Source organism: Gallinula chloropus (genome assembly GCF_964237585.1).
Source record: "Gallinula chloropus genome assembly, chromosome: 5".
In the NCBI taxonomy this organism is placed as follows: Eukaryota; Metazoa; Chordata; class Aves; order Gruiformes; family Rallidae; genus Gallinula; species Gallinula chloropus.
Genome location: NC_140090.1, coordinates 13,460,885 through 13,590,555, shown reverse-complemented (window position 1 = coordinate 13,590,555; position 129,671 = coordinate 13,460,885). Strand labels below are relative to the sequence as shown.

Here is a 129,671-nt window from a genome sequence, read left to right as displayed (position 1 = left end):
GTCAAACATGTCCTTTAAATAACTAAGGTCTAGTCTGACTGGCAAGAAGGACTCTGCCATTTTATTTCATGAACAGCAAAAAATGAGTAATAACATATGTATATGGAAAATGCTGTTATCAGTGAGTAGTTGGGAATAGAGTGAGCTGGTTTGTGCTGCACTGATTTGTAGCCTACTCTGCTCAGTTCCATCTTCACCTGGTCTCTTCAGCCTCATCTGATTTTTGTATTTGCCGTATCTACACTTTGTCCAAGTACAGTTAGGTTTGTTGTGTGTTTGGCACATCAGTGTTTGGAATTGCCATGATTAACAAAATTACACCCAGTGGCATGGTTCAGAGGGCTAGTATTTATTACAGAAAAGCCCTGCATGCTGTGAAGAGAACCATGCTTCTACACTGCTTGAGTTCCAACTTAGTCTCACTCATTAATCGCGGATTCTCTCGTATCTGGAGCGTTATGTAGGAACGAGGGACATCTAGTGGCTCCACACAATATAGCAAATAAAGATGTTCCTAAAAAGGTACATTGCTGTGCAAAGTAGACAAGTCCGTGAAAATCACACTAGATTAAAGACAGTGGTTGAAATGTAATTTGAATAGATGAAATTACTAGCTAAGAGTTGAATAATGTGTGATGAATTGTATTTTTGTGTTTCTATCTTGTGAAGAGGTGGTCTGACTTTGACTTACCCAGGTTAAATTGTATTTGCAAACTGTTTTCAGAGGGATATAACATCCTCTTTCGTTAGGAGAAGCTGGGGTACAGAATAGATGGATAGGAAACAGGGACAAATCACACAACACAACACTATACATTTTTTCTTCCTACAAATGAACACATTTGTTTTATGTGTGTTAATTCAGGATGTGATTAATTAGATCAGTTGATACTTACAGTGACTAAGAGTAACTGTGAAAAGCAGTTCAATTGAGAAGTTTCCTATTTTAATTCTTAAATGAGTTTCTTTAACAATTAACAAATTATGACTCATGTTTTCCTCTCTTCTTAGTTCTTATCCTAACCACTACTAACTACATGTTGTCCCAATAGCTTTTATTGCAAAAATTGTGATGCACCTTGTAGAAGCAAAAATATCTGCATCAAATTATAAGCTGGTTTTGGTTTGAGAGCCAGTACTCATATTAGGTTGCTGTTCTGTCTTTCCCTAGTCTGTACAGAAAGTCCAGATGACTGTGTCAGTCTGTTATGCTGCTCAGACCATTAACAGTGCTTGACATCTTCTGGCATAGCTAAAATTGAGAGACCAACATCAAACAGTTAAAGGCTGTCATTTCTGAATGTCTCACATTCCTATCCAAAACAACCAATTCAATTTATGCAGACGGAGGTGGAATATTTTGGCCAGAGTAAAGGAGGCAGCCTATGTATAGAAAGGGAGGCTTCTCTGCAAATGAGAGCAAATCACTGCCAAGTATTAAGACAAATAATCTGGAGAGAGCAACAAGAGGTATTCTGTCTCACCTGAGATGCTGATAAAACTTGGAAGACACAGGAATGAGATCAGATTGAGAAAAGACAAACCCTTTGTTATTTTGCAAAGATGTGTAACTCAGGACGACTTTTAAGGGTAGGAAGTGGTAGTAAAGAAAATAGTTTTCTAAACCAGGGGATTTTGTCTTCTTTTTTTCTCTGAGCAAACTTAACTAGAAGCTTGTAGGCCTGGTGAAACTAAGAAAACCATGAATAAGAAATCAAGGCTTCTCCCATTCTGACACACAAGTTCCAGGTCTATCCTGTGCTAAGGTTCTGAGAGGGATTCTCAGCCTATGTACATGCTGTAAAATGATATAGGAACAGTGGTTTAAACACTGCTGAGATTACATTAGGAGCTTGGGACACTGAGATTGTGCAGCACAGGCTGCTTGTGGGGGATTGAATTTAGAGTTTATTGTTTCATCAAGGTACACTGGAAGCAGGGACTCTATTATCATCCTATGATTAATGAGTAGTGAACACAGTGATATACAATAGCTCCTGCATCATTAACATTAATGAAATTATTTCTTTAGAGAGAGGTGTTAGCAGCCTTTATTTAAGTGATTGAGTTTGCAGATTTTAAACTCCTTAAGTTTTAGGTGCACTAACAAGTAGCAAGTTATATTGTTGAGGTCCCGTTTATCTCCAGATATATTTCAGCAATAGCTCATTGTAGAGAGAAGTTGCAATGAAAAGAGCTTCCAAAGGATTCTTCTGTTTGGGCCTCTTGTAAAGGCTATTTAGGATGTGAACTCAGGTATACCAAAACTTTATTGCTGACAACATACACACTGCATTTACCAGAATTAGAAGAAAATTAATTTATTTTAGCTGGCAAATAATTATCTCTATTTCAGATGTTTCTGGGAAAGAATGGCAAAGCCAATACCTGCCCATATGCAGTGCCCTGATGCAAGCGTGGCCAACTACCAGAATAAAGAAAAAGCAGCAGGGTGGAGTTTTAATGAATTTTTAATGAATTTGACTGAATTTAATGAATTTTATTGAATAAGCAGGTAATGACTTCTTAAATCTCTACTTACCTTTGCTATTACAAGGTTCTGGTTACCACATTACCACTGTAGTGATTAATAGAGCAGTGTAAAACGAATCGAAAGTTACCAAAAAAAAGTTACATGAGCTTTAGACTGAATAATTTCCTTTGATAAAAGATCTAGGAAAAAATAGTAGTCCTGTACTGACCCCAGAATAGGTGAAAAGAGTGTGTGTTGAGGAAAGGTTGGAGTATGCCTTGCACAGATCATGAGCAGAAAGGGTAAACGGGAGAGCTGAGGCTCAGCACCTGACATCCTTCAAGCAAAAGCTCTGTTACAATGCTGGAAATCAGCCTAGGACTCCTCTGCTCTTACTTCTGTTGATGTTGGAGTGCCAACAGCAGAAAAACCTATGACTACTCAACTCAGGCTTCCACTCCCACTGCCCTAGTGCTTTGCCCCTGGCCTTATGAAGGGATGGGTACGTATTTATTAACTAGTATAGGCAGACACAAATTTCCATTGACTAATCTTCCTCTGGCAAGGTGAGTCATCATATAGAAAAGGTTGTTTCTGCTTGTTCTCTGTTCAGATTAGAATCCAGTTAGAGCTCAAAAAAAGGCCAGGCCAGTACTTCAACAGCTATGGCCATCTCTGTTCTCCCATAGTAACAGAGGGACACTTGGAGAGATGTCTGTGACTACAAGCTTTCTGCAAGGAAAGATCTTCCTTGGAAATTACTTTGAAAGAAGCTGGCAAGGATCCTGGTAAGAATTTAGCCTTTTCTGTCTGTTTTCTGTCAAAACAAGGCATAGTCCTTCCCTACTTCACAATGGTATTGTGAGGACACATCAGTTAACGTTTACATCACAAAATGTGATTTCCTATTGTAAATCACCTAGACTTTAGTTCTTAGGAACACAAACTGATCTCACCCTTCTCACAGATCTTTTCCCTTTTTCATGCATCCATATTGCTCTTAGCTTTCTACTGCTGCAAAACACAATTGCTGCTACTGTTGCTTTTGGACACTTGAGAGCTATTTTAACAACCACATTGAATTTTTCTGAGCAATTAAATAGCAAAGGAAAAGAATTCTTTCCTGAATTGTTTTTCCTTTTTATTAGTGTTTGAAAATTATTTACACTTCATAGTGCTTGCTACTAAAATTTCTCATTACTGCTCCAACTCCTTGGTATTGTCAGGAAGAACATCTTTTATATATTTATAAAGCAACCTTTAGTCCAGAGATCTCTGAGAGAATTAACTGTGATTGAAACTGGAGTCATCTATAAACAAACCCCAGTATAAATATGTGTTGTCTGTGTTTGTTAGTTGCAGGACCTGTACCTCTTTCTGCAAAAAGTAACTTTTTTCTGGAACAGAACAGTAGCAGACTAAAATATCTGCACTGTCTTAAATAAGAAGTGTACAATCCAACTGAAATTGCACAGGGAACCTAAGAAAGCAATGTGATCTGCAAGCTCCTGTAATCAACTTCATGCCAGAACTGGCAAGATATTTTTAGCTATGGCACACTTGCTGGTTTATTTAGGGATGTAAGAGGTACCCAAACCTGGAGGCAGTGACCATTTTACTTATGGTCCTGCTGCCTTCTCATCATCCAAGTTATCCTCCCACACACAACCTTGCCTGACCTGCGCAACGGCCCCTTTTCTCTATCCCTGCCATTTTTTACTCCCATTTACCACAGTCTCTCCTACTGCTTTCTATAAAGTGATGATTTTGGCTTTTCCACCTTTCCCCATATTATAATTCCCTCCCAGCTCTTTCCCAGGTTCCCAGCTACTTCCCCAGACAGGTTTACTGTCACACACGTTACTGTTAACATGGAGAAACATCCCAGCCTTCTATATGCACTGAGGAATGTGAGTTACACTTCACGGCCAGAGTTATCAAAGCCTTAAACAGGATGTGCAGTGAGAATGTCCACCACTGGGGATATTCACACCTTGCCAGGGCAAGGCTCTAAGTGACCTGACCTAACTTTGAAGATAGTCCTGTTCTGAGTGGGTAAAGTGCAAGATGATCTCCAGTGATTTTTTCTAATCAAAATTATTTCATGATTCCATAATTCTAACTAAAGCTTGAAGGAAGATAGGAAGAGGAAGCAGCACACAGGAATCTAAGAGAAAGATGGTCTTCTGCTAAGAAAAAAGAGAATATGACAAAACAAACCAGAGCTGTGCACCATTAGTCTGTTTTTCATCTTGCTTGTACTGAATAATTCTGGATGAAGTCAGATGGATGTTAAAATCAGTAGAGAACCATGAAGACAATTAACAGTGTTTAGTCTAGGCTTGCTTCATCTGTCTGGTCTCAAGGCCTAGTTACTAGTATGCGTGTGCTGCCTTCAGTATATCCTCTGTTGGAATATTCCAAGGTGCCATCTCTTTCCTGCAGATTGAGAATAGGGGCACAATGTAGACAGTACCCCACTTCCTCAGGGCTTGGGCTGACCCAGGTGCTGCAGCCAGATGTGTGCTGTAGAGTAACATTGTTAGGGGGGCAGAGAGGAGTGGGAACAGACCAGACCTCCCTTCCTCACAAGCAGCAGTGCCTGCTCTCTGATCCTCTGAACACTTAAGAGCATGGTTTGCATTCCAGTGTCTGAACACATGAAATGTCCAAATCAAACTCGGAGCTGTGACGCTGTTGATTCTCAAATCCAGGTAATCATCAATACAGTTTTTATAGTACTACTTAAAATCAAGGTGGAAGTAGAGAAACAGAAATGTGAACTTAAGCTGTATCCCAGTTTTTGAGAAGGGACTTCACAAATTCTACATAAGTGACAGTATTGGTGATCTTAACTCCTACTCCTCAACCTCACAAGCAATTTATGTTTGCCCAACTTGACACATTACTACCCTTTACTACACAGAACAACTAAAGATGATTGACCCTTGACTCAGAACTATAAGTAATTAAAAAATCCCTAGAATCTTTATGAACAAAATTCTTCCACTTAATTTTACTATTACTGCTGGTTTCTTTAAGAGATACATCACCACTGGATAAAGAAGCATTGATAATGCCATCATCTGTTTAATAAATATATTATAAAGTATTGTTATTCCACTACCCTCTCAAATAGAAAAAGTTCTTGGAAGTCCTGTAACAAAGGGCACAAATAGAACAAGAAATCTGGCAGCAAAATATTTCTGTTTAAACAATAGAGCTGAAAGAGCAACACCCTGCTGTGCAGCTCAGTAGGATACTGACAAATACTGAAACACAAAATGCCCAATCACTAAATTGCTTTAATATGTCAAAGTTCTCCAAAATCCAAGCCATTAAACCAAAAGCCAATACAGGAGCTTGAAAAGTATAGTAAATTGCAATATATCACTCATGGGTGGCCTTAATGCTGAATCTGGGATGAATTACATGAGGAATTTTTTAACACAAAGAAGAAATCTGAAAGGCAAGCACAATGACTGCCATAGCAGAGAATTTAGCAATTTCAAACACATAAAAATGTTGTGGGCTTGAAGGCTGTGCTAAATTTTCCTCTGAGAGTGCTTTATGGGATTATAACAGAAACAAAAATATCCTGACAACTTGAGAGAAAAATGAGTGACTTATTAGACCCATTGATAAAGCTGAAAGAACAGAGAAGCTTCCAGGCACGCAGGTGCTTCTTTGGATCTGAAATAGAAACAGCAAACTTCAAAGCTAAGTCCAGGTTAAGAACAATTATGCAGAGTTAGGACATCTGCTTTGCTTCAGATGTTTATGAATTTCTTTTTTAAAGGCTGTAAATGATGACCTGGGAAATAAATTTATAATAATATAACTCTGTAAATGGATTATTATTTCTAGAACAGGCTTGCAATCAGAAATGGATCTAAGGATTAAAACATACCCCAGCAAACTGCACAAAATCACATTGACTTTCCATGAGATTTACAAGCCTATTTGCTTATAGTGCTTTAGAAAATATTAATTGGATTCCTTAGTCACTTAGGTGCTTTAGAAGATTTTACTTTCACTGGAAAAGGCAATAAACAAGTCAGGAGTGGATACACGTGGGTCCCTGCTACTTATGCAAACCCAACCATGACTGCAGAGCCAGCTATGCTGGGGGCTGGTGCATTTGCCAGAGCAGACCTGGTACCAAGCTCAAAGCTGAAGATCTGACATAAGCACAGACAATGCCAGGCAACACCAAGCAGTGCTCTGAGGTGGCTCAGCTGTTACATACCTCTTAGGCTAGTCCAGTAATGATGTAAATATTGTTTTCTAAGTTTGCTGTTTGTATTTATTGAAACTTTTCTCTGGAGAGGGTAGCAAATGTAAAGCAAAAAAGTAATTTTCTGTTACTGGCCACTCAGTAATTTTTAAGCTCTTAATTTTTCTGCAACAGTTTCCTTGGATTTAGAATGAGCACATGATATCATATCCTGAGCCCTTCCCTTTTCTTGCAGCTTCCTGAGGCACTAGGAGGAGTCCAGCTACAGTCATTGTGTGAGTTGGTCTCTAATACTGTAGTGGAGCTACTTCTGCCATTGTCTGCCTGCCTGCCCTATTCATACTCCTTATGAAATTGCACCTCTAAGACAAACGACCTTTAAGCACAGTGAGTATCAGCTAAGAAAGCCAATAATCTATCTAACTTGTAAAGTTGCATTGGAGAAAGATTACTTCTCTATGTATTTACATGTGTGTGCGATTAGGGACACAAATACAAGTGAAGGGAGAACTCACTGTCGTTTTCCATCACTGAAGTGAGAAGAGAAAGGAGATTCCTGTCCCAGCTGGGGTGAGAAAAGGGATAGCAGCAATGTGGGAAGCTCTCAGGGTGCAGAGACTGGATAAAAGGTGTGAGCTAGGTACAGGAAAGGACCAGGGTACTTTGCAAGGCAACAAAGCCATTCACTGTGGAAAGACAGGAAAAAACAGCTGCTAAAATGTATACACAAGCAGCTGTGAATGAGCACGTGGCACTGTATTAATGCACGATGACAAGCACCTCTTGTTTATTCTTAATCTTGCTTAACTTAATGAATGCAAGTAGTACTAGCTAGTAATAAGCAAAATGAAAGGAGCATAAAAGAACTAGTTTTCTGCACTAATCTCCACTCATCCCTAAAGCATACAGGGCAAGTAAACATGAGCAGTGAGTCACCGATTCTCTATGGTACAACTACATAACCTGTGTTGTTGTTGTTACTTCTGCACTTCTCCATCTTGGTCTTCAGCTCTGAAACACAGAGCTAGAGTTAATTGTATGAAAGAACAGACCTGCCATTTTCTACAAGGCAGTTATGATAAGAACAGAAGGATGCCAAGATGTGTGAGTGTGCTGCTCATTTTAGCCTCAGTAGCATCAAGATTGCTGTACTAGAACCAGCAATTAGTCCACCTATGCCAGGATTCTGCCTCCAACAGCAACCTGTACCAGGTGCTTCCAATACAGTTGCAAGTCCAGAGTGATCAGCAGTTAAAAATGTGTTACAGGAGACTGTTTTAAATGTCTATCAGCTATTAGTTGACTTGTACTGTGCAACCTGAGGGGATTTTAATGCTCTTGTTTCATAAAATACCACAGTGGATATTCACATTTCCATATAAGTGTTTCTTGAATTCACTGAGATCTTGTTTCCAATGATGTCCTGTGGCAATGAGTTCAGTAAAAAATCTGGGTCTTAAAAGAAACATTATTTCCTTTCTGCACCTTTAAATCTGCTGCCTTCCACTTCTGTTAGATGTAAAATTGCTTATACTTTGTAGGAGAGAAAAAAACACCTTAGTTTTCAATTGTGCACTCTACTGAAGAACAGCAATGTATTTTCATTCTTAGTTAGAGTTTGGTCTTCCTAGTTCATGGTTATGGTGGGTTTTTTCCCAATTTATAAATTCTTTTCAAGGGCTTCACCCACAATTTTTCCAGTAGTTAATTATTTTGTTGTCATGCTTAAAAAAATTCAAAGATGAAAGAGATGTGAGTTTCTTTTATAGAAACCACCCAGCTCTGCTCTTGTATCCTGTTTATATACGTGTTTAATAATAAATTTTCCACCACCTTACATCCAAGAAATGTTAGGTGTGCAGCAAATGTTTAATTAATTAATCTCACAAAGAACTTGTGAGGTAGGTTCCCTCATTTTACAGGTGAGACAGAAAGTGAGACAGTTAAATTAAGTGACTTGCTTAATATCACACAGTGAGTCAGTGCTAACGCTAAAAATAGAGTTTATGTCTTCTGGTTCCTTGCCCTGTATTTTAATCATCAAACCAGACTTAACTCTAAAGTTGAATGAACTCCTTAAATGATTAAAATAATTGTTCTCAATTTCATGTTGGAGTATTATGTTTTAATTACCTGAGCAGCTGAAGTACTTGCAAGTTTTACATGCTTAGGACTGTTTCAGTACTTCTTGTTCAGATACTGCTTCAGGTATCAGCTGAACATGTTTTGTTTACAAAACTCCCAAACTGCTTTCAAGCAGATCTCCAGAAAAAAAGGAAAAAAAAAAAAGGAGGAACACACTTAAAACTCACAGTGATCTTTTTCCTCTCAATGTAGCAATGTTCTTTTTCATACTCCTAACAGCAGTTCCACTTAATACCTATAGCTTTAATTAATGGAGCGTAGCTATTGCCCCACAGCACAGAAAGCAAAAGATAGACTGATGGTTATGCTGTCATGACTAGATGAAAATGTAGCCTGAAGCACAAAAGAGCAATTGCATCTTAAGAAATACCCACTTAGAAGTGCTGAACTGTATGCTTTGTCATCTCTGAAGAGATGGGTACATAAAGAGGAGGGATCCTTGACAACATGTTTAAATGAATAGTACATCTCCTCAGGCTCTACTGACTGCAGTCCACATGTTTGTGTATGCTGATAGGACATATATAAATTTTTCAGCCCTCACTATCCTTACCTGTTTGATAGTGTTCTTTAGTATAGGAAAGAATAAATGGCTCAGAAAATATGAACATAGGTGTAAGGTAAAAAGAGGCTCAGGAGGGAGTGAAGAAATCATATTACCCTGGCTTGCTCCCTGTTAAACCCAGGTATAAACACATCTGTCTGTTAGGTAGCTTTGTACAATGTATCAGCAGTATTTGTGGTGTGTGAGAGAGAAGTAGCACAAGGCTGTGGTCAGCTCCGAGATTTTTATAAAGACTTTTACTGGATGTAGGGAATAGGGCATTGCTGTGCAAGTAGCATTCCAACTTAATTGCAATTTAACAACAGAAAACCTTAAAAATTCAGCTGCTTCATAGCTGAATGCAAATAAAGCTCCTAGGTGATAAAATCAGTCAGTAAGCATTGGCAAGCTGCATTTATGGAAACAACTCAAGAGTAATTTATCATGTTGTACTTGCAAAGAAGAGGAGAATCATGTCTCGCCTACTGAACTGGGGGCTAGACAGAAAATTCCAGGTAACAAGGCAAGGAGAAATGTTCCAAGAGGGCCATTCCATTTCCTCTCTGGGGTCGAAACTTATTTACCATGGTGTTTTCCTTTTGGGTTTATCTTTTCTTTAAAATTACACTTTGCCACTAGGGCTCTGCCACCACAGATCAGCTGTTAATATCGGTCAGAGTCCCACTCTAACTTAATTTTCTGTTTCTGATAGAAACAACGGTATTTTTGTCAGAGACTTCAGAAAATGGCCTGATGGCAAGTGGTGAGCAGTTTGCAAGACAGTGTTGTGTCTGTGCCCATCTATCATGGCTAAGAGATGCTGCCTTTCAGCGGGGTATCAAAATCCAGGCAGGACTTGTGCAGCACAAAGTGACAAAGACGACCCTTCTGTGTGTAACCAAACCCAAGACAGCAATGCAAATAATTGAAAATTATGACTCCTTTTATCCATAGTTCGTATTATTAACCCATCAAATGTAATGGTAGTGTTTGAGAAGCTGAGAATTTTAATCAAACATTAGATAATATTGAGAGAAACAGGGTTTGAAATTCTAATGGGCCGAGGTGCTCTCTTCCAGGTTGGGAATAGAAAGGAGACTTTGTGATTTGTGTGTCTGATCAAAACTAACTAGGCCAGTCGAGATTAAATACATGCACATTCAGCTCTCAGGCAGAGAATCCTTTTCAGCTAATAGGTAGGAAGAATAAGTCAGCTTGAGAAAATCAGAAATTGTTTGGGATAGTCTAAATGAGAATGGAGGATGCATAATACAGTATTGCATTTAAGAAGAACTCTGTCAAAAATGGGCCTTGAATTTTGAATGGAGAGAGTTATACTTGCTTCACATATTACTGAAGAAAATGGGAAATAAGTTGTGATGAAGCAGACATCATGCTATTTTACATAATTAACTTTATTTAAGGTCTGACTTTCAGATCCTACCTTAGTAATCCCATCACTAGTCATGGCTCTTTAACAGGTCTATCACAGCCCTGTGTTGATTCAGCACAGAAAGAAAACATTTTGGGAAAATCAGTTCTTCCAGCAGGGAGAATCGTAAGTATGGTAACAGTACATGTGTGTGAAAGATACTTGCTCTCTACCTTCATTCCCCATACAATGAGGGGAGGGAAACTGAGGTAAAGCCATAGAACTACTCTAAAACATTACTACAGTGACTATATTATTATGTAGATTTGATTCACAGAATTAAGAAAGCATTTGTGGTAATATAGTGCTTATACATTAGAGCCAGAAAATGAAATGGGAAAGAAAGTGAAAAGAAATACATAATGAGGAAGTTGGCCTGTTTAATTAGTTATGCAAGCACAGTGAAAGGCACAAAGGTAAGGAATGCCACAAGTAACCAAAAAAATCCAATATCAGTTACCTTAAATTATATTAATTAGAAAAGGTGGTGTTAGCAATGCAGGAGAGGTACATTTTCCCCAACATTCCTTATTATGTGTTAATCATGGCATTGTAAAGATCCAAAAATCTTGGATCATGCAACTTGCAAAATACCACTAGAATATTTCTAGCTGGAACTAGGTACAGCAAGGCAAGTACAAGCTGAAACTGTAAATATGGGGAAGGATTCTCTTTTCAGTAAAGCAAGCAGTTTCTGCTGAAACTAGTCTTGCTTTAGGAACTCATTTATGGTTCCAAGTGTCTTACAGTGCTGACAGCTAAAGAAGGTAGCTCTGGGCCAGGCTGTAATATTCACTTCTTGGTCTAATGGGCGGATGTGTTTAATTAACCTTTGTTTCTGCAGAAGCAGACATTCTGGCAAGCTGTAGGAATGCTGAAGGAAGGGAATCTAAACAGCGGTGCACCTAGGCACTTTATATCTATTACTAGGTAAAGAACGTTAACATAGACAAATACTGTTTCCTAAGAGATACGTTTGTATAAGGAAGTTCTGTAAAAGCAACTTAACGTGGTTCCCCCTACAGGGAACCCCATTAATTTCACAAGACTCTGTATGGTCTCTGCGATGCTCTTGGAACTCGTCTCTCATGTCTGGTTAAAGACTGGGCACAGTTCTTCAACTGAGGTTCACAAAAGCATATATTCAAGGTGGAAATATTCTGCTTCATATCTCTTCCTGAGAGCTTGCCTGTTCCATGTCCAGGAGGGACTTCTCCAGATAACACAGCTTGGACAGACCCTTCCCAGAACTTCCTGTAAAGTGCAGATCTTCAGGTTTGTAGCTAATTCGTCAGAAGGCATACAGCAAGTCTAATGCAAAGCAGACATCCTTTGCATAAAGTTGCTGAGGGCACTGTTTTTCACTTGAACAACTAAAGCACTGTAGGTTACAATTTGTACAAGTACAGCAAACTCCCTGGCCACAATGTCCCTCGGCCCTAATCTTTCACTGAAAAATCACCAACTTTCAATGCTTGTTTTCAAAGCATGCAAATTATAGCTTATCTTCTGTGACCTTCACCAGCTCCACTGCCACAATAGCATCATTGTTTCCTATCTCCTCCCCTTAGTAAGCAGCATCCTCCACTCCTCTCACTTCCTTTCCTGCCCAAACATTTCCATCTGAGAGACTGTTTAAAGTTCTGCTTTGTCAACTTGTTTTGTTACTGCTGTGATCTAAATGCCAACCTCCTTCAGTCCTGGTTGTCTTAGTTTCTGTCAGCCAAGACCCTGTTTTTACTCAAAAGGCACCTTTTAAACTTGAGTAATGGACATTCCTTCTACTCTTGTAGTCTTACAAACGAGGTGTATTCCCAGCTGAACAGAAACATATAGGTTACAGTACTTTTCTTATTAAAACTCCACTATAGGAACACAGTATCAGTCACAATCCTAAACAGTACGATTCCCAGCTCAGCACTGTCATGCTGAACTCCTTCCTGCATAACGCTGCACAACCATCCCCACATCAGCACAGCACTTTCTGTTAAGGCTGCATTTAAATTACTAAACTCCTAATCCCATACTTAGTCCTCTGGGTTTCCGTTCCAGAACGGAGAGTCATGACAATAAATCAGGTAACCAAGGAAAAATAAAACTGGTTACAGTTGTCAGGATTACGAGTTCAATGTAATTCTTCAGTTTGTTCATACTGGTCTCTGTTTGTTTCTAGTAAGGTCTGATGACTCCAAAAGCCATAAACTGTGTGCTAAATTCTTGAGTGATGACAGTTTCCTTTATAATGTTGCCCGGCATCTGAGATTATAGAGACAGGATTATGTAGGCCTGCTATGGGCAGAGTGTCCTACTGCACAGAGAAGGTTTGCAGGACTGAGAACAGAGTAAGGGTCTATGTCCAAATATAGACAGTGGTTTCCAAAAGCTCTTAGCATTAGCCAAACTCACAGCACGGTCAGTGGATGTAGTCAGGCTTGTACAGATTACTTCTGAAAATACTTCACCTGCATGGTTTAGCATGCAGCCCACTGGCCAGATCTGGTCTGCAGGATCAGTCTGGCCTGAACCACCTTTTCTATGGAAATTCCAAGGAATAAGCTGCTGCCTCATCCCAAAGAAGGAACAGAGGAATGATGCTTCTTGCAAATGCTTCTGAGAGGTGGCAAGAATAGAGGTGGGCAAGAATAGTACACTGATACAGAAGAATTTTGCTGTGCTTCTGGCTGAATGAGTTGCTACTGATTGTCAGTGACCTGTCCTTAAACTGGCATCTGACTCCTGAAGCCTCCGGGGCTTGACTATCCTATTAATACACTTAATGTTGCTGTAGGTATCACTCACTGAGAAGGAATGTCTGACAAGACATTTCTTTGTATTTGTATCCTTTGTATCTTATTTGTATCTCTTCTTTTTGTCTATCTGCATGTGAATGTGATGCACAACTCCACTTCCCTCCACATCTGCGGGAATGATGATTTTCTTGTACTTATAGAAATAGTCCCAGTAAGTGTTGGTTCTGTATGCACATAAGGATACAGGATCTGTGGGTTAGTCTTGCAGGACTTTTATTCAAGTGAGTACATACAGCAGGTCCTGGGTCCTGTCCTCCTTCAGTACAAGAAGCATAGTGCTAGTGCTGATGGGGACAGAAAAGAAGCTGTTCTTGGAGTCAATAGCAGAGTTTATTTGCTAGCGGGAAGAGGCAGCATTCTGAGCTACTACAAAGATTAGAAGTCAATGGAAAGAATTACAGTATCAGCTTAATTTTAACATAATCTAAGTGTGAATTATAATAACTCAGAGCTCTCACTTAAATACAAGTTGAAACAATTACTTTATCTTCAGGGAGACTCCCTAAATGATTGAGATGGATTGAAATCTCAGCTGAAACTTCTGCTTGAAGGAAAGTGCTACTGGATGTGTCCATGACTTGGTTTTAGCACATGCAGCCAGTTACAGCATAGGGGAAGGCTACACTAATTTTCAGTTGAGCTAAAGGGGTACCTCTCCTGATTTTGATAGATGGCTGTTAATTACATTTTTCCTTTTTGGAAAAAGTATATGATTCTTTTTTTGTTAGCATGTGTGATAATGGCAGGGGATTTTTCTGAGGGTAGTCTTGGAACAAAACTGCAGCTCCAGGCACTCTGTAAGAAGCCAAATACAAGGGAAGGGTGGAGTGAAGTTGCTATTTGATAACTGGAATAGTCTACAAGAAAGTTTCCTTATCTCTCTTCAGTACTTGTTTTCAGAAAGTAACTGTGATGAAAAGGCAGGAGCTATTCTTCTCTGATGTAAATTCTTTTCTGATAAGTGTTTTGGAAGAAATCACAATGCTATCTTAATTCAAATCCTTCCTAAAATGCACTTCTTCCATAAAGTGTTTCTGTGCATTTCCACTAGGCGTTGCTATTTACATCTTTAAAAGAAAGCAAGCACTTAACCTGGACTGATTGTAGATCAAGAATTTCTAAGTGCATGCATGTTCCATAGAAAACCATAGCCCATGGAAAAAAATCTATTGCCTCCTGGCAGTAGTTCTTAATGTTGTGTTTTTATTTCTTATTGTTTACTGTAGACTCTACAGGGAAGGAGTGTTTGTCTTACTGCACCTTTAAGGCATCATATATGTCTGTAACTTTATGCAAATTAGCAAAGAACAAGAAAGAAATAAGAATTAATTTTACAATACCAATTAGCTTTGCCTTAAATAGCAGTCAAATTCGACTCTGTCATTCCAATGTGAATCCAGATTTGGTGCTGAAATCACTGGAATAGAATATGGTCATAGGTTCTGATATATGCAGCCAGTAATGCTGCATCTAATAGATTAATTTCCATTATCTTAGACCATGCAAACATTAAATAACCCTAGTCAGGACATGCTGACTCTATGCTGCATTGTGCTACAGGCTGCTAATACAACTCAGAAACACATATCTGCTGCTTAACAGTGTATAAAGCAGTGGTTCCTAAACCAGGCACTATTAAAACAAGTGAGGTCACAAGCTACAGGAAATTCAATCTGATCACATATTTGTGCTAGTGTTTGGAGTTGCTATTACCATAGCAGTGAAAAATTTGGGGAACTGCTGTTTTACTCTGTGAAAGACTGGGTGGAGAGACTATTTCATCTGAATCATCAGTGGGGAAAGTCCATTATTACAGGGGTGAAATATGAACATGACAGCTAGAATTTAACATATCCCTACAACTGTGAACATATTCAAATCTGTTGATACAGCATATTGCAAGCCCAAAGGTGTCAACACCATTGCTTTCCAAAACTGTAATTAATCTATGTGTCCAAAATATTATGTTGCTATCATAATTTTCATAACAAAGTTAATTATAGATCAATCCTTCACAACCAAAATACACTCAACTGCTAGGTAAAACCTGGCAGTTATTTACAAATGATATATAACAGATGAGAAGGAAGAAGTAAGATTATTACTTCCATCAGAAGTAGCTGGACCTCCTTTTTTTTTTTTTTTTTTTTTTTTTTTTTAAGCAGTGTGTGCATATTTGTGCTGGAATCTGGCAAGGAAGCCCTGCCAGTAAAGGCAGGGGATGTTGTAGAAGCAGCAAGCTCGGAGCCCGGAAGGAAGGCAACACTTCCTGACACTCATTAGCAAGCTCAGAGGAAGGAGAACAACCTGCCTAGTCATGCCAAATCAGCTAGAGAGTCTCTATTAACACAGCAAATCCCTTACCCATCTTTGTTTAAGCAGATTATTACGTTTGGTTAGGAAGGGAAAGCCATGATTTTGTACATGGGTGTGCAAAGTGTCCATTGAACTTCACTCTTCTGTACTGTGACTTTCTAATTTGCTAGAGAGCTGTAAAATTAAGAAACTGAGGACTTGTTTCTTTTGCCTCCTTTTATCAAGCACACTTAGTCAGTTCTCACTTTTTTATGCTGTGCCTCAACTAAAATATTTGTACTATGTCCCATTAAAATTAAAAGCTGAGAAGTTTGTCCTTTCAGCTGCACAACTACTGTGTACCATTTATTAATTTGTGAATTTCAAATACATTTAGTGTGACAAAATAGCAGCTTGAAAACAATGGTTTGTCTTTATACACAGACCTGCCGTATCCCCTAAGCCAAGGCAATTAAATTCTGACCTGGAAAGGGACATCAGAGTTGAGTATCTCATTCCCTAGAGCCCTTCACTTCTTGTCTAGAAGTTAGTAGTTGCACAGGCAGTCTTTGTAATATTATTTTCAGGAACCAACCACTGTTAACCCCACAGCCTATTGCTTTAACTGTTTATTAATGGACTGTCTTACAATATAAATGGGCATAAATGGCAACTTAAATGACAGTTTTAAAGCTGTCATCCTCATGGGGCAACTCCACACACATTATCAGCAACATTAAATTGCAAAAACACTTGTAAAACCCTTGATAAATAATACAAACTGAAATTGGAATATGCACAAACCTATATAAATAACAAGCCATACAGACCAAAATACGTTAAAAAAAAACCCAAAGCAAACAAAAACCTTAGAGAGGAAAAACATACAAAGAAGAATGCTGATGTTGGGCGAAACTCTCAGGCTACGTTTCATTACTATTACTTTACCATTGATCAACGACTTTCAAGCCCATTCTGGTATTTCTCCCCTTTGTGTAACTCCAACTGTTACATTCTTAACTCCCATGTTCTGAGCTAGACTTTCCCTCTTAAAACTTTCTAAGCCCACATGATTTCTGGTCTGATTTGAATCAGCAAAGCAGAGCATTTCCTGTCCTTGGAGGAATTAATCTACACTGGATATTAGGAGCCTATGTCAGCACTAACAGGATGCAGACCAGGAAGCCATGCATTTTATTAACAGGAACTAGAAGAAGAGTAGCAAAGTTTTTGGCAGAATTAGAATGAAATGTTTGTGCATGGAACAGAAGAAGAACTGGAACTAAACCATTTTTTTATAATTAAAATAAGGCTGTCAGCAAACTAGTTTGGTAGATTTGGAAATCATCAGGAGCTTATTAGAAAAAGCTTAAGCTCAAAACCTAGGATTTTAATGAAAGCTCTAGCTGCCTAAATAACTGGAGCTGTGTCTCTGGCATGTAGAAAAAGATTGATTTTTCAGAGTATGAATGAGTTGTGTAGTGGAGCAATAAGCCATTGACACTACTGACAAATGAATGGTCAAAAGTTTGAACTAACAAAAAGGGTCAAGAAGACTAATAACTGACCTAACTTCTTATGCTGGAACACTAGGAATGCTTCATGGGGATCTAAAAGTGCACATGGAACAAAGTATAAATTGGCATTGGTTCTGTGGTCAGTTTTACAGGCTGGTCTTCCTGTTAATTATGCCTTTCTACTGAGTGAAGTCTCTAGCAGGCAAAGGTGGGCATGGTCCCCCATTAGCTGTCCAGAAAATCATAAAAAGCCTTATTTCTTCCATAGCCAAACAAACATATTTAGCTTGAGGGATATGGAAATATTGAGATACATGAAAACATGCAGTATCTTCCTTTATTACAGTGGTAGATTTATTACAGCTAACTAGGTAAGTGGAACATCCCTTTCATTACAAGCTTCTGTAAAGGAAGGAGATGAAATCTGCTGATCAAATTGATGCTGTAGGTGCAGCAACCAAGGACAAAGCATGGCAATCACACCTACCTGTTTTTACACTTGCAGATTTTGGGAACTGACAGGGAAGATTACTTTTGATTTATACCTATTTCTAAGAAGCAAGACCTGACAATTATCAGGTAGTTCACCTGTGGCATGCAAGAGCTATGCCAAAAGCCTTTGTTAAACTACAAGACAGGGTCAATTTCTGTGTGGAGTTATCCCATAAGGATGGCTATGAACCAAGCTAGAAAATTCTAGGGATGATACACAGTGTGTTTCCCACAGCCACTGAATAAATCTCATCATCTTTTAACGAGAATAAACTCATGTATATGGGGTCACTGAAGAGCCTCCGCAATCATATTAGAATGATACCTATCTTTTAATGCAGATAATCAATTCTTCTAACATAGGTAAGAGTCCTAGGTAAGTTTCTGTAAGAATACATCTCTCTTCAGGCAATAAATTCTAAAAATAATTGTAAAGATAAGCTCATTTTTAGCCAATTATTAAAGATAAGCCATGAAGTTTAAGGAAATGTGAGCTCTACAGGCAGTGCCTATACCCTAGCATTGCAGCCCTTTCTGCCATGATCCAGACTGTATTTGGAAATGGCAGCTTAGACCTATCTTCATTAATATCACACAACAAAGAAAGAAAATAAAAACCAGCTAAGTGGAAAAGGAACTGAATTTTGCCATCTTTTCCTGAATTGAAAGCTTCCCAAATTATCCCCACAAAACCCTTGGAGAGGTTTAAGAAAAGCCACAAGGAAACTGTTGCTGAGCTTTCAGTGCTGAGAAGTCAAAGGAGCCCAGCTGATCCAAACAAAGGATTCTTTACATGCTAATCAAAAGAGAGATTCAGCAGGTGGCCACATTGCTTAGGCTCTATGAAAGGAAACTGAAAAGGCAGAACTACATTAAGCTGAATCTGGCATAGACGTGACATGACTATTGCATTTTGCACTTGACATAATGGATATCTTCAGTCACAATGGCCAAAACCATAGCATTTTTGCTTTCCAAAGAGCATGAAGGACTGCCCTTTCTTGGAAGGAAGTGGCAGCTGCCACAAGACTATAATAATATCTCAGACTTACTCAATATAAAGATCTTTTCTAGATTTACAAGGAAATAACTTGTTTGGTTAAAGCAATTGTCAAGAAAAGATAAATTGTTAAATATTTTGGATCTGCCATTTACTTCCCAGATATGTCCTAAGTGTCTTAAAACTAAAAGAATTACAACTGTTAAACAGAAGAGCTACGATTGCCAACATTATCATCTACCACTCTCTTAAGACAGAAGCAGCCTTTGGAAAAAAGAACTGGGCAGACTTTGGGGAAAGTAACATCTTAAGCCATGACAGTAGGATTCAGTAGCACTCTCAGATCTCTGTAATCTATACAAGCCAACAAGTTCAGTGGGAAACTGATAGGAAATGATTTAGGAAGAGAGTAGTTTGTAAATCCTACCCTTCTCTGTAAATTGAAAGAGGAGGGAAAGAAGGAAGGAGAGAGTAGCAGTCTTTCCTTCAAATCATAGGAAGAAGATGAATCCTTTGTATGCAAATTCTTAGGGGATACAGCATCTCTCTAGCATGTAGTAAACCTGACATCAACTTCCTCCTCTTCTGAGGTGATTTGAACCCATATCTCATAGGAAAACACATGAGATACGGGCTTATATTTGAATAGTCAAGGGGAATATTTAGTCCATGTTGAAGCTGATCCATTTTCCATGTAATACTATTCACTACACCAGAAAAAAGTACAAGAAGAGTGATCTATCTTATCTAACAAGTTATAGCACAGGTTGAACTGTCCTTGCTCTCATTAAGATGTCACAATTTATATGGACTACACTGGTGACATCCATAGCTTCCATGGCATGCTTATATTATCTGTTTGGCATTGCCCATCTATTTTTATGAACCAGGCACAGTATAAATGACCAATGTTAGTTCTTAACTTTAACTATTAACTTACAGTGGGCCATATAAAAGTTTAAGCTTGAGGTTTGCAGACTGAAGTCTTCTATTGATCTGCAGAAGGGAAAACCACCTTTTTCTCCTTATACTGTGTATGTGAAGATGCTACACATTATCTGCAGAAAACAGTTCCTGAAGGGAGTTTGCTTCCTTTTACTGTTGAACTCAAATAATGGTGATCACAGTGCTTTGATGTGAAGCTGTTTTTTACACTATACAAACTATGCTGAGACCAACAAGTAATTTGGCACACACCACTGAACAGCTCACTTATGGTAACTCAGATTTCTCAACCAGCACTAGAAGTTTCCAGAATAATCATGCTAACTAAATCTAAACTTCTCTCACTCCAATAATATAATTGTTAATCTCCAAGAGCAAAGAGAAAATAATCAAGTGAAACTGGAAAATGCATGAGGGAAAAAAAAAATCCAATGCTTGGAGATGGTGCTGCCTGGAATCAGACCACTAGTTTCTGGGCTAATTCGACATTTTCTATTTCGAAAGATTCCACCTTAATTTTGATGCATTGTGCACTGCTTACAGAGAACTGAAAGATTATATTATGGGCCACCTTCTCTATTATCTGACCATTTCCTTAGTGATTCAAAGCTGTGTTGATTGCCATTTAGCATTTTGCAGATGTTTTCACAGATAATGTGGGAAAAAAAAGGTTGATGAAAAGCAGGCCTTGTATGTCTTCTGTAATTCCATTTAAAATCTTAGAGAACTATTGTATAGAAAAAGGAAAACCTTAAAAAAGGACAAGGATTATAAAGGTTATGTACTTATGTGTGCTAGATCAAACCAATTCATTTTCTGCTACTGATCAGAAAAAATGAAGTTAAAGGTCTGTTGTTGCCCTTCAAGAAATCCAGCTTGAGGATGAAAGTCATGCCTGAATGCAGAGAAGCAATTCTGAAAAGTCAAAGTTTGATTTATTGTTCTCTGAAAGGTCGTGTAAGGCTTCTTACTAAAGATCTCAAGGTTATGCAAAGGTGGTTTGTATGACTAAGGGCAATCACAGTTCTGAAAGACTCTTAGAAGATACAGACACAGCTTGGGCTTATTTCTAATTTACTGTAAATTTTATTTTTTCATTCTGACTAGATGGAACTTCTTAAATTAATTTCTTCAACATTTGCATTACAGACACACAACAGGAAGATTGGTGCAGAATCTACAGATTCTGCTCTCATCTATGATAACATCAAATCAAGTACACCAGTTTTGAGAAAGCCACAATACAACACTGGTCCATAAATTGTATTTGATAAAAAATGTCCAAACAACCCATTCTTTGGCTATTCTGCTCTGGGGCAGAAAATCTCTAACACAGCTTGCAAGGTCTTAAAACATGGCCCTGTAATGAAAGGGAAAAGACAAGACCAAATTAAAGCAAATGTTCACTGCTCTCTAGCAAACAATTTCTTTTAGCCTGCAAATGTCAGATGACTTTAGGATTTCAGTCATTTATTTTGAGGAGATTAGTTTAGGTAGAAGGGTGGGTGGATTTGCTTGTGAGTACATAATGCAGTTTTCTGTGCTGTAAATCAGTGTAGCTCAAATGAAATTTGGGGGAAAACAGCCTATCTGATCCTTAAACATGATTCTAGTTGTGTCTAATCACAATGGCTTGAACTTTTAAATTAAAAAAATATATGTACACATGTATATGCACACACACACACACACACACACACACATATATATATAAAATCAAAGGTTCTTTTCTCCTTACATTGTACCTTTGCTTGCACAGTATTGAAAACCTCAGCCCAGAACATCTTGGCTCTTGGAAATTATTTCAGGTTTTATTTTAATGTGTTGCTTCTTTTTTATTTTTATAGTTTCCCAGAAATAAATCATAATGAAATCACAAAACTTGAAGAATGAAGAGAAACTTGTGCTCTGGCCTTGCAGTGTCTGATGGAGTTCTGTACTTATACTTTGGCCAGGGTACATTACTTTTGTAGACTGAGGAGCCCTACAAACCAGTACTGCTCTTCCCAAGCTTTTTCAAAGGAATGTGAGGCTTAATATAAATTGCATAAAAAGATAAATGATATTTTATCTTTTAAACGTTATCCTGGGTTGCTTCAAAACCAGCGTGACCAGCAGGTCAAGGGAGATGACTCTGCCGCTCTGCTCTGATGAGACCCCACCTGAAGTACTGTGTCCAGCTCTGGGGTCCCCAGTACAAGAAAGATATTGAGGTGTTGGAGTGAGCCCCAAGGAGGCCACAATGATGATCAGAGAGTTGGAGCACCTATCCTTTGAAGACAGGCTGAGAGATTTGGGATTGTCCAGCCTGGAGAAGAGAAGGCTCCAAGGAGACACTATAGCAGCCGTCCAGTACCTGAAGGGGCTACAGGAAAGCTACTATTTATCAGGAAGTGTACTTATAGGACAAGGGGTAATGGGTTTAAACTAAAAAAAGGGTAGATTTAGATTAGATATAAGGAAAGAATTCTTACCTATGAGGGTAGTGAGGCACTGGCATAGGCTGCCCAGAGAAGCTGTGGCTGACCCCTCCCTGGCAGTGTTCAAGGCCAGGTTGGATAGGGCTTTGGGCATCCTGGGCTAGTGGAGGGTGTCCCTGCCCATGGCAGGGGATTTGAACTAGATGGGCTTTCAGGTCCCTTCCAACCTAAATCAGTCTGTGATTCTATAATGCTGTGATTTATTTTTTATTTTAAAAATATTTATTAATGAGTTAACATGTTGAATATTAATCAAGCTATTAATATGTTGAATAACAAATTGCTACTGCTGACATAATTATTTTCTAGCAAGTAGTCTTTTTAAAAGTTAATCTCTGACTCTTTTGACAGATCCTAAGTATGTGCTACTGTTCACTGAAAAGATAAGACAATCTAGAAGCCAGAATGTTATGGGATACAATGCACGCTTATTTTGAAATGACTTTCCTTAATCCTATAATGTTAAAGCATATTGTACTCTTATTGACTTAACATGAAAAAAAAGAGCAACTCTCTGTAGGTTATCAGCCACAAGTAACCTGTCTTTTCTAGGGAAGAATGTTGTGTAAACTAACAGATGAATATTCAGCTCAGTAGTGAAAGTTTTCTCAAATGCAGTAATATTATCAAACGACTGTATTGTGCTCTTATTACTTTATTCTCAATTACAGAGCTTACTAACAATATGATACTTACATTAGCATATTCATAGACACACAAACTTCCTCATAAACCTCACTGGTAGAACAAGTACCTACACGTTTTCTGTAATACCCATTTTACCCATGTTTTGAGGCTTTCACCTCTGGGCTGAAATACAGCAACTAAAGAACAATGAAAGGCTATATTGTGTAAGTTTAGGGAGTAAAGAATCGTGTAGCAAAGTGCAGCTGAAGAGGAATTTTGGTAGACAAAATTTCTAGCCATTTGTTTCACCATCCAAACCACTCCATGCAGAATTTGGATTTCCAGAAGAGGTTTTGTATTCAAGTTCACATTCAGAACTTTTTTAATTTTACATCTGCCAGCATCATAGTGCAAAGTTATGCTATAGGTACAAGAAAAGTCTGATTTTTTAGCCACTGAGTCATATCAGAGTCAATTCTGGAAGGGGTGCCACTGATAAATAGGTACAATACTATCATAACAATAAATAACTTTATTACAGGATTCAGGTCCCAAGATGCCTCTTATAAATTGTGAGATCCTTGAGAAAAAAAAAAAAAAACAACTCTGTTTTAATTTGTAGAAAGATATGTTAAACATATTCTAAGTTAGATCAACTTAGAGATTGTAGACAGAAGTGGGTACTTTAAAATACGTAATTTTAATTGAAAAATGTTTCTGAAGCATTGATCTCACCCTGCTAGAATACTGGTTGCTATTGAAGCCAATAATTTTCAGTATTAATTTAATCTATTTGTCAATAAATTCATATGAAAAAATCATTAAAAAATAAAGGACACAGGATAGATCTGTTAGCATGCTCAAATCACATTCTAACAGCATGTATTCAAGAAGGTGTCACTGTTCAACTCTCTGAGCTAAATTCTCAATAATGTCAGCTGCCTTCTTATTCTGGAAAAATCCCCTGCCTTATCTATTTCCAGAATAATCCCAGTTTTTATGCCAGTAGCTCTGATGTGATAATTGCATTCAACCTTATCTGTAAGGCACTAACGTACACTTCCTACCCTACATATAACTGGTAAAGCCTTAGTTAATGTATCTGCTTCAGCAGTGCACTTGAGGAAATGTGGGCCAGCTGGAGGCAGTCCAAAGAAAAGAGTGTGACTGGCAATTAAGAAATATGACCTATAAAAAACCAACTGAAAACACAGGTGTTATTTGAAGGAAGAGAAGAATTCTGATGAGTGAAAAAACAATTATTTTCGAATCTTTAGCAGTTTGATGTAAAAAGGAAAGAAAATAATCTAATTGCTATGTCCAGTATGCAACTGCAGTAAATGACTGCTTAAACTGCAGGAAGTGACATTTAAGGTAGGTGGTGTTGATTTTTTTCTTATGGTAAAGTAATTCAGTATTTTAAATAAGCTGTTATGATGACACTGCAATCTTAATTGCATTTTTTGAAAAAATCTTTCTAAAAATTACATGCATATAATTGAGTTTGTTTTCAGCCCATGGAATAAGACTACCTGACCTCTTGTGACTCTCTGTAGACCTTTTATTTTCTTCTGATTCTTGGCTATCAAGATTTCTACAAAAAAGTTAGATAATAGCTCCTTCTGTAAAGGCTCCAAGATCAGAACCTAAATCTGTCACGTTGTTGCTAATCATGATGATCAGAAGTGTAACACTTGTAAAACTGTAATGTGAAATCCCTTACCTCACAAAATGTCAGTGAGAATCTCCTTTAAAACGACCTTGTGATATGATCCTGACAAATCCCTAGCTGCATCTGAAATGGAAAGGTGATTTGATAGTGAACTTAATTTTAGTGTGCTAACTTTGTGTTATCTGTAACAAAAATAAAGTGCATAATACAGTCAGAACACCATAAACTCCTACACGGCCAAACCCACAATCATGTTTACTATAATTTATTTCTGATATATGTTAGTTTATTGCTTCATGGTTTTTGAATGCTGAAATCGATAAATCATGCCAAGTTCAGCTTAAGTATACAAATAATTTGTATTAATGTAGTCCTTGTTAGACTATCCATGCCCAAAGAGAGATTCATCTTTTACTAAATTATTTTTATTTTAGAACAAATTCTGCTTGAGAGCACACTATGTACATGTAATTTTTCTAACAAGTTATCTGAGTCTAGATTAACTCTGGCAGCTGAACTCTGCACATCTAAAAATGTATTTTGACAACAAAAAGGACATCAAAGCAATCTAGATAAACCAACTGGTTATTTTCTGTTTTCCCCAATTAGTTTTCTTCTGTTCTCCCCAGTTTTACACTAGCATCCATTTTGACTGAAAAATGGTTTAAAATGTAGGATTAAAAAAAATACAGTGGTTTTGGATTGAATAAAAACTTAGGGGGTCTGGTACCTTCACCGAACCATTGCACTGTGCTGCACTGGTGCTGTAAGGGACTGGCCACATGTAGCTAAGGATTCTTTCAGAGAGGGACAGAATGTCCCTGTTGCTTTAACCTGTTACTGGCTCAGCTTCAGTGATAGAGGTGTGGCAGGACCACTTATTTCTCCACTGCTTCTTGGGTTTTTTTGTGTTTATTACTGGCAACAGTTCCTGGCTCAGTCTCTTGTAAACTAAGGCTGGGGTAAAACTTGTGAATCAGGGGACCTGTCTTGTAGCTGTTCTTCTTCAGCATTCTGACGTCAGCAGAGAATCTGCCTCATTTCTGTTACTGCCAGAGACTGCAAATCACTAAATCTGCATAGACCAACTTCCTAGGTAGACTAATTCCCTTGCAGTTCAGGATCCTTCCTCCAATTGCTCATCATACCTTTCCTTTTATCCCTTAGATTACTCTGACATGCTCTCTGCAGGAACAGGGAATTTCTCTGTCCATCATTTGCAGCTTGCTAGGCCTCACAGTTCCTCCAACACATTTTTCCTAAACTGGCTTCTTACCTTGTTCATCCCAAAAAAAATAGGCCAGAAATGCTATAAAATACTGTCAAAGGAGAACTGCAGGTGGTGGTTTTACACACTGTGCGGGTGTAAACAACAAAAATGGAGGCCAAGGCAACTGCCAGTCCTATCTATCATTAATCTTTCAGAAAGAAGAGGGAGATGATATTAGCCTCTCTCCCCTCAGCAGTGGTGGATAAGGTAATCCAAGGGATCAGATCAATAGATCTCATAAAGTTTACACAGCTCCCCTCCCCTTGCACTTGGACTATGTTTAATACTAGTACTTCTAATTTTCTTATATATATCTCCTTAATGTCAATTGCTTTCACAATAAATAAATTTTTTAAAAAAGAATAAAGAAATTGAATAGAGCTCTATATCTGGGTATTACATCTTTCCCATCACTGGTTTCTACAACTAATTTCAGCTAATTCGTGCTTTAGCTAACCACCTTTCTAGAATATATTTCTACTTGTAAAAGAGAACTGCTCAAAGGGAAGGATGAGTCCTGATCTTTGCAAAGAACAAAATATTTGTTGCTCAGTCATCCCACCACACTTATTGTTGTTCAGGACTCCAACAGTGACACAGAGGGCCCTGTTACACTCTTAGTGGGCTAGAAACTAAATGCTATCAAAAATCCTATCCTTATCTCTTAAAAATTTGCAAATTAAGAAATATTATGGCACGATAAAACAACAGCTGGAGATAAATTTCTCCATCTCTACTGAAGTCTTACTTGTTTAGAAAGTGAACAGTTATTGTCTGCAAAGCACTTAGAATAAAATAAATGCAATATAAATTACAATAAAAAGGATTTTTCTCCCCTAAATTGTTCTATAGACTACAGAATTTTTCTTCCTAAAGCACTAAAGCCAAAATGTATCTGTAACACCTGTGGTAACCATGGAGATTATACCAGGCAACATGCATAATGATTAAAAATGTGACATCAGACAAATGTTGTCATGACTGGATTACTACAAAGAAGTAGGTTTCCCCTAAACAATTGCAGAAGCAGAATAGGTGTGGTTAATTTCTCAACTCTTTTTGTTGGTGAGGAGGAAAGGGGAAGTATCAGCATTGTGGTGCAGACAGCAGACTACTATTGTTTGGTTTGAAAAGGCACAATTTCCCTGCTTCTTGATAGTTTCATCTCAAAGATATTATTTTAAATAGTTATCTTCTGTGAACAGTCACATCAGAGCAGCTAGTCCCACCACATGCCTGCACGATGTGAAAGATGGCCGTGGAGACATAGGTACAGAATAAATAGGAAATAGTTCTAATTATTTTTGGTGGGTTTTTTCGGTTTGTTTAGGACTGGAAATGCACAAAATCTATTTTAACAATTCATGCATAATCCTAGAAATACCAAAATTTGGGTCATGTATGTGTTAGCTGTAAAATAACATTCCTTCACATTTGGCAATATTTCTTTCTCTGCTTATTCCTTCTTTGCATGGATGGCATCAAAGCGTAAATAGCTCTCAGTCTGCCAGCTTCTAATGCAGGATTAATATTAATGCTGCTCCTAATCTGATACAATTTATAATGCAGAGGTGTAGAAATCCTGGAATTAGGTCCTTTCCCAATAAACAAACCTGAAAAGAGAAAGTCACTTTTCCACCTAAGGGGTTAACTAAAATCTGCTGGTTTGCAGCTATTTGAGTTCAGACGAGAAACTGATGATGATGCAAGGATGATGTCAATCCTGTTTACTTACATACAATGTAGAAAAATGTGTTTCCTTCAAGATGAGAGAAAATCAGAATATAGTTCCTTTTTATGCAGTCCTGAAGTACTCAGCTGTTTCTCAGAGCCACACACCTACTTTTGTTTCCCTTTGTATTAGTTTTTCTGATCCCAGGCATTTTTTGTCAACCCTAAAATTAGAGACTACAGTAAATCTTTTTCCAGTTCCTTCTCATCCATTTTGGTTTGTTTTGCCAATAGGACAGTGTTTCATTCACCTATCACTTTTATAAAGCTGGATTGCCTTCCCCCCCTTTCCATTTACTTTTAAGTGAGAGGCCTTTCTTATGCTCTCTGATTTCAAAATACAATTTCACCCATCCAGCAGTGGGTAAAGGTAATTAATTACTTCCCTTTCTTTTCTGTAGGAGTCTGCAAAGAAGCCCAATGTGAAAGCAGGACCTACTTAGCCTGTTACTTCTGTCCCAGAGGATCTACACCCCCAGAGATCAGTGGTAATGACGACTTTCATCATTTCCCTAAGTCGTTATGTCTTTCTAGAAGGAAGAACTCTACCCAACAGATTCACTCTAACTTCAGAGTGTGGAATTCAAACAGGTCAACATTTAAAGCTAGAAAAATAAACCAAATTTGGTGAGAAAAGTTATGTTTTCCTTTGTAATTGCCAAGATAGCTACATCTGGTTGTGTGACTGGTGACATTAGAATTGGGCAGAGAGGATTTGGATGTGGGGACTGATAAAGATTTGAAGAAAACATTGCAGTAAATATAGCAATAGCCATTTCTTTTTCCTGAGCAGTTACAACTGCCCTGTGCCACGCTTGCACGCCAGCAGCGCAGTCAATGGTTTAATAAAACACTCAGCACCCTCATCACTTAGGAGGAGCAGCAGGGAGGCTTCCATTCATTTGCCTTCTGATCCCAGAAATACTCATTTCTGCAGCCGTCCGCTGTATCTGCACTACGCTGCAGTAGCTGTACTTAAGACACAGCGCTTCCTAACCTCTGCTGGGCCAAACCCGAGCCTGTAGGGTTTATGGGCTCGGTCTCCTGGCTCCCCAGGGGCCCCTTTCCCTCAGCGGCAGCGGGGTGGGTAGCCTTTTCCTGCTGCTCTGGGGCAGTAAAACAAGACAACCCCCCACACACCACAAGCTCCGCCGGCGGCAAACGCGCCTCAGGCGTGGGACAGAGCGCGCAGCTCCCCTTCCTGCCTCAGCCCAACCGCCGTCCCCTCCCTCGCCCCGCCTCCCAAGCCGATTGGCTCGCGAGCGGCACGTGACCGCCGTGCGGGCGGAGGAGGCGGTGCTGGGGCGGGCGCGCGCTCGCAGGGTGCCGGGCCCGGCGGGAGCGCTGCCGACGAGGGCGGAAGTGCGCGGCGGGGACGCGCGGGCGGTGGCACCCCAATGAGAGCGCGGGGGGCGGTGGCGGCGGCGGTTAAAGCGGAGCCGGGCGCTGGGCTGGAGTCGCAGCGCGGAGCTGGGTCTTAGTCCCCAGGTGAGAGGCAGGAGGGCGCGTGCGTGCCTCGGAGCGGGCCCCCACCCGCCTTGGGTTGGGGGCGGGAGCTCGGCTGTCCAGGCCCCCGTTCCTGGGTGAGGGCAATCGGGAGCTGCCGGGTTCCAGCCGCGGCCTGCCTGGGCCCGGGCCGGCCGGGGGTGTAGCTGAGCCCCCTCGTACCCTTCTGCCCCCCCCTCGGCGAAGAGAGGGGGGAGGTGTCACCCGGCGGTCTGGGGAGCGGAGAGCTCGGCGGCTTCTCTTCCCACGCCGGGACGTGGCTCATCGGCTGGGGTTGGGTGAGGGGGAAGCGTTGCCTTTCGCGTAGCCTGCGCCGCTCTGTCCTGCGTGGGAGCTGGAACGGGGGGTGAGGCTCCACTGCAGCCCTTCTCTCGTGGGGTTGGCCGCTTCTGCCGCGTCCGGTGGCGTGGGGCTGCGGAGGAGTCACGGGAGCTGGGTGGTGGCCGGGAGGGCATCTACAAGTGGGGCTCGAGAGTGGGAGAGGGCCAGAAGCTGGCCTTGGGCGTTAGTTTCTCTGGCGGATTCCTCCCGCGCAGGCTTCTGCGCCTTCCCTTGGTTGGGGTAAGTGGTAACGCAAGATAAACGGAGCGTTTGAGGCGGTGTCGGTCTCTGCTGAATCAGAAGTTTTTGAGGGGTCTTGTGTTATCTGCTCAGGTTCTCTCTGTGCTGCTCTTTATTTTCCTTGCAGCCTTATGGTGTAGATTTGAAGGAGGAGGAAGGCGGTACTGGAGTGAACTCACCTGGAGAAGGGTAGGGAGAGAGGCTGTGAGACAAAGCAGCTTGGACGTGCTTCCTGAACAGCTGCTGGGGGCAAAACCTGGTCCTTTCTGCTAGCATCCTGTTCAATCGATTTTGATCCTAGAACGGGAGACTTAAGTCTTGACTGTACCTGGGTATTTTTGGGGGTGGGGGAAGAGCAGGGAGCCTGTACCTTCACTAGGACCAGCTTTGCCTTTTTCAAAGTTTAGTTCTGCAGTTGGGGTTGAAGTCTCCAACCATTACTTCTCTAGCTCAGAGATCCTTGTTTTTCTTGTGAGGGGGAGGGAAGTGCTTATCTATTCAAGGGCGTTCTCAGAGCCACGATTTTCAGGAAAAGCTGTTTTGTTGTTGTTGTTTTCCTTAACCTCCCCTGCCACCATACCCCCCACCCCTTTCCCCAGTGTGATGCTGAGAAGAGAAGGAACTAGCAGCTAGGAACTGGCCTTGTGGTTCTTGCAAGTGGTTTTTTTGAAGGCTGAAAATAACTTTATTGTAGAAAATTCAATAGTGACAGCTCAATCTTGCTTGGCAACAGCATCTTTACAGCTTATTTGCTTATAGCAGACTTGTTAAAATAGCTTTATCTACTGCTTTAATTGCTTCTGTCCACAAAAGTTAGGTTTGTGGGTTTTTTGCTTAAGATTGGGTTACATCAGTTTACTAGGGTAGAAGTTTTGCACCTCCTGTATTAGATACTCTATTTAAGAAATAGAAAAGCTTTCAGACAATTCCTGTAAACAGGTTTCCTGTGTTAGATTTGTAGTAGTAAGTGTTTTGTTGCACTCCTTGGAGTAGACCAACTTGACTGGAGAAAAGTGAAGCTGACCTATTTTTGCTAGTTTTATGGATATGCTGCAGAAGAATGTCTGGTTTGAAGATTTTTAGCTGAAATGTTTTACAAAACTCTTAACTGAAAGCTTAATTTGACCAGACAATACCCTCTCTCAGTCACCCTGTAAAACTCTCAAACTTGTCTCTAATTGTCAGTGCAGTGGAACCGCATATCTGGGTAGAAGAGCAGTTGAGACACTTTGATCAAATCAAGTCAGTAATGATGGGGCACTGCCTAGACAACTCAGATGTGTATACTGAAATCATGAATGATATATAGGTTCTCAGTCTAATGCCTCTTTCAGACTTTTTTTTCAGCTCTGACTTAACTGATTAAGCACTAGGTGTTACTTGACCAAACACTGGATAAAATAGCTTGCTGCTCTGGGGAGCGTTGGGGTCACGCTTCACAAGCAGTAGGACTGCCCTGTGTACAAAGCAGAAGTTGCCAAATGATGTAGCAGAACAAACCCTAATGTCATGATTTGGGCATCTGGTTTGTAGTCTGTTCTTGGTGTGTTGCTTTGTAAACTTGGTTCACTTTCTATGCAGTAGATAATTGTACTTTAAGTTGATAATTTCTTATTAATTAGATTCAAACTCCCTATGACTGACTACTGATTAAGTGAATTGCTTTGTATTACACAATTAATTCATCGGAATTAATGGCCTCTCTTAGCAGAGGTACTGAAGGAGCCTGTTTCTCATAACAGCTGTGCAGGCAGTAAGCACTCAAGAGATTGCAAGTGCATAGTGCAAATAAGACAGACAAACAGTGCCCAAGGTCAGTAGGTGTCCTGTGCCTGGAGCAAAAATCTTCTGGATGGGAGTAGTGGTCTTGGAGCTTTACTGAAAGGCAGTGGCTGGGGAGCCCACAGTAGATAAACATGGGTCCTGTGTGCATGCTTCTCACCCCTGTGTGCCTGACTTCAAGTAACTTGTGTGATTGATTTATGAGAGGTAGTGATCCTAATTATCAACCAGGTTAGGTAGTAACTGTGTTCTGAAATGCTTTCTTCCTTGACCTTGGAAGTACTGTCCTGCTGATAAAAGCCTTTGGCCCTTTAGGGTTTTCTCTCTCCCTCCACCCTCTGCCCCATGTGTCTGCAAACTGTTTTGCAGCACCCTCAAGCAGTGGTGATAAAGTGCAATTGTTTATTACCTGCTCTTGTGTGGAGTGCAAGGTCAGCAAAAAATCTTGGCTGTTTCACTCTCCTGGTGGTGGTAATAATAATTTTGGTGGCTTTTGTTCTGTGATATAGTTTATACCTGTCTCTTGCTAAGAGGCTATGGAACAAGTATTTTAAAAGTACTTGTTAATAGCTGCCGAAGAGCAGTCATTTTGTTGATAGCTCCTTTTAGCCCATTATACAGAACTAAGCAACTTTTATCCATGCCTGCCCTAGAAATATCAAGTTGTCTTGTCATTTAAGGAAGATAAGTCTATGTAACTTGTGCTTTGTCTCATGTTCTTACAAATACTGCTTTAATAGTAATATTAGAGGATCTGTTTTGTCTCTTACGCTTGAGATGTGCAAATGTGGTTTTTGAGACCTGTCAAAATGAGACTCATGAAGTCATGTAATGTGAGAATGTTATTTAGGCTGCTGGGTAAGTTGCTACTTGAATCTGTGGTTATAAATGACTGCTCTCAGGGGGCTCTTTTCAACTGTTTTAAATGGAATCTTGAGCCCATGGCCTTCCTAAGGCTTGTCCATGTGGTTGAGAAAGGAACAACTAAGGGTTGATTGCAGGAATATGAGAGTTAATATCATCTTGACTAGGAATCTTTGCAGGATCAGGAGTTAAAGACTGAGAAATCAGTTCTGGGATTATAAACATTTGTTAACAGTTGACAGGATTGAGGCTTTACTTTGTGAATTAGTATTGCTGACATTTGATGTGATTAGTATGACATATTTTAGGCCACTAAGAATGCAGTGAAACTGGAGTTTTTAATGTGATCTTAAATTTGAAATCTGGTAGAACTAATCTGAAGTCAAAACATAGAACTGGGAAGCTGAGTTAAGCAGGTGCTGTGATTCCTATGGGTTCAAACTCTTTCTGTATGTCCACCTGTAGTGGAAAGGATCATTCCTCTAAAGAGTACTGGAAACTTGGTCTCAACCCTGAGCATGGCTTTGTTTGTGTATATGGCTGTATTAAGAATGCTTCCCATTTGGATTTCATATTGATGACACTTTCTTTCAAAGTAATGGCTTAAATCATAGGTTAAAAAATAATAATGAAGCCTTATAGATAAGATTACTTTAGTAATGTATTACAGGACTATACTCAGAACATGACAAAGCACTTCAATTGTAGGAGCTACCTGAACTCTGGACTCTGTGTTGCCTCTATGGTGCAGAACACTAAAGTGGCTTTCTGAAAAGAATTGGTTTATAAGGTTAGTCCCACCTTGCTCAGCAGGGCACTGTGTTGGGCACCAATCTAAAGCAGATATTGAGTGAAGTCTTTTTTTTAAGATCAAGCTGCATTCTGGTTGTCCCAGCTTTCCAGAAGAGAGGTGGTTTTACTGCTCCCTGATTAGAATGAACTAATTCTGAAGTATGCAGGGATCTCTGTCTTTCCATAAAAGTGCTGCTGTGGTAAGAAACTCTTCCCCACGGTGGTACTCTTCTTATATTTAGTTTTCTTGGATTACTGTGCAATCCCATTCTGGGTAGCTGAGGAATTCTCATTAGTGTAGTCACCAAGGAGTCTCATTGACTGACTTTTATGGTAGTCTTCTGATTATATCTACCATATAATAAAATAGACTCATCAAGCAATTTATGGAAATGGCCTTTCAAAAGGCAGTAATGTGTGCTTGAAACAGTGCTATTTCTCATTCCTTCTCATTTTCAAAACACATTTTAGGAAGCAATTTAATTTTCTAACAATTCTGTGAACTCATTGAGAATTTACTTTCAAGTTTGTCCTATAAAGCAAGCTAAGATCAACATAGGCTTTATGGGTTAAATCTGTTCTGAAGCTGTAATGGATGGAAGCCAATACAAAAAAAATCTAGACCTAAGTTGGCTTTCTGATTATACTATCTTCATTCAATTTGTAAAACAGGAATCAAGCAGTGATCTTGTCCCACTCCTTTTCATTAAGTATTCACAACAGTCTTCTAATAGTAGCTGTTGTCTGATGAGTATGCCTCATGTTATACCTTTGTAAATAAATACTTTTAGTTTAGATTCTGATTGTTTGTTATGCAGGACTTGATGTAAGTGTCCAAAGACTCCCTACAAAAAAGATTTGTAGCAACTCTATTGGCAGGGACACAGACCTGCATCATGGAGTTGCTGAGATTCTCATGGGAAGTGCAACTCTCCTGCCTCCCCTTCCTGGCCTGTGTGTCCCAAATAGCCTGTAGCCATCCACCGCAGCACTAACCATGAGCACTGTCTCTGCTCATCTGTGATCCCAGTGAGGTTATGGTCCCTGGAGCTATACACAGACCCCCAGCATCTCCTTTTGCACACAGTTTGTTCCCTGTGCTGTGTGCATTTGTGTACAGAGGCACCCTGTTGTGCTGATTTTCCAGGAAAGGCGTGAGAGCTGTGAGATGAGCTGGCTGTGTATCAGAATAGTAGCTTTTTATTCTGGTAATGAACAAACAAGGAGAAATGCATATAGCTTGTGTTCTGCCTTGGCTCTGTATTTTCATGTCAACCATCACTTGCTGGGTCATAAAGGGAAGTGTCCTGATCTGTATCCGAACTTCTTTGTGTTGAAGTCAAGCAGTTCTGAGCTAACAGTCGGCCCCCAAAACCAGAGTTAACAAGCACGTTATATTGTGTCAAGTCGTCCACTCCAGAGCACTCTAGAGGCTCTCTGGTTGGAGAGCACGTGTTTGGCTGTAAATGCACTTATTGTGGTAGGCAGAGTATTCTCCATGAGAAGCACCAAGGATAATGCTTCTCCCATAAGGGAAGCTCTCCACAGTGTTTTAGTTTTACTAACTTTACACTTAGAGTAGGGATACTGAAATTGCATGTGACTTTTGTACTGGTGTAATAATCCAGCTTCCATTTAAAGGTGGAAATACAGCTTTTGGCTTTGAGAAAGTGTGTGAATAGAGTAGACAGGAGAACTACATGCCTTTTGATTATTTAAATCCTCTGTTCTTAGTCTAGCATCAAGTTAGTTTCTTGTATGTGCTGAATACCTCTGTGACGTTCAGTCTTCCTGATTGGGGAAACTGGAGTGAAGAAATCTGTTTAAAGGTGATTTAACACAGCAGCTAAAATATGGATAGGTAGTAATGACAAAAAATACTAAATGTCACTACTGTCGCTTTGTATTAATTCTGTCCTGGCTGGAACCAGGACAGATGCAAAGTGTGCTGGTTGAAAGATGGGGGAAAAGGTTCAGTGCTTGATACTTGTATGGTGTGCCTGATAGATCTGTGTGTGCCTCCAGTTAAGTACTTAAAATAGTGGAAGTATTTTCAGAGGCTACAAGGAGACGATTCCCTAGTGCCCTGAGGAGGTGGAACTCCATGGTTAAGAGTAAACTCAGAGCAGTTAATTCCTTGCCTACCTCCATCAAATGTGAGCAGTTTCTTATGCTTTCCCAAATGGAGATGTGAACATGAGACAGTAACTTCGGTTTAGGAGCAAGGAGTGTAATTAATTGTACAGGCAGAGACAGTTGCTTCTGCTGGTAGTAACTAAGCCAAACTAAATAGCATTTGGACTTCTAACATCCCAGGCATCCCACTTTGCTGGGGAAACAAGATAGCACTATCTGGTGAGATCTATCTTATGGGGGAGAAGTGGTACCAGCTCGTGGCCTGTCTGCAAGGGTCTTTTGCCGTATTTGCAAGACCAGATGGATACCTCCAATGGATTCTCCACTGGGAAGGACAAGGGGAGGAAACTTGGGTGGGTAACGTGTCATTAAGTCTGGAGAATTAAATCCTGCAACTCTCTAGCTTACTTATGGCTGATTGGAATTTGCTATATCAGTGTTAGTGGCAACTTCTTTGTGCCACTGCAGAAAAGTCTCTGTATTTAGATACAGCTGCTGGTTATCCACCAAAGTAATAACTGAAACAGTGTTGTAACCTTTTACTGATATAGGATTTGAATCTTAAGTTACTTCAAACTCTAGTGTGCCACCAAAGACATTTTGTAAGCTATTTGAGTTGTTTGTTGTTTGTTATACTCCCAGAGATCAATTAAAAATTGGTATTAGATTAACTTTTAAGAGTGGTTTGGTGGACTTGCTGTGTATTGAAGATGAACATGCTCCTGCATGGATGAACTTTCAAAGGAGGCATAGTTGAAATATGCTTTGCAAGTCAACAGGAGTGAGGCTGTTCTACAGCTCTGTTGCCTGGGTATAATTTTTCTGGTATGAGCTTAATTGACTGGTGTGAGAAATGGTGTCATAACTCACAGTAAGGAACTGAGCAACTAGACAGTTACTACCACAGTGACAAACTCCTAGCATAGTAATACTGATTAATGGTATTAACTCAGTCTTTGTGCTTATAGAAGTGTATCAGGTTTCCTAGGAGGTTCTTGCCAGGATGAAGAGCAGTGTGATAGTGATACATCCTTCTCTCCTATAGTTTGTCTGTAGTAAGTTTCCTGGGTGTTAGTGCTATAACCGAAAGTACTTGGAGAGGTCTGGCTAGGTATCTTCCTACATTTTGAGCTGTAATGGCACTAGTGTCTTATTTCTGCTTAAGGTACCAATATCATGTTGAAATAGAGTATGTTCTGTTTGGTACTATGTACAATCTGCTAGTTCCTCAGTACTGAGGAATATGGAGAATGAGATTGTGGTTTCTTTTCCCCACAAAACTCTATATAACTATGATAATTCTGTGTGCCATCTAAGAAGCTGGCAATCTTAAGTGTATTGCATTGACCTGTAACTAATTCATCTAAATACTGAGACTTTTCTGCAGCAGTTTAGGGGAGCTGAGGGACCTCGCTTTTGAGGAGAAGCTTCACTTTAGGGTGGTGCTGCATGCTCCTAGTAGGACATGTGATGATCATGAGTCTGATGCACTTGCTGGCTCTTCTGGTGAACTGACCTGACTCCCCCCCTATTTAGGGAAGGAAAGTAGTGTGTCTTGTGCTTGTCAAGCTCATCATAGTTGACATGGGGCAGCTATCTGTGTGACAGAAGGCTACAGTAGCATGGCAGAGTTGGTGGGCGGCACCCAATTAAGCAAGCAGGATGCAAGGCTACTATTAAATTCAAAAAGGACAGGTATAACATTAAAACTGAAATTCTACCATGCTGTTAGTATCAAAGATGCATACGGTCTGTAAAAACATGATGTCAAAAGCCTTTATATACCAGAACAGTTAAGACACCTACTAAACATGGTTCCAGTTGCTGCCCAGCTTCTCTGGGTTTAAAATGACACTTTTCACTTTTAGTTCAGACTACAAAAGTTAGTGGAATAACGTAGTATTAAAAGGCAGAGTATTCTGTAAACAGTGGTTTAAGTTGTTTTACAAAGGTTCTCGAGTGTGGTAGCCTCTTAATCATCAAAGATGCCTGTTGTGCAAGTTCCTTCCTGCTCTAAAAGATGAATGTTCTCATTGGCAATGTTGTGGGAACCAAACTTCTTGGGTACTTACAAGGAGGGGTAATTCCAGATCTCTACCTTGTTCCTGTTGTCTCTTCCTCAGGTGTTTGTCTGTTAGCAAAGCTGATGCTGCATCCAGTACAGAAATCCAAGTTTCCAAATTTGGGATGATCTAAAGCCACAGGAGTACAGTATCACATTAGGTTGCTCTGTGCCTTGGTAGTCATGAGTTGTGTTTTTCTGACACTGTAACAGCATGAAGACAAACTGAGCAATGTCACAGTTGACTTGTTAATGCAGATTTTTATGGTACTCTCCTTGGAAAGTTGATGCATGCTGGACTATTGGCAGTTTTCCCACCATTACATTGTCTGTTTTCTCTGATCCCCATTAGGATCTATAACAAATCCTGTAGGGGAAACTGGCAGTTTATCTCCTTCCTCCATGAGGAAGTCTGGGTAGAGATGACTCACCTAATGACTGCAGGGGTACAGCACTCTGTAGACTATTTACATGCATCATATCCTAGGGGAGTTGACCTTGTGAACAGTATGGTTCAGTAGATAAAATGGAACAGCAGTGGAGAGAACCATTAGCTTCTGTTCCTGCAGGTATTTCCAATACTTTGCATGGATCCAGTATACATAGATTTAATACAAACATACTTGGACTAGTGTCATCTGCCCACTTAGAGCCGCTTACGTAGGTGAGTAGCGAATTGCAGTGGAACAGATGTGTTACTGCTCAGCTATGTAGCTGCACTTTCACTTTCTGGGCTCAGTTTTGAGTAGCTGTGTGTTTTTAAGTAGGGATCAGCTTGATATTACAGTGTAGTCTTAGCTTGGTAGTAAACTGGAAGGCTTTTGTGTAACACTCATCTTACTCTAATAGCCTCTTTAATGCTGCCTTCCATAATTCCTCCCTTTGGTTAAATGGCCTTTGTATTTATAAAGACTAAGGGAGGGGGGAGGCACTGCTTTATTGGGCTGTGAAATAGAGATGCTTGCCTAAATGATTTGTGCCTGGGACAAAAATAGAATAATAATCATGGAACTGGCACTTTATAGAGGTCTCTGTAAAGATGCCCCAAGACTAAAATGAAGTTGCAGAAATAAGGCTTGCCTTCTAGTGTCCTTACTCCTGCTCTAATTTTACTTCTAAGGCTTTACTACAGTCATATGGAGTCCATACTGTAGAACAGTATTGTTGGGATGCCTGCATGCAGTTATATCATCTTTAAACAGTTGTTACCTGTCAAGACTTACATTATGACTATTGTACCCTCAATTAGTCAAACAGAGATATAAATGACTTTTTCTGCGGGTGTTGCAGTGCCTTAAAAATACTGTTTAAGGTAAGTTGCTTCTTCACTTAGCTACTGAGCAAAAACAAGTTACTTGGCTATTTTTCTTCCACTTTAAGGGAATTCTAAATAAACCCTAGATACTTAAGTCCATTGCAAGCAGGGTTATGTGTTGCAGTTCAATATAAGATCTGACTTTGCCTTAAAGGGTTGCTTTAACTGACCAGACTAAACCTTCCTTGTGACTAAATCTTTGAATTCTGCTTTCAAACATGCAGACTTGGGTAGGGTTTAGTTCCAGTTCTATTTGGACATTGAGATTATTCTAAGCAGGGTTACTTTACCTTGCAATTACTGCTATCAAATAAGAGATTGTCTGTTTGTTTTTAATAAGTAATCTAGAACAGTTATCCACTGGATGATGTGAAAGGACATATATTGAAGCACTTCACCTAGCAAGTAAATGCCTGTTGCTGTCAGATTCACTTTCTAAGCTGTAATGATGCATATCTCTGAAGACTTGTAAGCAAAGTGGGGCTGTGCTTGGCAAGGATGGTAGGAGGGGCAGTGCACTGAGTATATCCTGGTATTTCATAGTTAAAATAGAAACCTGTTCTGGTGACCAAGATCTGAAGATTACTTGTTTCACCGATTACTCAGTCACTGAGGAGACAGAGATCTGAAGCCTTAGAAAGTGAGGCTGTCTGTCTAGAACCTGTTGCAAAGAACAGTGTGCTGGAGTTTGTAGGTTGTGTCTGAAAGTGTCACTGGAAGAAATGCTCTTGCTTGTCCCATATACCAGTGTATTTCAGTGTATCAAGTAAACGTGTATTCATTCTGCAGTTGTCTCTGAAAGATTTAAGGGCGTGTCTGTTCCTGCTTCTTCCAAGGAGGATCCAGTCTGTAGACTACACCCTTCAGGAATATAGAAAAAGTTCCTTGTCCTATATTCTTACTTTTCCCCCAAATAGTTACAAAGTATGAAGCTTTCCAAATGCATTTCTAGCTTCCTGTCCAGTGTCCCTGGCTATGCAACTACAAATCTACTAACAGAGAGAGAAAAGGCATGATTACCTAAAGCAAACCCTGGGCTTGGGCTTCACTCTAGTGCTCAGGTTAGATACTGAGCAGAGTGTTGGCTGTACCATCCACACTTCTACAGAGCACAGTGTGAACAGATCAGGGAACTTTCTGGTCCCTGCAGCCTTTTGGCTGCTACAGTTCTTTCTTTGGCCTCTGCTGTTCCTTCTCTCTGATCAGCACTGGGACTGAAGCATGTGGCCTTGGTGATGTGGCTGGTGGACTCAGTCAGCCACACTGAGTGGCTGTCTGGCAGGAGGAGGTGGGGTTGAACTGCTAGAGCAAGGTAGAGGATAGTGGTAGCAGCAAATGGGGATTGTGAAACTGCTGCCCTAACCATCCTTGTAAGACATCTCAAGCTGAAGAAATTCTCCAGTCTGATTAGGCATGGCCTAAATCTACAGCCACACCTGAGAAGGTAGGAACACCCAGCAGTATGTGAAGGATACAAACATCCCCTAAGTGAGAATTTCTGCCAAACACACAATCTCTGTTTAGTTTGAAAACCAGTAATTGGAGGTATGCCAAGAGGTAAGATATTAGCACAGCAAAAGAAGATAGAGTAGCACTTTTATTTTTAGCCTGTATATCCTAAAACTTTCAGTAGCATTAAATATGCCACTTAATCTCAGATGAGCTGGTTTTTTTATAGTTGAATTACCAATTGGAACATTTACAGACCATTGAAAGCTAATGGAATTTTGGTACTTAAATATTTTCTGGATAACCTCAGAACAGCTGAGGAGCTCTTACAGTTCATAGCTCAGTGAGATTGTTAATTAGTTTTGTGATCCAGGGAATTTCTGTGCCCACATTCTTTCAGGCATATCACTGAACCAAACACCTCAAAGCCCCTAATTCATATTCTGATAAATTAGATACACTAAAATACTGTTGCAAAACCTTGTCCTTTCTGTGCTTGCTTTTGATGACATCATATTTAAGACTTTAGTAGGTTGAATACCCAGATTTTCCTTTAAAAGTAGGTATCCGAGGAGTTTAACAAAGCTCCTCTGTCAAGCCATTGGGCTAAGGGCTTCTAGAATCTTGTTTTAAAATCCAAAGAATAGCTGCTTTCAGTGGCAGGATAGCAGTGGAATGCCCAAAGATATCAGCTGCACAGTGAGAGAACAAGGGCTGATCTCAGCAGTTTTGAGCTTAGAGCTTTATTTCAGTGTTAAATCCCAAACTGAATTGGAAGAACTGGAAGCAATTGCAGTTAAAGCCTTTGGAGGAGTCTACAGTTTTTATTATAGTGATAGAATAGTTACTGGCAAACAATTAGACAGTGAAATGTGAAGTTTCTCTTGCTGCTTCTTTCTTTTATGTATTTGTGTACTGTAGTAAAATGTTACTTCCCAAGAAAGGAACTCAAGTGCTTGTCACTTTAAGTGACTGTGCAACTGTGGTGTCTAATGTAGGTGAAATAAAAAGGGATGTGAATGCAATCTGGTTTGAAATACATGTAGTTATTCAGTAATAGTCTCTGAATCTTGGCATTAAGTAAGCCAATCCTATTTAAGTGTTCTGGACAGTTTAATTTTAGGCTGAGGAAAGGATGGAGAAAATAGCAAACAGATGCTTAAGTCTGGAGTTTATGAAGCTGTATATAAACAAATGCTGTGAAGTGCTGAGTTTGAAGGGACTGGCCAAGAATGACGGGACCTTGTGCAGGTTTTGCTACAGCAGGAGACCTTAGCTAACCTGGAGGAGATATCTAAAGTAAGACAAGGGAAGGCTGAAATAGTTTGAGTTCAGGGTTAGATTTTTTTTATATTGAGGGTTGCATGGTTTGAGTAGTCCTGTGGCCAAGTACAGGTCTTCAGAAGCTTAAATCAAACCAGCATTTTAGTAACCACTATGGCTTGATTTGTAGATCTTCCTGTGCTTCATGCGAAGGCTACACCAACAGAGAGGCTGGCCACTTCTTGGTCTGAAGAACATCTTTCACTAGTACCACAAAGCTTCTATTGTGCATAAAAGTAAAATTCAGAGCTAACAAGTCAATGGCTGAATCCTTATTTAAAGCTGGTGAAACAATTGCTTCTAGTTTCTTAAAGATATTTTTTTTATGGCTTATGAAACTAAGCACACAAAGTTAAACATGGTAGTGTTAAACCTGAGGGTAAAATGACAGATTAAAATTAAACAGATTTACTGGCTGCCATTGACTGGATAACTTATCTTCCTGTCAGAGGAGAATAAGCCTTGTTGTTTGGGTATGGTTTACATCCCAGCAAGTAAAAAGTAATATGGGAGAGGAGGGAATACTTACCACAGAATTAGGTGACTTGTCTGGACACTCATTCAGAGCAGGCTCTTCAGCAGATGTATTAAGACTTTTGGCTTTAAGTTTACATTCCCCTGTACTGAAGGGAATTGAATAATGCTTTGAAAGAAACTAGAGTCATCACAAATTCTAGATACTGCTGTTTTTTGAGGTGGTTGGATTTCCTTTTTCTGTAAAGAACAAGTGAGTTAATGCCTGGATTATCTCAAGGATGCTTAATCTACAGAATGGTACAAAAGTTATCCTTGTCTAGTCAGATGAATTATTAGAGTGCTTCCACTTCTGAGTATTTTTAACCTCAAAGTGTTGATGTGATCTTTGAACACCATTTTGTCAACTGTTTCTTGGGCTGCAGAGGTAGAAATGCAAGTATACAAGCAGTTGGCTACAATGACTTCTCTTGTCTTATTAGAGTATACCTATTAAAATCCTACCATGTCCCTTTCTGTACCAGTGATGTGCTGTGAGGCTGTTACACACTGTGGTACTTCTGCACTGATAGCACCTGTGTCAGTCCTGTGCCACACAGTTTCAGCCTTGCCTTGCCTAGCTGTTCTGGGGCAGGAGGAGGCTGTGCTTCCTCCCATGCCACCAAAGAAGAGATGCCTTGTGTGAAGCTTCTAGTTTTTTTCCACTGGGGGCATACAACGCAGGGCTTGTGTTGTGGGCAGACTCCTGCATTCACAGGCTTCATGTCGTGTTGATGCTGCAAAAGATTTAAGTGGCACTTGCAGCAGCTTTGCAGACAGAGTACCTTAGCCAGTAAGAGCTGGGATAGCTTTAGGTGAAACTAAACAGTAAACTTATATGCTATTGGATGGGTTTTGTTTAATACTGTTTTGGTTACAAGTTAGGTAATACTGTGTATGAAGGGTGAACTTGCAGTTTCTATCAGCTGGTGTTGAGGTGAGATGGAGAAGGATGTAACTATTCTGTTAATTTAACTCTATTATGAGCTTGCTTTGAATCAAGTTGGTCAGTATTTTAAGTAGTTATTATGTTATGACCAGGTAAAGGTGGGGTATCCACGTTGATAGGAGGGGGAAGTTGTTGATGACTCTTTGCTGTTAGCAAAACTTTTTCTAGTAGTTGCATAGCACAGTGGGCATCTGGCAACTTATTAGGCAGCAGCACTAAGTTTGTGTTGCCAGAAAAATATTTAACCCGTAACTGCTGTGTTCTCTAACACAATCTTAGGATCCTTGTTAAAGCAGTACTTAAAGGTTAAAACCAGGTACAATAACACTGAAAAGTTGCTATGTAAGAGTCACTTGGCGTTTTCAGAAAGCTGCTTATCTACTGCACTTGAAGCTAGACTACTGTTGAACTAGGACAAAATCAACTTCTCTACAAGTAAAGAGCAAGCTTTGTTATTACTGGAACACTTAAGAGTTACTAATCTCATTGTGTAGTCAATCTGCTATTCTTATGCCTATGTCCAAGTGAATTGAGTTTTATCATCTGTAGGTTGTGTGGGCCATAAGCAAAGAAAGCCTTTCAGTAAGAACTTCTGGAGTTCAGATGCAACTGTTGTGTGTTTTCCCATTTTTTCCATGCTCCTGTGTGGTATGGAGCTCTGTTCTCTCCCCCCCTTGCTTCTCTGGTGACTAAGAACTGAAAATCAAGCTTGTCATCCTCTTCTGGTTTGGAGTATCTGGGGTGATGGCTTAATTCACTGTTCCAACATAAATGTGTTTGTGCTGTACAGAGAGAATCCCTGAGAAGTAGTTGTCACATCCCATTTCTGTACTGAGTGCTCTGGATGAGAGAGCTGCATAACATGATATAGAATATTACCAAAGGAAAATATGTCTTCCCTTACCAGTGTTTATCCCAGGATAAACACTTAAAGGTTATTTAATTTGCATTACTGTACCAAATATGTGTAGCTAACAGGTGTGAATAAAATATTCCACATCGACTAATACTACTGCTCAGATGTTTTGAAATGTGATCCTGAGGACACTTCCTGGTTGTTGGCATGTTTGTTCTTGTATGAAGTAGTCATTGGGAACTTAGTTTGATTTGTTGCTTTTCAGAACATCAGGTCATGACAAGTGGAGAAAAAATCTTCGCACTCGCTGTACCTCAGGGCAGGTTGTCCAGACTGGTCATGGAATTGTCAGCCTTGAAATTCAGGGCACATCACTGGATTGCTAGGCACAAACTGCTTTTAAGGGAAAGATTTGGACAGGACAACATCCAAAGGCCTTTTCCAGGCTAAATAATTCTATAGTGTGTTTGTAGATTGACAGTACCTTAGTTAATTTTGTGTAGGGTAGCTAGTTATCCTGGAGGTCTTTCCAACATAGTACTCTAACTTCCTCTGCAGGCCTTGGTGTGGCAGTTCCAGTGTCTTCCTGGAGCAATTGTGTCCTGGCAAATCTGTCTCAGTTGACACTTGACAGATGATGCGTCTGTATTGGTCACTTCTGTGTTTGTCCCCAGTGTGCTGTTCTTAGAGCTGCTGCCCTGTGCTAAGATAAGTGTGGTAGCTGGTCCTTCTACTTGTCACAACTACAGTGTCCAGCTACTCTTAAAAATAATACTGCCTTTTTAAGGAGGTCTCCAGTACTTAATTACTTGTGGGACATGCAAACAAAGGCTTGTTAGCTGGTACTTGTTTACTGAAGCTTATTATTTTATGGCTTTACAACACTGAGAAATTCTTGTTGTAAAGCAGACTTCTTTCTTCTCCTAAAATCAAACTAAGTTTCCAGAATCAAATGCTAATGCTATGTCATAAGGCTTTCTGGTGGAAGTGTTTGCAACTTGTTCCTGCCAAAATTTTCTGTATAGCTACATTTGTTAGCTTGTACAAAGAGAAGATCAAAAGTCATCCTTCTGTCTATAAGGACATCTAAGGTAGAGCTATGTTTCCAGGTTGAAGCTAAGCTGTATCAACATTAAAGAAAATTATTGTGAAAAGTGTAAGCCTTCTTACAAGAACAAAACCCACTTAATTTTATGTTTGAGAAAGTGGGATATTTTCTTCTTTGGAAATGGCTCTAGATCCCAGTCATGAAGGGTGGGTTTACAAAGAGCAACAGCTTCAGCTAGTAGCTGCTTTGAGAAACCTTTGGCACTTGTATTTGTGACAACAGTAACTTTAACTTCTATTTGTTTTAATACCTTGTTCTTATTGATGTTCTAGACATCAGTGACATGGCTTGCTTGCAGTGCATTGAAGTTATCCTGGTGCTTCTATTTGTCACTTGTCACCAGGGTTTTAATTTAGTCTTTCAATGCTAGTTAGATGCTTTACCTGCATGGTGTCTTGATGTCAGTGGTGTCATGGATGACTGTTTCTCCTGTCTGCAGATTTGATTGGTTGCCTGGCACTTCGTCTGTGACAAGCAGGACAATGGCTGCCAGCAAGAGCAAGAACCAGAGTTCCCTGGCCCTCCATAAAGTAATTATGGTTGGCAGTGGAGGTGTGGGCAAATCTGCACTCACTCTTCAATTTATGTATGATGAGGTAAGTACCTTTGGTTCAGCTTCTTCAAAGCACCAATGGATACAGCTTACTAATTCTTACTGGGACAGGGGAACTAAATGTAATTACATAAAGACCTGATGATCTGATTGGCTTGAAGAATGTAGGAATTTGGGAAGGTTTCCATCTGGAATTATGTTTGGCTGGGGTAGCAAAACTAATGCTTATTAGTGAAAGAACAATCTTCAGAAGACATACAGAATATGGATTTGTTTCTCTGAGTGTACAGAATCTGCCACTTGGCATTGATCTTCAATTTTGTTGTGTTTTTTTAATACCAGTTAAGATTGAAATCAGAAATAAGTGTTCTAGTTAATTCTGAACTGAATAATGATGTAGGCATGTTCTTAGCATTAATTTTTCTGTACTGGTATGCAGGAAGCTAGATCAGACAATCCAGACTAGTAAGTGAAAGAATGTGTGATTCTGTAATTCAGAAGTTAGTATTTATCTATAGGCTGTTCTTGTGTACTATAATGATGTGATTGTCTGAATGGCTGATGTAGACATTAGTGAAGGCCAGCAAGTTTAATTAGTATTGTGGCACAGCCTTTTGGACTTGGAGGCTGAGAGAAAGAGATTGGAAATCTGAGCCCATGTTGGATGTGTGCTTTTAGCCCAGAACTACAAGTTGCAGTGGCTGTGTGGGTCTGATCAGTATTGAATGGACTAAAGTATGTGCCTGTATAATTATGGAGCAGGTTTTCATGTTCAGCTGGATCCTGTCATCCACACTTGTTGAAGCTTCAGATAGCTTGACCTGAAGTACACTGATACTCTCTCTTGAAGTGGGAGATCTAGATAATGCCACTGGGCTGCTGGTAGCTTATACTGTATCTTTGTCCCTTCAGCTGTACTGGAATTGCTGAAGTGTTTTGTGTGGCAAGGTGGTTTCTCTTGACTAGGCAGGCTGGCTCTTTGATATAGCAAGTGCTTAAACTTGCTTTTTTTAGTAAAACTAAAAAAAGTAGTGGAACTTGGTGATTGGCTGAATTTGGAGGAAGTTAAATATCACTGATGTAGAAGAGAATGGATGTGTACAAATACTGATACAATCTGATAGCAATTCTAAACACTAATCTCTCTTCCTCAGTTTGTAGAAGACTATGAACCTACCAAGGCTGACAGCTACAGAAAGAAAGTTGTTCTGGATGGTGAAGAAGTTCAGATAGACATTTTGGACACTGCAGGACAGGAGGATTATGCAGCTATCCGAGACAACTATTTCCGCAGCGGGGAAGGGTTTCTTCTAGTCTTCTCAATAACAGAGCATGAGTCATTTACAGCAACAGCAGAGTTTCGGTAAGCAGTTTCTTTCCAAGGCAGGGGCAAATACCTCATTACTATGTTACTCTGACAGCTGTTAAGATAGAGGGGTTTTTTATCCTTTTTCCACTACCATTTGGTCAATAAAGGTGGCAACCCAAGCCAACCACTTTGCTCTCAGTAACTGATAACTTAAACCACAGTATCCAGCCTCTGGCTCTAGTTGTCTTCATGCTTTCAACTTAGGACTACATTATGCAGCAGCAACTTCAGGCAAGTAACAGATTCTTGGACTCCTAAAACATGTGTATTCAAGCCAATTTTTAGTCTTTGTGGATGTGAAGTTTAATTATCTTAGCGCAGTACTTCTGGAATTAAGTCTGCCTTTTGGCCAGGTTTCAGCTACTGTGTTGCTTACTGCTAGAAGCAGGTGCTCTAAGGAAAGGAAGGATTAGCCTCCACTCAGGTATGGATTGGTGCCAAACAAGGGTTGGCAGCCAGGCAGTACTATTGTAGGCAGATGTATTCCTAGAAAGATGCACAGTAGTAGTCAATGCTTCTGTTTTTGTGCTTGGGATTAGCAGTTCTAGTGTAAAAAATCAGCACCAGACTGAGCACTGAAACTGCTCGTGTAGTGTAAAAAATAAAACAAAGGGCTTAATCCATTATTCTGGCCTTAGAACTCACATTGCCAGGTTCTTCAGGGCAAGTGTTTCAATGCTTATTTTGATATTAGTGTAGATCGTAATGCAGAGATTCCCCAGGACAGCTGTATAATTTAAAGTAAAACTTGCCAAAACAAAGTGTTAGGAGTTCCTTATGTTTGCCAGAGTAAAGCCTCTTTATCAGTCTGACTTATGTTCTTTATCAGTTTGGCAACCTGGTGTAGAGTAGGGTGTCCCCACCCATGGCAGGGGTTTGGAACTAGATGATACTTAAGGTTCCTTCCAACCCAACTGTTGTTCTGTGATGTTTACTTTGCTTCAGTGATGCAAGGTTAACAGATACTAACTAGTAATGCAAGTTCTGGTTAGACACCTATTTCCAGGGTTTTCTTAAAGCTATGGCAAACTTAATGTATTCTACTATTCCAACAGCAGTAGGAAACTGTAATCCTTTAAGAGGTATAAAAAAATATTGTTCCTTTGTCACATAATGCTTCTGTGACCTCACTGGACTTCAGGAGGCTGGCAGTCATGGGACACACAAGCAGAGGTGTTCTGCTCAGTTAGAACTAACTGGAGTGCTTAAAGGAGCTAACCAGTTGTGCTCCTATAGGATAGTAAGATTGAGTACTCAGACTGCTGTAGTGTCAGATACCATTCAAAAGAGATGAAGAAAATGAGACGCTTGGAAGTACCTAGCCTGGATTTAGGCTTGTGTACTGAAGAGAAGTATAAGGTTAAATCCAAAGCTCTGGAGTGTTTATCTTGGCAGTTTGTATTTTTTGTCAGACTTCTGTAACTAGATTAGCTGTGTGTTGGTACAGCTATGAGAGAGCAATCCTAGCCCTGAAGACAAGCAAGAAGCATCTAAAATCTTTGAGATGGAGAATATTCTATTTTTCAATGGGTCACGAGTAAACCAATAGTGACATTACTTAAACGGTGTACTTGGTTAGGCTGACACATAGGAAGTAGCTCCATGGAAAACTTCCCCCTCTTCCTGGTTGGCAATGGGTAGTATAAGTCACTGGCATCACAGGCTAAGCCAAGGATTGGTATTACTGATTCTGTAACTTGCAGAATTCTTAAATTATGAATGAACTGTGGGCACCTGTCTTTAAACCCCAGATCTCCTGCTGATGCTATGCATTCAGTGTGAAGGCACAGTCAACACAAGCAGAATGCCTGCTTCAGTGTTACCACTATTTTAAATTCTTGCCTGTGCTATGTGCATTCAGGTATTTTGTGGATGGAAAGTGCAAGTAGCTGAAGTAGTGTGGTAAGTCAGTGGGATGAGGGTGTGTGGCACTGTGGTCATGCCTACTTTTGCTCTTCATGACAAAAGTGATTTAAAAATAACAGCCTGGTGTAGTTCTTCCAGACTTCTAGATGGACAGCAGCATATGTCAGTCTGGCTTCCACCCATGCTTTACTCCAATAATAGTACAGACTTTGAGGCTGACCTGCAGCATCGCTCCATCTCCTTTCCTGGATGTTAATAGGTCCTTCTAGAATGTCAAAAGATATCTAGACTAATGCTGATGGTTCAAGTATTTTCTTGGAGTTTTTGAAAGGAGAAGGATTTTAGCATTTTAGTTCAGCACTGTTTAGTAACACTCTATGTAAAGTTTAGGTAGGCATCAAGAATTATCTTTGCCAGCTACTTCTGCTGTTCCAAACCTACTGTCTTGGCAAAACCTTGATGTTGCTTGGACCTATATTTAGGTGGGATGTAGAATGGAAACTGAAGATGGTGACTAAGTGCCAAGGTGAAACTTGGCAAATGTGGCACTTGAACTTTTTTTTTAGATGTGAACTCCCATCATGAGTTGCTTTTGTGCCATATGGCTCTTTATTAGAGCCTGGGTAGTAAACTACCTAAATGCTAAAACTGACTTTCTGGAAGTGTAAGGCTTCTTTCTATTAGTGTAAAGCCTGTAGCATTGGTGTGCTAAACTTGCAATAATTTTAAAGTGTGTGTTCAACTGTTGAGAAATGTACTGTTGTAAATACTAGTGACGTGCTGACCACTTGATCCACTTGTGATAGGGGTGGGGTTTTTGTCATTGCTACTAACATAGATATCTTTATTTTGAATACCTGATGCATTAGGGAACAGATTCTGCGTGTGAAGGCTGAAGAGGATAAAATACCACTACTGGTAGTGGGAAACAAATCTGACTTGGAAGAGCGCAGACAAGTGCCTGTGGAAGAGGCTAGAAGTAAGGCAGAGGAGTGGGGTGTGCAGTACGTAGAAACCTCTGCCAAAACTAGAGCAAATGTAGATAAGGTAAGACAAATAACTAGCTCATTACTGCTTGTTTAGTAGTGAAGTGACTGTCCTGGTTTTGGCTGGGATAGAGTTAACTTTCGTCCTGGTAGTGCTGTAGTGCTCTGATTTGGATTTAGATGAGAATGTTGATAATATGCTGATATTTCAGTTGTTGCTAGGCAATGCTTCCTTGAAGTCAAGGACTCTTCAGCTTCTCACGCTGCCCTGCAAACAAGGAGGCTGGGGGTGGGTGTGAGAAGCTGGGCAGGGACATGGCTGGGACAGCTGACCCAGACTGACCAAAAGGATATTGCATAAAATATATGATGTCATGTTCAGTGTGTAAAGTAGGGGGAAGGCTGGCTGGTGGGCTGCTGCTTGGGGCAGAGGGTGTCAGTTGGTAGTGAGCAGTTGTTTTGTATTACCTGCCTGCCTTTGGTGGTGTTTATCTCTAAAAAATTTGTAATGAAAAGGAAAAGAATCATTCATCTTTCACTGCAGTTAATTGTTCTTAAGCTGTAAGTTTTCTCACTCCTGTTCTTCTGGTACTCCCCTCTGGAGGGATGGGGGGAGAAAGCAAGCAGCTAGGTGGAGCTCAGTTGCTGGCTGGAGTTAAACCACAACAGTGACTATTGACTCTTACTGGGACAAAAGCAAATCTGCAGTTGGACTTCTGAAAGCCTAGATTATAAAAAATTGATGAAGTCTATATTGGTTCTCTAACAGAAAATGCTGTTGGTACAAGTTACCTAGTAGGAACTGTCTTTCATTCTTGGTTAAAACAATGTACATGAAACCCTTGTGTTGAGAACTTTTGGTTATGAAGGACATATCAAAATGTTTTTTACCTGACTACTTAAACTTGCTTTTGCCCACAAACAGTCTTGTGTGACTAAAATGCCCAGCCTGCTTTAGACTAATGTTCCTTCGGCTAGCTTTCTCATCAGTTGGGATTAACAGCGGTGTAGCTGTCTGGAGTCTACTAGTAGTAGTTGACTAGCATTACTAGTCCACTAACACTACAAGGTGACCTAGGCTTGCTCTTGTAGGTCTTCTGTAGCTAGCTCATGTGACATACTGGTTATCTTCTATATGAGCACTGTTTTGTGTATGTTAAGACAAGTTATCAGCCACTGTAATGACTGTGCATTAACACTATAACAGAATAAAAAAGCCATGAGTGAAATAATTATATTTCTGGTTAGCAGTATGGCCTTGTTTCCAAGTATCAGATCTCTGTAGTTACCCAGTTGGGGGAAAAAAATGCCTAACTATAGAGTGGCACTGAGTTATTGTTCTTCAATCCTAAAAATAATTTTTCCAATAACACTCTCCAATAAAATAATTCTATCTTAAGTGGTATGTACTGAGACATCAGGTGTACAGGGTGAAATCAGCTAGAATTTTGGAGAAGAGCAATGACATTCTCTGGCTCTTTCTTATAACAGACTAAGAACTTTCTGCACCTCACTTCAATTACTGTAGTTTTTAATTATAAATTAGGCAAAACACCACGCAGTAGAATCTGCTTTGTAACTACATGGAGAGGACTGAAACAAAAGCGTTGATAGCTTGTAAGAGTGATTTCCTTGGAAGTGTTTGCTAGGCACAGACAAATGTTCTCATGAACTCTGAATGCTACTTTTGTGCAAGGCTGAATAAGCTCTTAGACAACCTTACCTGGCTACCTGTTCTTACTTGCCACTTCTTGACATGCTACATAAGTCTGATGTTGAGTTTGTCACTGGGATTTGTGTCTAAGCTCACTTCTGCTGTATTAGGTACAGCATGGTTTTATTTGCTGTTTAATACAGTAGTGTTAATCTGCTTTCTGGTGGCAGATCTCGTTTAATCTTTCTTTGTTTTTCCCTCCTAGGTATTCTTTGATTTAATGAGAGAAATCAGAGCCAAGAAAATGTCAGAAAACAAAGACAAGAATGGCAAGAAGAGTGGCAAGAACAAGAAAAGCTTTAAAGAAAGATGTTGCTTACTGTGATGCTTGGGAACTGTAAATATCTATCTACAGGTGGCATGGATAAGATACCACTAAGGATATAGGGCTGGATTCATGAAAGGAAGTCTGTATTGACTCCCTTATCTTTTGCTTTGCATATCACACCTTCAAAATGTGAAAACAGAACTCTGAAACCATTTCTGGTATCCAACCTATGCCTACTTAAACAGAGATGGGCTCTGTCTTCCCAGTGTCTTTCAAAACTAGAAACAGTTTCAGAACTACAATCCTCCTGCTTGGTTAATCAAAGTACTTTCATATTAACTTCCTATTTTACTCTAATGTCTCTGACTATTTCTCTTGAACCTCCACTGGCCTTAAACAAGCACAGCTGTTCAGGTTCAAACTTTTTTCCACTGTTGCTGCCCTCCTTGATGTTGCAAACTACAGAGAAGCTAGATGACATCTGGTAAAGGGTTTGACTCTCCATCTTCTCTTAGTTGTCTACTGGTATTTCTTACACTGAAAACTGCTGGTCTCCTCTCCACACTCCATGTAAGAAATAGCAACTGACACTTGAGAGTTCACTCAAAACAAACTTTCTTCCATAATTCTGTTTAGTCAATACAGCATTCATGAATCAAGCCAATGGACTCAATTCAAACTTATTTAGGCAATGCAAAAATTGGTATTTAAATACTGGCTAGATGCATTCCCTGCTGGTCTATCTTCTCATCCTTAAATTAGTGGTATGGGGTGAGGAAATGACTGTAAGCCTTTCTGCAAGGAACAATATTGTTACCATCTCATTGAAATGCTGTCCTGGGTTTCTTCCATGTATTGTGGCTGGACTCCATTGCGTTCACTCTTATATCATTAGCCTTCCCCTCCCTGGTACTGGAATAGTGAAAATCAGTGTTGATTTCATTGGGTTTGTTTATATTGGAACGCTTGTGATCATGTTGGAAAAGTGGGAACATCTACATCTGTCTCTTGTCTTGCTGAAGATGAAAACTTTGACTAAGGTTGGGTCCCATCACACAATTATGACTTGGAATAGGTGAGGCAAAAATGCTACCTCTTAATGATTAGCTGGCCAGTGAGTTGTATGGTGTCAAAAAGCAAATGAAGTCAAGCAGTTGCCATATCTGTTACTCACTGTTAATTTTGTATGTACTGTTTCTGATGCACAGCAACCTAGCACATGGAGATACACGTGAAGTTTAGTTGCCAGTTATACAATAGTGGTCACATTGATCGACAAAAACCAGCCTAGAAATGAAAGTCAGTACTTAACAGGTCCTCTTGTCTGTTGGCTGAACTGAGCTTTCTGATGCAGTTTAAGTGCAGTTGGGGTGGGGGTGAAACAACAAAAAAGCAACCAACCAAACTTCTGTCACTCTTATGGGAAGTAACTGTCTCTTCTGGTTGTGGAGTATCTCAATGAATTGTGGTGATCCTCTGTTTTGAAGGAGGTGAGACCTAAGTAGTGACCCTATCTTGCTCGTTAACCAGAAGCTTAAGACAGTCACTTGGTGAAAAGAGTATGTGATGTGGTGGTTCAGTGAAGCACACTGCAGCACTAAACTAACAAATGCTGTTTCTTTTAAGGTGAAGGTGTAGCAAATGCTGTTCAATACTCAGTATTGTAATTTGAGGTTGAAAAACATTTTTTTAACATGTACTAGATTGCTCTTGTGCATTCCACCTCTGAACTTTGAAAAAAGTAAGATGCTAGATATCAGAACCTCTGTTGGTCTGAGGTTTCACAGGGACTCATTGTCTTCCATAACTAGTTCAACTTGTCAAGCAACTCATTGGATTGGGGAAACTGTACTAAATAAAAGGTGCTGTAATCTTCATTCTTGTCAAGTTAAATTCCTTCTTTTGTTAATATTGTCTTGTATTTGCAGAAAGAGTGATTAATCTATTCTGGAAATATTTATCTTTTGAACAGCATAATTAATTGGTATTAGAGAGCCAACTTGACAATACAGTTTTGAAGCAGAGGCTGGGAGCCTGCTGGCTTACAGAACTTGTCACTTGAGGTCTGTCACATATATTTAAAGACTAAGCACCTGCTGGGACACTTGGGGCTGTAATACTTCTAACAAAGTTTCCTCTAGAACTGCCGTGGACAAAGTCCTTTTTTGAGTGTATGTTGTGCATACAGCAAATGGATGTCTGCTTCTGGTGGAAAGCACCTCACTTAAGTTTGGGTTTAGTTGAGGCCTAAAGGTTAAGTCCTTAATTAACCTAAAGGATAAACAACAGTTGAGTTCACATTACAAGCTTATCTAGGTCAAGCCCCTCTGAGGCGGATTTTAAAATGTGTCTAACAAAACTGAATAAGCTTTCCTTGCTATATGAATAATGAACTCAGCAAAGCTCCCAGTGAGCAGCTCAGCTGTATTGGCTCAAGGGACCTGCATGCCTTGACCTTTGATCTCCTTAGTCTTAAAGTACCTGACAGTGTTTGGTAGGACAGATGAATTTCTACTTGGAACAAAGAGTCTTCTCCTGGTGTTCTTACAGTCCATGTGCTGTTCTCACTCAGGTTATTTCTTTTTTAAATTGATAAAGCTCCAGCACTGAAGTGGACTTGCTTTGAAGAAGGTGCTTGCTGCTTTGTGGCTCCATACTCTTCAGTGTTCTGTGCTTGTCACTTTCTAGAAAGACTAGGTCTGGAGTCTCAATACAACAGCTCTCCAGTTTTCCTTCTGGGTACTGGTGACAAATTGCAGTTAAACTCTCCACTTAGGGCTGAAAACACAGTAAACAAGGCAGCTACTTTGTAACTGTGGGCAACAAGCCTTCCAACTTGTACCAGGAAGGCAATAAAACTGCTGCTCTGGACTAGAGTCCTGTTGCCTCCACTTGATATAGTGGAAGTGCCTGAATGCATTCTCTTCTATATGAAGATGATGTGGATCCATAGCCTTCTATATAGGGATAATATGAGTGTCTTGAAATGACTTCCAGGTATGCTTCACCTAGACACCAATGGGCACCAGCATCAGGTGGGTTGACTAGAATGAATGAATGACACAGAAATGCTTACTTTGGATTTGAGGGTTTCCTGTGAACAGAGTAAAGGGAGCTTTGGCTTCTCATCTAAGAGTGCTTGAAGATCAGGTACATTATGAAAGAGGGCTTTGGCAGGGAAAGGGTGTGAGTGGCTGCCCTCTAGCCATGCTGTGTAGCTGAAGCAACTGAAGGTTGCATTGCAGTTGATACATACTAGCAGCATTTGCATGTTGATCAGTATAATGTACTTCTAAATCCTTCTGGAGCATGCTGTGGGTAAGAAACTGGATATTTGAAGCTGGAGGTCATGGAAGACTTAACTATGCACTTGTACTTAAGCATTCATGTATTACTCTTGTGTAAAGGCTTAATGTAGCCAGGGAGCTGCTTACTGCTATGTGCAGTCTTCATTATTTGGCTTAGCAGTAGCTATTTGAGTGCTCAGCTCTGCTTTCTGAATTGAGCTAACATGGGTAAGACAAGCCCCCAGTATAGTAGGGGCTAAGTCACTATATGAAATGCAGCTTCAAAAAACAGGTTATCATCCAAGAGTGCATGGGAAGACTTGACTTTTTTAGAGGAGCATCTCTCCAGAAAGGAGATATCTGCAGTGCATCTGCAATGACTTGTGCCATATGTATTTTATACAGATTATCATGCCTTTACTGCAAGTTCTAGGTGAACACTTGGCTTGATGAAGCAGAAAATATATGCATGTTATTACTGGGCATTAAACTTCAGTAAGATGTTAATAGGGTTCAACTGGAACTTCAAGTGGCTGTCTGGCTAATATACTGAAGAAGACATTTTAGGCCGAAGGGACAAAGCTACAATCTGGAATGTAGTAAGGGGTGGGGGGAATGCATCTAACTACTCACCAAGATCCTTTCTGTAAAGCTTTCTGAGATGTTAACGCTAGTACTTGGAGATGACAGGTCTCAATTCTTCCTCAAAAAGAGAATACTGTTTATCAATTCAACTTGGAGCTTATGTAGACAGAAGCTTTCTTTAATTGCTATAAGCATATGTTGCAATGTTCACCTCCTGTTGACTTATAGTTAGGAGAAGGAGGGAAGAGGAACAAAAAAAAGCTATGATTTTCATCGTAATCTCCACACATCTTGGGAATGGCAGGTGTTCCTCTTGGGAGGGGAAGGTGTTATCTCTAACACCAAGAAAAAAGGTTTAGTGCAGAAGAAGTGATTGTGACTGCAAGATTTAATAAAACTGCCTCTTAACTATGTATGCTGTATTATACAATATAAATTCCTGGGTTTTTCTTACATAGCTTCAGAGCATTGTCTCTAACTTGCACAAACATTTTTAATGTCTATAAAACTGGTCACTTTTCATAAGCATGCTAGTACAACTGATTTGTATGACTTGATAATAAAAAAAACAGGCATAATGTTTGTTTGTTATTGATTTTTACAGCATCCTAAAAGCATGTCTAATCCCCAAATTATTGAACCAGGCAACTGCTGACTTTCAGGGTCTGGAAGCAAACCTTTGTTATCAAATCTGTAGTATGATTGTATCATAGACTGTGGGAGGGGAGGAGGTGGTGATGGAGGACCTCATCAGCTTTCCTGAAGGGGTCTGCATGCATTTCAAGACTAAACTGGTACACTAGTCAGAATTAATTTTCTGCACCCAAATTGGTAAGACGGCTTGTATCAGCTCTGTGAATGTGACAGAGTTGCTTTCCTCTTTCAGTCAGTCTCACAGCTCAAATGGAATAAGCAATTTGTATGGAAATACTGATCCCCAGTCTTCTGAGTGGGCCAGGTGGCATTCTCTGTGTTGGTTTGTGCTATGACAAACTGTAGCTGAGATGCCTCTGGGGCAGGGTGGTTCAGGACAGGTTTGTGGCACTGTTACTCCAAATTCAGTGGCATAGCCCAGAAATGGAATTTGCAGTAAGCTTTGGGTACAGTTTCTGCTGCCACTGCTGTACAAGTTGGAAGTAGTACATCCCCTTGTTGTTGACTTCTGGCCATGCATTACAGCAATTTCCATAATCATGTTTATGTGGTGTTTGCCCTGTGTTTCAGAATGCTGCAGTGGTTTACATAGCTCTCCTTTCCAGTGAAGTCACTCTTAAAGTCAGCAGCAGAGAAAGGATAGCATGAAAAGCATTGTGCAGGAGGCAGGACAGGGTTCTGGGCACACTTCCTAGCTACACACAAAGCCCAGACCAGAGCCTTTATTCCTCTGATACTCTGTGGATGCTTGTGAGGAATGGGCCTTCATTCTTCAGTTTCATCCTACTGGAACGTAATGATTGCACATATGTAACTTGACTTCTGCCTTCGTCCTTGCCTCTGCTCTGCCCCTAGCAGAACACTTAACTAGTGGGGTTTCTTCAGAGCGAAATGCTCTGCGGGTTCCTGGGATGGTACCGGCACCTCTTCCTGAGAACTGTTGGCTCCATCTTGTGGCTTTAAGCGTTAGAAGCTCTACCATGGAGAGAGGCTGCTCAGATGAGCTGCTGTTAATCTCCTACCTGAATTACATGAAGACTAACACTAACTAGATTCTTCTGGTCTCGTTCCTCTGCTGTAGGATTCTCTCATGCAGTAGGAGACCATGTTCTAAACAAAAATATTCCTTTTGCATGCAAATGCTAATGTTAATTCCCAAACATTCTGGTCCTCACAAGAATGGTGGCTTTATGCTTTCTATGGCATTAAACCAGTTTGAATTGCAGGTTAAAGTTTGTTCCACTCACAGAGTGCTGATGTGCATGCTAGAAAGAATACTGGTTGTTCTGTGGGACTGCAGTACTTCACAAAATGTTCCAGAGGGTGACTAAAGATGCTGGGGTTTTTAAGTATAAGCCCTTAATTTTTTTTTTTTTTTGGGGGGGGGGGGCATCCTATTAAAAAAAAAATCTTTTTTTGTCCTCTGCACCTCACTCTTTCCTTCCCCCAAACTACTTGGCATCTGTTGTGGGAATAAAAAGGAAAAAACAGCAAAATGGCCTCTTGAGCCTTGTAACTCCAAAGGGGTTAGAGGTAAAATGCTGAGGTGAGATTGGGACCATACTCACCGCAGTTCCCTTCCTGATAAAGTTTATTAATCTCCAGAGTTTACAGTAAGTTTCCTTCAATGGGCTTTGTTACTTGGCTTTGAGGCAGAATCATGTTCTTGATACAATCAGAGTTTATGGAGTTTGTTTTTAAAGTCTAGTATTAAGGGTATTGGAGGCTTTATGCATGTTGGCTTCATAGGCCAAATACCAGAATTCAAGGACAAACTTGTGCATACATGTAGCATTGAGAGATGAGGAAAGCTGCTCCCTACTGTTTAATAGTGCTCTGTTTTGGTTTTAAAAGGAAAACACATACAACAAACTGAACTTGCTGTTTGGATGAGCGTTTCTCAACCTGTGGTCTGTAAAAGTACTCTGTAACATGATTATTCTCCCCACAAAATGATGGCATTATACTTCTATAGGTGTAAACAAGGAAAACAACTGTGGACTGGGGGAAGAAGTAATTATCTAGAAAATAGCCAAGTTCGTTCTTGCTTCTAAATGAAAACCATCATGGTAGCATTGCCCAAGATCGCCTGCAGTTTCACTCTGAAATTTGTCTCACTCTTCTAGATATTGAAGAGCTGATTAGAACCTGAGAGAGATGCTCCTGGTCAGACACTTCCCTGACAGGAGGATCCTTGCCCAGAGTGATAGGATTCAGAAATCCCAAGTTAGAACTTCAGCTTCCTGCTTGGGAGGTGGAGCTATGAAAACCCAAACCTACTCAGTTGCTGAACAAATGCCTTCAGGGTGGACTGGATGTTTGGTTTTAAATATGACTCTTCTTCCAGTCCTAGTCCTGATTGTGGAAGAACTCTTTCATTCTGGAGTCTCTGTTTTCATTTCTTTATAGGCCTGCTTGTGTCCTTGTCCTTGGATGTTCATCTTTACCCCTAGGGCTTCAAATCTTCCTAGTCCTGCTTGGGTTCAGACAGCTTAACTAAACATGAGCCCTTCTTTCCCTTTGCTCCTGGTGACTGTACTCCAGTTAGGTGCCAAGTGATGCCACTGGATGACAGGCACTCGTGTCCCCAGCTGTGGTTCCAGCTCTGAAGCCTGCAGGACAATGGAGAGTGAATCAGAACATGAGGAAGGACAACTTACCTGCAGGATTATGAGCACTAGAAGAGCTGGACACCTTGGACTTAACTAATGAGAGCTGCTTCCTACCTGAGGACCGGCAACAGAGCAAGTGATTCTCCTATTCCTGCAGCCAGGTTAGAGTTTTCTTACGTGGTACCTAGAGCGATGATGGTCACGCAGAGAGTAGCACTGTGCCTGAGTTGTTTTGATTTGCCTTTTCTCCCCTCCCTGAGCAGTGTGGAGGGAGGAGGGCAGGCAGAGCTTCTCCTGCGTGGGAATAAAAGCTACATTGCCAGCTTTGCCTCAGGAGCTTGAAAACCATAAGTCAGGCCTCCAAAACTACATTTGGTTTAGAAATAATGAGATGCTTTGGAAAATGAACTTGGAGTTCTCTTTCACAGTCTTTTTGTTTCCAAGCCTTTTGAGTGCACTTGCTTCATGTTTGCAAGCTTTCTCTCTTCTACAATGATGGTAGAAGTATTTTTTTCAGTGAAAACAAAGATGTTCTTGTGCTTGCTGATTCCAACACCTGGGGCATAAATTTTCAAATATTGTGGCATTTGGAGAAGAGTGAGGCAGGACACACAAAACACTCAACTCCAAGCCCTGTTTCCACTGGATCACCATCCTCTGCGGTAGGAATCTGAAGGATTGCAAAAGCCGAAGCATAAGGACCCCCTGTTGGTGGTCCCAGTGTCTGTCTTGGCAGCTAGCCAGGAGCCCAAGGGATGCACTTAATTTTCTTTATTCATTAGCATATTTTTAATCAAACCCATCAAACCACAATGTTTCCACATGTCTCTCCCATGGCAGATGAACAAAAATAGGTCAGTGCTCAAATGCACCTTTAACACACTGCAGTCCTGCAGTTCACTTCTCTTCTGTACCTGCAGCTGGAGGACAGCAAGTGACCTGTCCTCTGTACTCGGTGAAAACTTGTGATGAAGGTGGCTTTACTTCTCTCCTGAAAGAGGAGTGGAGCTTGTGCATGCGTGGAGTTCGTCCGTGACATGGACTGGTTTCCATCCACTGCCCAGTTAAGAGGACAGGAAAAGCTGCATCTGAATCCTTTCCAACTTAGTTTCAAGTTTACAGCATTTGTTTAATGTTAATTTCTAGTGAATAATCAAGCAGGTGCAATGTCCAGGGCTGAATTCCCTGGCCCTAATGAAGTTTCAAGATTGCTTACACCTAGTTTAATAATAGGCTTTTTACATTCTTGTCACCTGTAACCTACCTTCATATACCTCATGCTGCCAACCCATCTCTAGCCAGGCAAAGAAAATGTTGCAGTGTTGAGATCATGTTCACACTTGCAGCTGAGACGTGTCTTGCCTTGTTTCTTATCTCTGAATTGTTCATAACAAGAGCTAAGTAAAAATTACTCTTCATGTTTTTTACATGAGCTTTCAAAGTTGGTTACAGTGTTCTGGGTGGGGTGAATATTGCATCAACACCAAGTTAAAACTTATCTTTTGTTCTTTTTTTTTTTTTTTTTTTTTTGGAAAGAAATGGGGATATAGGTTCCAGGGAAACGGTCTTCCTTGTGAGACAAAGATCAGGTAAAGTCCAAGGTGTTAAATAAGTTTGGAGCAATTGAAATGTGTGTCTGACAAAGGGATGCGTGCTCTATGTTCTCTTAACAAAAAAACCCAACCCAACCCAGGACTCGGGTCTTCTTCAACTGGTTTAACTCAGTCTTGAACGCAGAAATTGCAGTGGGCTCACAGCCCATTCCTAGCTGTGGAAAAGCTAAGGAAGCAAAAGGTGAAAAGCTCTGCAGCATCCAGGCCCGTTTCCAAGCAGCCCCACCTCTCCTGGTAACCCTTTCCTGCTGACGATGCCGTCACCCCGGACAGGCTGCAGCAAGTGACGCATGCACGGAGCAGCCCCTGCTTCGCTCTGCTGCCAGCAGATTCTCCCTTTCAGTTGTCATGGGCTCCTTTGTGGTTCCTTTTGTTTTGAGAGCTAAGCCAAGGGGTGTGAGGGTAGGAAAGGTGTCTGAGCAAGATTGTAATTTTGGCTTCCCAGTTAAAGGTGCTGGGGAACACCTTTTCCTCCTAGGAAGGCCTTTTGCAGGAATTTTTGTGTCAGAAGCCCAACACCAGAGTGTAACCTTTAAAGTCTGGAAATCTGTAGCGAGAAGATGAAGTTTTGCTGCATGCCAGGTGGTCTCTGCTAAATAGCAAAACATCCCAGCCGTGAGGATGGGGACCTGTTTGCTCCTTCCTTGTTGCATGCCTGCAATAGTTCACAGTAACAGTCATGGTATAAGCAAATATTCTGCTTCTATCCATTTCCTCTTCTAGTCATTCAGCTCTTCCACTTCTGCTGTAAGCATGGTCTCCAGCTACTGTCAATCACTTGTTTGCTTTCAAGTCTTAATATATACAGTTAAGTCTTTGCATTGTCTAAATCCACCCTTCCTTACACCTGTATTCTCTTACTGTTTGTTAACAGCTACTGTTAAATAAATTAAGCCCTGTTACATAGACAGAAGATGAGTTACAGGAGGACCAATTTTACTACAGGCTTGATCCTGCAAGCCTATGCCTTCTCACTTAGGGGACTGAGTCACTTGGCAATTTTAGCTCATGATCTCTCTGCCCCCATGTAATGCCCACTCTTTGGGCAGATCTGGATCTGGACAGCATTATTGCACAGTGGTTTGGACTCTGGTGGAGCTCCATCCGCTGTTGCTTATTCCTTTGTGGACTGCTAGCTTGGCAATGGCAGTGATGTTCAGGTTTGGAGGGAGCAGACTTGCAAAATGTCTTGGGCATCACCATGGAGCATTGCAATGTCCATTCTTGGCAGCCACCACAAACTCCACATCTTTGCCTTTCTTAGTGAGGCTTCCTGGACTCCACCTCAGAATGGCAGCCACAGAACCAAGAGGTTGCTTTGCTGCCTGAGCAAGTGATGAGGAACATAACCTCTTAAATCTACCTTGCCTGGGGGCTGAGGAGCCCTTGGGCTTCACAATTTAGGCTCTCTTGGCTTTCTTCCAGGAACAGAGTGTGAGTCCGTTCTTGCAAGGGAAAGGCAGGGTGGTTGGCAGCACAGCAGTGTTTTGTATACACTATGCTTGGCACTCAAAAGGCTAGTGCCAAACATGGGGAATTTCACATGGCTCAATTCCCTTCTGCCCCAGGGAGTGTGTCTCATAGAACCGTGGAGTGGTTTGGGTAGGAAGGGATCTCAAAGGTCATCTAGTTGCAACCCCCTGTCGTGGGCAGGGTCTCCCTCCACTAGCCCAGGTTGCCCAAAGCCCCATCCAACTTGGCCTGGAACGCAGCCAGGGAGGGGGTATCCATAATTTCAGCACTTTCCTCTCCCAACAAAGTGTACTTTACCAGGGCATGCTCTGTGCTGGGGAGGGGACTGCCTCTCACCTCTTAAAGCTGGTCCCATGTGAATTGGGTAGTTCCCGATGTTTCGGCTAAGGATGCTGGGGAGAAGCAGGGAAGCCTGGCCTCGTGCCTCTCTGAACTGTCTACCTAGATGGCTGTGGGATTGTGTTCCTTTCAGTTGCTTGCCAACTCCACTGGAGACTTGGAGAGTGCTCCTGTGCCAGCATTGCCCCATAGCCTACTCCTCCTGAGAAGACCTGGCCTGCCTCTCATGTTCCCTGGGACTCCTGTCAGGCAGGGAAGCGGACTGAGCCCAGCTCTTCTCCCATGAACCGTTGGACTACTGACTAAATTAAGGTATGAATAAAAATAGCCCACGCCCATCCCCTCCGCCCACCTGGAGCTCTTTTAGAAAAAGGGAAGAAAAAAAAATATATTTATTGCTGCATTTTTGGACACCTGATCTGGAAGGTGGGCAGACTGAAAACACCTGCTGCACGGAGTCCTTAGGGAAGACAGTCAGGGATGTTCATCTAGTCATTGTAAGGGACTGAAGTCTAAGATGGATACTGCAGGCTTTACAAGTCTTTTGACCTGCTACTAAAGCCAGTGAGAGGCACCTGGGCAGTTTCAATATCATTGTGGAAACCACCACCACATCAGATGCCCAAGGTTTCTTTGCATTTTGCTATAGGGTGATTCTAACAAAGTCAACTGATGGGAGGAGGGATTCAGCATCAGTTAAACCCACAGATTTTACAGAGTTGGAGGTGCAGTAGTAGAAGTTGAATAAGAAAAGCAGCCTCTTCTGTCTCCTTGAGCTTCTTCCTCACTTGAGTGCAATGTGGTTTGTACTGGGAGTGGATGTACGCTGGGAGTGTACATCCCAACTCTTCCCCAAAGTAGCAACTGTGTGTGACAACCTCATTTCTCAGGAGATTTGTCCGAATTCTTCACCATGCTGTGGTCAATTTACTTTGTTGCCATCCATTAAATGCAGGTAAATAGCATTTAAACATAGTAGGTGATATTTAATAAAATATCCCTTTCCACTGTGACTGTACACCAATGGCACTTCTTGTGTCCTTCTTGTGGTAGAGGAAATGCTCTGAGCCTTTGAACACCTAAGAAAATGAAGCAAGAGTACTTAGCAATGCAACGTGAGCCATCATTCTTAATGCTTGCTTTTTAACATCTTGAGGAGACTATCTTCCCCCCTGCTACTAGTACAGGGGTATTGTGATGCGTAAATAAGTGATTATCTTAAACTTCCCTGAACCCTGACATCTGGAAAGAACTGTGCCAGTACAAAGTACCATCTATTGCTAATTCTTTATACAGCCCTAGCACCTCTCACCCAGAAGGGACAGATCCTGTGAGCTCTGGACCATGACTACCTTCCCATTCCACCACCCTCCCCCAAAGGCCACAGTAAATGAGGTCTTCTTGGAGACGTCCAGCTGCATGATAGCAGCTGCTGCCTTGTGCTCCCCTAAAGGGACAGTGGGGCCTGTTTTAGGGTGTGATGGGACCAACTGGCTGCAAGTCTTGTATTTTCTCTCCCTAGTGCTCTTTGCTGCTCTCAGAGAGGTGGCCCTGCGCAAAAGAGTCCCAAGGGATGTGTAGCAGCCAAATGCAGCCTCTGCTGGAGGGAAGAATGGAGGGTGATCCAGAGCAGGTACCACTTTGCAATCACCTCTAGTAAAGAGGAGTTGTGGGGAATAAAACAACTAATTGGGTCTGCATTGGGATGCTTTAGTACCCACACCGAAATTTGGCCAAGGAAATAAAGCTCACACCTTTTCACTGTTGCACACAAATAAACCAATATTTCCAAGGGATCTTTCACAACCAGCATTGGTGAGGATTTATCATGCATGACATCCAAACCTGAGTGCACCTGGCTCCAGTATGGGATTGTTGGTGATTGTTTCTTTGGTTTTAGGGTGTGTTTTTTTTTAATATTCCATTTTCAGCTGGAAATTACTGATGTGACCAAAGTCCGATTCCCTTCAGCAGTTTCTCCCTTCCTCCCCCCACCTTTTCGCACTCCCTGAGGTCTGACCATCTGGAAATCCTCCTCCACCTCTTCATCATGTGTGAATTTCCACCTAGGGCTGAAAGTGTCACTGTACTAAAGTGTGATGCATTAACACATTGAAGCAGAAAGCAGAGGGGAGTTGGGGATTATAACACTTCATGACCCACTCTGCAGTTGCTCTATGATTTAATCATCTTTATCAGCTTGTATCCTTTTCTTTGTATCCCTCTATTTTCCCTGTATCCTTTATTAAAATATTCCCATAATTAAAAAGCAAAACAAAGCAAACCTCTATACAAACAAGTAAAGTGCAGCACTTTGTCATGGGACTAGCACCAACAGAAAAAGGCAAATGTCTCAAGGAGAACATGCCTCACTCAAGCAAGCTGAGACACCTAGAGCACTCTTCCAAAAAGTGAAGCTCACTCACTATCCATATGTCCTATTGCATATTGCAAATTGGGGGGGGTGCTTTCCTGCATATGAACCCTCATGCATGCGAACTAACCAATTGTCACTTTGGTTTTTATATATTTACAAGTTCCAGGCAGTAATAATGTCATCTTGTACTGAAATGAAACCAAGCCCTGCAACCAGGCTGTATTGGTTTACCCTTTTGGCAGAGCAGAATGGGAAACTCACCAGTTCTGAAGCCAGTTAGCTGCCTAGCCTTCTTCTAACTAAATACTGAGGCTTATTATGCTTTAAATAAATAAATAAATAAATATTTCTTTTGTGGCTTGGTTGCTGTAATCATCTTGGATGTAATAATGTTACTAGCCGCAGGGCTATATTTATTAAGATTTTAATTTAAAATCTTTCTGTCCTTCAGCATTTAAACAGAGGAAAACCCCATTTGGAGTAGCCAAAAAAACAAACAAAAAAAAAAAGAAGTTCATCCTTTTCTTTTTCATGCATTCCCCTCCCCTAGGCCCTCTCTCTCATCTTTTAAGCAAAAAAAACCCTGGAACAACACACTTTCCTATTGTAGCTCTGCACCATCCTAATGCTTCAGTACCTGTGCAGGTTTGGTAGACCCAATGTCTGCTTAACGTGACCCCTGTGCTTCTGCTCTTGCTGCCTCTGGAGCACTGCTTTATTTTCTTATCCTTGTGTGAGAGTACCAGTGTGTTTCACAGTAATATTTCCACATTATGATCCTTACCAATGCTCTTGGTAAGAATCTAAAGCACAGCAAAAGATGTTGGGGGCTAAGACTATTACACAGAAATGACAAAGGGCTGTGGAGAAGTTTTAGGCTCGTTTTTTATTAGTAAGCTGCTTCATTCTGAGGAGATAAGGGCAGGGAAGTAACAGATCAGTAAGACCTGCTTGTAACCTGGGGAGAGAAAAACTCCCACAATCTTAAGACTTTCTGAAGGGAACATCTCATTCAAGGGGACAGCCTGAGCTGCCACAGTATACATACTTTTTCAGGTGTTTCAGAAGAAATGGCAGATGTTATCTCCAAATTCATACAGTTTGCAATTGGTTTTGCTTTTGTCCCAGGGCATATTCAAGGTATTCCCCTCTGAGGGGACAGGTGGTGCTGGTAAATAAGCATTAAGCAGGGCAAAAGGTGATTCAGAAATTTGTATTAATAATCCTCTCATGATTTAGCAGTAGTGGAACACCAGTGATGATGGGTCATAGCAGAGCACCTTGCTTGGAGCTAGTGTCAGTGTAGCAAATGTGGAGGGTGAGCCAGCCTGAATGTAATCACTAGAGGCCTACAGTGGCTAAATAGCACTGAGCAAAGGACTGTAAATCATGTGGACCAGCTCTCAGAGGGGATAAATCACTAGTGCTCCTGTATGACAGTGCTACTGCTCTGGTCCAATAGAAGATCCTCCTTGCTTGAACTGGGAGCCTTTGGTGCTGCTGGAGGAGCCACTTCCCTTGCTCCTGGCCCCAGCAGTGAACCATCAGTCAACTGTGTCACAATCATTAAAAACCCCTCAGATGTTCTTGTCCAGACAGCCAAACTGTGCAACAGTTTTATTTTGATATAACAAAAGCCTCATGGAAACAAAACTGGGTGGTTTAAGTATGAACAGGTTAAAAATCAGTTTTGACACACAGCACTAACACCATAGGTTCATAGAATCTTGGTCTTGGTTGGAAGGACCCTTTAGATCATCAAGTCCAACCATCACCATAACCTGCCATCCACTACTAAACTATGTCCCTCAGCACCACATCTAAGCATCTTTTAAATACCTCCAGGGATGGAGACTCCATCACCTCCCTGGGCAGCCTGGTCCAATGCCTGACAACCTCCTCATGCTGCAAGGCTCAAGCTCAATGAAGAGGAGGAATTCCTGTACGCTGCTTTCCTCCACTTGATTTCAAAGCAATTTACAGGGGGTTGAATGCTGTCACCCTCAATTTACAGCTACTGAAAATGGAGAAAAGAGGAAGAAATTCAGGCCTAAGCACAGGTCTTCTGGCTGCAGCCTGTCCCATAGCTGTAGACTCTTCATCTACAGTGTGGTGCTTGCCAGAGAAAAAGGAAAGCAGCTTATGTTCAGGTACTCATCAAGTGCTACTGATTGTCCATCACAAGATGACTTGAGCTTCTTATACTCCGTTTCTCCCATGGCAGTGCAAAGGTAACAGCCACTTTTTACTTCTGAGCTCCATTTAAAATTGGAGGGAAGCCTCTCCACCTTGCCACCACTCCTTGGTAATCAATGATTTTCTCAGGACAGCTGATTTTAACACTGCTCTACTCTACTGCTCATTTGCCCCATCTCCTAGATGTGTCAGTCACAGCTGGATGTATAGAAGAAACATACCAGTGGACTTCTAAACAAATTGCCTCCGTAAGTAGTGTTTGTGTTACAAGAAGTCAAGTTTTAACTATTTTGTTTACCACTTAAATGCAGATTTTATTTTTACTCACTTTGCTACTTTGCAAGGCTTTTGGTGTGAACTTAAACAAACATGAAAATCATGTTCTCTAACAGTATGTTAAAAGTGCTTATATGTTAAAAGTGCTCACCACAAAGCAGACACTTCTTTGTTGGGCAACCAGCACAGCTTTTTCATGTTGTCTTTGTGTCCTCACCCGCCCCAACCTATTTAGGTCAATACAAGCAACTTCAGAGGAAGTCACTGCCTGGTTATAAGGCTACAGCTTTGGACTGCAGAGAACAGACTGTGCGAGGAAAACAAGAGCGCTTCTGGGCTGTCACCAAGCAGTGGATAGCTTTTGAATGTCACACAGGGTATCCACCCGATGATGTTTGGTCCTTTTCCTTTGGAAACTGAAGCTGATCCATGAACAAGGTCCCTTTGCCAAAGGACACTCTGCTTTGTGAGGAGACCTGCCTGGGGGGAGGTACCCGACTGTATCGCTCACAGTGTGTGAGATCCACCTGCGCTTTCTTCCCCACAGTGAACCTGGGAGCTTTGGATACAAACCACCCCGGAGCACTAGGGGGGTCCCTGAAGAGAATCCATCGGCCAGCATGTCGCCTGTGAGCCACCACCAGGAAGCTGAGCTGGAGGGAGCAGGGCTACCGCCGTGTTGAAGCAGGTGCAGTGGGAACGGGAGGCGGAGGGTGTGAGTATGTCCCTGCAGCCCCGTGCTGCTGCCTCCCCCACATCCTCATCCTCCCTGACACTTGAGCGAGGAGCTGGCATTCAAAAGGTGCTCTTCAAAACCTGTTGAGGGCTCTCTCTTATTTCTCCGTGACTCATCTTCCAGATCCTCATTGTACCTGCTTTAGATGAGGAGTTCCCAGTTTGGTTAGGTCCTTTGTTTCTGCCTGTGATACCCCCTTTTTCCAAGAGGTGTTTGGAGTAAGGCCATTTTTTTTTTTTTTTTTTGGAGAGTAAATCTCTGTTAACAGACAGTCTCCAGTTAAAGCAGCACAGGCAGGAGCAAAGGAGCCCGATTAGCCTCTTAGTGATTTATTTCATGAGTTAGGTCTACCTTTGCCAGTTCAAAAAATGTCCAGGTCATTCAGAACAGCGTATACCCACTTGATTTTCAATAGGACTTTCCCTTCTGCAGACTTACAGTGCTTTTGAAGCATCCTTGGGTTTTGTTGCAGTTGTTTTAAAAGTAACTGTGCGCAGTGAGGAAGCAGCCTGATTACGGATACATAATTTCATCTGAGGCAAAAGAACGGCATGAGTTCCAGATAGAGCACAATGCTCCCAACCTGCCCCTGTAACTGTGCGTCTCAGTTTCTCTCTTATTTCCAGCAAGATGACAATGGCCACCTTGTTAAAAAGCTCTTTCAGCTACGGGGCAGAAGTATATACTTCAAGGTCTAGCCTTGAAACTTCTGTGGGGTAGCTCTTCTGAAGTGCCATTTAAAACAGATTGTGTTTCAATACGTGCAAAAGCCCTCGTGTAGATGCAGCTATATGAGCAAAAAAAAAGTGCTTTTGCCAGTATAGCCTATTTTATTTGGGAAATGCTTGCAGAGAAAAAGATGCTTGTGCTAGTAAAACTTGTATTTGCTGGTTATCAAAGGAGAAGCATTTCTAGTGCAAACCAGGCCTCTTATATATGAAGCTTTATTCAGTTCAGCCATCGGTACACTAAAGAAAATCCTTCCTCAGAGGGATTAGTAAGGTTACCTAATAGATATTATTAATGGTTTAAGAGCATAAAGGGTGCTTTAGCAATACGTGAGGGGCTGGATCCTTTGCTGGTGGGAATTACTGCGGTCCCGCTGAGGGCATCGTAGAACCCCAGAGCAGCAAGATCTGCCTTGAGCCGCTGCTGTCTGCTCCATTTCTGGAGCTTCCCACTGCCTCAGGGCAGTGCAGAGCTGCACTGACCGGCCTCTCCAAGAGTGACTTCTGCATCTGACACCCCTGAGAAGAATGCATGTAAGCACATAGCTAGGTTGCAGAGGAAGAGCTGTAGCAAGTTTGATGCCTCAGAAACACGTCAATTTACACTGGCTGAGGATCTCAGTTTATATTGATTTCATTACACTAGTAGCTTTAATAAGCATCAGATTCCAGCCCATGAGGCTTGATGTTTCCAGAAAATATCCTCTGATACTGTACCTCCTCACAGCAGGGCTCCCTGGCTAACTGTGTTCTTGCCCATTAAGCACAAATTCCAGCCATTTCCTTCCCAGTTTTCCCCTGCATTTAATGTATGGAAAAGCATGACCCTGAATCAGATGAATAGCAGCCGGTTTGAGAAGGTGTGTGTGAAAATGTATCCTCACACAGATGAGCTCAGAACAAATAGAATAGAGGGAGGAGGGGAGGAGAGCAGAGCGGGGAGGCGGGGGGAGGGGGGGGGGGGGGTGGCGGGGGGAGTGTGAAGCTACCCTTTCCCTGAGAATTCAGCCACTATGTGTAAGCAACAAGTTTATGCCCAAGGGAAAGAACTGAAAGCTGAGGAGATCTTAAAATTAACAGAGCTTTATGACTCAATCAATAGGCCATGCTCCCTGAGCAAGATTAGAAATCAAAAGGCACATTTCTTTCTGTTAACCCTGTTTGCTCTCCCTATAGGATCTTCTGCCTGAAAGCCTCTAAGGTTTGAGTAAGGTCTTCTCTGGGAGGAAGCCAGAGAAAGTCCATTGTGAGAGAGCTGCCTCCAGAATGCTGTGTTGGACACACTCTAAATAACAGTACAGGTTATTAGTGTATTAGTTAGTAATTGCTGGTAAAGATAAGCCTCCCCAATATTTGAATATGCAAAATGGCTTTGGCTAACTGAAAGAGAGGTGGGGGGAAAAAGAAAGCCAGAAACATGCCACTGCAGTGAGTAACAGGGATGATTAAAAAGCACTGTATTAAAGAAAACCCCCAAGCCTCTACCTTGTTTTACTACTAGAAATACCTTCCCAGATTTGTTATCACCACCAGAGACAAGGTATTTTCCCTCTTTGGCATTTCATTCTCACCGAGGCAATGAATAGGGAGAGGGACTGTGTTTGCACCTATTTCTTGTTTGACAGTGACCTCTATGAACCAGTCATCACTGCTCTGCCTGTTGTTTTCTTGTTAGCTCTTTGCTGTCAAATTAATTACTGTGAAGTACTAAGCTTGTTGCATTCACGTGCTCTTATTAGCTCACAGGATGTCAGAGTGATTGGATTTTTAGCATTATTTCTTTTTTTACATTCCAGGCTTTCCATTCAAAACCTGTTACAGGCAGGGAGGAAATACTGTATCTAATTCCGATCTCCTATCAGGGCAGCTCCAGTGGTACTGAAGATTTGATTTACAGTGCAGCATAAGCAATTAGACCATGTTTATATAAAAACCAACACGGACAATCAGATTGGGATTGCAATGTGATTTTGGAGCACAGCACTAAGCCTCCTTCCTTTGGCAGTGCGGAACAAGAAAGAAAATACTTATGATGAGAATAGCATTTGTCCCTTTCGTTCTTAAATCACGGTAACGAGCTGATCCTCCAGTTGACCCTCTTTATGCTCTCGCGTTGCTTCTATTAGTGACAACTACCAGAGCTCGCCTGTATGCAGTCCAGGAATGCACGAGAAGTTTTATTCTTCTTCTCAATCTGAAACACACAGAAGGGGCTCCTTAGCTGTCAACGCTTGAAATGGGCATGTCCTGCTTCTGACACCCCTTGAAAACCAGCATTGGGCTCCGTGAAAAAGACAAAGGTCTTGAGGTTTGCTTCCATTCCCGAGGGTAGATTTTTCTGTATTAAAAATAAAGGGGGGGGGTGGGGGGGTGGGGGGGATAGGAAGAAACCCGGCGTAGTTAGAAGGGCCCCGTGGCCTGGGCCCGCTCCCGGGCTGTGTGTGGGAGGCTCAGCCCCAGGTGCTCCTTTGCCGACTTGGGAGCCCAGGCTCCAGCGCGCATCCCCGCTCCCAGCCCTCCGCCCCTGCCAGACCAGTCTCTCTCTGAGCGGGCCGGCTGGAAGCTCCGCCACCTGCTGCGGCTGTCGGTCCCTCCCTGCACCCGAGCGGCGGCCGGGGCAGCTTCGGCGCGGCCCCCGCCCCTTAACTCAGCGCGGGGCTTCAGCGGCTCCCGCGGTCTATCCCCGCCGCCGCCGCCACCCCCCCCCCCCACCCCGCCCCGGTCCGCCGCCCGCTTCCCCACGCGGCCCAGAGGGGGCGCCCTCTGCCCAGGCTTCCCCGCGGCGGCGGCGCGCAGAGCCGCGGGGCAGCGCGCAGCGGCCGCGGCTGCCGGGCACGGCGTCCGGGGGACCGCGCAGGTGAGCCGCGCTGCTGCCGCTGCCCCACCGCGGGTGCCCGGCCCCGGGCGTGCCGGGGAGGGTGTGAGGGGGTTTGGGGGGGGTGGGAAGAAAGGGAGGGAGGGGGTTGTGCGTGGGGTGGCGGAGCGGGGTACGCAGCGTGGCTCGCTGTCAAGCCCCGGTGCCGCGGAGGCGCGGCGGGTTCCGCTCGCCCTCGGGCTTGGCTGTTGGGGAGAGCCGGGTGGGAACCTCTCCTGACCCCCAATGGTGGGGGAGTCACAGCTCCCCCCCATCCCCTTCGCCTTGGGTGCCCCCCCCAGAGCCGGGGCTGCCCCGCGGAGGAAAACCCATTCCCAGGGCATGGGCAGGGCCGGCACTCCTGCCGGCTCGCGGCTGCGGGAGCGCGGCGTTCCCGTTATCTCCCCTCCTGGCTCCCCTCGGCCGCCGCCTCGACCCACCCTCCCCCTCGTCCCGCGCTGCCTCCGCCAGGCTCCGCGCCCGCGTCCCTCTTGCCCCACGGAAAACACACACAATCCCCGGCACCCGCCCCGATTACCCGGCCCATTCAAACAAACAAAAACCCGCCCCGTCGCAAAGCCAACCCGACGGTAAACTTTCTAATGACTTCTTCTTTCAAGTGCTTAAAAGGCAAGGAACGGGGGGGAGGGGGGGAACTGGGGGGTGGGGGGAGCGTCCATCTCCCGGCCGGGGCTGGAGGGGTGCTGGGGCTACTGCTGCTCGAGGTCCGTCGGTCCGTCCCGGGACGGGGACGCGGGTCGGTGTGCGGTGGGTGTGTTTGCAGGAACCGGGAGGGAGGGAGGGGACGGGGGCAGTTAAAGAAACAGCATAGTTAATATTTCCACATCAGGAAGTTACTGTAATAGCCCAGGGGGCAAAAGACTTAACTTAATCTCCTAAATAGTGAGGAACCCATGGCGTCTCTGTTATAGGTTGGAGTTCCCACGTGGTTTTAACTCCTGTATAAAAGTTTCAGTAGAAAGTGCCACAATGTCGTGATTTTGCAGGGGGGAAAAATTAGCAGGAGGAGATCAGAGGAAGATAAACGAGGAGCGAGCCGCTTCCCGGAGACCTTCCACTGCGGATCCGAGAGGGAACATCAGACGCGTTAAAAAAAAAAACCCAACAAAACAAAACAAAACACAGCGTTCAAGCCAGCACAAGGCGAGCGAAAGATCAAAAAGACGCGGAGAGAGAGAGGGAGACAGATTAACTGGAACAGCAGCAGCAACAACAACAACAACAAAAATCACACTTAAAATAATAATAACAATAATAATAATAAAACCCAAACCACCAACAAGGGAGATATTGTTTAAAAAGAGCGAGCGAGGGAGCGAGCTGAAGAGCTGGTCTGACCGAGTGGATCCGTGGCAGCTTCTCCTGGGATCGCCGGGATTGAGCCGATTCCTCGCTCCGCGGCCGCGCAGCGTGCGGTGCCGCTGCCCACGGCGGGGGGCCGCGCCGGGCGCCGCCGCAGCATCCTCGCCGGACTCCGGACCCTCCGCGCTGCATTGAAAAATAAAAGCATCTCGCTAATAATAAGCGGGGCGGTGGGGGGAGAAGACTCGCAACTGTGGAGCTGCCAGCCGCCTACCCCCTTCCCCGCCGCCCCCGGCCCCCTCCCCAGCTATGCTCCGGGTCAACTTTGATGGCACGTTGAGAAGCGGTGGGCGCTGAAGGGGGACAACCGAGCGGTGCGGAGCCGACCTGCTGAGAGACCTGCACCCACGGCCTGTGGATTGTTGTCTAGCGGGGGCGGAGTGGGCGGGGGGGTACAAGTGGCATTTCTCCCCCCCCCACCCCCCTCCTTCCAGGCTATAAATTGGATTGTATATAAATCTGCTTCGTTTATCTCCCTGACCCCCCTCAATGACGCTGGACTAAAGAGCTCCTCTTCGCGGCCCGCCCGGACCTGCCGAAGCGAGCGATGGACCAGGAGCGGCTGCGCCCGGGGATGCCCCTCTGAAGCGGCGCGGGGCACCGGGGCAGCGCGCCGCCGCCTCTCCCCTACTCCCCGGCTCCCCTCGCACCTCCGGCTTGCTCCCCGCTCCCCCTCCCTCCTCGCCGGGCTCCGCAGCCACCCCCTCACCTGCTGCCGTCCCCCTCCCCCGTGGAGCCGGGCTTTCCGTGCACGCGAAGCCTGCTGCCCCCCCGCGCCCCCCTCCCCAACTTCGCCCTCGGTGCCTGCGTGTGCAGCCTCCCCCCTCCGCCTCCCCGGCGGCACACGCCGCTTCCCCGGGCGCCCCCTCCCTCCGCCGCGGCTCCCCCCCTGCGCGGAGCGGTTGCGGCCCCCCCAGCTTGGCTGCCACCGCCCCCTCCGCGCCGCGGAGCGCACGGAGCGGCGCTGCCTGCAGACGGGCTCCCTGCGGCGCTTCGGGGCGGCCCCCAGCTCGGCCCCCCGCTCCTCCGCCATGGACGGGGCGGCTCGCCGGGGGGTGCTGGCCGCGCTGCTGGCCTGCGGGCTGCTCCTGCTGGGCGCCGCGGCCACCCCGACCCCGCCGGCCCCTGCCGGCGGCTCCCCACAGGACACATGCACCTCCTGCGGCTTCCGGCGGCCCGAGGAGCCGGGCAAGGTGGACGGGGATTTCCTGGAGGCGGTGAAGAGGCACATCCTGAGCCGGCTGCAGATGCGGGACCGGCCCAACATCACGCACGCCGTGCCCAAGGCGGCCATGGTCACGGCGCTGCGCAAGCTGCACGCCGGCAAGGTGCGGGAGGACGGCCGCGTGGAGATCCCCAGCCTGGACGGGCAGGCGAGCGCCGGCCCCCCGGCCCACGACCCCGTCTCCGAGATCATCAGCTTCGCCGAGACAGGTGGGCGCCGCCTGGCCCCGCGCCCCCGCCGCTCGCTGTCCCCTGCCCGGCCTGCCCCGACCCCCCTGCTCCGCCGCTCTCCCTTGCCGGTCTTGCCTCTCCCCCTGTCAGTTCCCCTGCTCGACCCCTGTCAGTCCCCCTGCTCGACCCCTGTCAGCCCTCCCGCTCGCCCTGCGCGTCCTCCCGCCCACCCTCTCTGTCCCCCTGCCTGACCCCTGGCAGTCCCGCCGGCCGCCCTTGCCTGGCCTTGCTGCCCGTCCCCCTGCCCGTCCTCCTGCCCGCCGCAGGCACCTGGCCGCCGGGCTCACCCGCACGCCCTCGGCCCCGTCGGCTCTCCCCTTTGCCCCGCACCGGCTCTCCCGGACGCCTTCCCGTCATCCCTGCGTGTGTCCCTGCGCCCGGGCTTCTCCCCGCGCTGTGTCCCTCCATCCTTGTGCAGCCCCCGTGCCCCCGGCTTCCCTCCGGAGGTCCTTCCAGCTGCGCCGTGGCTCGCCTCGGTCCCTGAGCGTCCCACTGGCCCTCCTCCGCCTGTCCCACTTCATCTCTTGCATCCTTTACCTCGCCTGTCTGCCCTGCACTTTCATCTGGTTCGCGGCATGCATCTGTCTGTTGAGGCTCGCTTTCACCCATCCTCCCTTTCCATTCCTTTCCCATTTATTTAGCTTTCGTTTGTCATGTTGGCCTTGTCTGTCTGTCCACTGCGTGCAGGCTCCTACCAAAGTGTGTGTCTGTCTGCTCTCTCTATCCATCAGTCCATTTGCTAACTGTGCCATCCATCCCCACAGTACCAGCCATCTCAGTCCTGTCCAGCCATTGCAGTTACGTGTAACTGAATCCCTTCAGCGTAGCTCTCCAGCAGTTTATCTGCTGTGCCTGTGAACTTTGCACATGTGGCTGTAACACCATCACTCTGCAAATTAGCTCTCTCCTGTCTATCTGCCCATCTCTCCTTTCCTTCATCGCTCCATCGCTTAGTTCTTTTTTGTCTCTCTCTCTCTCTCTATCTCCCTGTGGCATCAATACATCATTTGTCCACAAAATAAATCTCTTTCTATCCTGTATACTGCCCACTCATCCTCTTTATCTACCCTCCCACTTACAAAGGCATATACATGTACAGTATCTATGGGATCTGTTGCATTATACATATGCTTGTTATATTCACATACAAAATTTATGGGCACGCACAATCTCACACAACACAAGTGATGTGGATCGGTGCGGCAACACCGTGCTGTTCTTTTTCTGTCACTGTCACCACAGTTTATAAAGAAGTTGTGTATTTACTAACACGGGGAAGGTTTTCTTAGCCTGTGTTTTTGGGTTTATTATTTTTTTAATAGGCTGTTGTTGGGAGACCTGCGGTGGGCTTGCACTTCCATTTGGTATTTGATTAATTGCTGGCTTTTGTAATATTTCCCAAATTGACTTAATGTGAAATGTAGGCAAACCCAGTGAAAATTTTTGTCTGAGATATTGCAAGGTACTGAATGGGCCCCGGAGGCACATTCGGAAGGCATCTAGGGTGACAGATGAAGACACCGACTACGCCACAAAAAAAAAAAATCCCATTGAGAGATCGAAAAAATTAGAGATACTTAGGAAAAGAAAAGGAAGGAAAAAATCTACATTTGGCTGTGTACAGAAGGAAGCGAAGCAGATAAGGGCAGATGAGAAAATGCCTTTCCAGCAATAATTTTAAATAGCGATTGGGAGGCTTTGATTCAAGGACCAGAATTACAGTCTCGGCCGTAAAGGCCAGCTTGCACATTTATCACCTGTGCTAAAATTAGTTAGGACTTATAGTACAGCATTGCAGCGGGGCCACTGGTATTTCGGAAACGCAGCAGGCTCTTTTGTTTACAAATAAGGGGTTATGTCAGACATTTGGTGACATTTGGTTTTTCCGTGACAATTTCGCTCCTTTAATTCTGGTGCTATTGAAAAGCTTATTCAGAACAGTCAGCGATGGCATTGCAGCGAGAGCAACTGCTTCCTCGCCTCGCCTGGGAGCTTATCGTTTCGGGGGGAAGGCGGCGGAGATGGCAAGGCTAGATAATAGCAGATATTCTACCAGAGTGAGCGGGGGGTTAGCTCGATCTGTTGGACGAGCAGGCGCGTTACTGAAATATTTTCCACTCCATCTTGTGAATCCTCTGTCAAACCGCCACGAGAATATGTGAAAATCGAAACGAAATCCCGGGCTTGGCGTTGGTGCTTCAGCGGTCACGGAAAGGGCTCTCCCCATGAGAATTGGCAGGTAGCTGAAAGTTAAAACTCATCTTAAGCTGACGAGAGGGCAGAGTCCGAGCGCCGGTCTTTTCAAGGTGCTGCTGTAGCGTCTTTAAAGCTGGCTGGCCGGAAACCCCCCTGTATTCTGGAGAGCTCTTACTGGTGTCTGAGGAGCTGACACATCCGACTACAGCCCGATGATGCGCGTTGCCGTGGGAAGTTCCTTTTCAATGCGTTTTGATTGCAAACTGGGGGTATCTGTTTCAGTGCCTGCCTTCTGGCCAGCGCAGCCCCGCCGCCGCTCTCTCTCGGTCCGCTGTGCTCTAGCATTGTCCCTGAATCCAGAATAGCACACAAGCTAACGTTTCCTTTTTGACTTAATCTTGCTGATCTCTCCTTATCTTGCAGACGATCTGGCCTCATCTAGAGTTCGCCTCTATTTCTTCATCTCGAATGAAGGGAACCAGAACTTGTTTGTCGTTCAAGCCAGCCTGTGGCTTTACTTGAAGCTGCTTCCATATGTCTTAGAGAAAGGCAGCAGGCGAAAAGTAAGAGTCAAAGTCTATTTCCAAGACCCGGACACTAGCAACAAGTGGAATGTGGTTGAAAAGAAAGTTGATCTCAAAAGAAGTGGTTGGCACACTTTTCCCATGACAGAGGCGATCCAGGCTCTGTTTGAGAGAGGAGAAAGGAGACTGAACTTGGATGTTCAATGTGAGGGCTGTGAAGAGTATTCAGTGCTGCCAATTTATGTGGACCCCGGGGAGGAATCCCACCGGCCTTTTTTAGTGGTGCAAGCCCGCCTCGCCGATAACAAACACAGGATCCGGAAAAGAGGCCTGGAGTGCGATGGCAGGACCAATCTATGTTGCAGGCAACAGTTTTACATTGACTTTAGACTCATTGGGTGGAATGACTGGATCATAGCACCATCAGGTTACTATGGGAATTACTGTGAAGGGAGCTGCCCGGCCTACTTGGCCGGCGTCCCGGGGTCGGCTTCCTCCTTTCACACCGCTGTCGTGAATCAGTACCGAATGCGGGGGCTGAACCCGGGCACCGTGAACTCCTGTTGCATTCCAACCAAACTTAGCACAATGTCAATGCTGTACTTTGATGATGAATACAACATTGTGAAAAGGGACGTTCCCAATATGATTGTGGAAGAATGTGGTTGTGCTTGATTTAAGGTGTGTTTTTTGGGGGGGAGAGAGAGAGAGGGCGAGAGAGAGAGAGAGAGAGAGAGAGAAACATTCCCGTACGAGATGGTGTTGGAGGAAGTTTCACTGTGTATCCAGGCATCAGTGTTGGAAAGTCACTGTGGAAAAGTTTGACAAAAAAAAAAAAAAAAAAGAAAAAAATAAGAAAAAAAATCATTTCACTTTGGTGTCAGGACAGTGGCAGTTTGTGGATCTTGGACACATATATTATACCACTTATAAGTTAATGCTATGAGATATCTTAAAGATACACACACACACACACAGACACAGACACACACACACGAAACGTGGGCATGCACATGAACATGCGCTCATACACACACACCAGGCACAGACACACACACATACACACACGAGGCAGCTCGCAAAAGGGACATGAGCACAGAAAGTCAGTGACCAGTGACGACGGACCTAAATGCCTGCCAGTACGAGTGAACGGCTGAGCAGCTGTTTCCCCGCCTGCCGGTGAAGTCACACCGAAATGAGCTCCCTTTGCTCAGGCAAAAGCACAGACTGCGAGAACACGGCGTATTCTTGCACGCAGGTGTTGAAATGACCAAACTTAGAAAATTTAAAGAAAAAAAAAAAAAGAGCAAGAAAACAAAGTCGACAGTCACCTCTTAGGTCTAATGGGAAGCTGCAGGACACCTGCCTTGGGAGGTGATCACTTCCTCTTAATTTAAATTTATCTAAATGTAACCATCACAGATAACCCGCATCTTCCTACAGCACTTCCAGTAAGGAATCACGTGGTACCACCAGAGAGAGAGGAAAGGGGACAGACACGTAAGCAACTGCTGTATTTCCAACACCTGACTGTTGCGAAGTCACAAGCTGGGCTGGCGTGATCTGATGCTTTAACTGCCCACTGGAAACCCATGGATGGCTGTACCTGCCGTGTTTTGGAAAAGGGGATCTGATACCGATCTGGACTGTGTTGACTGTTGGGCATCTCTCACTGTTCGGAGAAAGACAAGTCAGAGTTGTGATCTGTGTTCTTCAGCGGGGAACTCGGCACGGACACGTCATGTTGGGGACGAGCGAACAAGCAGCTGCCACCGCGGCTAAACCAATGAACCCTAAAGAGGAGTGACAGTAACAGAGTGGAGACATTCTGAAAAAGGCAGTACGTTTAATAACGGGCGAAGAACATTTTAACAAGTCTTGGAAAGGAGGAGAGAGGAGAGTGCTTTCAATTTCCTTACCAGGAGGTGTCGAGGATGGCCATAAAGATCAGAAAATAATGATACAGCATAGCACTTGCAAACTGCTTGAATGCACGTATAATAGCACTTGCAAATTTCAATGCCTTGAAAAGTGGTACTTGATAGTGCACTTATCTTTGCTCACTATCTAGGTAAACAGGTGCCGCATGAGCTATGCAATTTAAAGTGTTGACCCATACTAGACAAAACTGGACTTATGATATGACTTTTTTATATTTTTTTATACTTGAAATTAAAATCTTTTGCTTCTTTTTTAAAGCGAATGATTGCTTTTAATGTTTGCACTGATTTAGTTGCATGATTAGTCAAAAAACTGCCATTTGAAAAAAATGTTATTTTTATAGCAGCAAAAAATGAATACAGTTAAATGTATTATACATAAATTTTGGAACCAAAGAGGCCAACATATTAGTTATAATTTTTATGAGATGGCAAAGCCATCATATATCATGTAGTCATACTGAGCAATCCCTCACGAGGCCTACCAATTGTTTCAGGGTACAAAATGGATTCTGTTTGTTCTATTCAGTGTCTTTTCTATACCATACGCACATGGAACATAGAGTGAAAAAAAAAATTACTATTGTAGAATACATTACAATATGTGCATCCTTTAAATCCAATTTTTATGTTTATTTAATAAAGTTCCTTTTAGGTTCTGTTCCATAATAATTTAAACCAAACAATTTTCACTTAGATTCGCTGTTGAAGTATTTTACATTTGTGTACAGTTTAAATAAATAAAAAAAGATTGAAAACTGGATGTGCTTTTTTTATTTTTTTTATTTTTATTTTTTTCTCTTCAGCCTGTAACATCTGGAGAAATTTGCTTACTTTCGGGACTGAATGCGGCTGCAGACGGTGAACTGTTGCATTAGACCGTAGTTGTATTAGTCATTGCAGAAAGCCTTGTCTGAGAGCTCAGCTGTGATCCTAAAAATGTTACACTCGAGTTTTATTGCCGTCTATACATGTAAGCATCTGCTGCTTTCTGTCCGCATCAGCGCAGGGTATCTGGGTGCAGGAACGGGGCTGTTCCGCATACCTGCAGGTCAATTAACAGCAAGTTCCTGGTTCACCTGCTGTGTAAGAATGTAACTTCTTGTCTAGGTCACTCCCTGATCGGTTACAAGAAGTAAAAAAAGCAGTAAGGAAAGCACTTCCAGGAAAAAGAAGTCAATCCTAAATTTGATTATTTATTTATTTATGTCTTTATTAGTTGGCACCAAGGAGATTTATTTTTTTTTTAAAGTTAAATATGCCCCCTTTAACTAACAAACCCTAGAATTGCTGAAAAGTAGTCGTATAAATTCTTGTCAGCTGCACATATATCCAGATATTGATTTCATTGATCTTCACAGATAAATTCTTCCTCTTGGAGGCCTGAGCAAATGCCAGCTGAAGCTGACAGAAGGACCTCTGTTGACTTAGCAAACGTTAGATCTGACCCTGAGACCTGGAAAGTGTTGAAGAAGCAAGTTCATGCAACTAATGATGGGTTCTAGTTACAATCCACGTTCAAGCGTGGCTCTGCCCACCCCTCCCTAAAGCCAGACACTGACTGGGGTTGAACGGCTTTGTTTCGGGAGACCTCGAGGAGCAATTTGCTGTGGCTCTGTCAACAACCTGCTGCAGAGAACTTTGTCCCCTAGACCAGATTTTTTGAATATTTTATAGCTTTCTCACCAATGTGAACTGCATGTTTATTGCCAAAGCCATCACTCACTGTCCCTGCTCCATCCCTCTGCAGCCTGTGTCAAGTGTGCTACTGGTGAGTTCAATAAATTCCCCCTGAAACCAGTGGCAAATACACATCCCTTCAGTCTGAAGGCGTATTTGACCTAATATGACACAGTCTTCATTAATAAGACTGAACTGCACTTTAAAAAAATGGGATATATTAAGACATCTTGGCCATTGAAATGCAAGGGCCTGCAGGCTGGGTCCAGTTAGGTTTCGGTCTTAATTGAAAGTGGTTGTTTCTGGGGTCGAAGCCAAGCCCAGCATGGGACACTGGGACTCCTGCACTCTCCCTGGAGGAGAGCAGAGTGTCTCGATGTGGGATTTGGCCCCACAGCCCTGGGGAGCAGGGAGCTGCTGGCAGGCAGGATGCCATGAGCTGGGCGGCCAGCAGCAAAGAGCAGGGGTGGGCTGTGCTCTGCGTCCCACCGCAAACCCACATGCAACCCCAGGATCCCAAATTCTTTTCATGGAGGCCAGCAAGAACACCCTTTTTCTTGGTAGACAGCTTTCACAGATTTCTTCCCCTGTCTTCACTGCTGCCCCATTTGCAGCTATGGCCCTGATGTTCATGGGGTGGAAACAGAGCTGCAAAGAAGAGCAGGAATCTGTACGGTGTGAGGGTCATCACTCAGGAATGGTGAAAACTGGCTCATAGACCACGTTTCCAAGTCCTTTTATTTTGTATGAAATAGTCACTGGAAACTGATCTGAAGAATATGCTTTGAGTTTTCTGTGGTGTGGAGATCCTCACTGCTTTGGGCATGCTGCAGAGTGCGAGGTATTCCTGGGTCCTAGTGCCAATAGCAACCTGTCATACAGATTTCTAAGGCTAAGATGAAACAAAATTTTTAGAAAATTATTTTGGAAGGGCAAATTTGAGACAGTTTGGGCTTGATTTTCCAGATATGTGACAAGGCTACTGCTCTCACTAGGTTTTTGCAGGGGGCTGCAGGAACACCACTTTTTGTGGCTTTCACTTCCAGCAGTTTTGAAATCAGGCAAAACAGAAAATGAGATGCCCAAACTTGATGGCTGCTTTTGAAAACTTTGGGGTTTATTTTCCCATCTGTCATCCTTACCCTTGCAAAACTCAGCATCCACTTTCATTGCCTTATGCTAAGATAGATACTGTATCTACAAAACCATCTGGGTCAGGTCTATAGCCTCCCATCTCCCTCCCAAGGTGATGAGGTGTCTCTCTCTCTTGTCTCTGGCAGGCTTTGAATTCGGTCCTGTAAATGTTAAATTGTTGTATTCTGCCATGCAGCAGAGTCAATCTCTGCGGGTGGGAAATCTTCATCCATTAAAATATTCTAACACAGGCAAAGCCCCGTTTCCTGCGCCTGGATCTCCCACTGGCGCTAATGAGGACGGTGCGAACAGGGTGACTGTCACGATGTGGTGCAGCAGAGCACGGGGTGGATTAACTCTGCATACATCACATATCTCCACACGTAATAGACACCTGCTCCAAAAATTGTCAGGTCTCGCTTTCTTTGCTTTGCTACTTGTGAGAAACGAAGTCAGCAGCTGAAATTAAAGTGCTGTAGTCCCCCTGCCATGGGAGAAGAGGGAAACCCCTCACAGAGTGAATCCTTCTTGAGAGTAATTTCTGTTTGGAGTGGTTTCTCATGTGAAGGGTTGAAGAACATATTGCAAAATGGATCAGAAATACAGATTTTTGTCTAAGAGTTTTCTGGTTTTGCTAATTCTGGTGTCAGTCTTCATTAGCTCCCCTAAAGTCTGCAGGTGAAATGCAGGCTAGCACCAACATAACTAAGGACACACCTGAATCTGGTTTTCTTCAAATCCTGATTGGGCCCAGCTCATTCTCAGCATTTCTTTTAAAATTATTTATTTATTTATTTTTGCTTTACGATCAGCAGCTGAAATATTAAGCAAAACCCACAGATGCTGCATGACAGATTGGAACGAGAGGAGAAGACACTTGACCTAGTCATGCACATGGGGAGAACCTCCTTGCATACACTGGACTTTGGCCAGGAATTAGCAAGCTCTGTTAGTACAAAATACCCCCATAGTTTTCGTCTGTTTGCCCGGTCAGTGTCCCTTCCACCAGAAGCTGAATTTACCTGGCTGCTTGTGATGGTGGGGGGCAAATTTTTTTTGTGTAACTTCATTGATTTCAGGGGAATTGTTTCTGATTTGTACTAGAATAAGTGGGAGCAGATTTAGGTTCTTTAATGTTCTTCCAGTTTAGCTCTTGGAATAAGTTATATTTCATTATTATGTGTTTATGTAATTAGTGCAATTATATCAAATTATATAATTGGTACAATTACTTGGACTCATGTAACCACTGCATATAGCATTCCATGCTGTAAAATCTTTTACTCTGAAAAAAAGAAAGTCAATATTACATGGGAATCTTAATTTGTTTTTAAATTCCAGTATCAAATTTAGGCCCTGACCACATGCAAGGAGCTTCTGGTTTCCATCAGTGGAACCTCTCTGAGCAGGCAGCTTGCAGCCTTCATCATAGATATTGGGTTTTTAATCTGATTTGGCCAATTCTATTCAACAGAGGCCCTCCTTGAACGTGTGCAGCTCTAACCAGTCTTCCTTGCGAAAAGCTGCAGTATCTAGTTTTTATGCACATGCCCTCTGAGAGAGCTTTGAGGCCATCAGAGACCTGAGATATGCATATATCTTCCTTATACTTTGCCATCTTTATGACCTGCTGCTGAGAATTTTAAGCCAATATTTTTATTAAATTAATAGACTTTCTCTTCTTGGTCCTCAAAACCATTTCTTTTTCCCTACTGTAGTTTGCTTTCAGGGTACGTTGTTGGAAACACTTGGAAACAGAGGAGTCACTGTAGGAGTCTGCTGTGCACAAAACCAAGGTAGGTATATCCAGCAAAACTGAAAAAAAGGCCAAGAAAGCCCCAGAGGCATATTGATTTCCCTAGGTCAGACAACACCATCAAGGCAGGATGAGTTGAGACTGCTGAGAACCTGGTGGGCCTCTCTCAGTGGCAGGATCAGCCCTTCGAGGTGCTGAGTGTTTCTAGCTCTCCCCACCCAAACACAATCATTGAACCCAGCTGCAAAGTGCCCCGAGCCCAGCTGAGGCTCATCTCTGCCCAGCGACAGCTTCACAGAGCCTGGAAGCTGCTAGCTCCTTCTCACTTTGGACCTGCTTTTGGAGAGAGTCCATGTCCCAGCGTGTCCTCCTGCAGACTGGCCTTTAAAATCCGGCCGGGAGAGGCAGCTGCAGCCCTAAAATGGCTGTGCCATAGTAGGCTGCAGCTAGTGCTGCCTCGCTGCCTTCCTCCAGCTGGTAAGTGTGCTCAGTGCCTGTTATTTTTATCTTGAGCTTTTGCTTTGTTTTTGAGGATAATTGCACGTTATTGCTGCAATATGTTATAATAAGTGCTCTGAAGATGACTATTGTATCCAAGGGGAAAGAAGATGTGGCTGGGGAGCAAACTTAAACCTGTGTGTCAGCAAAACAAACATGCTGTGTTTGGGCTGTGTCAGTCAAGTGGTACCAAAGTGGCATTTAGGTTTTGCCCAAGCGGAGGCTGTGGGGCTGATCTCGCCCCTCTTTGCTTCGCTGGATGGAGTGGCTTGTGCCCATTCCTGCAGAAGAGCTTGTCACAAGCTGTGGAAGAGCTGCAGCAGCCGCGTTTTCCTGTGGTCAGAGCTTAGCTCCTTGCTTGGGTGATGAGGGAGCCGGTCCTGGGTGACACAGCAGGAGAGAGGTAAGAGAGGCGGATGCTGAAGTGCCATCCGCATGAGGATAAAGGGTTACAAATGCAACCAGACCTGGCTCCTGTGAGCTGGAGCAGACTGGTCTATTGGACTTTTGGACCCCCCCTGTCCCATTGCCTGTTCGCTATGTTCTCTGTAATCAGGTTTGGTCTCTTATGGCTTGTTTTAGGGTCAGGTTTTGGAACTGACCCAGAGCTGTGGGACTCCAAGCTTAAAAAAATAATTCAGGACCTTGTAAATTAAGGCCTTGGGCTCTTGTAAAAGGAAACAAACAACTCTTATCTGTCTTAATGAGAGCCGTATATGTGTATTTTGTATCCAATTGTATGAATTATCTTTAGCAGTGATACTTAGTAAGACCATGTAATTTATGAGGTGGTTATCAGTGACTCATAAGTATTTATTTATGTCTTATATGCATTGTGTATGTTTGGCTTAATTGGGGTGGTGTGTTTGCATGGGTGAGCATGCTTTTTCATGTGTAAACACACAGAGGCAAGAAATGTGAGGCTTTCTCTAAGCAAATCAACTTCTACCATGTTAATGTCTCTGTAATAACGTATATTTTGGGAGATCCTGATGGTAGGTGCCGTGTGGCTGCCTACTATCTCGTGTAGATTTCTTGAATTTTGGGTTTTCTTCCATTATGTGCACGTTGTGTAGGTGCCCTTGTGATGGCTGAGGAGAAAGCCTGTTTTCAGATGTGGCTCTGCTCCAGCCAGCTCCACATCCAAGACAGCACAGCAAACCACTTTTGCTCAACCCGTGTTTTGAAACTGTTCAGAAGCTAGCTTGGTCTTTAGCACAGTTCAGAGCAACCTTGAGGCTGCTTTTAGGACTGCTGCCAGGGGTCCCTAGTGCTGCTGTGGAAGCTAAGAAAGCACCAGAATATCATAGCTTCGCAGTCACACATCAACTGTTGTGCCATGCTTCCTATAGTGGGAGGTGCTGGGTGGCACTTGGGCAGAGTAGAGCTCACCTAAGGCTCTGTGGTGAGTGTTTCTTATTAGCTGCATCATAGGCACAGAGATTGAGGATGTAAGTCAGCTCTGTGATCTGCACACCATAGTGGTGGGAATCACTATGGCGTATGACAAAAAAATCAAGCCCTGTTGTTCATTTATGGCTATGTTCCCCTTATGTTGTTCTAATTTTCTTGTCCCCCCCTCCCCTCCATGAGAATTCTAGATGTGTTTAGCTTGGAGAACATTGCTTCCAGACCATATCTCCTTGAACTGGGTTTCTGCATCAAGCAGTAAGAGTAAAGCTATGTTTAAGTTTTACCCCAAATTAAAGCTTTTTCTACTCTGCGTGCTGCGAATAGACTGCTAATTATGGGAAGCATATACTGTAAGTACACCCCAGGATTTGATTCTGTCCTTCATCTGTCAAGCCTGTGAATGTGCCAGCTCTTATAGTAATCTTGCTTCAGCATCACCTATTGCAGTTCACGGTTACTGGATGTAACAACAAAAGGAATGGCAAAGCGGTCTGTGTGCTGATGGCCACCGGTTGTCTGGAGTCTTCCTCAGACTCTCTTTAATGACATTGAACATACCAACCCTTCAGAAGTGCTCTGTGACTGCTGGGCTTAAAAATCTGTTGGTGTTAATGCAGGGCCAAATTGGGTTACTCACACCTGTGGAAAGTGGATTCAAAATCCTACCAAATCAGAATTCCCCAGTCAATTACAGTCATAAACAGGCTGCGAGACTGCACAGAGCAAAGCCCGTAGTGCTTCTGGTGCAATATCAGAGCCCAGCTGAAGATGCTGCAACTCCAGGAGCTTCCGTTCGGCTGCACCCGTTTGCACCAGGTGTGAATTCATCCTCTTGGCTTGTAGACAGAACCTGTGCCTTGGATCCGTCAGCGGTCGTGCTCCCGGTATTGTGCTCAGTGTATCTCCAGAGCTGGTGATAGCAGCTATTGTTCTTTCCTGCAATATGTTCGTGGCATCAGGCACTATGACTCATGTCATAACACCACTGTGAGCCGCTTGTTTAATAATACGGCACCCGTATCGTGTCACTCTGGCCGTGTTCTTAATGCTCTCTAGTGTTAGGTTCTGTTTTGAAGGGTTTAGACTTGTCATTTAGCTTCTCAAGCTTTCGCTGGGCGGAAGCAGGAAAGGTTCATAAACACATCAAAGAATCTGACACCCCCCCCCCCGCTTGGCCATGCCTGATCAGGAAAGTGAACAGAGCTGTATTTGTGTAAGACTTTTTTTTAGTTAGTGATAAACAGTAACACAGGCTTCATCAATGCCCAGAAAGGAAAATGCCAGTGCTCATTTCTTTTTTTTTTTTCTCCCCCTCTTTGTAGCACTAGTTAGATTTAAATGTTAATGGTATCTTGTATTTTGATGAGGGAGGGTGCTGAGGGAAAAAAGGTAACTCACCTTTTTCCTGCCAGCCAATTTAGTAATTTGTTAGGGTGGTTGTTCTTCTAGGCAGGGGTGTATCTACCTCCTATCTAGAGATCTTTGAATCTACATGTGCATCTTTGGCACCATGCAGATAATGAAGGAATCTCCTTGGGTCTTCCTTTTTTGTCCATTGGCAGAAGAGAGGAACAGAATTCAGTAAATATCCTCTCTAGGAGTAGGAACCCTTAGCCTGTAAACAATCCGGGGTCAGAGAACATCTGAAAAATTCTTTGTTGCCGTTGTTCTGTTGTTGTTGTGGAGTGGGTTGGTTTTTTTTTTTCCTCTGATCAGCTTATCTTCTGGTAGTGTTGTTATACAATGACAACCCAGAGGTGTCTTTCCAAAACTCTTCTGTTCTCCAGAAGACAAACGTAGCTCACTTCCATCCTGCTGGGATGTCTGCAGTGACCCTTTATTGGGGCTCTGAGTAAATCTTGCCATAATTGATAGAAACAGCTTTAAAAGAAAAGCAAAACAGATCATGAAGGAAAGAAAGAGCTGATAAAGCTTCTAGCATCAAGAGTGTGCATGTTGAAACACTCTCTAATTATATATTTATCCAATCCAGTTAATACTACAGAGCTTGCAAAAAAAAGCCCCATAATTAGGGGTTATGAAAATGTCTACATAGCAATAATATGGCACCTAAATATAGCATCTTTCCTCCTGAAGCACTTTACATCATTTGAGAACCATAGACTCAATTCACAGCTGGCATTCACAGGTGCAACCTTATTGATTTCGATGGAATAGTGCCATTTTTACCAGGGATGAATTTTGTCATAAATGGAAATTTTATCTGTCCTACAGGCTTGTAGGGCTGCCCATCACAATAGTATCTGCATATCTTTTACATCAAATTAGCTGGCAATAGCAAAACCTTTAGCAGACTTCACAGAGTCTCAGCCACATCTGCCTTCTCATGATGCAGAAATTTTTGCTCAGGCTCAACTTATCTGCACTGTGTATTTTGGGGATAGGGAGAGAAGAACAGCTGATGGCAGCGAAGATGGATGATGCTCTTTATATGGGTAAAGATGGCTGTGGCTGTGGGTTTTGTTTGACCTTTCTGTGGGAAGCTGATTTCACAGCTGTAGTGTCTAGGTTGTGAGTGTCCTGACTTTGGGACTGGTGTTGCTCAGGCATGTGTTCCTGAATGTAGCAGGATCTGACTTAGGCATTGGTCATGGTATCCATCACTGTGCATAATTTTGTAACTGAAACTAACTGCTTGGTACAATTTAAAAAACTGTCAGTGACTATTGTCCAAACTGGAATTTTCCAAGTTTTCTGGGGTTAAGACTTGACATTGCAAAGTATTGTTAGAGTCCCCACTGTGGGAATAGGCCCTGGAGACTGTGGTCTACTCTGCTGCGTTGCAGATTTCTTATAAAACTAAGGACAAGCTACTTTGTACTGCCTCTCACATGAGAAATAGCACTTTCTGACTGTGAAGTGAAACGGTCATATGAGGAGCTCAGCAGAAATGAAAAGGAGATAGTGGCAAACATGGCTGAAGTATAAACTGTCTTGAATAGCACTAGCAGTTCTGGACTGCTCATCTCAAACACCACAGAGCTTAGAATAGTTGAGAGAAAGATAGAAATGCTGAGCTGAGCAGCTTCCATGTGAGGAGCAATCAATTAAGCTGAAACTTCTTGGCCTGGTGAAGAGATGGTGGTGGGGTAGGAGTGAATACTGCAAGGCAACAGCATCAGTCAGAAGCTGGGCAAGGATTGTTTGTGCTGTGGTGGTACATCAGTTAAGATGATTAAATGAACTAGAAGCTAGGCTCAAAGCAAACAGAAGATGTTCTCCCTGTAACTGGTAGTGGACGCAAGGAATTCACTGCCAAAGGTGGCTGTGGAGGCTAAAACCTATTTAGGGTTCAAAGGATGACTGGACAAGTTTGTGTAAAGAAAGACATGGAGGATTGTTAAGTAGCTAGAAACCACATCTGGCTTAGGAAGTACCTTGATCTGAAAATAGCTGGAGGCTAGCAGAAATGTGAGGGAAATAGCATAAGTGGTTGCCTTGCTTCTACTCTTTTCAAGCTGTCTGACTGCTACAGGAGACTCAGTGCTAGATGGACCGGTATGGCTCTTGTGCTTGTACTTGATGAAGCAACTCTGCTATGCAGGTTGTTGCAGTGGGTGGACATCAGCCATTGCTCCAGAAGTGGTGTGTGCCTCTGGTCTCAACTGGGGAGCTTGGTCTCCTGTTGGTGATGAAGATCTGTGCTCAGATCCTCAGTGAAATGCATCTGGATGACGTTTTGTGCTGGAATACCAGCTTAATATGAATGGAGGGGAGAGGCTGTGGAGTACTGAAAATCAGCCCTGTTTCCTGTAATAACCGGTTTTCCTTCGAGGCTTCTTCTCTGAAGCTTTACAAGACAGACCCTGCACAGCTTCAGAGCTCTGAAAGGATCGAAGAGCTGTAAAGTCTTATTGTGAAAGAGAATAAATTATATTGAGCAACTCCTACACACACACATACAGGAGAAAAAATTTCACCTCCTCCCATAATATCAGATTGTTGATATTCCCCACATAGAACTGTAGGGAATAAACAAATGCATTCATTAACATTTACCCAGTAAGGTGAACTGAGGACAGAGCACCAGTCCAGATATTCAGGTTTATCTCTGAATTTCCTGGATTTTATGGGTTTAAGTCTGACTCTGAACAGGTCTTAAGGGCATTTTCTTGGTGGATTAGAAGGGTCTGCCTTTGGACGGTCCCATCTATAGTACCTATGGGATTGTACAAAGCCCTAGTTTTACTATGTGTATCTGTTTTAAAATCCTACTATTCATTTGCCTGAGTGAAACAGCTTTCAAAGTGGAATTAGAGTTGGGTGCATAGCATGAGGAGAGTACACATCTGGAAAGAACTCGAAAGACTCAACCAACATTTCGCAGACAATGTTGGAAAACAAACAAAAACCCCTCTGAAAATGTGGTCTGCAGATGGGTCTTTATATTCTCTTCCCCATTATTTTAACGGGGGAAAAATTCATCTTTAACAGAAAGGCATTCAGCACAATAACAGCAGGAAAATGACTCAATGGGAGTCATTTTCCAGGATATCTTTCTGTCTGGGTCAGAGCACAACTTCTGTGCCAAGAGATTCCGTTCCTCACGGAGCAGCAGCAGTGTCAGGAATGCCATCACCTTCACTGGTGTCTTCTGCTGAGACAGCACTGGATGCAGCTTTAAATTTGCTAGGGGTATTTCTCCAGTAGCAATTCCTGGTATGGGGCTATCCCGCGGGCTTGCCCAATTTGCCACAGAAAGTGTCGCATGGCTCGGGCGGCCAATCCCAGCTCCAAAGATGGTGTGCTTGTTGCAAGCTCGTGCCAAGCCATCTGTAAGATTTGTCAGATAAATGTGACTAGCGAAGTGGCACTCGTGAGCAGATGAAGGGAAATTCCCTAGGGGATTCTTTATTCGCTTGTCATTAGCAGGAGAGGCAGTGGGAAAATTCATTGTTTGCCTGTTCAAAACACTGGCGAACATTTGATACTGAATAGTCTTTAAGGGGGGGGGGGGGGGGGGGGATGTGGGGTGGAAGTTGAACATGTCTTGAGCAGCCCAGACTCTGCTGAAGGCGGAATATCATGTTCTGCACGTGGGGCTTACCTTGGTGAAGAAGGATAAGGAAGGATATCTGAGTTTCTCAGTCTTGTATTTCACCTCGAAACCACATCCCCCCCCTGGGGTAGCCTTATTCAAAGTGAGCTGAGGCATGGACCAGCCGGGAGGTGCGTTGCTGCTGTTTACCTGTGTGCATCCCTGATCTTAAATGGGAAATAAAATCTGCCTCTGCTGTGAGAAAGTACTGCCTGCTCACTAAATGAAGGCTGCTCATGGGCTCTGTAGTGGCAGGTTTGTAGTGAGGACTAAATCTTGCATGCTGTAGTTGTGAGACTGCCTTTAAATGTGATGACTTGAAGAGCAAATTTACTGAGCTCTAACACTGATTGGGTTTTTTATTTGGGTGAGCTGAAGTGGGCCCACAGTCTATGCTGATGAGAAACAGGTCACCAGTCTCTCATGTTCTTCAGAGAACTCCTTTGCTACAACTTGTTTTGCTGCACCAAAAGGAGTGTTTTTTGCCTGGGAAATAAATATTCTAAGCTGCCATGGCTGCCTTCCCCAGGCAAAATGCTTTAGGCAAAGCCTTTGGTTCTTTCTTATTTTTGTGTCGGGACAGGGAGGGTTTTTGTCATCTTGGTTTATGTGCAAGAGCATGTGTGGGTATCTGCAGGCACAGGGTATTCTGCTCCGGCTGCTATCAGCCCCTGTACTCATTCAATTTCCATTTATACTTAGATTTACTAAGTAAGCTTGGAAATCAAAGGAAACATAATCCTCTAGAAAGCTACAAAGTTCTAGTTTCACTGGTTGGGATTTTTTTTTTCTTCCCAAGGAGAATCAGGTGAAGGGACTGTGCTGATGTGGGGGATAGGAAAGGGCGACTTGCTGTGTCCTGATTCCCCAAGCTCCATCATGGGCTAGACCATTATGGGTCCTATCCCCAGGGAATTTGACTTTAGTGGAGAGCTGGTGGAGGGGACACAAGGAGAAGAGAGGTTTTCTCCTGCTAAATCCCATAGCACCATTCATTCAAAAGGCTTGTCAGTGTTGGGTACTGTGAAAGATCCAGATGTTCTTTCCCATGTAGTCAAGATGAAAACGAAAACAACCAACACAGAAAAACACTGTCCTGTAGAAAGGGTCTGAAACCCACTTTTAGCAGATTCAGTATGTGAGCTGGCTTTGAAAAGATGAACCTTCCCTGAAGGTCCACTAAGCCTGAGGAAGACACGAAATAACCCTTGACTTCGGATGGTACTATGCACAATGTGAGACTGTATCAGTGAATCTTCATCAGTGGATAGGGCGTTTGCCAGATGCAGTAGGTTTTGTCAGTGAAAAGGTATTTGTGAATTTGGGTTGAATGTGTTGGATTACTAGAAAAATGAGGATATTCAAACAACAGCTCCAGACCTTGCTTCAGCTTTTGTGTGAATATATGAACTTCTGTTGACTCCAAAACAATGTTGCTTGCTCGCGTGAGATTGGTCTTTTTTTTTATACAGGAAAAAGTCACATCACAAGAGACCTTTGATGTTTTAATGTGTCCTGGCATATCGATGGATACATCCAGTGGAGAAGAACAATCTGGGACACTTGGTCTGCGTTTGTGCTTTGCTGGAGATTTGCTATGTAACCTCGAGCAAATCTATTAATCTCCCAGTACCTCAATTCCCCAAATGCAAAATGGAGATAATAAAACATAACTCCCTTAGCAGGGTAAACACATTAAAAAATGCACTTAAAAGCATTTGGGTACTAGATTAATGGAGACCTATATCTTGTGGGGAAGATTTGTTGTATTATAAATAATACGTCTTCACAATTATTCCATTTAGTCTGCCTTGAAGCCTTCAAAGACATACCACGCAAATGTTTACTGGCAGCGGGTTTCCCCCCTTTTATTGGCCAACAACATGTTTAGACCAGACTTTGCTGTGGCAAAGTATTTCAGCGCATTGCACATGGCAAATGGCTCTTTTACTGTAAAAGTAGATTTTTTTTTTTTTTTCAGAGAATACCCCAAATAATGCTGCACTCAGCAAAAGCCTGTGCACCTGGAATAGCTGTCTCTGAGTAGATTTTTCTTTGCAAAGTGTTTGGTATGCTTCCACTTTAGGCTTTTGACTGAAGCAGAGAATGAGGGAGATCTGGTGGGTACCAAGGACAAACTTCTTAAGGGCAAGTTAACTTTGCAGACTCCCTGAAAGACCTCAGGGCTGTCGCAAGTCAGCTAAGCAATGCTGGTGCCAAGATTTCCCAGGAAAAAAAGAGTCTAGTGTTATAGAGTGCAGTTGAATTATCTAGGGTGCAAAATGGGTTTCAAGGGGACTCCCACTACATCACTGGTGCACAGGAGCCATTAAAGCCATTGGGCTATCCAAATCTTAGTAGTCTAGGTTCCCTGGACTCTGTTACTGCTCTTGCTGGGGCTTGAGTAAGAGGGGAAAATGGCTACACAAACACTGAAATGGTTGGATTTTTACCTCACATATGCTTATTTTATGCTGTTTTTGCCCCTGCTGGGGTAATTCCTCTTTAACGTTGACATAATGGCTTTAGAAGCAGGGCTGTATTTGTGAAACATCTTTGCTTTCCTAAAAGATGTGTGTCTGTGGGTATTTTGAGGAAAGCAGCAGCCTGGAATTGACATTTGCTTCACTTAAGATTTATTTTTTTTTAACTCACATAGTGAAAAACCAGCATGATGTGAAGAAGAGTGAAATTTTATTTCTGTGACCAGGGCACCAAATAGAGAATTGCACTTGCCTTTCCCGTGGGGATGTTCATCAAGAACTGACGATGTCAGAGGTGTGATGGCATACCCTCTGCTGCAGGCCACTGGAAGCAAGGAGCTAGGATTGCTGGTGTGTGAGACCTTTTGTGCTCCTGCCTCTAGGAATGGGGGTGAGGAAAAAAAAAAATCACAACAAAATACCTGTGGTAGCTCTGGTGACAGAGATAACCCAAGAACTTTTTTTGCTGCACAGCTCAGGAGGTCTCATACAGCCAGGTAAGAAGGGTTCATTACCACGAGGATTTGCTGCTAGCCCCTGCCCCATGGCACAGGGACTGTTGAACTGAGGGCTTGTTTTGGGTCTGCAGTGTAATGCTTTTGACCAAAGGCACCCTAGAAGAGCTCTGAGAATATTTAGAGATGAAGATTAGCTGAGAGGAAAAGTAGCCTTCCAGATGGGGCTTCCATACCAAGCATTAGCACCTGACAAGCCTCCTGATCTGATGCTAACAGAAACAACAGGAATGTTTATTTTAGTCTCTGGCAAACATCTATGTATTGGGTAAGAATGAAAAGTTGATCTCATGCTGGGGAGGAGTTTGAGAAGAGTGAGTATGTGCTACTTGGCCGTACTCCAGGCAGTACTGGCCAGTTGTTCCAGTAGGCAATGCTGGGCATGGTGGGAGTGGTCCTGGTCTCCCCTAGGCTGTGGGTGCTGCTCTGAGCTTCTCTGCAGCCTGACCTATGGTCTGCACATGCTATGTTAGAAGAACCTGTAAGAGGGCTGAAGTTGGGTTGTCTCTGACCCTCAGATGGGATGCTATCACTGAGAAGGGAGCATTAACATGTGCATACACATGTATGCTGCTAGGACAACATTTCTGGCTACGGCATTTATTATGTTTATTCTGCTGCTAAACCAAAGCAGCCTAATAATTACTCCTAATAAAGGAAAGAGGAATTACTCTAGATATTCCTTCAATGATATTGTGCCTGTACTTTCTATTGTGGTTCAGATTACCACCATTGGTAGAGTCTCGTGCTTTCTCTAGTCAAATTGCTTACAAATATGTGTTGGCTTTATGTTTGTTTGGGACATGAAATCATATAATGCAGGGTCATTTATTCTTCTATCTTGTGATCATCTGTTACCTAGACTAGCAGACAACAAAGAAAACAGTGGTAGCGCCAAACTACTATGTGTCACTGTATGTATGTATAGCACCTAGCACAGTTGGGAGTATATATTATCAACACCGCTATGGTGTGAAGGGACCTTATTGCTCCAGGCACCACACAGGCAGACAACAAAATCTGGTGCCTTCCCAAAGAGCTTATGAACAAAGTGTGGTTAATAATCAATTGATCTGTGCAGCAGCAGAACCCTGTAGGTGAAGAGTGGATCAAGGCTGCATATATGAAATGATGACACTTACAGTGATGACACGCAGTTATCCTATTGGTGCTGTAGGGCTCCATGTCACCCTTGTGCAGGGGTTTGGGGAAGGTTATATTTTACATTCTTTGGGAAGAATCTGCAAGTACTATCTAGTGTGAATAAGAGGACATAGAGTAATGCTGTTAATGTGTAGCTAAAGGCCAGTGGAACAGACAGAAAGGATGGCCCAAAAGGACTGTTAAGAGATAGCAATGACTGCTTCAAAGAAGGCTAAAAATTTATTTCTACCCATGCTGAGCAGCCTTACCCATACAGACAAGTCAGCCAGAGGCTGAGACGGCTGCTTGGTGCAGCAGAGAGGCTGCTTGGGAGGTTAGCCTGCTACACCTGGGTGTATGTGCTGAGCCATTGCTCTGCAGCAAGGAGGGGCAGTGCAGTCCCAAGCAATCCTCCTTCCAAGAAAATGGAACTGGGGAGAGGCAGGCAAGAAAAAAGGGAGTAAGAGGGTACAGTGGAAGTAATTAGAGGACTACTGTCATGGGGAGTGCAGGAGGCCAAGTCCTCCAGAAGGGAAATGTGGATCTGCTGCTATGCAGGCATTGGTGACTGCTCAAGGATAAGGATGGGAAGACTAAACTTCATGTTTTTCTAGGAAATCATAGAACAGTATGGGTTGGAAGGGACCCCAAGGATCATAGAGCTCCAAACCCCCTGCCACAGGCAGGGACACTAACCTCCAGCCTGGATCCACACAAGGTTGCCCAGGGCCCCATCCAACCTGGCCTTGAACACCTCCAGAGATGGGGAATCCACCACCTCTCTGGGCAGCCTGTTCCAGCACCTCACCACTCTCTCTGTAAAAAAACCTACCCCCTAATATCTAATCTAAACCTTCCTTCCTTTAGTTTTAATCCATTCCCCCTTGTCCTGCCAGTGTCTACCCTTTTAAAATGTTGATTTCCCTCCTGTTTGTATGTTCCCTTCAGGTACTGGAAGGCTGCAATGAGGTGCCCCCATAGCCTTCTCTTCTCCAGGCTGAACAAGCCCAGCTCCCTCAGCCTCTCTTCGTAGGGGAGGTGCTCCAGCCCTCTAATCATCTTTGTGGCCCTCCTCTGAACCCTCTCCAACAGTTCTACATCTTTCTCGTATTGCAATGTTCTCCAAGACTCAAACATCTACCTTTCAGACCAGCAAAGTGAAGGAGGGGATTGCAAGATAATGAAACCATACTGCATCTTTGCCTGGTTTTGTTTGTTGTTTGGGGGGTCGTGTGTGTGTGTGTGTGTGTAAACGGTGCAGTGGCCTGGAAAGAAATGTGTGAAGGCAAGGTTGAAGGAGCATCAAAAATGCATGGAAAAAGACATGAAATTGTGGGAAGTAAGGTTCACTTATGTTAGAGGAGCAAAGCTGTCCCTAGAGAAAACACTGATGCAGAAGAGAAAGTGTGGAGCCAAAAATTAAAATCCCAGTCACAATGATGTAGACAGGAGGCCTTCGAAGGTGGTCAGTGCTGAAGGAAAGGAGTGCACTGGAGGTGTGGCCAGGGGAAAGTGAGTTAAAGCAGAAAATACAACTTGTGACTAAATTTTGCCTTTTTTCCTCCCTCAGGTTTTACATACAGCTCTTCTAGGGGCTGTAAAGTATTTCAAAAGATGCTGTTAGGAAGCAGGAGTAATTTCAATAAGTAAGGAAACCATTCAATGTATTTGATTTTAACTATTTTGTCATGGTAGGATTTGGGGAAGAGTTGTATAATCCCAACCTGTATTTCTCATTTTGGCATGAATATGTGAATTTTTATTTTGGTTTCATATGAGTAGGACAGAGCTTAACACTTAAATAGGCACAGAAAGCAGGGAATGGGGACTAAGCATGCGGGTTAAATAGGTTCAATATGAATCAAATGGATTCAGATGTGAAACCTGCAAATGCAATCTACTGCAGTGAAAATAAGGCTTATTTCAAGTTCCCAAGTTTGAACTGCACCTGAAAAAGCCTAAATTGAAATGTGCATCTATACAAAGCCTCTTGCCAGAGTTTAAAAAATAATTTTAACTTAAATTAGTGCAGCTTTTAGTTACAAGCAAGAATGCATAGTAGAGTGGAAACAGAACTTGGATTTATGGACTAGCTATAGAGAGCACATACCACAGGCCCACCACTTATGGCATGAATAATCAGAGCAACCCTGGCAGAGGCCGAGCACAGTGGCATAAGGTGGTGTTAATTTTTTTGATCTTTGTCATGCACTATCCTATTGTAGGAACTGCAGATGGGGGGAGCAGAGAGAAAATGCTCTCTGTCTCTTGGAGTGTGGAAGGGTAGTGGTGAAGTATTTCTTTTGTAGCACTTCAGGGGAGTGAGCTCTCAGTACCTTACAGGTTGTTGGTCCATAAATGGACCAGTGTCTCTGTCATTATTTCCTTTCTTCATGGTATGGAAAACCATGATTAGAAACATCACCTGCATCTGTGAATTGCCTTTTTTTTTTTTTTTTTACTTCCCTCCCCTGTGGGCTGTGGAGCCTCGATCTTTCCACTGCAATGTCAAGAGCTGATACTCCTCTGCAGGGTCGTTGGAGCTGCTGAGGGGAAGAGTGGATCTTCTTGCTTTAGGGGATGCTCTGTTTGCACAGCCTTAATCAGCAGCACATTATGGTTTTTGGCCAGTGCAGTTCATGATGGTGACATAGTATATTTATTTTTAATGTGTAATTGGCCCGTGCCTGATTGAACAATGTACAAATAAAAGATATGGAAATCAAAACTGGTTTGGCTTGCTGGCCAGCACAGACAAGAATAGAAAAAGAACAGCTGAACAATTCCAGCAGGTAATTCTCAGTCTTTGGTGGGTGCTTAATTAAACTTCCACATGTCGGAGGGAGGAGAGAGCAAGACTTTTCCTAGTAGCATTGCATGCATTTTGGGAATGACGGTTATGACTTGGAAGCATTAATTCTCATACAAGATGTTCTTCGTTGACATTCTGATTTTATGAATATTAAAATCTTTATAATCTGGTCAACAACTCCTGGTATTCATTTCAGAAAAAGCTGATATTTTAGTGTTGTTCTGTAGATGAAGATTACTGAGAGACTGCAGGTTTGTGGAACAGTGTAGGTCAAGAATGTGAACTAAATAGGAAGCTGTACACAGTCCTCTGCTATAATCAATCTTGCTCAAAACTTTAGGAGAACTGAAAGGACTGTAGTAGCTGCTTTCATGGGTTTGACCCTGTTGAAAAGCTTTTGAGAAAGCGAAAAATAGCAAGATACTTATTCTATGTGGGCAGACTGCTTTTAGGATCTATCTCGTGGAAAGATTTCACTTGATGACAGAATTATTATTAAATCATGTATTTGGTTGCTGGGAGTTACCCCAGACTTGAAATTCAATAGATAATAGGTTTTATGTCGCTGATAAAGTAACTAAATTTGCATATTTTATGTCTGAAATAAATGGAACAAGCAAAGGCAATCTCTAAGTGTTTTAAAGATCTTTTCTACTATACTTCCAGAAACGAAGTGAAGAATGAAAAGCTTCCCAGTGCTTGGCTGAGTGCGATGACATCATGTTTATTGAAGGGTTTAACTGCAGCAAAACAAATAGTCCACCTGCTCTCTCTCTGCTGGGGTGAAGAACATCTTCTTGGGTCCTAAATGTAGCTGTGGACAGTACCCCTGAGATGCTGTAGGGGTCCTGAACTGAAAAGCGTTTGAGGAACTAATCTGAAATAGATAATAAAATCGCATTTTCACATTTTTTCCGTACCTATTTTTCTGTTGCAAAGGTAACTAATAATGCGATGTCAGAGTAGTGAGATCATTCCCTCCTCTCCCTAAGGAAACAAAAAAAGGTGATGCAAGCGTAGTAATCATATTAGTGGTGGCAGAGGGCAGCTATCTTCCCCAATACTTGTTTCACGACATAAATAATTTTTTCTGGGTGTCTTCAGGGAGGGTTAAAAAGTCTGCTGTTAAAGAGCAAGGAAGATATAGGTATCTTGATTTTGTCTTTCCCGCTGTTACTACCACCCAAGATAAAATGTTAGGAGCAAATTTATCTGTGTTGTGTCTTCCATCCAAGTCAGCTTGCGTCTCTGCTTCAGACTGTTCGGTGTTTGATAATTGCCATTCAAGTCAAAGCTCCAGTTAGCTTCTGGCTGTAATAGCTGTCAAGGTGTAAAACACATAGTCTCCATGCAAGCACTGCTTAATTGGTAAGTAATTAATGGTATGGGCCTTCAGCTTTGATTGCTGCAAATCAAACTGATTACATGAGAAATCACTACAGTGAACGCTGAGCCATCATGAGCTTTTGAAAATCAAGAGTCTTGCAAGCCACTTCTCTTGCTAGAGATGGGGTGTGTGTGGGGGGGAAGACTCTAGCTAAGCTAAAACCATTGCAGGATCCAAAGGAATTATCAGGAAAAATGATTAGATGTTTTGTTTTTCCAGGCAATGCTATAATGGATTTTTGTCTCAGAAAAGAAAATGGAGGTCATGCTGAGAAAAGGAAAATGTTTCTTTTATGTGGTCAAAAGTGGAAGCCTTCCAAATTTGGGAAAATATGGCAATAAATCTGCAGCCATCTAGAATTATGTGGTGTTACAAGTGAAGACAGCTCCAAACTTCATTCCTGTAGCAGGAATGGAACTCTGTTCCCCCACCTCAAATCCCCCACTGCCTGAGCCCATAGCCATCAGCTGCTTGTATCTGTTCCCCAAGGCAGATCTGACCTGCCTGAGCACCTGCCTTCCAGGGCATTGCTGCCCACAGCAGGCATTTTTGGTACAGTTACACCACTATTTCTATGAATGGGCATTCTCCATGTCGTAGTTAACATTTGGGAGATTCAAATACAGAGGTCCCACAGGACAGGGTGGCACCTTGTGGACTCCCAAATCCCAAACTATAGCTGGCAGCCCTATCAATTGAATTCAAGAGGGGAACTGAAATTAAAATCGATCTTGTTTCTTCCCTGTGTTGCCCTAGGGAAGCTATTCGGGTAACTCAACCCTGTGGTTAAGCAGCAGTTGCTGTCTTTGCTGAGGTGTCCCTCCTCGGTGTAGTGCTAAGGCCGGGGAGAGCACCTTTGCTCCCTGGCAGCTTCTGCTTTACATTTCTCACTGTCAATTCATTGCTTCCCCCCCACACACCCCCCTCTTGCTTGGGGATTTTCTGCCCATTTTCTCTGTGTTGCCAAGTGGTTCTGTGTTGTAGCTTGTTAACTGCCAGTGTGTTGGTGTTGCATATGGTAAAAAAAGTGTAGCTGGCAAAGTAGTATCACCTCCGCAAAAAACAAAGATATGAAATCCCACTGAATTCAGCCCTGAAGCTCCCGCAGGGGCTGGCCAGGGCAGGGACCCTAATGGGTACGATTAATTAGGGATGCTGTGTGGTTGCGGAGCTTGATGCATAGGGCTGAGGTTGTGCAAACCTCTGGCTGCACATTGAATGTCACATTTAGCCATCAGGGAATTTGAACGTCGAGGTTAAATGTTGTTCCTGGAAACTCTCTGGAAAATGAGGGACTCCAGAGAGAGCAAAATGGGTAACGAGGGCAGAAAGTGAGCTCTGCTCCCGAGCTGGTGTGAGAGGGGAGAGGGGGACAACCGCTTGTTTGCTGCTCAAGAGAAAACAAGCTCCCCAAAAGGGAGGTTGTTTTCCTCTGTGGGGACAGGAGCAGAAGCCTGCGGAGGAGAGGGGCTGGAGGAGGAGGAGGTGGGGTGAGCGGGGCCCAGCCTGGCAGGCGGTGGATGTGCCAGCGCCTCGGGTTGTCGTTTGCACCTCGGTCACGTGTGTGGAAAACATTGCCGCTGTTGTAGCTGGGTACCGCTTGCTGCGCGTGGGTGCAAATGGCAAGGCGAGATGTGGGACGGAGCAGAGCTGGGCCCAGCTGCTTCTGTTTATGCTCCGCAGGAGGGAAGCAGACGTACGGAGTGACTGTGGCTTGCTGAAAGTCAGCCGGGGGCTGGTGTCCACGGAGAGGCTGGCAGGAACTGGAGGCAGTCCAGAGCCTTCCTGCTGAGCTTGCTTGTTCTCCCCTATCCATGGTCACACGCTGGTGCTTGGCCATGGGGTTTGTTTCACTTGTGACTTGCTGCTCATCCCCTTTCTCAGCAGTTTGACCTTCATCCCTTCTTGCTGTGCTCTGGAGGCCCTGCCACAGTTCAGATTCACTTTTTCCCCCCCTCTCTTCTGTCTTGAAAACAATAGTAAAATTCCTGAAAAAGGGTGAGCGTGTACACACAGGTAGGTGTGTCTGGGGAGGGAGACAACTGAAACTGAAGTGGTGGTGAAAGGAAGCAGCCCCGGGACAGACTTGATGGTCTCCTGCTTGCACAGGTTCTTGTGAGGCCATCAAATATCTGTGAAATTGCGTCACAAAACCCAATTCCACTGCATTTCTGTTTTCAAGACTTCATCTGTATCACTGAGGACCATAAACATTTTTTAAAAATCTATCCTGTATAGTCAGTGGTTGCAGGAACTGTGGTCTGAAGATGGTCTTGGTGGTGTCATGGCGGAAGCATGGTGCAACTGGGATGTACATGCAAGAAAAGGGGGATAGATCAGACTTCTCTTGGTTCTGCCTCTCTCTGTTTCAAATTTGAATAGGACACGTGGCTCCTGACACATGTTGTCTAACCAGCTTGGTTTTATGTGCTACTTTAGTCAGGAAATTAATCAGGAAAAAAGATAAGGGAACATTATGCTATTCAGAACACATCACTGCGTTACACAATGCTGCTTCCATTGCCTAGGTAAAGCTGTTTAAGAAAATGGGCTGGCTTGAGGGCTTCCTTCTGATTGTCTAATTAAACTTCCAACCTTTGCAATTATGAAAATAACCATGTGGTTAGAACTACTTGTATATGCTATAGGTAACCCTTGAATTAGCTAGAAAGAGACAAAGATGTTTGCCTTGAGATCTTATGCTGAGATTTCTCTCTTTTTGTGCACTGCTTTTTTCCTAAAGATGCTATTCCAATGTGGAGTAGCACAAACTCATAAATGCAACTGCTGCAATGGCTGAAACTAGAGGTCCACGTTTTGCAACATCCTGTTTGCAGCAGCACCCAGTTAAAAAACACCTCTGAGGAAAGTGCATGAAAGGTGATAACAGACACAAACCAGTTGGGTCTTTGTAGCCCCAGCAATTAGCTTCCATTTTAAAACCTTTCATTCAATCATAGCCAAGCAGTTGGAAGATAATGCCTTGTGGCAGAGAGTTCCACTGGTTAACCGTGTGCTGCGTTCATGCTTTCTTTTAACTATTTTCATGTTTTCTGGCCTGCACATGTGCTTCCTGTGCTGTTATATGAGAAGATAAAGTTGTAGATTATTTTTTTTAAGTCTGGGAATGTTATGGCTATTTTTGCTATTAACAATTTTTAATACAATTAATTACTCTATAATTCCCAAATCCTGTCCTGTTTACTTCACTTCAGTCAAAGTCAGAAAACTCCCTGAGCATAGGTATGTGTCCTAGTCTCATATAATTTCCTATTTTCTCCTGGATCTATAAATATTGGAAGCAGCTGTCTGCCTTATCTCTTGGGGTATGGTCCTTCTCAGGTGAAGGTGACTCCATTTTCACAGTACACCTGTGCACCGTGCAAGCATCATGCTCTGCCTGCAGCAGCTTTCATTACAGTAAGCTGCGGATGTAAATACTAAAAATCTGGTCTTCAAAAGAATTGTCGCTTCTCTCTTAACCTCTCAACTCTCCTGGTTCATCACTGTGGATGACTGAATCAAATGAAGGACTGGTAGCACCAGGCTGTGTTGTCCTTCAGTCCATTGGCAATAGACTTCACATCACCCAAAGCGTTTCTTGTGTCTCTACTATTCTCAGCTTTTATTGATGTGAGCACATCCCTTTGTTAGCTGGCTTGTGCCTTATAATGTCTTTTTCTTTTCCTCTCCTGTTTCATCTGATCCTTCTTATAAAAACAGAGCTATGTGATGCACAGCTGGATGCACTTTGAGAAATCTGCTGCTGCCTAAGTGCTACCTGTTCGTGTGATCAGAGGGGAGTGCTGAGCTGAAGAATAGAATATGTCTTTTGTGATTGATCTGTCAGGCGGGTTTGATAGCGCGGAAAAAGTAGTAGGTGTTGTACGTATAGAAACATTCGGGCTTGGACTCTGTTTTCAGTCTGAAATATGAAGTGTGGTTGAAATTTGAAGGGAGAGGGGGACTTTGCATAAGCAAGCGCTAAGCGCAGCCGAGTGACTTGTCTGGTGCGTTTAAGTGATTTTATTTTCCTTTTTTTTTTTTCCTTTTCCTTTGGGTTTCTAATGGTGCTGGTTGCAGTGGGGACTGCAGCGTGGTAGCCCATGGAGGTACTGACAGAAGCAGGGATCTGGTGGTGAAGGTGCGATACATGTGGTATTCAGCCATCACTCAATGCTTCACATTCTTGTGAGAAATCTGCTTTAATCTGGGTCTGGTTCCAACTGGCAGTGCATAACAACAAGGCTTTCCAGCCTTCTCCTCCCCCGGGGTTTCAGTCCTTAAAGATGCAGGTTCTGATAGCATGTTTTTCTTTCCAAGCCAAAATTTAGTGAAAAAATTGACAAGCACTTACACCCAGCAAAATATTTAACCTTGCTGCCAGGCTGGAATTAGCCTTTGAGTTGCTTTCTGCTATTTCATGGTTAGCAGCTCAACAGCGATCAGAGAGCTTCATTCCTGGTCTCTTTGCATCCAAGAGCTCCATGAGGTCACCCTGTTGTCACTGTGGCTTTTCCAAGATCTTCTCTAGTAAGGTTGTCAAGTATTTCTTTTCCTTGTTATTTAAAGACCACCTTCTTACACAATGCTGGGAAGCAGTAGGTAAGGGATCGCAGTCTCTTGGGACGCAGGTGTGGTCCTCGCTTCCCACTCTCAAGATGCAAAACTCCCGTGCAGAGCTGGTGGTTGCAGGAACCTGTTCTGTGACTGAGCAGGGCAATGTATGGATCCAAATATGCCTTCCCTGATTTATTTCAGGGTGGCCTTTATTATTTTGACACCATTTTTCATATATCTGGCAGAGTGAAGATAATGTAGACTAGCGATTACGTGTCTAGATGCATAATCTATTGCAAGATGTTTATGCCCCTAGCCACTGAAATCGCCTGTTGTCAGAGTTTATTATGTGAAGTGTATGATATTGGGTAAAAATAGCCTTGTTTAAAGATACTGAGATGTTGTCTTTGCACATAAGACCTAACTTAGGGAAAACCACTTGCTGTAGTACCCAAACCAGGCTTGCCATACTCCAGAAGGCCAGTTCTTCATGTCCTTTTACAGCTGACATGGTCTATGGTCTTTTATCCTACAAAGAAACCTCAGAGGTTTTCTCTCTCTCCTTTTATTTTTTTTCCTACAATATAAAATACCTCTTGCCCTTCACTTAAGACTTCTGAATTGTCACTGGCTTTCATAGGTTCCTCTTGCAGTGCTACAGATAAATATCTTAAGAAATATAGTCTTGGTGTCTTTAAAACCCTGTCTAGTATCTAAAAGGGCCTGGTAGGCTGAATGTGGGAGCAAGGCTGTCCTGTGCTGGTAGCTCCCAGTAGACCTGCTGGCAGTAACACTGGCCATCACAGCCTGCTCTATAAAGGATGAAGGGATCGCTTTCTGGAAGGTTTTACAGGACCCCTCTGTTCAGTGCCTTACGTTGAAGAGCCGCACTGAGCGTTGTAGTGATGCCTTGTGAACACAGGTGCTGAACGCGGCCCCCAGTACCAAGCATCAACCTTGGCACTGCTGGGCTCTGACAGCGCGGGGATTTTGGTACTTGACAGTTTGCAAACTACGCTGATGCTCAATTCTCTGGTGCTCTGGGAACTAAAAATAAAGTGAAGTTGAAGCGGACTGAGCCTCTAGGCAGAGAGGCTCCAGATGACTTCTGTGCAGTCCTCATGAGCCTCTAGATATTTTTGCACTTGCTGCTCGGCTTTCTCCAAAGAGAAACCATGGGCACCGGCTGTCTAAAGCACACTTGATTTAGGTTATTTTTCCATTTACTTTAATCATATTCTCAACCCATTTAATGAACAGACAAATGTGTAATGCTTGGGGCAGACCCAGTTCGCCTGTGGGAGAAAGAGTTATTTTAAATAAAAACAGTCTGATTTTTCTGGAGGTGATGAAGACCCGCAATTCTGATTGACTAGTTCACCAATAGATAAAAATCAAAATATCATCAAACTTATCTATTTACAAATTGTCCAGGAGCAGATTGTGAAATTGTCAGGTTTGTCATGTAAAGTTATTCACTAATTTCTTCAGGGAATAATTAGATCATTAGACAAATATGCCATAGGCAATCTGTGTGGGAACTTGTGTAATTAACCAATCCAAAATGAGTGATAAATTGTATATCGGTAATTTTCACACTTAGCAATTTAAGATGTGTTAAGTAGTTTTGTCATCAAGTTAAGGAACAGAAACAATACATTGTGACTTATATAACTAATTAGCATTCCCAATTTTACAAACACAAACAATTTGGAATTTACCTTGGGCGACAGTTTGCTCATGTGAGGTAGGAGAATATTCATGAGCGCAGAACTTTGCACTCACTTTTTGCAAATGCTTGAACGTTAAAGAGGTCATAAATCTGGTTAATCAGAAATTTGCCTTTCAATTCTAACAAATGTTCATGGTATGTTACTAAGAGGGGAAAAAAAAAACCAACCCAAAAAACAAACAAAAAACCCCCTTTTCTTTCCCTGGTATTGGCTCAGCTTCTTGTAAAATCCTCTTGACAACACTCACTGAATCCGAATTGTGCTGTACTAAGGAATAGGCCTGTGCACATTTTTTAAAAGTACTGAGTGATTCCTTTGTTCATCAATTTAGTGAATTTATGGTGCAGTGTCTAATTATGAGTTTCATTGTAAATGGACTAAGGTGTGTGTGTGGGAGGGTTGGAAACAGAAGAATATAGTAATTTGGAAAGGTTAAACTGAGACTGGATAGAAGTTATCAGGGGAGGTTAAATTTTGCCCCCAGGTAGGTAAGTGGCACAAGGCTGGTTACCAAGCGGAAGGGTTATGATTGGTGTGGTATAGGAGAGGTGCCATACTGTAGTGTAGTGGAGGTTCAGGGTGAATATCAAAAGAGGAAAAATCTCCAGATGCTGCAATCCTTTTAAGACCTTGGTATAGACAGCTAAGAAGGTGGGATAGATGATGGTCAACTGAGAAACAAGGAATCTTGCTGAAGGTTAAATATATAGGTATATACGTGTGCTTTTATAGATGTGTGCCTGTGTGTGTATATATATACACATATATATGCACACATACCATGTGAAGGAAGATGGACAAGATGACCTCATTGTCCTCTTCTATAACTGAATTTCAGGTCCACAGATTCCACAACTCTGCAACTGTTTTAAGCACAAAAACGAAACTCTCTTGTCCTCTCCTCCACTGCATCTTTTAGGTACAGAGTGAGCTCATCAGTATAATATTAGGTCACGCACTATGCAACACTATGTATATATAACAAGGCTGTGGTATGTGCAATCCAGGGCTACTGATGATATCAAAGTCTCTGGGAAGAGCAAGCAGCTGTCTGCTTTCATACATTATGCTGATACTACAGGAACTGTGAATGGTCTCTGGTTTTCTCAGAACACATAATTAAAACCAGAAACAAATCAGTGATACTGTCCAGTTACATCACACCACAAAAAAATCCACAAGCCCACCTGGCTTGAACCTTTTAAATATCAGTGTGTTGGATTCTCATTTTCCACATGAAAAAAATGTGCAGGAGTATGGGGATTCTTTTAGAATGAAGAGAGTTGTGCATATAGCTCATTAAAAATAAATTGAATAAAAAAATATCCACTGCACCGCTGGAGAGTCAGCAGAGGGAGTGCGAGTTAGGAAGCCCCTCTTTGAATATCTGAATGGCTGCAATGTAGGAGGAGGGAAGTAAACAAAAAGACATGTGTGAGCTAGAATTGTGGGAAAGAAATAGACCTAAAATAAAATCTTGATGATAAAGTTAAGGTGACAGCAGCAACACCCCTTGATGAAAGTTGTGATACCCTTGCCCTTAGAGGCATGTGAGCTTGATTGAATGCGTGCTAGAAAATGTAATAAATTTCTTGAGGTTGCCTAAGCAGTTCCAACTCCTGTGATTTTAATTATTATTCTTGCAATATTCTGTGCTCACACCCTCTAGTCCATCAAATCATAGCTATGTTAAAATCATAGTTACATTAAATGCTTTTGCTTTTCTATATTTTGACTCCTGAGTTTCTACCGAAATGATACGGAGTCTCAATATTACTGAGATGGTTACAGAGTCAAGCTTAAATTGTGATCTGAGCACATTTAATGTGTGAAAAAGCCATAAGGCAAATAACAAGATTCTCGGGGCTTGAAAAGTCATGATGGTGCTTAAACGCTTTGAGCTGGCAATGCTAGCACTACTTAAAATGACATTTAATGAGAGTGCATTTCTGGGCAACTCCACAGAATCTATTTTACTTCTGCATCTTGTGGGGTTTTTCTTTACAGTTACAGAGAAAATATGTAATAAGCTTGAAATGGTGGGTTTTTGCTTTTGTGTTTAATTTATCTGTTCCAAGAATATAGTTATTCCCTAGAGCTGTACTTTATTGCTATTTTATGCAGTTCAATATGACTTTATTTTTTAAAAATGTAGTTCAGGATGGACTTCAGACATGGCTATAGCTGATAAGTCTGAGGCCAACCATTTTCTTGACTCCATTTCAGAAGGATGACCAAGAGTGACCTTAAAACTTAAACCAAGCTGTACTTTTAATTAAGGGAAAAACTTCTGTTTCTCAATTCTAGGGGTAAGAAGTGGTGCCATACTAGCTGGATGATATCTTAAATAATTGCATGTGGTTTTTGTCTTGTCTGGCACTTCAGAAATACATAGCGTGACCTTTTTTTACTTCCCAACAAATCTGCATGGATGTTGAAGATCAAAATGAAGATAAGCGGTTGTATAGGAGATACTTGTGGGCTACTTACATTTTTGCTCAGTTTTGAATGCTGTTCTTTATCTGTACAGTAATTTACTTTGAAGTATATGCTGAAAAATAAATGCTCCTTGAGATTAAGGGGGAAATGATGCTGAAAATCTTGTTTGGGGTTTCTGTTTTTTTAAAAAAAACCCCACCAAAACACAAACAACCCCAACAGAAGTGTCTAAGGTCCACTCTACTTTTGACTGCTAAAGATCATTCTTCGTAGGACAGAGAGATGTGGCTTTTAACTGTAGCTGTCTGCTGTGGGCTATTGTGCTAGTAACTCCTCATGCATTTTCAGTTTGTTTCTACCCAGTATTATGTTACCCAGTTTATTTTCAGTGTTGTGTTTTTCTTTTTTTTTTCTTTTCCCCCCTCTCCCCTTCCTAAACTTCTGTCAATGTGTTATGGTAATGCAGCTCTGCTTTCCACTCATGAGGTGCCTGCATTCATTGGTGGGTGATAAGAATAAGTAAAACCTGTCTCTTAGTGCGCATTCACAAGAGTGTTGAACTGAGATTACACTGACATCTGAAATTCTGGCAGTTTGTAACTCCAAGTGCTTACACTTCGTAAATCTCAATCGCGTCCTTAATGTAGATTTTGTTTCATTTCTTGCTAAAGAGTAAAAAATGTAAATTTAGAAAAGACTGTCACTCTCCCCTTGGTCTCTGAGTGATTTAAGTCATTCCTTTGTCAACCCATGTAATGTGTTTTTTGCAGGGATAATGTCTGCTTAGTCTCCAACATCTGTTTGCTGGACAGAAAGTGAGGTTCCTAGATGTGTCTTGGGTACACAGTATCTTCACCATAGCACAATGACATGTAGGTAAAATGCATGGCTTTATGCAACAAGTACAAATGAGGCTGGTTTGAACTGAGCATTGTTTGAAAGCTGTGATGAAAGAAACAAGCATCAGGCACAGGCTTACTTGATTTTATCGAAACTGTCCTCTTACTTGGAAAAAACTGGAAGCAGAGTGAGTCTTTGGTGCCATAACTGGCTGTGGTGCTGCCGACTCCTGGGAAGGTCAGATGTGGGTGAGAGTGGCATGACTCAGGGCTCTTGCTGGCATGGGCTGAGTCATAGAGCCAAGTTCATGTGTCTCTGTTGTTTGCACAATCTGACATCTGTGACTGGTCTCTCTTAAGAAGAGATTGAACCATATCCTGTGTGGGTAAAGCAGAAACCTGTGAAGAACAGAACATGTTCTGCTAATTCATCTGAACAGACATCTCCGGCTGTACCTATTGGGACTGCAGAATGCTTTCGGTTTGTTCATGGGTTGAGTTTTGACACTGCTTTTGCCCTCATAACTAAGCATGATCTGTTTCCTTGCCTCTATGCCTTCTCCACAGATATCCACCACCTTCTTGCCCACCCCTATGTGTGTGTACTTTTTATCAGCTGAAGTAGCATCAATGTTGCTGTGAGCAGCAGACTGCCTGTGAATATGGCTGTTTTCATTCAGAGCAGGGGGAACCAGTGTTAGCTCCATGCCTCCGACCCTGAAAGAGCCCAGAGGCTAAGTAGGTATCTGAGATACAGCTGGAACTCACAGAAGATTGGGGTGGTTTTTTTTCTGCCTTGCTCGAGTTAACATTGCCGCAAGGGTCTTTCTCTGGTCTAGACCTTGGAAACAAAGACTGTTCCTAGCAAAGAGCTGATGAGCCTCAACATGTCAAACAGACGGCTACCATTTGCCCCTGTGCAGCATCACCTGCTAAGTAAGGAAGGGAAAGTTCCAGCTACAAAATTATATGGTTATACAAACACAAAATACTTCTTACAAAATAAGAGTAACATGCCAAAATAAACCACCGCTCTCTGTAGCGGAGAAATGGAGCAGCTGCTCTTGGGCAAGATGAGGGGTGTAACCAGAGATGCCAGAAGTCGGTCTCCGTGCCGGAGAGCAGCGATGGAGTAAGATGGTTTCTGTTGCGCAAAGTGTACGGTCTTTAAGTAAGTATAGGGCTCTGCTACCTGACTTCGTGCCTTCCCAAGGAGAGGACGTGGGACGTTGCTGTGCTTGCTCTGTGGGCTCTCTGAGTTGACCAGTTTCATGACACTGGTGTGCCTGGTGGTCCCTGGAGGGGGAAGAGGCACTGGGGGTGGTGGAGGCTGGGCCCCCCCTCCTACTGCGACAGGGCTCAGCCTCAGGCTGTGCCCAGCCCGTCTCTGCTGGTGTCCCCAGTGACTATCCAGCTTTGCTCAGTCACATCATTGTTTTAATTACTTTTTTCCTTTTTCCCTTTTTACATGTAAGAAATGAAATAGGTAGCAGTGCTGACAACTTAAATGCAGCAGTCACAGACCCTCTGACTTCTGCATTCAGTGGTTCTCTGTAAAAGATTGCTTTGGGTCAATTGAAAGGGACTTAATTGTTCTTCTGAATAATAATAACAAAAAATAATCATTACAAGCAAAAGTTCCTTCTGGCCAAACTAGTATCTTTCATTTATTGTTATCTGCATCTTTTACGATTTTTATTAAACAAAAAAACCCACCAAAGCAAACCCAAACAAAACCAAACCAAAAGTGACATTTGAAATTAAACCCCATTTTGCTGTTTAACTCTTCCCACCCCCAAACCCAGAACTGCCTCAGGGAGCAGTTTGGCTTGTAGAAGTTGTTCTCAAATCTTTCAGTATACAGATCTGAGTTTGACGTGCAATATCAAACCCTGTTGATCTGAAATAAATTGATAAATAAAATAGTTGTCAAGAATGTTGCCAAGCCTTTCTAATGTAGACTTCCGAGTGCCAGATGCATTTGGTTCTTATTTTTAGGACTTCTCCATATTGTAACTGGTTTGAGCCTAAAAAATGAGGGCTGACATCTTGAAGACCAACATCATTATCTCTGGAAGCCTAGGACAAAACAAAGGAGTTGCAAGATTACTGACTTGTGTAACAATATATTTTCTGTGTTTGAATAATAAAAATGCTGCAATTACTTTTAATTAACTTAAGAAAGCAAATTTTCAGGGATGCTCTACTCTTGTTTCCCAAATGACAGGTTAAGTGGGCCAGCAGAATTTCACTTAATTGGCAGCATTTTGCTTCTGTGCTACTGTATGTCACCTTCCTGGCTGGACCCAGCATTGTGTTTGGAGCCAGTGGTATAAGCTGGTATGTCAGCACTCTCAGCTGCTTGCACTGAAGGAGGCTACTCATGGCTCACTGTAGCAGGTCTCTAGACCAGGGGGTCTTGTGGTGGTGCCACCAGGCATGACCACAGTCCTTCACAGAGAGACCGAGTGGGAGGAATGGTTTTGTTTTTGCAGCATGTATCGAGAGCAAAGACCCATGAGATGTCCTCTCAGTTTTGGTGTCTTTGAATTCTACTGCCTATATTTGAAGAAGTATCTGAGAGAGGATCTCTGTGCTGGTTTCTCTTCAAGACTTGTACCTTGGCATAAATGGTTCTGTCTCTTGATCGGACCACACAAGCTATGTCTTATGACTTCAGGTGTGAAGTTAGAGAGTGCAAAAGGAAATACCAATGGCAAAGTGCTCGGCTAGGTTGGACAAAACCCCCCATGTTATTTGTCAAATATATAGTACAAATTTTTCTTGAGGTCTGGCCTCTGAGGAAGTACAATTGTCTTTTGGAAACTGAATTTGGAAGCCCCAGTGGTACCTGTAGTCACCCACAGAACTATGAATGTTTCTCCAGTGCAGTCCCTTTTGCTTCAGGAAGCTCAGAGGCGAGCTGTCACTGTGCTCTAGGTATGCTGTGACTCTGCTGCTAGCACTGAAGAGGGATGCTTATGGCTGACTGTAGCAGGCTTCACCTGTGGGGCAGCCAGCTGGGGGCATCTCTCTCTCTCTCTCTCTCTCTCTCTCTTCCCTTCACCCAGCAGCTCAAGTATTTCCAGGAATCCACAACCAGTTTGTGGGTTCAGGAGGGATCAGGTTGTGCTTACCCCTACTGCTGGATAGCTGTGGGTGAAACTGTAGGTATGGAATTTAGCTTGTCTGAAATGTCAGCCTCAAGGGCCCTGGTGGAGTTTGAAAATAGGTAGAGTATGTAGCTGTGTGTTGATTTAAAGACTACTGAAAAGGTAAAAAAAGGGGGTGTAAAAATACCCCTCCCTTGTAATTGTTTGTTTCTTGGCACTTCTTTCAGTCTGAGTTGGACCAGTACTGCTTCATTGATCCATGTGAAGATTGTTGAGCCATATAAAGACCCTGCTGTCATATGCCTGTCAGATATTCTGTCATGTGTTCCTGCCCGACTAGTAAAATGTCATGCACAACACAGCCTTTCCTACACAGAATAGCCTTAGGCAAATGCACTCTACTAGTGCCTAACAGCCCATGGGATCTAATCTCAGCTCCCTTACTGACTGTTCGTAACCTTTCTGTGCACTTCAAGACTTTTCAGACTAATCCTTTTGCGTATAATTGTAGCAAATAAGAATTTGAAAAGGGAGCAACAGCCAAGGCTGGATCTGGGACTCAAGTGTCTGCTATGGTAAATCCGCATTTCACTCACTTTTCCACATTATTTTCAGGAAGCAAAGTGATGACTGAACCACAGGGAAAAGCTTAATGTGTTGTTGCCTTTTTGCCAGTAAGAATAACACTTTAGTTTAACTTGCTGTGGAGTGTGCTTCCAGAGTTTGGAACACACTCTGTATAATACCTGAAGGTAACAACAATAGAGACTTATAGCTGGCTGTCCTCTTTGGATGACACTGTCCTGCATGCTGAGATCCAAGGAGAAACTAGCAAAGGGATACCTGATGCTCAGTAATAGTGCATTAGCTTCCAAATAACTGTGGATTTCTGTGGTCTGCCAATGTTGGTTGATACACCCGGAGAGCAGCATGCCTTTCCTGACCTGCACTGGGAGAGGCTTATTCTGTGGATGTGATGATTTGGCATTTCCCATGGGATGGCCCACTTAGGGGCATGTTTGCCTAAAGTCTTGTGAGGTCCTGGCATAATTACTATTATGGAGATAATTTTAGAGTGAAGCAGGTGCTGTGAGGTGACATTTGAGGTTGGGTGGAGTTGAGATGCCTCATTAATTGCTATAGTTAATTAAATCCACCTCTGAAAGTAGAGAAAGGTGGAGATGGTAGCTGAGGAGGCATGGGAGTGCAGAAAGTATAACATTGCAAACTATGCTCAGGTGAGCTCCAAGCTTTTGCAGCTCGCTTGATGTTGGTGTGGTCTCCAAAATCCAATGGCTGTTGGGCCTAGATACCTTGTGGGATGGCATTAAGCTTTAGATCTCTATGTACGTGTCAATCCAACCCATTTTAGTGGAGGCTGTAGGAAAGGAAGTTGGGGGTTGGACTTGATGATCTCTTGAGGTCCCTTCCAGCCCCTACAATTCTGTGATTAAGTCAGTGGGTACATGGTGGCTGTTCTCTACTGGAACCTCTATTGTGGCACCACATTGCAAACCAAACTTGCTGCTGTGAGATGTGGCAGAATTTGGAGCTGCAGACACTGAACTTCTGCTCTCATCTCCTGCAAGAAATTCAGCCCTGCGGTCAGGGCTGGGCTGAGATGGCCTGGCAGTGAAGGTGCCCACAGATAAAGATATCAGCTTTTTCATCAGCTCTGCCAAAATGATTCCTTTCACCTTGTGATAATTCTCTAAAGTATTTTTACAGCTATGCTTTAGAGAGATGCAAATCAGGTGATTTGTGTGTCTGCAACTAATGACCTTTGCACTGAAGTCATACCAGGATCAGCACAGACACTCAGCTCTGCTGGTGAGCTGAATGATGCTTCTCCTGTGGCAGGAGACCTGCTGACCTGCCCTGTTCTCCCTTGGGCAAGGAAGAGCCACCTTGTGATTAAAGCAGGGCTGGATACAAGAGGCCAGTCTCCAAGTCCCAGCTATACCCCAGATTGCCTCTGTGGTCTCCCAGGGTCTGCTCAGAGGAGCAATTTGCTGGTGTGGTTGCTCACAGATCTGTTTTGATCCAGGCAAGCAGCACTTGCCAAAAGCATTTACCTGAGCGGTGTCACTGGATGGACCTGGGGTACTGGATGATCTGGAGAGAAGGTGGGACACAGCTGGGTTTGGGAGAACCTGGGGTCACATTTGTAAATGGAGAGATGCCGCTTCCGTTCTCTCCTCTCAACAAACAAGTCCTCTGAGCTGTTAGTTATTCAGTGAGTTACACCTGGGATTAACCGGTGCTGTTGGCCTCACTTATCTTTGTGCAAGGCAAGCAGGAGTGCTGAGGCCGTGCCTAGGAGCTGCGCGCGAAGGGTTGCTGCGCTGTGTGACAAGTTCCAAGGGCAGTGAAAGAGAAAAAAGACTTTGCGTTATTCCTTGCATATGTAGCAACTCTTCAGAGTACCAGGAAGCTTGCCCTGCTTTCTTGGTACACTGTAATCCCACAGAGGTGTTTGCGATAGCAGCTTTGATCGTGCGGTACCTCTGACCTCTACAGACCGGAGTGCTGGAACGGATTCAGCACAGGATGGCTGTGCTGGTCGAGGGGAGAGGTCAGACAGCCTGGGGACAGAAGGAGGAAAAATGTTCACTGGGACAACTGGCGTCTGGACTGATATGCTTTCTTTAGTCTTGGAAAAGGTTCAGCAGGCTTAGCTTCTCTTGAGACAAACACTCCTTAGAAAAATAAGTTCAACCACGGGAAAGTGCCCAGACATCACATTTTCAAAACAGAATGTTTCCATTTGCTTTCGTGCATTCACAGCGCTTTAGTCAGTCTGTCTGAAACTGTAACTGTGCTGTTACAGCAGGAGACTCGGGGCTCTCTATCTGGCTCCGTATAATCCCCGTGTTTGCTCTAGGTATATCTTAGGAAACAGCTAGAGGCTGGGGTCCCTTTCATGAATTGCTTACTGGTCTAAATGACAGATGTGATAAATGAGGATATAACAGACATCGGAAAAGAGTGGAGCAGGATATTACAGCATGTGGATTTGTGGTTTCTGAGTTTAGATGCACCTATATTTTATTGGGTCCTCTGTTTATACCAACACAGGAGGCCAGATTCTCATGCCGTGTGAAGGACGAGCTCAGCGCAGGGCCTGCTCTTTGATGTTTGTAGGCAAGGGGATTTCTCAGGAGCAGTTTGAATGAGGTGAGGGACTGATGTGTGCTGACTAGAGCTTGGAAAGCTGTTCCAAGCATGAGAGAAGGTGTGGGAGATGGTGCAGAAATGCCTCTGTGATGAGGGAATGAAGGGGAATGCAAGGTCAGTGCTGCAGGACTTGCTGGGGGGTGGGTCGGGTCACATGTGGGACCGTGGGCAAATCCATTAACTGCTCTGTGCTTAAGCTTTACTGCTGTAAAGCGGGGCTGGTAATGCAATATACTTGGCTCCTGTGGTAACTCAGAGTTGATAACAGAGATGTCCAGAGTAAACAGAGCTAAGCCTGGGTCTGGGTGTGCATTTGGGTTTGTGCTGTTCTTACTTTTTGATGCTTTTAGAAATCCTGCTAAAGTCAAGGGGCTATGAGAAACCAGGCTTTCTATCAGCATCCGGAGGCTGAAATCCCAGCAGAAGACCAGTTACTGTATTATTCTACTTCATTAAATACCTCCTTGAGGGGCTAAAGTAGCCTGTGAAAACGTGTTATCTCAAGCAGTGGAGTGTCTTGCAGCCTTTTGGGAAAAGGAAAGATACGCTATCTGTACGCTTCAAGATCCATTCGCAGTGGCAGCCACATAGATTGTGCACACACACGCACACGCCCCCCAGCTCTCCTCTCATTGTTGTACCTGTGTGCTTCAGATACTGCGAATAACTATTTGCTCTGTAGAAGAGTTTGTCACCTCATGTGAGCTTAGTACTGGCTGGAAGGGAGCCTCACGTACGTCATCTTCAGCCCTGTCCCTGTGCAGCTAAAAACTGAAATACCAATCAAACGGGCATCCGCTGCTGCCCATGTAACCGTAGGAGGGGAAAGAATTTCCATGAAGAAAGCTGGGGTTTGTACTGACTAATTCAGTTCTGCTGGGATGTGTAGAGGTTGGTGCACTCTGGACTGTGTGCTTTCCTGGTGGTTCCTGTCATGAAATAAACACAGCTTCATGTTGTCATTTTCCATGGAGTTCAAAGCCATAAATACAGGGAACTTGTTTTAAGGACAATGGAAAGTTTAAATGTGAGTTCAGAAGTTTGTAGGGTAATAGATCCTGCCCTGTCAGATTCAATACCAGAGGGCATAAAATATGTCAGATAATTCATCAACTGTTGGGATTAGATAACATAATTAGAGTTTTGTTGAAAAACATGCATTAATACAGGAGCAATGCCATTACTAAATACTGTGTAGCAACATGTAGATGTCTTCTCTACAACAATAGAAGAATAAACAGACAGCAAAATGGATTAATCTTTTTACACATTGCTAGTGATGATCAAATAATTTATGGCAAAATCTAGCTTTGTTTTTTTTCCACTTTTAAAACCTTCTGAGTCCAGTCCTCGTTTCTGTTTGCAACTTGTGTTTGCCAAATTGCTTCTGAACAATTTTCAGCCATCAACTTGCTGGTGAGGCCTCTGCTCAGTAACTAGCTGGTATTTGTTCATGACGTGCTTGACTGGCTGCTGAAGTCAGCCTGCACTCTTTTTCTTCCTGAGAGTGAATGGCTTAAACTTGTTGAGCACAGAGGAATAATGGAGCAATACACACTTAAACTGTGTCATTTGATAATTTATATTAAAGTCATGGAATCTCTGGGTTTGGGACTGCTTTCAGAGGCAGTGATCCAGTCAATCCAAAAAGGGAATAGTATGACTGGAATGGTAGCAGCAGACAGATTTCACTGACTTTCCCTTCCCCCTTCCTTGGCTCTTTGTATATTTTACCTTGAGGGGGGAAAATGTAGTTGAACTTCTGGTTCTTGTTCATAGTGGGGTGCAAGGTGCCTGAGTGTGGTGGCAGATGTTTCTGATAGATTCCTGCATGGATTTGGGTTGCTTGATGTCTTCCAGTCTGTAGCAGTGAAGTAGCACTGCCAGATTGTGCTACAGCAGAGTACAGTGGACAACTGGGATGCTCATGCTTGAGCTTGGTCCTGGACTACTTTAACACTGTAGGTATAATGTGTGACTTTTCCTTAGCTCTACGTCAAGGATCTGATTTGTTCCTGTCTTTGAGAAGTATTACTGGGCAGTGGGACTACATTATTTGGGAGTTGGTATAATAACAGAGTTTTTTTGAAGAGCAAAAGCAATTGGGTAAACCAGAAAACATTATGTACAGGCTAAGGGCAGCATTCAGGATACCCAGTGTTATGACGTCTCCCTAAAGGAGAAGTTGGATATCGATGAAAGAGAAGGAAAGTGCAACTTCTGGGGTAGTGGAAACCTTGAGGTGGCTCAAGGAGAAAGGATATGTAGGATCTCTTAGCCTGTAGGTCACCCCTGTGTTGTCATGAGTAGCAGATTAATGCGTGTGAAGAATATGCTTATTTATATCTGTGGTTTTACCAGAGGGGGTTGTCAGATTATACTTGATAAAGCTTGAAAATGTTTCTGCCTTTATGGCACTCTTGATTTGCTGAAAGGAACAACCAAGCAAATAACTACTGACTGATTTCTCTGCCTTGTGCAAAAATATGTCGAAGTGCGTGACTTCAGCAGACTTCCTACTGCTGTGAGCTCAACCTCAGTATTACAGACTGTTGGGGCAAGGGAGAAACTTTTCTCCAAAGTAAGAGAAGGAGAAGGAAAATGATCATTTAAGTATATTTTAATGGGACATAACTGTATCTTCACGGATTTTATCTTCCCTTTGTATTGTCTCACATCTGATGCTTTGTTTGTCTTTGTTCTTAAGAGGAACAAGGCAATGATTCATCACCAATATGCAGGGATACCTCACTTTGCATTTGTATGGTATTGTCCATCCAAGAGGCTCAAAGGCCACTTTACAAACTTTAAGGGTTGTGTCGTCAGCTGGTATAGCAGTGTTACGCTGACACCATCTGAAAATCTGATCCTATCTCAATTCCCTTTTTGCTGTGTGTATTTTAACTTGACATATTGTAATATTACAGATGAGAGGAAAAGAAAAAATCACCCAAACCAGCAACAGCACAATCTGCTCATGGACGACTTCTCTAACACCAGCTTTTAGAGCTGCAGAAGCACCTGTTTCCCTATTCTATAGGAGTTCCTTGTTCCTATAGCTAATGTATCTGTACTGTTTGAGTAGGTTCAGGTTAGCAACTAGCATGAATGATTTTGTGCAGCAGCCCTGCATTTACACATAATGTAAATGTGTCATACATAAAATTATGTATGTAAAATTATGATGTACGAGATAAAACATCATAAAATGCAAGTGACAGTTTCAATGCTGAATGTGCACTTGGATGCAGAGAACTGCTCAGGACTACCTTCTGTGATGGGTTTCTGCACCATAGCTGCTTGTACCTTAGTAGTGTACTACTGATTAGTTATAGCTTCCTAATATCAAAATGCTATGTTGTACCAAGTGCTGCAAAACCCCCTTATTTCTCGTCGCCTCTGTAATGAGTTTATATACTCTATATATGTGTCTGTATGTGCATGGAAAATCTTATATTTGTGTATGGTTATGTGTAATTGTTTTCAATCGTATTGACAGCTGTTGATTCAAATAATAACTTGAATTTTCTGTTGTCTGACCTTCTATCCGGTTCAACGGGGTTTTGTTTCTTTTCATTCAGTCCATGTTACTCTGAATATCTTACACGTTCTTTGGCTGCTCTACTTGAATATTTATGTCTGTGTACTCAGTTGTGCTTGGGATCTTCTGGAACCAGTCTGATGTTGCAATATTTTAATAATAATCATAACTCAAGAACATTAGTAATATATATATTTAGGTAGTTATCTAGTAGTTTTAGTTTCAAGTTATCCAGACCTATTCACTAACATTGCTTAACAGTTTTTAATGATAAATGTAATTAACTTTCAATAGAAAAAAATTGTAATCTTAATTACTAATGGAATGTACTTAATCTGTGTAGTTTGTGTACATAGGAATAAGCTGTAGGAACATCATAGCCTGGTTGCTACAGGGAGATGGCAAAAACACTGCAGGAACAGCAGAAATGGTTTTGACTTGCTTTTAAGAAGCAGCATTGGTTTCTGGCCTTCTCATAAAGAATCTCAAGATTTTCTTTCATACCTTTTTTTGCATCTAACTCCTCATACTCAGTGTTATTCTTGAATTTTGAAGCAAACCTTTATTAGTACTACTGAGTGTGAAGCCGCTTGTGCTGATGCTGAATGGTTTTGATTCAAAATCATCCTTTTGGTGGCTGCTGATAGGCAGTTTGGGAACTAGCTCCTTTTGAACCCTCAAAAACATAGTAAATACAAAAAGCTATTCCTTGTGTAGAGGTTTCTATGCACAAGTGTTGTGTTAAAAATTACCTGTTGTTTTCAGAAATGTTTCTTTACAAACTGTGGGGGCTTCCAGTAAACTGCAGTCATGTGTAATGCAGTTCTTATTTCTGTATGTTAAACAAACGTTCAAGGATTAAATCATCCTGCTCCCTGATGTGATTTGGTGGTCTAAAACAAACATGGACTAATATTTCCCCCACCTGGGCTTTTTACATTTCCCTGAAGTCTTATATAAGCTATGTAGTACAACGGGATGCTGTGTCACTTATTCCAAAGGTATCATCACCAGTGGAGACTTGCCAGGTGACTTCATCCTCCCACTCAGTTTTGCCTCTGTCTCACGGTTGTGTTTCGGGGAGGGAGCATACCAGCCTGTTGTCCTTGTGCACCTCGCTGAATTTTCTTTCCATGTTTCCTACTGTGGAGTCCTTGAGGATTGCTTGCTGTGTTAGGAAAGCTGAAGGGCCTCCTTTAGTGTAACTGCCTAATTCCCATCATAAAGATGCTGCCTTTCTCTGACCCCTCAGTCTTTCTTTTCTGTTCCACCTAAGAAGGATTCCTTGGTATTTGCTTTGCTAAATATTGGATATTTCTAGCTGGGTAGAAATGTCTCCTGAATCTTTTTCCTTGTGGTCACAAATCTGTTTCTTGTATCTCCAGTTCTTGTGCCATCTGTCCTTCCCCCTGCAGCATGTGTGGCTGTAATTTGGGTAACATTGTCCAAGAAGTCTTTGTTTTCTCAGAGACTGTGCATTAATGGCATTTGAGTTTATACTGTGTGTATTCTTCCTTTTAATGGACCAAGAACATATTTGGACTGCTATCAGACTGGAAAACCTGAGTGCAGGCAAGTTGCTACCAGGAACTCTTTGCTGCTCGTCTGCTGTTTTCTTACAGGAAAGAGAGAGCCTCTCCTACCCAGACTGTCCCCCCAAAGTGGTGGTTAACTGCGCCCCTGTCCCCAGAAACTCAAATAAGCTTAATTTCAAAGATTCACTGACATCATTTTGCAGAAGTGCTGGGTGAAGCATAAGTTCGTTTCCCTCGGCACCACTTCTTAATGCGTTTTTGTTCATCAATGCGTGCAACTAATGTGAAGAGGCAATTCGGTCTCAGCAGTCGTTCTACTGAGGGCGAAATACTGATAGGTACTTCATTTAATAAAATAATAATGCTGTGCAGCTGTACACTGTCTCTCCCACAAGGATCTCTAGGTACCTGAAAGAGTATTAAATAATTAAGCCTGACAATACCCCTGTATTTCATTAGTTCCATTTCACAGGTGGATTAACAGAGGTTAAGTGACTTGACCAAGGTCGGAATCAGGCCTTATTCCTGTGAGGGAAGCCTCTTCAGGGGATAATTTGTACGTGGGTGGATCAGCTGGTCCCGTGTTGGGTCTCTGACAACCTGGGGTCTGTACACGGAGGCAGAGCCAAAGCCCCTGGCAGAGTGGGGAGGGAACAGGGGAATCCTGGCTCTGTTTTCTTAATTTGTTTCCAAATGTCCAGGCCCAGGATAATCCATACTAAATGCGGTGACAGGACTGAAGGGTTTCATTTGCTGAAGCTACAGAAATATATAACCTGGTGCTCAAGAGACCTGTAAGCATTTGTTTCATATCCACTGACATCTCCTGTCCAGTCGGCTCAGCAAGTCATAATTTTGTAACGTTATTTTTGCACCATCTGTATTGAAAATGGCAACCTGGCCAAATACAATGGATTTTAAGTTTATTCTGTGAGAGAGTTCTAAAATGGAAAGAATCCAGCAGCAAGCCAGGACAGGGGGAGGAAATACTGTGTCTTTCCCAAGGAAAGTCAGGGTTTGATCCTGCAGGCAGCTGAAACTTGCTGAATTAGTTGGGTGCTGAGTGTTCAGCACCTTTTCAGAGATGCTCAGGACTTTGCAGAGTCAAAGCTCTGAGCTATAAGGTTAAGCATGAACATTAATGAAATGTTATCTCTCTACCAGATGGAACTAAGTGACAAGTACTCTGGCTGTCAAGCGCAGAAAATTGTGAATCTGTCGCACATCCCCTGACAACAGCGAGGCGATCTTCTTAAAACTGACTTATGCAATAGGCATTGCACTGTGGTGGGGTAGCTCATTCACGTGGTCAGAAAGCTGACATGGGGCGGGAACTGTTTGCCCCTGGGTTTTTTGGTTTTTTTTTTGGTTGTTGTTCGTTTTGTTTTTGTAGGATGCATCTAGCTTTCTGATCAGCTGCCACCTTGCAAATAATTCCTCTTAAGAGGATGTTTTTTCAGTGCTAAAATAGCTACAAGCGAAGGCTCAACTTGCATGAAAATTACATGTATACTTGAAACCTTTACAACTGATGATTCCAGATAAGAGCAGATACTCCATTCTGATCAGCCCTCGGCTGAAAGGTGTAACCATTACGAGCCTTTTGCTGTCAATGAAACATCTTCCCTGTCTACCACGATACAACAAAAACATTATGTAGCTGTATCAGAGTGCAGCAGAACTTTCCTGGAGCCTTAAGGGATTGCCTCATATTTTACACACTTAACTAACTGCTGATAAATGAACAACATTGTATCTTTTTTTATATGTGCATACTCTGCATGAATGATCATGTACTATTATCATTTCATCCACAACTGAAACACCTTCTTTATAGAAGTGGAATGCAGAGCATAAGGGGAAATATATAGGAGAACACTTACATATTTGAGGTGGGAATTGAGATGAAAAGTGGAGTTAGGAAAATAAAACAAGCTTTCAAAGTGATCTCAAAATATGACTGTATCTCTTTGGTCTAACCTTGTAGCTGCAAGCTGATAGCAAATAAGATGAGGTCGTTCAGAGGAAACTGTAGTTCCTCTGGAAGTTTGGCTGCTTGTGGTTTTCAGAATAAATTTACCTTTGCCATGTAATTGACCTTCTGCTTCAATTCTCACCTGCTCTTGGAGAGTGCCCTTGTCTGTTCCTTCAAAGAAGGGCTCATTTTGTCATAAAGTTTAGATGAATGGTTGGAGCGGATTTTTTGTATAAAATATTCATTATGAACAAACTGTGAACTTGTGAATATGCATGATTCCCCTTTAATCTGTTTTTTGAGAAACATTTCCTTAAAAAAAAAAAATTTAGAAAGAGGCAAAAATGGGTCTGCTTAAACTGACCACCAAGGCTTAAACATCAGTTGCCAAACAATCTGCACACAAGCTGCCTACGGGCATGATTATTTTTCACGTTAAGAATTTGTGGAGTCACTTTGAAGAAAACCACAAACCTGACTGTGGACAACTCACAATGGCCTGAAGCTCGCTCAGTAAGCTTCGTGCTTTGCTCTAACAAAACGTTCTCCGACTAATGGATGATACATGGTTAAGATAAGAGAAGGAAGTCTTGAGAAAGGGGATTGAAAATCTTGAGGATATACCAGGAAACTCCTACTGTGACTAGGAAGCGTGTTAATTAGTTTCCTTTCCCTACAGCAGAAAGGGAAGTGGTCGTTGGGTTAATGCAAGGACATGTGAATTTAGCTGATTATAGAGGTCAGCCGCATACTTGAGATGTAGACATTTCTTCATGAGGTGGTTGCAGGGACATTTTCAGAGACTGCTAGCACTTAAAATAGTGGCAGCCTGTGATATTTCCCTGCTGACACCCAGGGTGTACATGAAGTGGTATGGAAGTGTTGCACTTGAGCCCTCATCTGGGCAGCATTACTTGCTATACATCACTCTTGGGTGGCTGATCCTCTGTCCCAGTACTACTACCTTAGAATATTTGCATGGGAAGTGACTGTGGGGAAGGGGAGCCTCCTCCCAATTTTTTTTATCCCGTTAAATGACTTTAGGAAGCAAGAGTCTCCTTATTTGCATAACCAAGCTTAAGTTGATATGTGCCTATCTTGTGCTACTCAGGAATGGAGTTGGGGAGAGAAATGTTGGGAAGCATTCCAATTTCAGTTCACAGTAGTGTTTAACCAGGGTTTTTCCAGGTAGTGATTATACTAAGGATGGCTTTCCAGGAACTCGGTCCAAGAAAAAACAATTGTGTTGGTTCTTTTTAGAAGGATAAACTGTCTGAGGTGGCGAAGTCTTGGAAATGTTGACCTTGGAGTTACTAGAGTATTTTGAAGTCCGTGGCTAGTAGATGTGAGGAAACATTTTTTGAAAGAGTAGTAGAGAGAGGATTATAATCCCCTTCTGTAAATTATCTCTTCATGTCACTTAATTCTTCTCCCTTCACATGTATTTTACTGTAGGATGAGGGTATGGTGCTTCTCTAGATGCTGACCCACAGGAAAAGATTTCTCACTACTTTAGGTGGTTTCAGTTGAGGCAGTGAATAAGAGTGAAATGCTCTGCTTATGCAATTGCTCCTGGTAATAAAACCTATGGTTCAAATGTATGCATTCACATTAATGAAAGAAGGTTGCATTGCAAGTAGTGGCAGCTTCCGCATTGGTCATAACTCACCACAGTCCCAGTTCAGCAAGTTTGAATTGGTGAGACTTTAGCTTTCTCACAGGCAACTTTCAAACCATCTCATTAATTTCAGTAAATGTTTATGCTGTCAGGAAATACAGAGCTCTCAAGGAGGTACAACTCTGAACAAAATAGTCTTCTGAATGTATGGCTTGCAGCTTAGGTAAGCGCCAGGTAAGAGCTAAGTGCCCTGGTGTGATAGGACCAGAGATGTGTGAGAACAAAGTTTTGTTTTCCTTTTCCACTGCAAATAAGTAATAAAAGAAGAAAGCCAAATTGTCTGACAAAGTCTGTGACCGTGGGCAGTGTGGGTCAAGTCAGCTGGGAAATCAAACTGTTCCTTTAACCCTCAGTGCTGGGCAGCACTATCCCATTTCCGAAAGGTTCGGAATGCTTTCTGAGGTTAAGCCCTTCGCAGTTATGGAAAAAGGATCACAGGAACAGGTCTCCATCCTGGTTTCCAGATTCAAGGTGTGCCTCATCCCCACCACACCCATATAGTCTTGCCTTTAACTTCTGTGTCATGCTTGCGATGAAGTGGGTGTCAGAGCTGGGGGAGGCAGGGATGTGTTGAAAAGCCGTGTGTGTTTGTGAAGAAGTTATTCAGGGGATAGAAATCTCAATTTAAATAGGAAGGGAGAAGAGAAGACACCCTGAGCACACTGTAACAAGGGGAAGAGGTTAGAGGAAAGGAAGAGTTTTATTCCCAGAATTTATCTTCCTTCCAGAGCATGACCAGGAGCCTTGCATTCAAAAGCTCTCCAAAAGCAGAAGCTGTCAAGGACATCTGAAGCTTCACGTTACTGGGTTTTTGAGATGTCTCCTGTTGCTGAGTTTTGAAATGCAGCCAGCGCTGGGGTAGGTCGTGCAGTTGCAACATGCACATCATTTTTGAGCAGAATATTGATACGTGCTAGAGAAATCCAGGCAGAGTGGAAGCTGGCTTGGGCATCCGTGCTTGCGTCTCTGGGCTCATGAAAGTGCAAAATGAAATATTTGACTATTGCAAACAGCTCCAACACAGTGATCTTCAAAAACGTGTTGCAGGAGCACTGCTTCGCTGCTGGCTGTGGGGAAAGGAGACTGCACTTGTGGAAGCGCCCCATCCTTTCCTTCCTCACCCACTTGCATATTGACCCAGCTTAACTCTCTCTGGCAGGGTCAGGAAGCACATAAGTTCAGAAAGGCTACCTGCCAACTTTCATTTTTCATAATTTAGTCATTCATGGTTTTCTGTGGAAGAAACGCCCTGTTTGGTTAGGAGGTAAACTTATTTTGGCAGGGAGGTAAAATCACAATTCTCACTGTCAAATTATGGCTAAAAAGAAAGAGAAACCATTTTTGCATTCCAAGAATTAAACTCGTTAATGTATGTAGCATTACATTTTAGCAAAGTAATCACAGCTGAGCATCCAAAATGTTGTCTTGAATGCTGGAAAAATTTACTGAAACTAGAAACAGCAAGGGCTCTGCAATGTCCTTTATGAGAGAAACTGCTAGTAATTCTCATATTGGGTCAGCAATTCAAGATGTTAAATTTTTTTTTATTTATATATAATACACACATACATATGCATGTATCTGTGAGTATAGGGGGAAAAAATCTCATGATGAGAATTTTCAGTATTCTTCCATATTTCAAGCCATACTGCTGCCTCAAATTGAGCATTTACAATATCCATTATCTGAAGTTTCGGCTTCTGAAGGGTGCATATGTATACATAGTGTGGTGATTTTATGATATAAATATAGAGATATACAGGAGTAATGTGTGGCTTAAATAAAAAAGGGGAGGAGGGGTGTTAGGAGGGGATGGGGCAGAAAGCCTGGCTCCTGTCCCTACACTGTTTTTGGAATTCCTGTGTGACTTTGTGCAAGTTCTTACATTGAAAAGAGGTCTCAGCTTTTGAGCTCCTTAGTCTTTTGGAAGCAAGGCACTGAATATCGTATGGGTACTTTTTTGGCTTTAAATAGAAATGTGTAATAAGCAGTACACCCAAACTGGCAAATGTGAAGTTTTGTGAGGGCTGATTTCCAAGGGGGTTTTCAGATATCACATTGTTGGGGGAATGTTCTCATTGATTCCTGATTATTTTTGGACCTGAGAGGATCTGCCTAAAAACTGCTTTTGAGCAGTTGTTGGAGAAGGGATATGTGAGAACTCCTTAGGTTGCTGTGTGTATGTGTGTGAATTATTTATCAGGGAAGTTGAAATGGATGCTTCATTCTTGTTTAGTGTAATTAAGCCCCTAATATTAATATATAATCAAACATATTGCTTAGGGGTTGACTCTTCTGATTCTCAGCCTGGAGATACTGTCTCTTTCTTTCCTCCTTTTTTCTCATTAGTAGCTTAGATAGGCATGAAAAAATCTTTTGAGCTTAAATAAGAGATCTTTGTTGCTGTTGTATAGTTCAAAAGCAGTTAATTTTTAAGACCTCAAACTTGGCACGTGGCCACTCTCAGCTGGCAAATACACCCTTGCTATTTTTGCTGTGTGTGATTTTTAGTTCATCTGGAAGCTGCTGCCAAACAACTTTAGTCTAATTCTCCTGCCCCTTGCCTCTTCCTATTGCTCTCCAAGTGCTCTCATGTGCTTCCACCCAGTTAATGAACCATCTGTAAAATGAAGGAGCAGCTCAGTCCTTGATGTCTCCGCTGAATGCCCAGGCCGTAGTGGCAACTGTGGCGGCTGGTGGCTTGCACAGTGATGACCCAGCCAGCTGGGCTGGCAGCTCTATGCTCCCCTCCGACCTACCCTGAGCAATCATCCAATGGATAGAAAAATTATAGGCACTGCAAGGCTAGTCTGCTACGCTCCCCAGGTGTAAAGTGATCTACCTCTCCACCGTTCCTTCTGACATCCAATGGTACAAGCAATTGCATCATTACAACCGCATCATTTTGTCTGGCATTTAAACTGCAGCTTGGGAGAAGATTCTCGTAGCTTCAGGTGTGTGAAAGTAGGAGCTGGCATGTTGTGTGAGCAGCAGGTGGGAGTTGTTCAGTGGGAAGGTTAGATGAGATGGTAATTGGGAGAGACTCTTCAGGCTAGTTAACAGACAGGAAAATTTCTGTGGATTTTCTTTTCTGGTTTAGAGCAATTTGGGAAATGAAGGCAAATACCATCTCAAATTTGAAAGCAAAGGGTGGGAATGAGCTATCCAGAGGTAGAGGATAAATACAACAGTCTGTTTTGGACAGTATGATTACACAGTTATTCTTCCAAAAAACTATTTTAAAGCAAATTGGTTTTTAATTACATCTACTAAAATGCTATCAACTCTTTTGCTGGGAATTTTCTAAATTAAACTTCTTCAGAAAATGTAAAAGATGATTGCAAATCTTTCATCTTTTCCCCTTGTCTGTCCCCTTGTTTATCAGTAGCAGAGAAAATCTGTCTGGGAAAAGATGCAGAGAAATACTAAACAACTTTTGTTCCATCTGTAAAAGGAAACAGTGTCTCTCTGAAACTCTATCAGTAGCATATTCCTCTTCTCTATCATCAGGCTTATTGTATGTAATGTTACAATATTATTTTGAAAATATAGTCAAATAACGTAGTGCATCACAAATATATTGTTTGGTTTCACCAGAAGGAGCTTGGTGAACAGTTTCACATGGCTGTATGTGAAAAGCTAGGGCTTCCAGAACAGTATTAACTGTGCATGGTCCATCCATACTTCCTGGCATGGTTGGGAATGTCATGGTTGATCAAAGGTGACTGGAGTGCTAAAGTTCCTTCGAGATGGAAATACAAAATGTCCATGAAGGATGGAAGAGTAGCCATCAAGTGACAATGTACGTTTCTAAAAAATAATTTTAAAGAATATTAATATCTTGGACTGAGGGAATTAGACATTAACATTATTTTTGATCCTTCATAGCTGTAAAGCCCAAGGCAGGCCAGAGGAGTATGGAAATACAGGCACTTTCATGTTATGTACATTACATATTTCTCACAAACACAGAAGGGTGAGTTTGTGCTGAACTGGTTGTAGATTGAATTAAGCAGACAGCACTGGCAGCGTAGCCATAACTTGCTGAGAGTGACAAAACTGAAATTGGCAACTGCAAATCAAACACACCAAGGTTTTTGATATGGTTTTGTTTAAGATAACAAGTGAGACATCTGCAGAAACTGATGTGAATTGTCTAGATTCCCAGACACTTTTTACATCAGTCGAAGTTTGGGAGTGTGTCTGTCTGCATATGTGATCTTTGCTATGAGTGTCTGGCACAACGTGATCCTCAGAAGCCGTCTTCGCTCCATCTGCACTATGGTCTTTGCTGATGTCATTAATTAGGAGGATTTTTGTTGTTTTGTTTTAGCAGGATATGGAAAGGATGGAGTTTAGTCTTGCTGCCGGTAAATCCTGAAGACTGACTCCAAGTTCCTCAGCCCCTTCCCTGCATCCAAGATGGAGTGTTATGAAAATGATGTGGGTTGCAGTATCGCTGAAGCTTGGTTGATACTTGTATCTCTAATCGTCTTCTCATTGGACCCGTGTTCAGTGGTTCCTTTGCTTTCCTAGCTCTTGGCAGAGGTGGTAATGAGCTGGTTGCAGCTCAGTGCCGAGCGGGTGATAACAATGAGGATTGTTCAGGAAGAATGGGTGGGACCTTCTGCCTGCCTCAGCTTGTATGATATATGTCCTACACTATTATATGACCTAAAGGCTTTCTCTCGTTCTGGAGGAGACAAGCTGTTTGAAATTGGCTATGTAGTCAACTACTTGCCTTTAGACAAGTGCATATTTGTGGGTCTTTAGCTTTCTTGAACAGAAGTGTAAAAAAAAAAAGTCTTTAGCTTTCTTTACACAAAGTAAAAATGAAAGAATGCAAGGAAGTTCACAGTGGATCCATCCATACACTGTCTATTTTTTAAAGATAATTTGTGTCCATTTCTTCTCATGTACTGGTGGTAAACCAAAATTTTCATCAGAAGCTGCTAGAGGAAAAGTAATTAGAAAGAATGAAGAACTTTGAGGTCAGAAAATGGGCAGGATGGGAGATGGATGGGAACAAGGAAACAAGGAGATGCAGAGTATTTTTGTCTTGGGACTTTTCTGTTCTGCACTAAATGTCATATGGTCTGAGTAAGTTTGAATGAATTTTCAGTTAGGGTTGTTAAACTTGGCAGTGTGAGCTGCACGTTCAACAGGACAGATTTATGAACTTAACTCATGCAGGCAGTTAGATCTGTGGGCTGTTAAAGGAGTCAGTAAGCTTGGTATGAATCCCTTTGCACCTGCTCAGCTGAAGGTTGTGTTGTGATAAAATCCACAGTATTCCCCATCCCCATACAACCCATGGCTCTCTAGGAAAAATGCATAACTACTATTATTTAATGTACGCCTTATCTCTGCATTCAGCTTAATTAACTATCCAGCACCTACCCTAACTGTGGATTGTACATAGGATGTACGGTTTTGGTCAGTTGTAACCACCTTTCCAGCGCTAATAAGATCTAGGTTTCTAATTTGCCTTCTGTTGGTCTGCCTTAATACTGTGTTGAAGCTCCCTGTATGAAAATTCAGGCAGGTGCATTTAAAACTTATTAGGCTGATGGCCTGAGCGTTAGGATAAGTGATGTTTTATATTTTGTGAGTAATTGCATAAGGTGCTTTATTCATTCGCTGGTATTTATAGGGCTTCTATTTTTTCCTGTATGTATTGTGCTGTTGTGATTCTTTAAAATAAACAAACAGTTATTATTTTTTTTTTTGTTCTTATCTTTTACAGTGGATCTCCTCCTTGTGGATCAGAGATACAGGTTTTCTTTTCACTGTTAAAAAGAACATATCTTTTCTATATTAATGCACTACAGCTAAGCTGATAATACTCATATGAGGCTTTAGTATTTGGAATAATGCTATATACGTTAAATCTTGCAAAATTCCAATCAAGTTAGTAAGTATTTTTCCCACATTTTACAGATGAAGAAACAAAGTAGTTAAGCTTCTTGCCAAACCACACAGAGAGTTAAAGACAGAGATACAATTGGACTTTGTGGTTCCCAATCCATGTTCAGACTAGTAAAGCGTATTGAACCTCTGTGTTCTTTTTATAATGTAATATCCAAGCCCTCTCCTTGATTTCCTCGTGTAGAGTGAAAATGTCATTGACAGAAAGACCATTTGATTTTTCTCAGCCTCGAGGAGAATGTGAATTTTTTTAGAACTGAATTTTTCATCAGAAAATTGTATGCTGACTTTTATACGTCACAAATGCCATATGGACTCCTAAATATGGAGAGAGAATAATTATGAGCCCCTTTGTACTGACTCACTTCTCTGATTTTTTTTAACTGCATTTTAAGGATTCAAA

At 42.6% G+C, this 129,671-nt stretch overlaps 2 protein-coding genes across 2 annotated transcripts; both read left to right on the top strand.

Annotated features, from left to right (window-relative positions):
- The first annotated feature begins 29,048 nt into the window (after positions 1 to 29,048).
- Positions 29,049 to 56,085, top strand: RALB (RAS like proto-oncogene B). Its single transcript, XM_084264868.1, has 5 exons — positions 29,049 to 29,158; positions 45,326 to 45,482; positions 46,594 to 46,802; positions 49,544 to 49,721; positions 51,580 to 56,085. The coding sequence occupies exons 2-5, from the start codon at positions 45,369 to 45,371 to the stop codon at positions 51,697 to 51,699; spliced, it is 621 nt and encodes a 206-aa protein (XP_084120994.1). The 5' UTR covers positions 29,049 to 29,158; positions 45,326 to 45,368; the 3' UTR covers positions 51,700 to 56,085.
- Positions 56,086 to 73,786: 17,701 nt separating this feature from the next.
- INHBB (inhibin subunit beta B) lies at positions 73,787 to 78,164 on the top strand (the record flags this gene model as incomplete). Its single annotated transcript, XM_084264900.1, has 2 exons — positions 73,787 to 74,189; positions 76,830 to 78,164. 2 exons carry the CDS (start codon positions 73,787 to 73,789, stop codon positions 77,603 to 77,605), a joined length of 1,179 nt encoding a protein of 392 aa, XP_084121026.1. The 3' UTR covers positions 77,606 to 78,164.
- Between the last annotated feature and the right edge of the window lie 51,507 nt (positions 78,165 to 129,671).

Excerpts from the sequence above, each read along its gene's own strand:
- RALB (XM_084264868.1), top strand. The coding sequence starts at position 45,369 with ATGGCTGCCAGCAAGAGCAAGAACCAGAGTTCCCTGGCCCTCCATAAA. Across the intron at positions 45,483-46,593 it reads TTCAATTTATGTATGATGAG|TTTGTAGAAGACTATGAACC; the intron begins GTAAGTACCTTT and ends TCTCTTCCTCAG. Across the intron at positions 49,722-51,579 it reads CTAGAGCAAATGTAGATAAG|GTATTCTTTGATTTAATGAG; the intron begins GTAAGACAAATA and ends TTTCCCTCCTAG.